The 144,179-nt window shown below is 41.7% G+C and overlaps 1 protein-coding gene across 2 annotated transcripts; it reads left to right on the top strand.

Moving 5' to 3' along the window:
- Positions 1 to 40,584: 40,584 nt before the first annotated feature.
- Positions 40,585 to 96,794, top strand: LOC142748064 (uncharacterized). 2 transcript variants are annotated; one of them, XM_075855188.1, is made up of 9 exons: positions 40,585 to 40,627; positions 51,947 to 51,999; positions 54,245 to 54,341; positions 55,881 to 56,021; positions 73,867 to 74,037; positions 79,483 to 79,537; positions 85,263 to 85,365; positions 86,981 to 87,240; positions 95,786 to 96,794. In XM_075855188.1, exons 4-9 carry the CDS (start codon positions 55,896 to 55,898, stop codon positions 96,475 to 96,477), a joined length of 1,407 nt encoding a protein of 468 aa, XP_075711303.1. In that variant the 5' UTR covers positions 40,585 to 40,627; positions 51,947 to 51,999; positions 54,245 to 54,341; positions 55,881 to 55,895; the 3' UTR covers positions 96,478 to 96,794. The 2 variants fall into 2 exon arrangements, with proteins under 2 accessions (XP_075711303.1, XP_075711302.1); XM_075855187.1 differs by having other exon boundaries at positions 54,242 to 54,341.
- The last annotated feature ends 47,385 nt before the right edge of the window (positions 96,795 to 144,179 follow it).

The following is a 144,179-nucleotide window of genomic DNA, read 5'->3' as shown; positions in this document are numbered from 1 at the left end:
GTTTTGTCTTGTCATTGCAGCTGCGGGGTGGGGAGTCCTTGAAGTAGGTCGTAAAAAATGGTGGGGGGAATGCATCACGGGATGCATCCCTCAATTAGTTGGAAGACGCACTGTGGGAGGGTTGAATGTGTGTAGGGTGCATGTGGGGGCGGTTGTGTGATGGTGGGTGTGGGCGTATGTGTGTGGGGGGGGGGTGCGTGCAGGGTTCTTGTGGGGACCTCTAGTATTTATTGTGGGGAGAAGACAGAAGTCGTTGTAGGTATATTTTTCATATTGCTAACTTTATTTTTTGGGTTTTGCAGGTTCTGCTGGACCTATTGGACTTAGTGACCCTAGCGGTCTGAAACGCGTAAGCGTTGTCCCGGCATCTTTGTTTTAAACCTTCTGTTTTAAGATGTCCGAATAAACCTTTTAACTTTAATACCGAGTGCTGGATACATCTTTCATTGTTCACCTCCATTACCTTGCATGCCTGCTGTCGACACAGGACCTCATTGGGAGTATTTACATGCACCTGCAGGTTGACCAGTGGGGTCCATGGCCTGAGCGTACTGTCACGATCTGTGGGTATGTGGACCATCTCGGCCGCAATGCCATAGCGGGGTAGCAGCTGGCCAAGCAACAGTGTACCAAAATTATACAAAGTCCATACACAAGGGTACCTGTAACAGTCCAGACAGTAGCAGCGGCTTGGGCACAGATGCTACTTAGATGACAGGTGATGCAAAATATGTCAGGAGGTATCAGGCATGGCAGATGACACCAGACAACACTAGAGAGGGCACGGGAACAAATACAGCACGGGATACAGGATACAGGTAGCAGATCACAGGACCACAGAAAACAGGATACGACTAAGAAACCATTTTCAAGACTAACAGAGGACTACAAACGATGCTCAGGCAAGGAGTGAAGGGGCATGGTTCGTTTTATAGTTCAACGTGATCTGGGAGTAATTAATTAATTCTAAACATGTGTGCGCGCTGGCCCTTTAAGGCCGGAAAGGAGTTAGTGCGTGCACACTTGTGGTCACTGCCGGAAAGGACGGCTGCATGTGCTGGCATCTCCAGGGAGGAAGACTTTGCATGATGAAAGGGGTCTGTGGTCTGTGACCGTGGTCGTTACAAAGAGAAAGCTTGGAAAATCTAAGAATCTAGATGGAGGCTTCTTCTAAGCTCAGACATTACTTTAAAAAGTAATCGGGGAATTGTGGAGGGTAATAAGGAGAAATCAAATTTATTGAACATTTTCTTCTTCACTATATTTACAGGAGAAATTACATGTCAAGTGAGATGCCTGGGGATAAAGCAAATTCTCCGTTAAATGTCACCTAACCTAGGAAAAAGTGCAGAGCTGTCTTAAAAAGATTAAAATAGACAAATCACCGAGTTCAGATGGCATGCATCCCCATGTTCTAAGGGAATTAAGTTTACTGATAAACAGACCATTTTTTTTTAGATTTAACCCTTTAAGGACGTAGCCTAGTTTTGGCCTTAAGGCTCAGAGCCCATTTTTCAAATCTGACATATTTCACTTTATGTGGTAATAACTTCGGAATGCTTATACCTATCCAAACTATTCTGAGAAAGTTTTATCATGAGACGTTGGGCTTTATGTTAGTGGTAAAATTTGGTTGATATATTGAGTGTTTATATGTGAAAAATAGCAAAATTTAGAGAAAATTTGGATAAAATAGCATTTTTCTGAATTTAAATGTATCTGCTTGTAAGACAGAGGTTTAAACCATACAAAATTGTTACTAGTTCACATTTCCCATATGTTTACTATATGTTGGCATCATTTATTGAAAATTATTTTATTCTTCTAGGACGTTACACGGCTTAGAACATAAGCAGCAATTTCTCATATTTTGCATACAATTTCAATAGCCTATCGTTTTAGGTACCAGTTCAGTTCTGAATTGGTTTTGAGGGGCCTATATATTAGAAAACCCCATAAAACACCCCATTTCAGAAACTAGACCCCAAAAGTATTCAAAACAGCATTTAGAAAGTTTATTAACCCTTTAGGTGTTTCACAGGAATTTAAAGAAAAGTAGAGGTGAAATTTACAATTAATTTTTTTGTAAGAAAATCCTTTTTATTCAATTTTTTTTTTCTGTAAAACAGAAAGTTTTACCAGAGAAACGCAACTCAATACTTATTGCCCAGATTCTGCCATTTTTACAAATATCCCACTTGTGGCCCTAGTGCGGTAATGGACTAAAGCTTAGGCCTCCGAATGAAAGGAGCACCTAGTGGATTTTGAGGCCTCCTTTTTCTGAGGCAGCATGTCCGGTTTGAAGAGGTCAAAACAGTGGAAACACCCCAAAAGTGACCCTTTTTGGCAAACTACACCCTCAAGGAACTTATTAAGGGGTATAGGGGGCATTTGTGCTGCATTTTGTGGAATTAGGCTGTGCAATTGAAAATAAAAAATTTGTAAAGCAATTTCTCCCGATTACGGCAATACCCCATATGTTACATAGTTACATAGTTTGTACGGTTGAAAAAAGACACATGTCCATCAAGTTCAACCAAGGGATGGGAAAGGGGAAGTAAAAAATTTCTACACATAGCAGTTAATATTTTTTTGTTCTAGGAAATTATCTAAGCCTTTTTTAAAGCCATCTACTGTCCCTGCTGCGACCAGCTCCTGCGGTAGGCTATTCCATAGATTCACAGTTCTCACAGTAAAGAAGGCTTGTCGCCTCTGCAGGTTGAACCTTTTTTTCTCCAGACGGAGGGAGTGCCCCCTGTTTTTTGAGGGGGTTTTACATGGAACAGGATTTCACCATATTTTTTGTATGCGCCATTCATATATTTATATAAGTTAATCATGTCCCCCCTTAGTCGTCTTTTCTCAAGGCTAAATAGGTTTAGTTCTTTTAATCTTTCCTCATAACTTAGATTCTCCATGCCCCTTATTAGCTTCGTTGCTCTTCTTTGTATTTTTTCCAACTCCAGGGCATCCGAAACTATGAACTGGAGCCCAGAACTGGACTGCATATTCTAGATGAGGCCTCACTAATGCTTTGTAAAGTGGTAATATTACATCCCTGCCCCGCGAGTCCATGCCTCTTTTGATACACGACAAGATTTTGCTGGCCTTTGAAGCAGCTGATTGACACTGCATGCTGAAATTTCGTTTATGATTTACAAGTACACCCAGATCCTTCTCAACAATTGACTCCCCCAGTGTAGCTCCCCCTAGGACATATGATGCTTGCAGGTTTTTCGTACCCAGATGCATAACTTTACATTTATCTACAATAAACTTAATTTGCCAAGTGGACGCCCAAACACTTAGTTTGTTTAAATCTGCCTGCAATTCACAAACATCTTCCATAGTCTGAACTATATTGCATAGCTTGGTGTCATCTGCAAAAATAGAAATAGTGCTATTAATCCCATCCTCTATATCATTAATAAATAAGTTGAATAATAGTGGTCCCAGCACTGAACCCTGGGGTACACCACTTATAACTGGGGACCATTCAGAGTAGGAATCATTGACCACAACTCTCTGGATACGGTCCTTGAGCCAATTCTCAATCCAATTACAAACTATACTTTCTAAACCTATAGTCCTTAATTTACCCATTAGATGTCTATGAGGGACAGTGTCAAATGCCTTTGCAAAGTCCAAAAACACTATATCCACAGCGGCCCCTCTGTCTAGGCTTCTGCTTACCTCTTCATAAAAACAAATCAGGTTGGTTTGACAGCTTCTGTCCTTTGTAAAACCATGCTGGCTGTCACTTATAATACTATTTATTGTCACATAATTCTGTATATAGTCCCTCAATAGCCCCTCAAACATTTTCCCCACAATTGATGTTAAGCTTACTTGTCTATAATTACCCGGCGAAGACCTAGAGCCCTTTTTGAAAATAGGCACCACATTTGCCCTGCGCCAGTCCCTTGGCACTATACCACTCATGAGAGACTCTCTAAATATTATGAAGAGGGGGACAGAAATAACTGAACTAAGCTCTTTAAGAACTCTAGGGTGTAACCCATCTGGTCCCGGGGCCTTGTGTACATTTATTTTATTTAATTTAGCTTGGACCATATCTACATTCATCCAATTCAGTTTATCAACTGATATATTAACAGCACCGGCAGCGGCTACATCAGCTGCTCCTTCTTCTGTTGTATATAAAGAGCGGAAGAACCCATTTAGTAACTCTGCCTTCTCTTGATCCCTTGTGACCAACTCCCCATTACCACTATCTAAGGGTCCTACATGTTCAGACCTGGGCTTTTTTGCATTTATATGCTTGAAGAATTTTTTAGGATTTGTTTTACTATCCTTGGCCACCTGCCTTTCATTTTGTATTTTTGCTGATTTTATTACATTTTTACAGATTTTATTAAGCTCTTTATATTTTACAAAGGCTGCAGATGTACCCTCAGATTTTTATTTTTTAAATGCCCTTTTTTTGTCATGTATTGCCCCTTTCACAGAAGGTGTAAGCCATGTGGGGTTTAATTTTAGTCGTTTATACTTGTTACCTGTAGGAATACATTTTGCACTATAATTACCCAAAGTAGATTTGAAAATCTCCCATTTATAATTTGTCCCATTATTTGACATTAGTTCTTCCCAGTCTATATCCTGAATTGCCGCCCTCATCCTGGGGAAATTGGCTTTCTTAAAATTAAATGTTTTTGCCCTCCCAGCCTGCGTTTGTTTTTTACAGTATAGGTAAAATATAACTATATTATGATCACTGTTACCAAGGTTTTCACGAACATTGACATTCCCAACAAGCTCTGCATTATTAGAAATGACCAGATCCAACAGAGCTTCACCTCTAGTCGGGTCTTCCACAAACTGGCACATAAAATTTTCCTGCAACAGGTTGAGGAAATGTCTCCCCTTTGCAGTTGAAGCCGAACCATGACACCAGTTAATATCCCGATAATTAAAATCTCCCATTATCACAACAGTACCCGCCTGTGCAGCCCGCTCCATTTGTTTACATATTTGACCTTCTATCTCTTTAGTTATATTGGGGGGTCTATAGATTACACCAAAAGTAATTTTTTCAGTGTTTACTTTCCTTTGTAATTCCACCCACAAGGTTTCAACCTCCTCACAGTCTTCACCCTCTAATGTCTCATTTACACTCACCTTCATATCGCTTCTCACATACAGACATACACCACCACCTTTCCTATTTGCCCTGTCTTTCCGAAACAGTGTAAAACCCTGTAGATTTACAGCCCAGTCATGTGAAGAGTCCAGCCATGTTTCAGCAACACCAACTATATCTATATCTTCTTCCAGTATTAAGGCCTCCAGCTCCCCCATTTTGCTTGCTAGACTTCTTGCATTTGTGAACATACACTTTAACTTGCCTTTAAATGTTTCACTTTCACTATCAGAAATGTGATTATTTGACATTTGGGCCTTTTTATTTTCACTGCTGTTTTGTAACGAAAGGATCTCCTTATCTTGTTGCCTAGTCCTCTCCCCACCGTCTGTTTCTCCCCCCACCAATATAGTCTGACCCCTCTCTAACCTAACTACCCCTTTATTTCCTACATTGGCCTCCCTCCTCAGCCCTAGTTTAAACACTCCGCCACCCCAGCTAGAATTCTCTCCCCCAGCACAGCGGACCCCCTTCCATTTAGGTGCAAATCATCTGCAGAATACAGTTTGTACCCCAATGAAAAGTCAGCCCAGTGCTCTAGGAACCCAAATCCTTCTCCTCTACACCAAGACTTAAGCCATGCATTTAACTCCCTGAGCTCCCGCTGTCTTTCCTGTGATGCGCATGGCACAGGCAGTATTCCTGAGAATACAACCTTGGAGGTCCTTCCCTTCAGCTTGTAGCCTAGTTCTTTAAAATTTTTCTTAAGGCTCCTCCACCTACCATTTATTCTGTCGTTGGTACCGACATGGACCACAACAGCTGGATCATCACCAGCCCCTCCCAGCAATTTGTCCACCCGTTCCACCACATGCCGAACCCTGGCACCAGGGAGACAGCAAACCATTCAGTTGAGGCGGTCTTGGCGACAAATTAGTCTATCCGTCTTCCTGATTATAGAATCCCCTACAACTATCAATTGTCTTGGCTTACCTGCATTACCATCCCGCCGACTACTAGCTGGGCTGTTCTCCCGGCTGTTAGGGAGATCAGTATCCACTAGGGCTGCCTTTTCTGAGACTGACACCCTCGCATCATCACCCAACCTGGCAATTTTGCTTGGAATGCCAGAAACCGGATCGGCCTTCCTTGTCTTTGACCCCTTTCTACTGCCCCTAACTGCATTAACCCAACTACTTACCTGATCCTGCTCACCCATGTCTTCACCCTCCAGTTCTAACCCACTAACTGCATGCTCCTTGAGCAGCACAAGCTCAGCTCAAGATTGTCTATCCTCCTCAGTGTTGCATTCTGCTCCTCCAGATCTCTAATACGAGCTTCCAGGTGACCAACATGCTCACATCTGCCACAGAGATATTCACCCTGGAACTCCGGCTCCAGTCGTGTATACATATGGCAAACTGTGCACTGAAGAAAACCTCCAATCTTTCTATCCATTATCCAAGTTACACCAAAACAGCGAACAATTGTCAAAGTAAAAGAAAAGAAGAGTACTTACTGGGGCTTCAACTCCTCTTTTCAACTCCGGTTTTAGAACTCCACTTAGTTCACAAGCCCCTTAAACCACCAAGCTCAGAAAGAGCAAGCTCAAAATGAGGTCTGCTGACTAATTTATACCACCTGTGTCCAGTTAACCCCTTCCTCCTAGACAGCTGCTCAGCTGGAACGAACCTGCAAGGGAAAAAAAAATTATAAAATTATTTTTTTTTAAATTGTGTGAGTTTTTGCTATCTTCTATTTGCTAGCAATCAAAACAGATTCACAAACACAGAAATACAGCAACACAATACAGAAGTAGGCCGGATTCACACGAGCGTTGCGTTTTTGCGCGCGCAAACAACGCAGCGTTTTGCGCGCGCAAACACTATTTGACAGCTGCGTGTGTCATCCGTGTCTGATGCGCGGCTGCGTGATTTTCGCGCAGCCGCCATCATAGAGATGAGGCTTGTCGACGCCCGTCACTGTCCAAGGTGCTGAAAGAGCTAAATCTTTCAGCACCCTCGACATTGAATGCCGAACACAACAGCGAAAAACCTGTTAAAAAAAAGAGAAAGTTCCTACTTACCGAGAACTTCCCGGCCGTTGCCTTGGTGACGCGTCCTTGGTGACGCGCCTCTCTTGACATCGAGCCCCACCTCCCTGGATGACGCGGCAGTCCAAGTGACCGCTGCAGCCTGTGATTGGCTGCAGCCTGTGCTTGGCCTGTGATTGGCTGGAGCTGTCACTTGAACTGAAGTGTCATCCCGGGAGGTCGGACTGCAGGAAGGAGACAGGAGTAATCGGTAAGTTAGAACTTCGTTTTTTTTTACAGGTTCATGTATTTTGGGATCGCAAGTCACTGTCCATGGTGCTGAAACAGTTTAACTCTTTCAGCACCATGCACAGTGAATGTCTCCCGACGTCGCGGACCGGAATTTTTTTTGCCGGGTTCGGCCAAAACGAGTTTGGCCGAACCCGGTGAAGTTAGCTTCGGTTGTCGGGGTTCGCTAATCGCAAAGACACTCCGTTTGGATGTTCGGAAACAGAAAAGCACGTGGTGCTTTTCTGTTTACATTCATCCTTTTGACAGCTGTTGCGCAAACACGCAGTTCGCACGGAAGTGCTTCCGTGCGACATGCGTGGTTTTCACGCACCCATTGACTTCAATGGGTGCGTGATGCGTTGAAAACGCTGAATCAACGGACATGTCGTGAGTTTTTTGCAACGGAGCAACGCTGCGCAAAAAACGCTGCCATGTCTGCACGGCCCCATTGTCTAATATAGCTACGGGCAACGCACGTGAAAATCACGCGCGTTGCACGCGCGTATTTTACGTTCGTCTGAATAAGCCCGTACAGCAACACAATCCGGTTTTAAAACTCCACTTAGTTCACAAGCCACTTAAACCACCAGCTCAGAAAGAGCAAGGTCATAAACTATATGTGGTCATAAACTGCTGGTTGGACAAACAGCAGAGCTCAGAAAGGCAGGGGCACTATTTGGCATGTAGGTTTTGCTGGATTGGTTTCAGGTCGCCATGTCCCATTTGCAGATCTTCTGAGGTACCAGTACAGGGAAAACCCTTTAAAAGTGATCCCATTTTGGAAACTTGACCCCTTGAGGAATTCATTGTAGTTTTCATGGGGTGCATGCAACTTTTTGATCAGTTTTTATTCTATTTTTTAAAAGGCTACTATTGTTTTTTATTCAAATTTTTTTTTTACAGCGTTCACCGTGCGCTATAAATGACATATTCACTTCATTTTGCGGGGCAATACAATTACGGCGATACCAGATGTTTATAGTTTATGTTTTATTTTATTTTTCCATCAAGAAAGCTGGGTGAGGACATGTTTTTTTGCGTAACGAACTGTAGTTTCGATCAGTACCATTTTTAGGTACGTGCGACTTTTTCATCTCTCTATGGTTTATTATTATTTTCTTTTATGGCGTTCACCACGCGGGATAAATAAATACATACTTTTGTAGTTCAGGCCGTTACAGACACGGCGATACCAATTATGTATAGTTTATTTGTTTATTTATTTATTTTATTAATAATAAAGGACTGATAAGGTAAAAAGGGTGATTTTTTACTTTTATTACTTTTAAACTTTTATTTTTTCATTTTTACACAACTTTTTTTAAACTTTTTTTTATTTTGTCCCTCTAGGGGACTTGAAGGCAGGAGGCCGTGATCGCAATTGTAATACACTGCATTACATGCGTAGTACAGTGTATTAGAGCTACTCACTGACAGCAAGCATAGTGGGTCCTGACTTTGTCAGGACCCACTAGGCTTCTGTAAATAGCATAGCTGGAGGCCATTGTTAGGCCTCCAGTTGCCATAGAACCATCGCTGTCTGCTATCATGTAGCGGGCCGTCGATAGTGTTTTAACCCCTAAGAAGCCGCGATCGCTATTGAACGTGGCTTCTAAGGGGTTAATCACCAGGGACACCGGGATCGGTCCCTGTTGAAGGAGCTGCGGCAACTGTTGTACGAGACAGCAGTTGTCGCAGCTCCTGTATGTGCCGGGAGGTTCCCGTGACATACTATTCCGTCATGGAGCGCGAACGATGTGCTTACCATGACTAAATAGTACGTCAAGGAGTGGGATGGGGTTAAGGATTCTATAATGACTGAGTCTTTTCCACAGGACTGGCGCAAAAGCAAATGTGGTTCCAATATTTAAAAAGGGGTGAAAAGTTATCCTGTAAACTATAGGCTTGTAAATGTAACCTCCATTTGAGAGTAACATTTGTGAAGGCTTTATAAGAGATGCTTTTCTGGAGTATGTCAATAATAGAAATTAACTTATAATTCATGGGTTTATGATGGATAAGCCCTGTCAAACTAATTTGATCAGCTTTTATGAGAAGTTAAGTTTTAGACTAAACAGGTGGGTGAATCATTGGAGGTGATACATCTTGATTTTACCAAAGCATTTGATACTGTACCACATAAAAGCTTGGTATATAAAATAAGAATGTTTTGACTGTAGGAAAATGTGTGCAAAAGAGTAAATTACTGGCTTAGAGGGTGGCTATTAATGGCACATATTTAGATCGGGTCACCATAACTAATGGGGTACCACAGGGGTCAGCATTGGGCCCTATTCACTTTAGTATTTATTTTTGACCATGTAGAGGGATTGCACAGTAAAATTTCAATGTTTGCAGATAATGCTAAACTGTTAAAAGTAATTAGCACAAAGGAGTACACTTTTTTTTTAATTACAAATGGATTTGAATAGGTTGGAGGCTTGGGCAGAGAAGTGGCAAATTAAGTTTACAACTGATAAATGTAACGCTATGCACATGGAAAGGGAAAATGTAAACCAATATTACTTACTAATTTGGAAAAACTGACAACTGGATTGGATTTAGAAATATTAGTCGACAGAAAATGTAACTGTAGCAACCAGTGTCAGGCAGCTGCTGCCATGGTAGATAAGGTCATAGGGTGGATCAAAAGGGGCATAGATGCACATGGCGAGAACTTAGCTCTACCACTTTACAGATCTCTAGTCAGACCGCATATACAATTTCGTGTTACATTTTGGGCACCAGTGTGCAAGAAGAACATAGAGTTTCAGTGAGTTCATAGGCGGGCAACTAAAGTTATAAATCAAATGGGTGGACTGCAGTAACCAGAAAGATAATCAAATTAGGGCTATTTATTTAGAAGAAATACGGCTGATGGGTGATATAAAACTATGGATAAAGATACAGAAAGTCAAGACAGAGATCTCACTCATGATCTATTTATACGCAGAACTGTAAAGGCCCTTTTACATGGGCCAATGATTCGGTGAACGAGCATTCATGCAAACGCTCGTTCCCAATCATTGCCCTATGTAAACGGGGAAACGTATGGGGAAACGCTCAGTCAAAAATATCATTGTTGCCGGCAGCACATCTCCCTGCGTAAACAAGGAGATATGCTGCCCACATGATGCAAATGCATGGGGACGAGCGATCGTAGTAACGATCAGGGCCGGACTGGCCATCTGGCAGCTCTGGCAAATGCCAGTGGGCACAGTGGGCTGGTTGGCTGCCCCCACACAGTTCTTAAAGGGGTTATCCAGTATAAAGAAAAACAGGCCACGTGGGGGTATAGCATTCAAATATAAAAGAAGCATTACTTACCTTTTAAATACAGCGCCGTCGCTCCAGTGATCCCCTTCAATCTTTGTTTATTGAGCTGTGTCAACACATGTGACTGCTGCAGCCAATTACTGGCTTGATTAACAGAGCAGCGGTGCTGGAGCCGCATGGGGATTCACTGTTTTATCTGCAATGGTGGGGCCGCGCCCGCAGATTTCAAAGACCTCATTACATAAGAGAAAGAGAGAATGGCACTACTGAGCCACTAAGCAGCCATTGGACCAGGCATACAGAAGCTGTTCAGCAGTGCCACTCTGACTATTACTGTCTACACTAAAACAACAACCCTCAGTAGCTGCAGGGAAATTAGGCACTGTTCACATCAGCATCAGAGCCTTTATCGCAGTTTCTATCAGATTTTTTTCCCACCAAAACGACAAACACCACGCCAATGAACCACATTTTAAGTCAATGTTCAAGGTTTGAGTGACGCGTGTGCAGCATGTGTCCCAGGTTAATCATGTGTTCAGTAAATATGGCAGTATTATTTATGTCTACAGTATACAGCAGCATTATTAATGTGTACAGTATACGTATATGATGGAATTATTCATATTTACAGTGTATGGTGGCATTATTCATATGTACAGTATATATTGTGGCACTACTCATGTGTACAGTGTTAAGAATTATTTATGTGCACAGTATAAAGTGGAGTTAATCATGTGTACAGTATATGTGGCGGCATTGTTCATGTGTACAGTGTATATATTGGCGTTATTCATGTGTACAGTATATATGGCTATATTATTAGTGTGTACAGTACAGATATAGCCATCCTTATCTTGACTCCACACATTAAATACAGTGGCAAAAAACTTTCATTTGACTTTTTCAATGACTTTTCAATGGCTTTTGTTGTGTGATATCACGCTGCAGCAAGTTATGAAGATAAAATTTGCTACAATTATATATAGTGACATTATAAAGAATATGACGAATTTGGGTATTAAGGATTACTAAAATATTAATGTCATCCACCTAATAATTAAATTAATCTTATTTATCCTTACTGCATATAAATAAATTAGGGACACATGTTATATACCCAGGTAGTGTAAGATGTATTATAATTATTGTACATATATTTTCCTAACATTTCTGTAATATTATTACTATTATCTATTATTACTGGGGAGAGCCCATTTCCGGATATCGTCACCATTACCTCATCCCCATCAGGTCCCCATTCCCGCTGTCTTCCTTCTGTGCTGTTCAAATATTTTATAATGGCTAATCAGGCATCGTACCTGTAAGATTTGTGACCGATGTATACAGTCAGCCCATCACATGCTGCTCCTATTTCGTTGTTTTTTTGTATTTACTGATTAATGAAATAGAGTAGTAAAACAGGAATGCAGCATTTAAGAAACAATGTACATTGTTACAATAGCTGAAGGGTGGATCCACAATCGCACAAAGATATTGAATCCCTTAATACCGAAGGTATTTCAAACCTTAGTGACCAGAGAAATTTCCACAGTTTTGCTATTCACAGATATAACGCAGTATAACTCTGTATGTGTTTAATGTATCGATGTGAATTTTGCACTGTTTTCTTGGGACATGTAGTGCTTCCTTTTTGTGGTATATATGTATAGGTAACATTTTTGTTACTTTTTTTATAGCCCTGGAAATATGGAAAAAATTAAAATGTTAGATTTTTCATCATTTAAAATGTAATAGTTTGAAAATAAAGGTATTTGTATCATATATATATTTTATATTTTTTAATTTATCCTGATCATAAGGACACCTGACTTATGTATTTGGGTCAGAAAAATAGTATAAAACACAAGTGCCCTTTTTTTCAATTGCGCATTAAAATGTCTAATTAAGATTTATATACCATAGTATTAATATATAGGTAATGGACTTGAAGTCCAATAAATAATGGTAAAAAAACCATTGTGTTCTGAAAACTACACACTCTAAAGAAGGGGTCTCAAACTCGGCCGGATAAGTGGGCCGCATATAGAAAAAATGGGAAGTTGACGGGCTGCATTACTTTCAAATTTGATACAATACAAAATTATTTTTAATCAATTAGTTATTTGAACTACTATAACACTATATTACTAGAATAATAATACTACATTACTATAATAATAGCGCTAGGTTTAAAATTTTAGATATTTCTCCACGTGCTTATTTCAACAATCCAGCTTTCCAGTTTAAGTGTCGCTAAATGCAGTCCGGCGGCTCAGTTAGCACACATGTCAAGATTGGGCAGCCCCTTTTTAGATAGTGCCGCAGTGCCCTCTGTGGATGCTGCCGCAGTGCCCTCTGTGGATGCTGCCGCAGTGCCCTCTGTGGATGCTGCCGCAGTGCCCTCTGTGGATAATGCAACACACCCCTAGATAAGGCCACAGTGCCCTCTGTAGATAAGGCCACAGTGCCCTCTGTAGATAAGGCCACAGTGCCCTCTGTAGATAAGGCCACAGTGCCCTCTGTAGATAAGGCCACAGTGCCCTCTGTAGATAAGGCCACAGTGCCCTCTGTAGATAAGGCCACAGTGCCCTCTGTAGATAAGGCCACAGTGCCCTCTGTAGATAATGCAACACACCCCTAGATAATGCCAGTGTCCTCTTCAGATACTGCCACACACCCACTTGTAGATAATGCCACAGTGCCCTCTGTAGAGGCTGCCACAGTGCCCTCTGTAGAGGCTGCCACAGTGCCCTCTGTAGTAGAGGCTGCCACAGTGCCCTCTGTAGAGGCTGCCCCAGCGCCCTCTGTAGAGGCTGCCCCAGTGCCCTCTGTAGAATCTGCCCCACTGCCCTCTGTAGAGGCTGCCCCAGTGGTGTCAGGGGCTTGCCCAGAGCTGGAGTCCCGGAGCAGAGCCGCTTCTGACACTCTGCCTGGGATTCCAGCTCTGCTCCTGACATCACTGTCCATATATGGACAGAGATTTCAGGGGCAACCCCAGAGCTGGAGTCCCAGGCATAGCGCTAGTAGGCTCTTCCTGGGACTCCAGCTGTGCTCCTGACATCACTGGGACTCCTGCTCTGGGGAAGCCCCTGACATCATTGTCGATGTATGGACAGCGATGTCAGAGGCTTCCCCAGAGTCCCGGAGCAGAGCCGATACTAGCGCTCTGCCCGGGACTCCACTATGGGGAAGACCCTGACACACTGTCCATATATGGGCAGCGATGTCAGGGAATTCCACAGAGTCCCGGAGCAGAGCCGACACCAGCGCTCTGCTCGGGACTCCGGCTCTGGGGAAGCCCCAGAAATCGCTGTTCATATGTGGACAACGATGTCAGGGAATTCCACAGAGTCCTGGAGCAGAGCCGACACCAGCGCTCTGCTCGGGGCTCCGGCTCTGGGGAAGCCCCAGACATCGCTGTTCATATGTGGACAGCGATGTCAGGGAATTCCACAGAGTCCAGGAGCAGAGCCGACACCAGCGCTCTGCTCCGCTCTGGGCAAGACCCTGACACACTGTCCATATATGGGCAGCGATGTCAGGGAATTCCACAGAGTCCCGGAGCAGAGCCTGTACTAGCGCTCTGCCCGGGACTCCGGCTCTGGGGAAGCCCCAGACATCGCTGTTCATATGTGGACAGCGATGTCAGGGAATTCCAGAGTCTCGGAGCAGAGCCGATACTAGCGGCTCTGTGTCCCGCGAGCCACAGATGACAGCCCCTGGGGCCGCATGCGGCCTGCGTGCTTGAGACCCCTGCTCTAAAGACTATTTCTAGTTCAATTTATGTTTTAACCCTCCACTTTTTTTTTACAGAATTTGCCCAAACTAGGCCCAAAATAATGTAAATTGCATTTTATGTACAAATGTGTCACTTTTCTTTTTGGAACATCATATGACATATTGGTAAAAGTGACACCTTTCCACATTCTGCTATTTCTCCTGTGTACGGTGATACCAAATATGTGTGTCTAATCTATTATATGGACCTGTTATAGGGCATATCATAGAAGGAGTCCATTTTGGCTTTAAGAGGCCTTTCACACCAGAGATAATTTTAGTGCACCATGCTACATTTGCCATAGTGCTGGAATGGCTGACTGTCAGAATTTACCAAAAATGACCATGATACAAAAAAATAAACACCCCAAATTTTTGTAGCAGTTCAATTTATGTTTAAACCCTCCAATAATTTTTTTTACAGAATTTACCCAAACTAGGAACAAAATAATGTAAATTGCATTTTATTTACAAATGTGTCACTTTTCTTAAGCCACTTTGGAACACCATATAACATTCTGGTAAAAGTGAAACCATTCCACATTCTACTACTGTATTTCTCCCGTGTACAGTGATACCAAATATTTGTGTCTAATCTATTATATGGCCCCGTTACAGGGCATATCATAGAAGGAGTCCATTTTGGCTTTTGCAGGCCTTTTTACGCCAGAAATTATTTTAGGGAACCATGATACATTTGCCATGGTACCACAGGTCATTTTGATAAGTATAAATGTCCTGCTAATAATCATTTTGGGCTATAGTGAGAATTTTTAATAGGTGGAAAGAAAAAAATATATATAAGTGCTTCCGTGTGCTGCGCGTGATTCGCGCAACAGCAGTAAAAATTATGAATGTAAACAGAAAAGCACCACGTGCTTTTCTGTTTACAAACATACAAACAGAGTGTCATAATGATGGCGGCTGCACGAAAATCACGCAGCCAAGCATCTTACGCGGCTGACACACGGAGCTGTTATGTACCTTTTGCGTGCGCAAAACGCCGTGTTTTTTGCGCGCGCAAAACACACATGCCCGTGTGAATCCTGCCTAAACATGAAAAAAAATTGTGAAACATAATCCATAAAGTAACCCTCCCTTTTGATTCTCCCTTTAAATGCAGTGTGAAAGTTAATAATGTGGGACTATATGATATATTTAGAAGCATAAATAGTTACAGAGACCAGGATTAGAGGGGCATGTAGGGCAACAAAAACGCCTGTCCCATCGTATGTCATTTTTGCTACACACTCTGCATTGCTTTTAGTTTTTTTTAGTAGCAGACACAGGGTGTACAAAGTGACGTTCAACAAGCCGTCAGACATCTTCTGCGTCATAGCTGTGTCTGGGGTCAGGGGACTCCAAAAAAAGGTTTTCAATCACATTCTCCACAATGAGTGAAAGGGCAGAGCCCTTTTTATAGTCCAGGGTGATCATGGGCTAGTTAGTGAATTTTTACATCTGCGCGCACTGGCCCTTTAAGGCACGCACCCTACGGGAACCAGCATAGCGAAGCGGAAGTGAGTGCCGGTGGCTCACAGGAGGGAGATGCTGCCCAGCACTCACGTCCATGGCCGCGGCCGTCAAGGGGTAAGTCAAAACGACGGTCCGCGGCTGTGGACGTTACATGCAGTAATATGGTACACTTTCCTGCCGCCTTGAAAAAGGGAGGGCAAGGCTAATTTCTATCCAATTGATTGGCACTTTATTGAGGCTGTTTATAATATAAAACCTATCATGCTTACGGTTTATATTTTTGTGTGCATCTCAATATACTATGTATTTAATTGTTATGTGACAATATTTGGCCCACGAGAATAAAATTATACTTAGAATATTAACACAGTCATTCAATTATGTAAATTAAGGTTGAACTTTACCACTTTCATGCCAGCCATAAATAACATGTTTATACAGTAATTAGGTCAAATTGTAAAGTATCAGGGGAAGAATCCTCCTGGGTATGCAGAACACATTAAAACCAGGCAGCGATAAACACATAGCAATTTGAGATCGCACTGTCAAGCTGTTCGAGGTAACACATTAGTGTCTTATATTGTGTTCTGTTTTAGAATTAACTCCACTCATTTTAAAAAGGGCAAGAGCAACTATAAAGATTTGCCATTGAAATACACAGACATGTGTAAGTACAGCAACTGGATAGATACATATGATAAATATGTACTATTCTCTATTTAGCCCACCAATCTTTTTTCAGAGCTAATGAGGCAGATTGTATACAAGTTATATATATATATATATATATATATATATATATATATATATATATATATATATATATATATATAAAAAGAAAGAAATCCTGCAGCACTCCGGTATAGCAAAATAAAGTTGATTTATTTATTTCAAGCAGCAAAACAGGATGCAACGTTTCTGTCCAACCTTAGGCTATGTTCACACGTGGTATTTTGCAGGAGGAATATCTGCCTCAAAATTCCGTTTGGAAGTTTGAGGCAGATATTCCTCTCCCTGCACGCCGATTTTCGCGCCGTTTTTCGTCCGCGGCCATTGAGCGCCGCGGGCATAAAACAGCGCGAAATACGCTTTCTCTGCCTCCCATTGAAGTCAATGGGAGGTCAGAGGCGGAAGCGCCCGAAGATAGGCATGTCGCTTCTTTTTCCCGCGAGGCAGTTTTACTGCTCGCCGGAAAAAGACGCCGACGCCTCCCATTGAAATCAATGGGAAGCATTTTCGGGCCGTTTTTGCCGAGTTTTGCGACGCGTTTCCCGCGTCAAAAAACTCGGCAAAATACCCCGTGTGAACATAGCCTTAGGATCTTTTTCAAGCATTTCAAGGTCCTAAAGTTGGACAGAAACGTTGCATCCTGTTTTGCTATTTAAAATAAATCACCTTTATTTGCTATACCGGAGTGCTGCAGGATTTCTTTCTATACAAACTCATTATCCTTGTATTAGGACTACCTGCTGGCCACCCAGATCCATTTTGGAATTTATCTTTGAGTGCTGCTTTTTATATATATATATATATATATATATATATATATATATATATAAAATGATTGTTTTTCTATTATTTTTTCACACCTACGGAAATTCCAGTTGTACCAAGGGATGTGACTCTACAGGTCAAAGAACTGTTGGCAGATATGCAAAACCTATACTATCGTTACATCTTTACACATATGCTACAGTATCAGATGATGTAATGAAAGAGAGCTTTTCAAGGAGTGTTCGCCGATCTCTGCTGAAATACTTCAAGATTAATGGTGGTTGCATTGCTGATATTTTTGAGTATGGGAAAGGTAGAGAACATTTGCAATGTCATTCCAGCGGTTAAATGTAGACATGTTGTGTCCAGACAAATTCTCCTATTGCTGTTGCCAGTAATGCTGCCATTGTGACTGTTAGGCTGGGTTCACACGACCTATTTTCACGCGTAAACGAGGCGTATTATGCCTCGATTTACGCCTGAAAATAGGGCTACAATACGTCGGCAAACATCTGCCCATTCATTTGAATGGGTTTGCCGATGTATTGTGCACACAACCTGTAATTTACGCGTCGTCGTTTGACAGCTCTCAAACGACGTAATTTGAGCCGTTCTTCATTGAACTCAATGAAGAGCAGCTCAAGATTTACGAGCGTCACAGACGCCTCGCATAATACGAGGAGGAGGAATTACGGCTGAAACGAGGCAGCTGTTTTCTCCTGAAAACAGTCTATCATTTCAGCCGTAAAAGCCTCTCATCGTGTGCACATACCCTTAGGGTATGTTCACACGCTGAGCCAAAAACGCCTGTAAATATGGAGCTGTTTTCAAGGGAAAACAGCACCTGATTTTCAGACGTTTTTTAAGCAACTCACATTTTTCGCGGCGTTTTCGCGTAGTTTTTTCGTCCGTTTTTGGAGCTGTTTTCAATAGAGTCTATGAGAAAACGGCTCCAAAAACGTCCCAAGAAGTGTCCTGCACTTCTTTTGATGAGGCTGTAATTTTACGCGTCGTCTTTTGACAGCTGTCAAACGACGACGAGTAAATTACAGGTCGTCGGCACAGTACGTCGGCAAACCCATTCAAATGAATGGGCAGATGTTTGCCGACGTATTGGAGCCGTATTTTCAGGTGTAAATCGAGGCATAATATGCCTCGTTTACGTCTGAAAATAGGTCGTGTGAACCGAGCCTTACCAGTAATCATTTGACTAGTCTTCATTCCTGTAGCTCCCCTTTCTCATAAGCATTGATAGGGTAGGGGGATTATATAGAAAGGGTTTGCGTGTCATATATACCATAATTACTAGAATTATTTCCTTGAGGAAATAAGTTATCCAAACATTGATTTACTCCTTTATATAGTTAACAGATTTTTTTGGCTGCTTGGTGCTCCTTGTTTAATAAGGTTTACATCAGCACTAAGGTTATAGCCATAGCATCTTATGTGACGATGTCCATCAGGATGCTGTTTTAAACACTATTAGGTCTAAGGCCCCCTGCACATGGCCGTTGCTGTGTGCATAGTCTGTGATTACGGGCACAGATGGCTGCGGACTATCACCCGCATTTGCGGGGCGTGCTCCCATTATAAAGTATAGAAGCACGGTCTGCAAAATCAAAAAATAGGCATGTCCTATTTTTTGCGAGTCATTTCTACAGCCCGGACACTTACCCGCCGTAAATATACAGGAAGGTGTCCATAAGTCATAGAAATGAATGGATCCGTATTTTGATCTGTAAAATAGGATCAGTAATTTATTTTATTTTTTTACAGATTTCACCCATTGACTGCCATAGATCAGGCACTGACGCAATAGGATCCACTCTATTCCTTCTGAAGGTGTACACCACAAAAGATTAAACCTTATATCAAGCAGAGAGAAGAAGAGAGTGCATGACGGAGATGTGTAACATACAAAAACATAACCAAAATATAACTTTTATATTAAATTATACTACTCAAATATAGCCATGATTATTTACTGAATGCATTTTTTTTTTCCTACAAAGTTAGATCAAACCCCCCTTACTTTTTAAAGTCATGATCATAGCAGGCAGCTCAGTAAAAAGCTACCAACAGAGGGGTATGAGGAGGAGACAGCAGGTACTCAGTATTTTTGTAAAGCCTCAGTGGCTTTGTGACAATATTATAACTCCATAGCTGCTAAAAATGGCGTAACTGAACTATCTCCCAGCTTAAGCTACGATAGGAAAACGACAATGTGAACATAAGCGGCTATCTAATAATAGAACAACTAGTTCTCAGTGATTTAAATTAGACACTACTTCAAATAGATAATACTTGTGAGCAAACTGGGTTTACAGGCATTAACTCTGTAAAGGACCCCTCTCAAGTAGCAGTGACATGCCCCCTTGCCAGTTCGGCAGACAATACAAGACTGATCTCTCGCAAGAGCTGAAGAGATGAGAGTGCGCATGCGCGCTCTCCTCTCCACATCTCTGTCCGTAGCACTGACCACTTGTCTGTTCTGGTTTAAAGACTGCAATCGCACACTCTCCCATTCTGTGGCACTCTCCATATCTGATTGGACCGTGTCACAGTCATAGTAACACGCCCCATTGCCAGTACACACCCCATTGACTTTTCAGGGGGTAATTTAAATATCGGGCGCCAAATATAACAGCACCGATATCTAAATAACGGTGGGAGGTAGAAGAATGTAAAGTGCCCCAGGGTTTGTGCAGCCCTGCCCATTACATGCTGCACTCAGCTGCACATGTATGGGGAGGTGAAAGGTTCTCTTTAAAGGAGTTGTCCACTCACGGACAACTGATGACTGATCTGGGCACCAGATGTCCATGCCGGAAGCAGATGGCTCCAGTCACGGAATAGCAGTCATGATTGTTAAAACTTGAACTGCAATATTCGTTATCAGGAACATGAATCTCATAAATACTTATAAAGGAGCAATAATATTTACAAATAATCTCCTGATCAGCTCATCAAATTCAAGGAATAGAGCGAATGACATTGAACATAGAAAATAAATATCGGCGCTGCAGATTATCCGTCCATTTCATAAAACTATATGAAAGCGTGTTCATGTTTTCTTTCTTCAGATGGTTCAGCCATCATATCTAGAAGGAAGCAGCCTAAGAAATCACTCAACAACATCTACATTCCTCCTTCTGGGGCTTACACAGGATCCACATCTCCAGCTTGTACTTTTTTATATATTTCTTATTATGTACCTGGTGACATTTATAGGAAATTTTGGTATTTACTTAATTATCCACTTTTCTGCCGGTCTCCACACACCTATGTACATTTTCTTGAGTCATTTGTCATTGATTGATCTCTGTTACGCTTCTTCTGTTGTTCCCAACACTATGAATAACCTTCTCCGACAGAAGGGTTATATATCCAGTTTGAGCTGTGCGATGCAGTTGTTTATGTTTTCATCCTTTGGTTCCGCTGAATGTCTTCTTTTTGGAGTGATGGCATATGACCGATATGTTGCTATATGTGACCCTCTTCACTACGGAACCATCATGACAATACAAACATGTACCATATTTGTTACGGCTTCATACTTTACAGCTGTCGTGCAAGCAGCCATTCAAACAGGCTGCACATTCAGCTTGTCTTTCTGTGGAGCAAACATCATTAATCATTTTATTTGTGATGCTCTTCCTTTAATAAGACTCTCATGCTCAAGTACCTTCTTAAATGAGATACTCATCTCTATATGTGCAGCTCTCATAGGAGGAGGCTCACTTGTTACTATCTTAATATCATACCTTTTCATTGTGACCACTGTTGTCAAAATAACCTCATTTCAAGGAAAGAAGAGAGCATTTTCCACTTGCGCCTCTCACCTAGTATGTGTCACTTTGTTTTATGGTACAGTGTTATTCAATTACCTTCATCCATCCAGTGGCGTTTTGACCCGTCATGAAATAGTGGCTTCTGTGTTCTATACAATGGTTATTCCAATGCTGAACCCTCTCATCTACAGCTTGAGGAACAAAGAGGTGAGACGGAATATGCTGCAGCTCTTCAGTCAAAGAATTATTGTTCGCCTATGGTTCATTAAATTCTAGAACGAAAGAAGGCCATGTGTTGGCAATAAGGATTGTATGTGAATCTGATTCTATTTATGTCTTTTCATAAACCTAATTTTGCATGTTATTTCAAATCATAAAACAATTCATACATTTCCTCATTGAACTTTGAATAACTAGACAAACAGGTTAGCAAAAAAGCAGGAATTTGCCACATATGAATTTCTCAGAGAACTTATATCTATGGGTTTACATTACCTACTTTAGGTCTCAGTCTTCTTATAAAAGGAATAGGCCTGGTTGAGGAATGATTTATGTGGAGCTTCTCCCACCATTTGAAGTTACTGAAATCATTCCGAATAACTAAAACGAAGGCACTATCATTTGAGAACGTATATGGATCTACTAGACATTTCCATAAAGTGGTTCATTCCTATGTTATTTTGTTATAGAAAAAAATATTCCAATTGAAAGAATGTTTATGAATTGCGTAATCTTACAGAGAAATTAATCGTGTTGTAACCCTATTAAGCAGCATCTCTCCTGATACAGCTCCGTTTGTTCTACTTCTAATCTGCTCTGCCAGTCTTCTTCTCAACCTATCCTCAGCAGAAGCACTCCTGCAGCTTCTCTTCATCAACCAATAAGTGGTGCACGCAGCTATCAAGCTGGGCCGTGGTGTCTCAATGTCAACCAGCTAGCATATAAAGTTCTGCACCCAGCCAGCGTGTACCAGGGGGAAAACCAGGTAAAAGGTAATAGTTGTACAGACACTCATATTTAGCATGTACTAAAACAGATCCACTTATATGCTAATGCGGCCAAAGGCTATGATACAGAGAGTAATTCAGTATATCAGAGCCGAATAGTTACAAACTTTGTTGTCTTTTTATGAAGATTAATATTATATATATAAAATGGTGTACAAAGTCAAACATAATGCCTTGCAGGCAGGGCCGGCCTTAGGATATATGGCGTCCCATGCAAAATTTTCTTTTCGCGCCCTACCCCATCATAAAAACCCCCCATAAAAAAGTATAATGCCCCCACAGTATAATGCCCTTTTTAGTGCCCACACACAGTATAATGCCCTTTTGTAGTGCCCCCACACCGTATAATGCCCCCTTTAGTGCCCCCCACACAGTATAATGTCCCCTACGTGCCACACAAAGTGCAGTGCCTCCACACAGTATAATGCTCTCTTAGTGGTCCCCCCACAGTATAATGTCAAGAGAAGAGAATAGTTAGATTTACAATAATTTGATAGAGAGATATATTTTAAAGAGAGATAGGAGTCAGTCAGTGTTAGTTTGTTAGTTAGGCAGGCACAGGCAGCCATTGCTGTCAGTGAGTGTTGCTAAAGATATACAATTAATTTCTTACATTAATTTGTGAATTACCAATCTTAATCACATCATTCACAAATCTTCAATAATATTAATCATGTTCCTGTTTTAAATCAGTGATTTATTCGACCATGGCAATGCAAAGTTTCAGCCCTATCACAGGGCCTTTCTGGCTTGAGAAAGGCACTGTGATAAGGCTAAAATGTTGCATTGACATGGATGAATAAATCACAGATTTAAAATGTAAATAAATTCTGGAGGGCTACGATTTCTTCCGTTTATACATTTTGGACCCTGGAACGAGGTCAAGTTCGCCGTGCCTATATCCATTTGAAGTGCCGCTTTTTAATTTTTATATATATATATATATATATATATATATATATATATATATATATATACACCAGTAGAAAGGCAGTAGAACTCTGTTTCCAAGTGAGAAATCCAATAGTAAAGGGTGCCAGCTGATAGTCCCTATCCAAAGACCATACAGATATCCCAGAAGAAAGTCCAGCAGCACTCCGATAATCAAGGTGAAAAAAAGTGACGTTTATTGTGCCAACATGGCAAGTGCAACGTTTCCGTCCCACCTTGGGACCTTTTTCAAGCATGAAAAAGGTCCCAAGGTGGGACGGAAACGTTGCACTTGCCATGTTGGCACAATAAACTCCACTTTTTTTCACCTTGATTATCGGAGTGCTGCTGGACTTTCTTCTGGGATATATATATATATATATATATGTGTATATATATATATATATATATATATATATATAAATATACACTACCGTTCAAAAGTTTGGGGTCACCCAGACAATTTTGTGTTTTCCATGAAAACTCACACTTATATTTATCGAATGAGTTGTAAAATGACTAGAAAATATAGTCAAGACATTGACAAGGTTAGAAATAATGTTTTTTATTTCAAATAATAATTTTCTCCTTCAAACTTTGCTTTTGTCAAAGAATGCTCCATTTGCAGCAATTACAGCATTGCAGACCTTTGGCATTCTAGCTGTTAATTTGCTGAGGTAATCGGGAGAAATTTCACCCCATGCTTCCAGAAGGCCCTTCCACAAGTTGGATTGGCTTGATGGGCACTTCTTGCGTACCATACAGTCAAGCTGCTCCCACAACATCTCTATGGGGTTGAGATCTGGTGACTGCGCTGGCCACTCCATTACAGATAGAATACCAGCTGCCTGCTTCTTCCCTAAATAGTTCTTGCATAATTTGGAGGTGTGCTTTGGGTCATTGTCCTGTGGTAGGATGAAATTGACTCCAATCAAGCCTTGTCCACAGGGTATGGCATGACGTTGCAAAATGGAGTGATAGCCTTCCTTATTCAAAATCCCTTTTACCTTGTACAAATCTCCCACTTTACCAGCACCAAAGCAACCCCAGACCATCACATTACCTCCACCATGCTTGACAGATGGCGTCAGGCACTCTTCCAGCATCTTTTCAGTTGTTCTGCGTCTCACAAATGTTCTTCTGTGTGATCCAAACACCTCAAACTTCGATTCGTCTGTCCATAACACTTTTTTCCAATCTTCCTCTGTCCAATGTCTGTGTGCTTTTGCCCATATTAATCTTTTCCTTTTATTAGCCAGTCCCAGATATGGCTTTTTCTTTGCCACTCTGCCCTGAAGGCTAGCATCCCGGAGTCGCCTCTTCACTGTAGACGTTGACACTGGCGTTTTGCGGGTACTATTTAATGAAGCTGCCAGTTGAGGACCTGTTAGGCGTCTATTTCTCAAACTAGAGACTCTAATGTACTTGTCTTGTTGCTCAGTTGTGCAGCGGGGCCTCCCACTTCGCTTTCTACTCTGTTTAGAGCCTGTTTGTGCTGTCCTCTGAAGGGAGTAGTACACACCGTTGTAGGAAATCTTCAGTTTCTTGGCAATTTCTCGCATGAAATAGCCTTCATTTCTAACAACAATAATAGACTGTCGAGTTTCACATGAAAGCTCTTTTTTTCTAGCCATTTTGAGAGTTTAATCGAACCCACAAATGTAATGCTCCAGATTCTCAACTAGCTCAAAGGAAAGTCAGTTTTATAGCTCCTCTAAACAGCAAAACTGTTTAAAGAGGTGTTAACATAATTGCACAAGGGTTTTCAAGTGTTTTCTAATCATTCATTAGCCTTCTAACACAGTTAGCAAACACAATGTAGCATTAGAACATTGGAGTGATGGTTGCTGGAAATTGGCCTCTATACACCTATGTAGATATTGCATTAAAAACCAGACGTTTGCAGCGAGAATAGTCATTTAGCACATTAACAATGTATAGAGTGTATTTCTGATTAACTTAATGTTATCTTCATTGAAAAAAACTGTGCTTTTCTTGCAAAAATAAGGAAATTTCTAAGTGACCCTAAACTTTTGAATGGTAGTGTATATATACACACACACTCCTCAACATTGAAATTGCAACACTAAGAAGGGCAGTCTGTAAGGTTAGGAAGTAGCAGGTGTCACTAAGATCTGTAGATGATCAAATTATCAAGCACCTAGCTCCAATCTGTGGCATTGCGTTTCAGGGAGGTTGGGAGAATAGCATGAGGTGCGCAGAAGCAAACCTAGGCACGGACAGATCGTCTGATTGGAAGAATGGCACATAGTGATCCATTCTGTACTGTAAGTGAAATTGGACATCACATCCCAAGCCTAGGGCGGCAACCAGTGTCTACACAAACTTTCTGGAGGTGTTTGCACAATATTGGTCTACGAGCCGGATGTCCAGGTACAGGTGTTCCATTGACCACACGCCACTGCTCTCAAAGGCTATCATAGTGCACAACGAGATGGCAATGAAGGCTGGAATGGAGATCTATCCTCTTCAGCAATAATTCCTGCTTTTGTCTCGGACGCAATGATAGCCAAAGTTTGGTCTGGAGACCACGCGGGCAATGAAATGAAGAAGCCTTTATAAGAGAATGTTACGCCGGTCCTACTCCTGGAATTATGGTGTGTAGTGGCATAATGTACGGTAGCCGGACCCCTCTAGTTTTCATTTCAGGTAAACTAACAGCTCGGCGTAACATTGATTTGGTTGTGGAACCAGTGGTATGGCCATTACTCCAAAGTGTGAAAAAGAAACAGTTTTTCAACAGGACAAAACCAGGCTGCATGTTGCTCGTTCTACTGCTACTGTGAGCAGCCTGCATGGCCTAAACGTGCTACCATGGCCTGCAGTTTCTCCTTACTTGTCTCCCATCGAGCACATCTGGTACGTCATTGGTCGGCAATTGCAAAGAAAGCTGCTAGCAGCCAATCTTGATGATTTGTGTGCCCAAGTGCATTCAGCCTGGCATAACATTCCTCAGACAACCATTAATAGCTTCATTGATAGCATACCAAGGCGTGTAAGTGTGTGTATTTCTGCACTTGATACTGAATAAATCAAGGTGCTTGGAATATTTGGTTTTCATTTTTTAGCATTTGCATATCATTAACATGACTATCTATCTGTGATTTCCACAATTCCAAAACTTTTCCGTCTTTCCTCTTTCCACTGTGTATTTAATGCGTAAAATGTCAGTTCTTGAAGGCCAAATTGTGATGGCTAGACGACTGGCTCAGAGCATCTCCGAAACCGCAGGTCATGTGGGCTGTTTCTGATATGCAGTGGTTAGTACCTACTAAAACAGCTCCAAGAAAAGACAACCGGTGAACCAGCGACAAGGCTCATTGATGATTGTGGTGAGTGAAGGCCGTCTGATCCAATCTTACAGAAGAGCTACTGTCTTGCAAATTGCTGAAAAAGTTAATGCTGCCTACAAAAGAAAGGTGTCAGAACACACAGTGCATCACAGCTTGCTGCATTTGGGGCTGCATAAGTGCAGTCTAGTCAGAGTGCCCATGCTGACCCCATGCCCATTGCCAAAGCGCATACAATGGGCACATGATCATCAGAACTGGACCTTGGAACAATGGAAAAATGTGGTCTGGTCTGATTAATTATGTTTTCTTTTACAAAATGTGGACGGCTGGGTGTGTCCCACTTACCTGGGAAAGAGAAAGCACCCGGATGCACTATAGGAAAAAGGCAAGCCAATGGAGGCAGTGTGAATGTGATGTCATGTGGACAGCCGGGTGAAAGTGCCTTGCTTAACTGGGGAAGAAATGGCACCAGTATGCACTATGGGAAGAAGGCAAGCAGTTGGAAGCAGTGTGAAACTCTCAGCAATGTTCTGCTGGAAAACCTTGGGTCCTGGAATTCATGTGGATGTTACTTTGACAGATACGACCTACCTAAATGTTGCAGACCAAGTATACTCATTCATGGCAATGGTATAATAATGCACCCTGCCACACAGCAAAAATAACATAACAAAGAGTTCAAGGTTGTTGACTTGGCCTCCAAATTCCCCAGATCTCGAGCATTTGTGAGATGTGCTGGAAAAAACAAGTCTGATCCATGGAGGCTCCACCTCAGAACTGACAGCACTAAAATAATCTTCTGCTAATGTCTTGGTGCCAGGACGTTGGCACATCATGATGAACAAACCCCTGAGGCTGATCGTACGGGCACAGCAAGTGTGCCCATGTGATTAGGAGTAGATAAACGGCTTTAATACACAGTCACAGCCTTGCTCTAACGGCGGAGATCAGATAAACCTCTGATCTCCGGCGCTGACCCCTTGAATCAGAGATCATTGATGAAAGGAACACCCCTTTGATCGCTAGACAGGAAATTCCTGTGATGTGTACCAGGAACATATCTTCTAAGGGCAAACAGTGAAGGACTCCAGGGATGTCTGACCAAATTTAATATTTTTGAAAAATGTACCAACATATGGCACCTACATAAATTACAACTCCAGAAAAAACAAAGTCTCATTCAGCTATGTCAAACAAAAAAATAAAAAAGTAATGAGCGCCCGAATGCAAAGTGGAAAAATCAAGTAATTGTTCTGGTCCTCAAGGCCGAGATTGTGCGGGTGTAGTTTTATTATATGATCATATGTGACTTTTATTAACTAGTATTTTGTTTTATCTGCACAATTATTGTAGTGTTTTTGTTATATGTTTAATATCGTCTTAGTAATATTTAAGTAGTATAGCGCATACTGAGTGATTTTTATGAAATGTACCACTTGTGTTGACGGCAGCCATGTGTTGTTGACCATGGCTCATCTGAAATTGTGATTTGTACATTGATCTTTCACACCAAAATGTTGATAAGAAAAATGTATAGTTGTAAAACAGAACTAGCCACATATTGTTGATTGAGCATGAATAGAAAAAAACATCATAAAGTTCAAGCCCCCCACATCTATTGCCCTACGCTTTTGGGGTGACACGTCTTGCGGGTGGATCAGCATGCAATAGGGGTAAGATTTTTTTTTGGATGACTGTAGTTGAGATATATGCTATGATAAAACAAATTTTTATGGTAATTTGTAATGGATTATATATGTTATACAGATGTAGCCATCTTTAGCTTGACTTTTAACGCATTAAATACACAGTGTCAAGAAACTTTAACTTGACTTTTTCAATGGCTTTTGTTGTGTGATATCACGCTGCAGGAAGTTATCAAAATCCAGATAAACTTGGCGTTTGTATGTATTGTTACTTTATACCTGGCCATCTACACTGCGTGTAGTAGTTTGGAATCCTTCATGCTAATTTCCTAATTTTTTATTTGATTAATGATAGTTTATAAGTCCTCTTTCTTTGAGTATGGCTTAGAGCGTGAATCAGGACAGCTTCCGACGTACACGATAAACATGTTCATAAGGCTCCTTTAGTTCGACAGAGGCCAAAAGAGTGTACTTTTGGACTCCATTGGGCAGGTTTACCTTTTATTGAAGAATGGAATGGTGAAGTAGACAATTTTTTAACATGGGAAATACAGGTAACGAAAGCCACTGTATGGCATCAGTCACAGGTATACTTTAAATGTATACGTCGAGAAGCTCCTCACATCACTGTCTATAAATTGACAATGATGTCAGAAATTTCCTCAGGGCCGGAGTCCTCAGTTAGAGCATCGGAAGCTCTCTGCACGTGGACTTTGGCCCTGGGGAAGATCGTGACATCACGGTTCATATATGGACGGTGATGTCAGGAGCTTTCCTATCCCAGAGCCTCCAGGTAGAGCATCGTAAGCGGTCTGCCAGGGGAAGCTCCTAACGTCACTGTCTATATATGGACAGTGAAGTCTGGAGCTTCCCCAGGCCGGAGTCGCTGGAAAAAGTATAAGGTAGCGCTCTGTCCGAAGGGGGGTTTTGGGCTAAGTATGCCACTATATGCCTATATAGTGGGATATGTTGCATCCTTCCGTCAGAGGTATACTTCAAAAGTCCTCCCGACCTATAACTTAGATTGAAGGCAATAACAATATGTGAAGGGGGCCTTAGTCTTTGAATCAAAATCAAATGAATGTTGCCAATCAAATACAGTATATCAGAGTCTATTTTCCATTAACCTTATATCCAGTAGGGCTCACTATAGGTGTATACTCTCTTCACGGGAATTGGGCTTCTACTGTGTTCCAAATCAAATATTTTGCCAAAAGAAACATAGATGAATATTTGATTAGATGTGCCTGAAATGTGGGAGGTAAGTTTGGCCATCGATAAATACATGTTAGAAGTGAAACTCTGGGCAAATATTCATATTAAGTAAAATAAAGCTACTAGGCTCATGTAACATAATAGGGATGTTAATCATTTCACTCAAATTCTTTTTCCAAGGTGCCATACTACAGGTCCTTAACACAACAGGAAATAACAAAATGGCTGCATGTTACCGGAGTGTACAGGAGAAGTAACGGAAACAATGTCCTCTGTTTCACATTACTCAATTCTTTGCAACTATTGGCTGAAGTCCCACCACACAGGTTTTCAACACTTCCTGTCACCTATATGCACTCAGAAATGTTCATTATTTATCTGGTACCTCAAATGGAAGTTTCCAAGATGCCCTATAGACTATAGGCCCTTAACACAACAGGAAATAATAAAATGACTGCATGTTACGAGGCTGTACATGAGAAGTTATCAAAACAATGTCCCCTGTCAGACAATACTCAGTGCTCTGCAGTTATTGTCTGAAGCTGCACCACAAAGGCTTCCAGCTCTTTCTGTCACCTATATGCACTCTGCACATAATACTTTAAATTTTGAGAGCTCCCTGCTCTATTTCAGCTGCTTGCTCCTGCATTTGGACCTGAAAGAATAGAGAATTGCCTGAAATAGAGCAGCTGGAGAGCTCTCAGTATTAACAGTATTTTGTGCAGAGTGCACGTGGGGGGCAGGCAGAACAGAAAGTCTGAAAGTCTGTGTAGTGCAGCCACCTAATAGCTGCAGAGCAGGAAGTAATATCAGAGATGGAGGCATAATTTTGGCAACTTCTCCTGTACAGTGCGGTAACATGCAGCTATTTAGTGGTTTCATGTAGTGCTTAGGATCTATAGTGTATAGAGTACCTTGAAAACTTCCATTTTAGAGACCAGAATGAAAGAATTCATGGTCCTGATCTTTTGACCCTAGTAGATCCATTTTACTAATTATTAAAATTTGCAGAGAGTTTCCCTTTAAGTAACTTTTAATATTGTCTATTACAGTGTTATTCTTATTTTCATGCACATATTTTGCTTCACATTTTTAGTACCAGTTTTTTCAGCTCAATTAATTGAACTGGCTTCAATAAGTGACTTTATGCATTTTCTCGATTGATTACTTAAATATTGGACATGCAAAATATATCTCCATTGTAATTGTTACCTCATAAGTGTGGGTACAAATATCAATACGATATATCAGCAACTGTGATCCATAAAATTTATCAGCAACTTAGTTCACGTGGCTCTCTCGCTCGCCTGTTCGCTGACCAAGCTAATGTAGTTGTTTTGAGAAAGTGTCTACCACCAACTTTTACTCCGTTTTAAACGTGGTCTGTCTCATCTATGGGTATCACAGTACCCTGAAGGTCTATCAGTGGTTTTGGCAAGTCCAGGCCCTCTCGTAGAAATAGAAAGGGGGAGGAAATTGGGGACAAGGAGCAAGTAGGCGCCATCTCGGGTTCCATGCGGCCTGAATCTCTGGCAAAAAGTTCAGTCAAAGTTAGGGCAATATGCTCTATATGGTCTATGTGCGCTGCTATGGATTCAATATCCGACCTTAATTCCCCCATCACTTGTCTAATGTCAGGCTATAAAGAGTCTCTCAAAGAATTCAACAATTTTTTTAGAAAAGCTTCCGATACAGATTAAAAATCCATTCTCTCCTGAAATTAGTTGAAGTTATCTAAGGAATCTGCTCTGGAAGAAGAGGTGGGAGAGGAAGGAGGAAGAGAAATGTGACTGTGAACCTCCAGCTGTTGGGAATGAGGATTTTTGAGGAATTCCGTAAGCTTAGTCAGTTTAGATTTAGTATTTTTTTCATAGTATCTCCCATTGTAGCAATGAAGCTAAAAGTATACAATTACCCAGAAATGACAGGTTATAGAATCGATAAAGAAAATAAGGAGTGCCTTTGTTCAATGTAGATATATATTTATAGCAGGGAAAGCCAACAGTAGCTGTACAGAGCTCTATTAAATCTATATCCACAGAGGGTCTTATGCAGTGGCGTAGCTATAGGGGTCGCAGCGGTCGCAATTGCGACCGGGCCCACAATCCCGTTGCCACGCAGCGCGCTAATACAAAGTTTGTATGTGCCGTGATGCCGGCACTTCCTGGTTCCGGGCATGTTTTGTTTAGACGTCACAGTCACATGGTACACTCAGTGTACCATGTGACCGTGACGTCACAAGAGGGGGCGTTCCAGCCACTGTGGAAGAGCCGATGCGGAAGAGCATGGAAGACTGCAGGTGAGCTGCAGAGGGGGCCCGTAATGTATGTGTGTTGTATTGTATAGTATTGTACTGTCTGTTGTATTGTACTGTCTGTGTTTTCGGTGGAGAGAGGGTCTTTAAATTACAGGCCCCCCTCTCCTCTCTCCACCGCAAACACAAACTACACGACACAATACATTACAAACTGTGGGTCGCACTCCCCCTGGAGGGTCATGTGAAGACCTCTGGGGGGTCGCGAATCACTCACCGAGGTCCTGCTTCCAACTGTATTCGCGTCCTCAGGACGCAGATCCAGTTGAATTTCATCCTGGAGTAAGGAGCTGATGGCTCCTTCCTCCAGCATTCACTGCCGTGAGCTATTAGCGGCTCGGCGCAGACAGGCGCGATTTAGTGACATCATTGCGCCTGTCTGTGCCGAGTCACTCATAACACAGGGCAAAGGAGGAGAAGGATCTCCTCCTCCACCCGTCGTGGGAATGGGGATAGGTAAGTAACTTTATTATTTTTCTATTATGCACATATGGAGGGATTATACTGTATAAGGAGGGGGGCTGATATGGTGGCAGCTATGAGGGGCATTACTGCATGGGGGGCTGATATGGTGGCAGCTATGAGGGGCATTATACTGTATGGGGGGCTGATATGGTGGCAGCTATGAGGTACATTATACTGTATGGGGGCATTATACTGTCGGGGGGGCTGATATGGTGGCAGCTATGAGGGCATTACACTGTAGGGAGACAGCTATGGGGGCTTTATACTGTGTGGGGGCAGTTAAAGGGGGCATTATACTGTATGGGGCATTATACTGTGTGGGGCAGCTAAGGAGGGAATTATACTGAGTGGGGGCAGCTATGAGGGGCATTATACTGTATGGGGCAGCTATGGAGGCATTATACTGTATGGGGCTGCTATGGGGGCATCATACTTTATGGTGGCATTATACTGTGTGGGGCCAGCTATGAGGGGCATTATACTGTATGGGGCTGCTATGGGGGCATTATACTGTATGGGGCTGCTATGGGGGCATTATACTTTATGGGGCTGCTATGGGGGCATTATACTGTATGGGGAAATTTATGAGGGGCATTATACTGTATGGGGTCTGCTATGGGGGGCATTTTACTGTATGGAGGCATTATACTGTGTGGGGGGGGGGGTAGCTATGGGGGCATTATACTGTGTGGGGGGCAGATACGGGGAGCATTATACTGTATAGGGGCAGTTATGGGGAGCATTATACTGTATGGGGACAGTTACAGGGAGCATTATACTGTATGGGGGCAGCTACGGGGAGCATTATACTGTATGGGGCAACCACGGGGGCATTATACTATGTGGGGGCGACTATGGGGGAAGTATACTGGGGGGGCTATTGGGCAAGGAGGCTGGCCATAGGCGCGGCAGGGGGGCCCAAGCTGAATTCTTGCACCATGCCCAATAAGCCTTTAGCTACGCCCCTGGTCTTATGTCAAACAAATTGAACAGATCTCACTAAAATTATTAAAGTATAATGTCGCCTCCAGATATGCCTTAAAATGACAGTCTAGACAATAGCAGCATAACCTGGCTTCCGATTGTTTGCAAAGTAGATGCAGTTCTGAGCACAGGTCTCCTGTCTCTCTTGTGGTTATATTAATGGCTGTCCCCCTCCAGGACAGCTCACTGTCAGGCCGTTGTGCAGGAGCAATGTCAGATGTGGAGATATGTGTATATATAGATCTTAATGACTGCTGGGCAAACAAATTTCCTCCGACAAGAGCCAGGAATCTGCTCATTGCCCACCGAGGTTGGTGGGAGGTACCCAGTGTAGGAGCCGATATGTCACTCTCAGGCTGCCACTTGTCAGCAGGCCACAGGATGGAGCACACAGGCCGCGGTTTAAAGGACAGCATGGTGCATCTAAAAAACCCCTCCACATTAGCCTCTGTGTCCACAAGGAGGAGAAAGCGCCGTGGGGTTTGTCTGGGGTATGTAATAGCCGGGTAGAGGTTTTTGTCGGGTCGGATTCAGCTTCAGCCATTATAGAAGACTCATGCAGGTCCAGGCCACACCCCCTCATTACCACTCTTAAGCCTAGCATAGCCTTAAATCTATTGCAGCCTTGCTGCCTCGTAAAGTTTTGCAAAACGCGCATTCACTATGCTCTGGGCCGTCCAGGTGATGGTGACTGTCCTCGTGATGTGGTATTGATACTACAGCTCCCCAATATGAGAGACTTGATTCTGTCTGCTGCTTGGGAGAGTCTGGCATTCTCTGGACTACCGGTCCACTTGTTTGTGGACATAAGCCAAGCTACTTTAGCTAGACGTTGAAGCCTTCAGAAAATTGCCCTATATCTACTGCGGGACCAAGTTTGCTACAAGCCGGGCTTTTTCTTCTCTTTGACATTTGTGAAGAACAACATCCCGCTCCCCTTGTATATACCACCACACAGCCCCCTCCCCTTGTATATACTACCACACAGCCCCCTCCCCTTGTATATACTGCCACACAAAAATTCCCCCGACCCTTGTATATACGCCACACAGCCCCCTCCCCTTGTATATACTGCCACACAGCCCCCTCCCCTTGTATATACTGCCACACAAAAATTCCCCCTCCCCTTGTATATACTGCCACACAGCAATCCCCCCTCCCCTTGTATATACTGCCACAGAGCAATTCCCCTTCCCCTTGCATATACTGCCAAACAGCAATCCCCCTCCCCTTGTATATACTGCCACACAGCAATCCCCCCTCCCCTTGTATGTACTGCCACAGAGAAATCCCCCCTCCCCTTGCATATACTGCCACAAAGCAATCCCCCCTCCCCTTGTATATACTGCCACACAGCCACCTCCCCTTGTATATACTGCCACACAGCCCCTTCCCCTTGTATATAGTGCTACAGCCCCCCTCTCCCCTTGTATATAATGCTACATAGCCCCCCCTTCCCCTTGTATATAGTGCTACACAGCAATTCCCCCCCATTATATTACCACAAAGCAATTCCCCCCCCCCCGTATATTACCACGCAGCAATCCCCCCCTGTATATTGCCACACAGCCCCCTCAAAGAAAAAAAGATTGTACTTACCTTGTCCCGCTCCCGCAACGGACGGAGCGCTGCACTGCAGCCTGCAGCCTATAGTGTTCATTTGTATCCGCGTCCTGAGGACGCCCATAAAAGTAAATGTGGCTCCGGTGCTAGCGACGTCACTGCATCCGCCCGCCGCCCTTTATAGTACGCAAGCTTTAAACTTTAGTGAGCGGGCGGACTGTGGAAGGTGCGTGGCCGTGCACCTTATAGGGTACATTGGTTGTGATGATTTCTGATTGCTTATTCTTTTATTCTATTTTTTTCTAAAATACATACAAAATTTGGACAAAAGCTTTGGAACTCACCTCCTAATAATTAAATGCAGGTGTTTTATGCAGTCCAATTACCACTGGTGTCTAAAATCCAGCACCTAGCCACGCAGTCTGCCTTTACAAACGATTGTGAAAGAATGGGTCATTCTGAAGAACTCACTAAATTCCAGCGTGGTACTGTAATAGGATGCCACCATTGTAAAAAAGTCAGTTTGTGACTTTTTTTCCTCCTACATATTCTACAATCAACTGTGAGTGATATTATTGCAAATTAGAAGCGTTTAGGAACTACAGTAACTCAGCCACGAAGTGGAGACAACGTAAAGTTACAAAGCGGAGTTGCCAAATGCTGAGACGCATAGTGCATAAAAGTCACCAATGCTCTGCTGACTCAATAACTGTAGAGTTCCAAACCTCCTCTGGCAGTAACATCCACACAAAAAGTGCGCGCATGAGCTTCATGGCATAGGTTTCCATGGCCGAGCAGCTGCATGCAAGCCTTACATCACCAAGCACAATGCCAAGCGTTGGATGGAGTGGTGTAAAGCACGTTGCCATTGGACTCTGGAGCAGTGGAAAAGTGTTCTGTGGAGTGACAAATCACCGTTCTCTATCTGGCAGTCTGATGGACGAGTCTGGGTTTGGCGAATGCCGGGAGAACGTTACCTGTCTGACTTTATTGTGCCAACTGTAAAGTTTGGTGGAAAAGGGATAATGCTATGGGGTTATTTTCAGGGGTTGACCTAGACCCCTTCATTCCAGTGAAGGGAAATCTTAATGATTCCGCAAACCAAAACGTTTTGGACAATTTTATGCTTCCAACTTTGTGGGAACAGTTTGAGGACAGCCTTTTTCTGTTCCAGAATGACTGTTCCCCAGTGCACAAAGCAAGGTCCATAAAGACATGGTTGGGTGAGTTTTGTGTGAAAGAACTTAAAGAGGCTCTGTCACCACATTATAAGTGGCCTATCTTGTACATAATATGATCGGCGCTGTAATGTAGATTACAGCAGTGTTTTTTTATTTAGAAAAACGATCATTTTATGGTAATTTTTGCCCATTCATCCAGATAAGCATTTGTGAGGTCAGACACTGATGTTGGACAAGAGGGCCTTGCCCAAAATCTTCGTTCTAGTTTATCCCAAAGGTGTTTGAAAGGGTTGAGTTCAGGGCTCTGTCACCACATTATAAGTAGCCTATTTTGTACATAATATGATCGGCGCTGTAATGTAGATTATAGCAGTATTTTTTATTTAGAAAAACAATCATTTTTGACGGAGTTATGACCTATATTAGCTTTATGCTAATGACTTTCTTAATAGACAACTGGGCGTATTTTACTTTTAACCAAGTGGCCGTTGTACAGTGGAGTGTATGACGCTGACCAATCAGTGACCAATCAGCGTCATACACTTCTCCCCATTCATTTACACAGCACATAGCGATATAGCTACATCGCTATGTGCAGCCACATAAACATGCTATAACGTTACTGCAGTGTCCTGACAGTGATTATACATTACCTCCAGCCAAGACGTGATGTGCATTCAGAATCCTGACACTTCTGTAGCGTCTCTGTGAGATTTACAGCAAGGCAAGCGTAATCTCGCGAGATTACGATGTAACCTGTCATTTTAAAACGGATTGCACATGCCTTGCTGTAAATCTCACAGAGACGCTACTGAAGTGTCAGGATTGTGAATAGACATGACGTCCTGGCAGGAGGTAATGTATATTCGTTATACGTTACCTTTTATTTCTATAGATGTTTTTTTAATGAACTTCCATTATATGTATACCGCCCCTGCATGGCTTATGATTTGCACGTCATGATCCATTTTCTTCGTCTAGCAGAGGTGGAATGTATACTTTTGTGATTACCAATTTTTTGGTCACCTTAGTTCCCCAAAAAACTGTAATAAAAAAGTGATCAAAAAGTTGCATGAACCCCAAAGTGGTACAAATAAAAATTACAGCCTCACACCGCTCAATTGACAGAAAAACAAAAAAGTTATAGCGTTAAGTGGTAAAACATAAATACCTATATAAATTTGGCATCGCCGTAATGGTATCAACTCATAGAATAAAGTTAACATGTCCTTTTTACCACACAGTGAACACTATAAAAACTAAACTGAAAAAAACAATGGCGGAATAGCAGTTTTTTTCCCCTTTAACCACACAAAGAGTTTCCAAGTACATTATATGGTACATTAAATGCTGCCATTAAAACCTACAACTCGTAACACAAAAAACAAGCCCTCATACGGCTATGTTGAGGTAAAAATAAAAAAGTTATGATCTTTGGAAGGTGGGGAGGAAAAAACAAAAATAAAACATCTCCAAAATGTTCATGGCTAGGTTGTTTTTGTTTTGATTCGCTCCCAACTCACCCACCGGATTCAAGCGTGCATGGTTATTGTAATAGGCATAATGGGTCAGGTGGCTGCAAGGCATCACGTATCTTTGGAAGAACAAAGAATCAAGCATGTTGAAATCCTTGTTATATAATATGTAAGACAACACCGAGCTAAAAAAATAAATAATAGGGGTTGACTTAAAAAAAAATGACTGCTTTTTTCCAAAACAGCGCAATATCTGTCTATAGGTTGTGTCTAGTATTGCAGCTCAGCTCCATTGAAATAAATATCACTAAGCTGCAATGCCATACACAACCTGTGGACAGGTGTGGCACCGTCTTTGGAAGAAAGCAGCCATGTTTTTCTAATCCTAGACAATAACTTTAAGAACAAGGAAGCAGGCATACAAAAAAAGTATCAGTAATGTCAGACATTATAAAAAAAAAAAATATTTTAGATTTTAATACTTGACTTTTCCGCTTTTAATAACCAGAAAAATTCAGTTCAGCAGTGGTAGATCAATGTTATTCAATCTTAAATAATGTTCAGGTTGTTTTTGTCCACAGCCTAGTAACTTTGTTATAAAGAATCCATAGAGATGTTCTCTGATTTACATCAATTAGTATTACACAAATTCTATGTGGCACAGGCACCAAGATCTACTCTAAATAGGCCTCAAAGGACAGTGCTGCTGATGTGAGCCAAGAGTTCTTCATTTGTCGTCAAGAGATTTATTAAATTAAATGACCTGTGACGGAATAGAAGAAGTCACAATGGAGAAGTAATCTCAATGAAAACAATATGCTGCAAAATGTAGCAGAGGTATCTTCATCAGCCGGGCTAATGTGATAATCCTTGTCAAGAGACAGAAGAACTTGATTTAGTACCGTGTTCTGTGAAATGATAAAACAACCACTTGGTCGCACTTGGATTAGATCATATGCCTTATTTTTTTAAACTGACACACTTTCTAAAAATATCTTGAATTTCTGGTTATGGCAAAGGCAGGCGGCACATACATTAACAATAAATGATGGGTCATCTAATTTGATTCATTTGATTTATTTGAAAGTGATGTAATATTTTACTCATGTTGTGTGTCTACTTTTTGATCCAAAGACATCTGCATTTTTATTTTCCATAAGGCTTCATGCATATGGATGTATTATGGCTCTGTACAGCATTTGAGATTTACAGAGCTGTAAAATAACTTCCATAGAAGTGTATGGGGCCCTACTGTACCTCCATATGCCTCCAATTTAATACAGAGGCATACAGAGGGTTTTGTCTATTGGACTCTGTATAGAGCCGCAGAGACTATAAGATGCCACCATACGGCCACCTGCATATGGCTCTAAAAAATACAAAGCGTTCTCCTCAGACAGTGAGTAAAAAGCTTGTACAAGCCTAGTTAGCAATGACTAGGCCTAGGGTAGTGTTTCTAAACTCCAGTTCTCAAGTACCCCTAACATCTTCAGGATTTCATTATTATTGCACAGGATTAAATGTACAAGTGAATATTTGAAGGTTACTTCTTGCATTACTATATGCCTGTTTGCTCTCAATGGGTAACATTGTGATCTTTTGGATACTTGAGGACTGGTGTAGAGAAACACTGGCCTAAGAATATATTGAGAGCTTTATAAAATAGCTTCTCTCCTCCTTACAATTGCATATAAGACTAGCATCCTAAGGAATACTTTAGGGCCGCCCAAGGAGAAGTAGCCGCTCTCTCACATTTGAAGATCCACCTCACCAAAATGACACATGATTATTCTATACGTAGATGTGTTACATTATCGTTCTCATTTTGCATAAATATGCTATCAAACCTGTGTTTCTTCAGAAGCCTTTCAGAAAAATATTTCTCTACACTCTAAGGCCTCATGCACACATCCTTCATCGTTTTGACGTCCGTTTGAAACGGATCCGTGTGTCCGCTATGACTTCCGTGCGCTTTCCGTCTTCACTCCGTGTCCGCACCATTTTAAACGGTCGTTGTGCTTCCGGTTGTCTTCCGTTTTAAAAACGGAAGGTATTAAAATTAACTTGTCACGTGACACAGGGAACACCTATAAGAACGAACGTCACATCATCGTTTTGCCGCGGTTTTCTCTAGCTTTCAGAGCATAAAAGAGCAAAACAGGGCCATAAATAATGAATTACAGCAAAGTGCAATGTGTGTATTTACTTACTTATTTTCTGACGCTGTGCACTAGTTCCCTGTTCCCAACAATGCTGCAACAGCTCCTTTGCAGGTTCCTCCCACGCGGCATCCTTTTTGTACTGGTCGTGGTAGGATTCTGCCCGCGTATCCCACAGTTCTGGGTGGTCATGCACCATTCTGATCAGTCTGTCCACATCCATCTTGTGTCTTGAATTCTGTGAACTTTGGCACGCCCAGCCGTTGCTTGCCAACGGATCCATCAAAAACGGATGACACACGGATGCCTTCCGTGTGCCGTCCGTTATTTTGACGGACCCATAGACTTCAATGGGTCCCACGGTCACTGAACAACAGACAAAAGTAGGACATGCTCTACTTTTAACGGAACGGAACAACGGAACCGTCAAAACAACGGAAGTGTGCATGGCCCCATAGAAATGAGTGAGTTAGGGTGCTATCAATTAAAAAAATGGATAGCACCATGAAGAAAATAGCCCCCTCCCTCCAAAATTACTCAGATGCAGCACTCTCTATTGAGCGCCGCATCTAAGGGATGAATAGAGCGAGATCGATACTTATTTCGATCTCACCGTTTGAGCACGTCTTCTCCCAGCCCTCAGCTCCGGTAGCTGAGAGCAGGGAGATTTACCTGCTCCCCGCTGTGTTTCTTTATTCCGATGCAGCGCAATAAAAAGGCAATTGCATTGGAATAAAGCCCGTTAGTGGCTGCCGTAAAAACACCTATGGGCGGTGACTAATGGGTTAAAGCCACAAACAAACTTTAACTTCATGCTCTTTTGAGATTTTTTTTTTCTAATGAATAACAGAAGACGATGTTAAGCTAGAATGTTAACAGCTTTTCTTTATGATCATATTAGTATTTCATGACTTTAGTATAGAGTTCTTTTATGAAACAACTTATTTACAGAGCACCATGCACCTATTGACCCAGTTCCTGGAAGCTGTACCATATCCTCATCCTCCTACCACACCCAGGCGCAGGTGAAATGTCAAAATGAAATTCCTTTTTTACAACGTACTGTACTTTAAAGCTGTTGTATTCTGTCTCTACTTCAGACATCGACTGGAAGCATTGGTCCACAAATCAAAAAGGTAAAGCAGATTTTACTGATTTTAACTTTGCTTTATATTATCTTAATGTGAATCACTATCATTTGTGTGAACCTTAGGGAAGATTTATTAATATTGTTGAATGGATTTGTTTTTGCGCTATGTATAACCTGCTATTAAGTTGACTTATATCTGCAACATGTTTATGAAAATGTTGCAAGGCTCATGATAAATGTCTCAATTGCACCCTCACTTTTTTTACTTAAAATTATGTAATTGTAACATTTTCTTAAAAAACAGATGCCTGCTTTAGGGTAGGAACACACACAGCGTATTCAGGGCGTATACACTGCATCAAGATGCACAGCGTATCTGCCCCTGAACATCGCATGTAATGCCGTCTGAAAAACCAACACTGCGGAAAGCAGCGTCAGAAAAAAAAAAGAAAACGTTCATACTTAGGCTTCGTTCACATCTACGTTGGGGTCCCGTTCTGACGTTCTGTTGGAGGTTTCAGTCAGAACGGGTCCCTGAGCAAACACAAACTGACACAGACGGAAACCAGCCAGAGGTTTCAATGGTGACGGAGCCGGTGCCCTTGGTTCCATTTGTCTCTTTTGTGCACCGGACCTGTCGTTTTGCCAGTAGAAATAGAGAAGCAATAGTGTAATCGACTACGCTATTGCTTACGGCCAAACGAAGGGTCCGGTGCACAACAGACACAAACGGAAACCATGTTCACCGGATCCGTCACCATTGAAATGGTGAAGAGTCTGCTCAGGGTCCCGTTCTGATGGAAACCTCCAATGGAACTTCAGAACGGGACCCCAACGCAGATGTGATCAAAGCCTTACCCCCTTCCTCTCTTCTGTTCACGCTCCTGGGATGACGTTGCAGGTCATGTGACCGCTGCAGCCTGTGATTGGCTGCAGCGGTCACATGGGATGAAACGTCATCCCAGGAGGCCGGAACTGGAGAGGAAACAGGGTAAGTATAACTTTTTCTTATTCCTTACTTGAGATTCTTGCGCTGGAATCGCTGTGATTCCACCGCAAATGTCGCAACACAACACTTGGTTGTGGTTGCGGGTTTAAGCACCCCATTGAATTTAATGGGGAAAACCCGCAACACAAGAGCAGCGATTCTGCATATTTAATTGACATACTGTGGCTGAAGAAAGCGCGACCACAGGTCAACTTTTTCGGCAAATTTTTTTCCGCTGTGTGGGGATGGGATTTGTTGAAAACTCACTCACACTGCTGCTACAGTAATACGCTGTGGATTTTCCGCAGTGTTTACGCCTAGTGTATTCTTACCCTTCGGCCATGCTCCAATGTATCGTAAATGCTACAGAGTTTCCGCAACGGAATTCTGTGCGGAAATTCCACAGCGCTTACAGTAAGGGTATGTTCACATGCTTAACCAAAAACGTTTGAAAATACGGAGCAACTCGCGTTTTTTATCAGCGTTTTTTACTGCCGTTTTTGGAGCTGTTTTTCAATAGAGTCAATCAAACAATGGTAAGGATATGCTGGGAGATGCTGTTTAAAAAAAAATAAAAAATCATACCACCCATCATGTCACTGCAGATCATACAGTGACTACAGTACTGATTAGAGGCAGAAAAAACATTTACATTAAGTGACTCAACGGTGACGTCTTAGATTCTAGTTCTTTTCTTCTCCCTCCGGTCCAGACCTCTATGATGAATTTCTCCCGGCCATGACCCATTTCTGCAGTTTTCTGCTCAAATGTCTTCAGCTACTCACTTTTAAAGCATTTCTGCACCTACAAACGAAGTTAAAATTCTCAATAACTCTAAATATAATAAAGCGCCATACACTGCACTTCTAACTATAATAGCGCCATACACTGTGTCCCTGATTATAATAGTACCATACACTGTGTCCCACACACACACACACACACACACCGTGCCCCCTGTAGATAGTTCCCTACATAGCCCCCTGTAGATAGTGACCCCATAGAGCCTCTGTAGATAGTGCCCTACATAGAAGCCCCTGTAGATAGTGTCCCACATACAGCCCTCTGTAGATAGTGCCTACATATGGACTCCAGAGCTGCAAGGCAATAGTGCTAACCACTGAGCCACCGTGCTGCCCTACATATAGCTTCCCCTATAGATAGTGCTCCACGTATAGCCCACCTCTTTAGATAGTCTCACATATAGCTCCCCCTGTATATAGTGTCACCCCTGTAGAAAGTGCCCTACATATAGCCACCCTGTAGCTAGTGCCCCACAGGTAACCTACCCCTGTATATAGTGTCCCACATATAGCCCACCCCTATAGAAAGTGCCCTAAAAATATCTCCCCTATAGATAGTGCTCTACATATAACTCCCCCTGTATATAGTGGCCCACATACAGACCACCCCTGTATATAGTGGCCCACATATAGACCACCCCTGTATATAGTGGCCCACATATAGACCCCCCTGTATATAGTGGCCCACATCCCCACATATAGTCCCCCCTGTAGATAGTGCGCCACATCCCCACATATAGATCCCCCTGAATATAGTGGCCCACATATAGACAACCCCCCAGTAGATAGAGCCCCCACTATAGATAATGGCAGTCACAGTTTTATTGCAAAAAAACAAAAAACTTTACATACTCACATGATCCCGTTCCCGCGCCGTCCGATGGCAATGCAGACCTGCTCTCTTCTGAGCAGGTCTGTTTGAGCTGAACGACGGGTCGTTCAATGACGTGGATTGGCGGGGCAGAATGACTTGCCTCGTCAATCAGCACCTTTCAAGCACGGAAGTGGCGCGATGATGTCATCGCGACGCTAGCGTCATTGAAAGGTGCTGATTGGCGGGGCAATTCATTTTTCCCCGCCAATCAGCATCATTGTAAGGTGCTGAATGGTCGGGCACGGAACATGCCTGGCCATTCATAGCTAATGCATGTATTTGGCTTTCTCTAGCACCGGGGTCCCCTCCGCTGCTAGCGACGCCTACAGGCATGAGAGGGCTCGGCGGTGCGGGCCCCGTAGTAGAGGCGCTACCGCTGTAGCAGCTATAACAATGTGTGTAGCAGCCATAACATTGTGTGATCATGTTCCATGGGCCCTGTATCTAAGCCTACCACATGGTAGGCTTAAAGGGGTTGTCCAGTCCCTAAAGATTGATGTTCTATCCTCAGGATAGGCCATCAATAGATGATGGGTCGGGGTTCAACTCCCGGGACCCCGCCAATCAGCGGTTTTGAAGGGGGTGCAGGGCTCGTACGAGTGCTGCTTCCCCTTTATTTCCCTTACTTGCTCACACTGTGAATCACGGACACGTCTGTGACCAGAACAATGGGAAAGTAGCGCTCTGCCATTAATGAATGCCTGCTAGATCATGCCTCTGGCAATGCCTAGCAGATGCCTGTCCGTTTTAAACGGACAGGCAGTAATACACTGCAATACAAAAGTATTGCAGTGTATTACAATAGCGATCGGAGAATCGCATATTAAAGTCCCCTAATGGGACTAGTAAAAAAGTAAAAAAAAAGTTTAATAAAGTTAATTTTAAAAAAAATGTGAAAAAAAATTAAAAACCCAGCTTTTCCCCTTACAAACTGCTTTAGTATTAAAAAAACAAAATAAAGTTAAAAAGTTACACATATTTGGTATTGCCGCGTCCGTAACGACCCCGACTATAAATCTATTACATTATTTAACCCGCACGGTGAACGCCGTAAAAAATTGAATAAAAAACTATGGAAAAATTGCTGTTTTCTGTGAATCCTGACTTTAAAAAAAATGTGATAAAAAGTGATCAAAAAGTCGCATCTACTCCAAAATGGTACCAATAAAAACTACAAGTCGTCCCGCAAAAAAAAAGCCCTCACACAACCGCATCGGCAACAAAATAAAAACTTTACGGGTCTTCAAATATGGAGACACAAAAACAAATTATTTTGAAAAAAAAGCGTTTTTACTGTGTAAAAGTAGTAAAACATACAAAAACGATACAAATTTGGTATCGTTGCAATCATAACAACCCGCTGAATAAAGTTATTTTGTTATTTATATCACACGGTAAACGGTGTCAATATAAGACGCGAAAAAGTGTGGCGAAATTTCAGTTTTTTTTCTATTCCCCCCCAAAAAATTTTTAATCAAAGTTAATCAATAAATAATATGTCCCCCAAAATGGTGCTATTAAAAAGTACAACTTGTCCCGCAAAAAACAAGACCTTATACTATGTCGACGCAAAAATAAAAAGGTTATAGCTCTTGGAATGCGACGATGGAAAAACTTAAAAAATGGCTTGGTCATTAAGGTCTAAAATAGGCTGGTCATTAAGGGGTTAAAGTTGGTGCACCCTTCTAATTAAAAGGGACTTTCCAAAGTGGACAACCTCTTTAAAGACTTAACTGATGATTCTAATACAGACATAATATACTGGTTTTAAAATGGCAATGGGAGGAGTTACACTTTCAATGAAATATGTGAGCTAAGATAGTCCTATAATTATTGAAGGTGTAGTCACATAATAATAGAAATGGTATGTAGACATTCAAGCTTCCCTAGTTAACAGATACATTCCATCACTTAGTAGAATTAATGGTGTTTGTGTCTCATGAATATAAAGAGGTTATTTTTTGGGAGCATAGATGTCTTGTGGGATAATGAAGGATATTAATAGTCAGTTCTGAATATACATTTAAGTACATTGACTGCTGACCCTGATCCCCTCCCACCCTTCATAAAAAGAGAAATAAAACAGATTATATACTTGTAACTGTACTTGACATTTTATATTTAATATGATTATGGCTTACAGGACAACAGTTATTGTAGGAATAGATTCATACCATGTATTTGACCTACTGTATGTCAGGTGTATACATCTGTATGCCTAAAATAATAATAATCTTTATATAGCGCCAGCATATTCCGCAGCACTTTACAATTCAGAGAGCACATACACAGACGATATTAGACATTACATAGTGACAAAACTAATTTACAATTCAACAGAGGAGTGAAGACCCTGCTCGCAAGAGCTTGCAATCTATGAGGAAATAAGGGAGACACAAAATGTAAGAAGTGCTTGTTCAGTACAATGGTCCAGACATCTTTTATAGATATGGGGTAGTACACATAAAGCAGCATGAGCCGGTCACCAGCCAGTGTCTGTGTATAACAGATATAAAGTGCATTAGGATGCAAGGAGTGTGGGGGATACTGCTAAATGAGGGGGTCAAGTCCTGATGACTAATGTAATGGGGGGGGGGGTAAAGGAAAGGAGTCAGATTAGGGAATGTTATAGGCCTGTCTAAAAAGATGTGTTTTCAGGGCACGTTTAAAACTGAGAATGTTGTGAACTAATCTGACTGTCCAGGGTAGCACGTTCCGAAGAACTGGTGCAGCACGAAAAAATTTCTTGCAAAAGGGAAAGAAAAGTTTGGATTGAGGAGAATGTTATTCTTAGATCATTGGCAGAATGTAGATCACGGGTAGGGTGGTAGGAAGGGTTGACGGAGATGTAAACTAGCTGCAGCACTTTGGAGAGCTCTGTGGGTGAGAGTGATACATTTGGAGAGAGATAAATTTGGTAAGAGGAAGACTGATTAGTAATGAGTTACAGTAGTCAACACGAGAGTGAATCAGAGCGACAATGAGAGATTTAGCTGTTTTCACAGTAAGAAAAGGTTGGATTCCAAAGATGTTTTTGAGGTGCAGATGACATGAGCGTGCAAGTGATTATATATAAGGTGTAAAGGAAATATCTGAGTTCAACATAACCCAAAGACAGCGGGCGTGCTGCCTAGGAGTGATGGTAATATCACACACTAAAATGGAAACATTAGGTTAATAAAGGAGTTTAGTTTCTGAAAGATTCAAAAGAGGACATGAAGTTAGAGACAGTTGACAAACAATCACTGGTGTTTTGCATTAGAGTGGTGGTGATGTCACAGAAAGAAGAATATAATTGTGTGTCACCGGCGTACAGATGGTCGAGTACTGGATCACACTAGGCTCTTCCCGGTACCCCTGGTGGCGGTGGGTACCAGGGTAATAATGGGGGTTAGTGCTAGCCTTTTCACTGGCTAACATTAAGTCCCGCCTTAGTAATGGATGCTGTCAATCAGCCAGCGGCCATTACTAAGGCGGTAGTAGTAAATGTAAAAAAAATAGAAAGACATAGAAAAAATATTTTATTGAGTTTAAAACAAAACACCACACAATCCTCGTAAACCATTTTATAGAGAATTAAAACAAAAAACGTCATTGAAGTAGTCCTCGAATCTGACGTAGTCCAACATCCAAACCTGTAGAAAAACACAAAAAAAAATCAGTAACACATAAAAAAGCAAAGCAATTCTTATACTTACCTTTCCTGGGTATATACATACACGCACACACATTTTTTTTGGGGGGGGGGGTAAATTAAACATATGTTTTGGGGCTTGTGCCCCTGATCTTTTAAGACCCTAGCAAAAAGGCTTGCAAAAAGGGATGATTATTAGCTTTTGGGCCAAGGGTGGCAGTATTTCTCAAACAGCGCAGTTTGTGAACTATTCGCATGCTGCTGTGGTGAAAGTTAATAGTGAGTGGATAAATGGCACCAATGGGAATAACTGACGTGGAAACTGCGGAGCACCATGTGCCATTGATTTGAGGTGAACATTGGCTACAAAGGTCCGCGAGGGCCGAACGACACTCTACAGTGTAGCAGCTCACAGTGAAAATCAACCAGGGGGCTACCACACGTGTGTCTAAAACAACGGTTCAGCGAACCCTACTGTGTATGGGAGCTCCGAAGCAGACGGATGGTCACTGCTCCTATGCAAACAAAGGTGCATCAGAAAAAAGGCTTCAATTTGCATGGCAGTATCGGAATTAGACCACCGATGATTGGCAAAGGGTTGAGTCTCGTGTTTGCGTGAGTCACGTTTTCTACTTCATCGAACTCATGGACGTTGGCATGTCAGGCGAGAAACATCAGAGAACAAACACCCTGCAACCTTAGCTGGAAGAACACAAGCTGGTGGCGGCAGCGTTATGGTCTGGAGAATTTTTTCATGCCATTCTCTGGGCCCACTCATCCATGTGGAAGGCACTCTGAACCGATTTGGATATGAATCCACCGTTGCAGATCATGTCCACTCATACATGCAGTTTGTCTTCCCTGGGGCAGATGCAATCTTCCAGCAAGACAATGCGACATGTCACACGTCTAGAAATATCCGACAGCGGTTGGAAAAGCACGACCAGGACTTCCAAGTACTTCCCTGGCCCCCTAATTCAACAGACTTAAACCCAATTGAGCATCTGTGGGACAACCTCGATGGTCTTGTTCGCTCTATGGATCCTCTGCCTCGCACCCTCCAGCAAATGTGGAACGCACTGCAGTCAGCATGGCTCCAGATACCTGAGACAACCTACCAGCACCTTATTGAGTCACTCCCAGCCTTTATAGCTGCTGTCCGTGCTGCACGCGGCGGTTACCCTGGATATTAGCTGGTGGTCATAATAATGTGATTTGACAGTATATATATATACATATATATATATATATATAAAATGTTTTTTTGTTAGTGTAGATATATATTCTATTCGTTCATATATAATTATATATACAGTACATATACACAAAATATATTTGCCCTACTTTACATTTATACTTGCTATACTTTATATTTGCCCTACTTTATATTTTTATTTTTCCCCTTATTTTACTCCAAGGGTGAGGGAGGGAATGGGTGGGGTAAGGATGTCGTGTTTGCATATTTTCTTATGTTCGACTGCCAGAAAGCCCTTTCATTTGCATAAAAGTGCAATTTCTTATTTTAGAAAACCAAAATAAAATAAATTTCCATTATACCCCTAGATTAATACTTTCAGGATCCATACTTTAAAGAGGCTCTGTCACCAGATTTTGCAGCCCCTATCTGCTATTGCAGCAGATAGGCGCTGCAATGTAGATTACAGTAACGTTTTTATTTTTAAAAAACGAGCATTTTTAGCCAAGTTATGACCATTTTCGTATTTATGCAAATGAGGCTTGCAAAAGTACAACTGGGCGTGTTGAAAAGTAAAAGTACAACTGGGCGTGTATTATGTGTGTACATCGGGGCGTGTTTACTACTATTACTAGCTGGGCGTTGTGTATAGAAGTGTCATCCACTTCTCTTCACAACGCCCAGCTTCTGGCAGTGCAGCACTGTGACGTCACTCACAGGTCCTGCATCGTGTCGGCACCAGAGGCTACACTTGATTCTGCAGCAGCATCAGCATTTGCAGGTAAGTAGCTACATCGACTTACCTGCAAACGCCGATGCTGCTGCAGAATCATCTGTAGCCTCTGGTGCCGACACGATGCAGGACCTGTGAGTGACGTCACAGTGCTGCACTGCCAGAAGCTGGGCGTTCTGAAGAGAAGTGGATGATACTTCTCATCAGAACGCCCAGCTAGTAAAAGTAGTAAACACGCCCCGATGTACGCACATAATACACGCCCAGTTGTACTTTTACTTTTCAACACGCCCAGTTGTACTTTTGCAAGCCTCATTTGCATAAATACGAAAATGGTCATAACTTGGCCAAAAATGCTCGTTTTTTAAAAATAAAAACGTTACTGTAATCTACATTGCAGCGCCTATCTGCTGCAATAGCAGATAGGGGTTGCAAAATCTGGTGACAGAGTCTCTTTAAGAGCAGATATTTTGGAAGTGTTATAGAAACTCTGTTGAGTTTTGTAAAATCAGCTTTGAAAAAAGGTGATATGTGAAATAAGCTTCTTCTACTGTAAGCCCTCCTATATCTCTATGTGATAAATAAGGCACACATATTTGGTATCCTCACACATGGGAGAAGTGGCAGAACGTAAAATGAGTTTAACTTTATCCATGGTGCATACTGTGTGTGAAAAATGCTCGTGTAAACTGATGCATTTACCAAAAAAATGCTAATTTTATTTTGTTTCATCTTATTTAAGAAACTTTCAGTAGAAAACTGGACTTTCTAAAAACATGTGAATGAAGTCTGTTATGGGGTGTTTGTATTGTTTCAGGGGCATTAGGCCCCCCAGAAAACAGTATGCTGCTATATAATCAAGTGCAGAATTTCTGCACCCAAAAGGTCAAAGTAGCCTCCTTTTATGTCACATGCCCGCACAGTGAATAAAGCACATATATTGGGTATCCCCATTCATGGGAGAAGTGGCAGAACGTGAAATGAGATTCATTTTGTCCATGGTCCATACTATGTGTGATCACTAAAGAAGCTGATCATTTATCTGTAAAACAGCTTAGGCTGTGTTCACATCAGCTTTGTCCGACCGTTGAAGGGTTCCGTTGGATCTTTCCGGCTGGTTAACCCCTTAATGGAAAGACAAACGTAAACCTTAGCTTCCGTTTGTATCACCATTGATGTCAATAGTGACGGAAACGTTGTTAATGGTTTCCGTTTGTCACCGCTGTGACAGGGTTCCGTTGTTTTGACGGAATCAATAGCGCAGTCGACTATGATATTGATTCTGTTAAAACAACGGAACTCTGTCACAACGATGACAAACGGAAACCATTAACAATGTTTCCGTCACCATTGACATCAATGGTGATGCAAACGGAAACTAAGGTTTCCGTATGTCTTTCCGTTAAGGGGTTAACCCGACGGAAAGCTCCGGTAGAACCCCTCAACGGAAAGACAACGCTAATGTGAACAGGGCCTTAGTCCTTAACTGGTTAAAAGAGCTGCCATAGAGGTGTATGATGACTCAACTAAACCTCCATATGCCTCAGAGTTCATATGGGGGCACACAGGGTTTTCTCCTGTTGATTTTCGTGGCATGCACAATACTTCGTGTGTGATGGCATTCTTCACTAAAAGCATTGCTTCTAATGAAGAATATCTATGTATGGCAACCGATGTACGGCCACTGCTTTACTAGCTCTGCAACAAAAAAGATTAAGAACATTTTTTTTTTCTAATCAGCATGTCTAAATAGCAGTAATTATTCTCAAATGGCAGATTTATACCATTTTCTACCCGCTGTCTCCGCCTTATTACAGTTAAATGTTATAAAGGTAGTGTTTAAAAGAATTAATGTTAACTAAACAATATATTTAAAAAACATATTGTCGGAACATTATCTACCTTAATATTAGTGCTTTAATGTGGAAGTAAATTTTAATTCCTAAACTAAGGCTGGGTTCACACGTGGCGGAATTTCACTTGAATTCCGCTGCGGACACTCCGCAGCGTTAATCCGCAGCGGAGCCGTTTCTCCATTGACTTCCACTTTAATTTAGAAGTGTTCGTTTAGAGGTTGAGTAAAATTCCGCTGCGGAGCATAGGCTGCGGAGCGGAATTTGGTGTCCGCAGCATGCTCTGTCTGTTGCGGAGCAGTGGCGGACAGGTTGCGGACTCATGGCGGAATTTCTCCATTGACTTCAATGGAGATTCTAAATTCCGCAATGAAGTCCGCAGCTGTCATGCACATGTTATGTGTGCTGCGGATGCGTCTTGCTTTTTTAACATGACATTTCTTCATTCTGGCTGGACCTATGTATTTCTAGGTCTACAGCCAGACTGAGGAAGTCAATGGGGCTCCCGGAATTACGGGAGCGTTGCTAGGAGACGTCAGTAAATAGTCACTGTCCAGGGTGCTGAAAGAGTTAAGCGATCGGCAGTAACTGTTTCTGCACCCTGGACAGTGACTACCGATCCCAATATACAGCAACCTGTAAAAAAAATAGAAGTTCATACTTACCGAAAACTCCCTGCTTCTGTCTCCAGTCCGGCTTCCCAGGATGACGTTTCAGTCTAAGTGACGGCTGCAGCCAATCACAGGCTGCAGCGGTCACATGGACTGCCGCATCATCCAGGGAGGTAGGGCTGGATGTCGAAAGAGGGACGCGTCACCAAGACAACGACCGGTAAGTATGAAATTCGTTTACTTTCACTAGGGAAAGTGCTGTCCCTTCTCTCTATCCTGCACTGATAGAGAGAAGGGAAGCACTTTTTCCGCAGACCGCAGCAGCTAGTCCGCATCAATTTACTGCACATTTTGGGCAGATCCGCAGCGTAATCCGCAACCCGGATTAGGTGCGGCATTGATGCGGACAGTTGCGGAGGAAATCCGCCACGTGTGGGCATGCCCTTATAGCATGACCTGGCTGGCAGCCCAGTCTTTGAAGCACTGGCTGTTGCAATCCAATAAAAATATATTTATTTCACGTAGGAAGGATGCTACAAAGGAGCGCTGCCAGACTCAAGGAATACCAAGTTCACTTTAGGTATATTTTAGCGGGATATTTTATTTAAACTGACATGTATCGAAACTGTACAAACGTCTTCATCAGGTCAATAACACAACGTATTTGCGTTTAGGAAAACAGTGCTGGAGGGGAGGGGGTATCCCGGACCCATTACAAAGATTAAAGGTAAAGATTTAGAACTATAAAATAAACCATAGATACAGACATCCATAAAAAATTCTTAAAACTAAAACACATAACAATTCATATAGATACTTATTTTTGACTATTGTAAGTTCCCCTTGTCATGTTTGGGGAAAATGTCAGTCCTAAAAAAATTAATTCCACCAATTATCCTATATACATTTAGAACAGTAAGGCCTCATGCACACGACCGTAGTGTTTTTCTGGTCCGCAAATTCCAGGACCGTGTTCCGTGAAATGTCCTCCGCAGTTCATCCGTATGTAATCCGCAGCTCATCCGTATGTAATCCGCAAAATGCGGATAAAAAAAAAAAGCCTAGGTAAAACAGGATGACGACAGAACTCATTCCCGGTCGTCGCCTAGCAACACTTCCGCAAATCCACAAACTGTGGTTGACACACGGAGGTGTACCCGCATTTTCCACGGGCCCATTGACTTCTATGGGCATGTCTGCATCGAATTTGCGGGCCGTAATAAGACATGTCCTGAGTTTGTGCAGCACAGATTTGCGGACATGCGGGGACCCGTGAAAACACGGATAGTGTGTATGGGCCCATAGAAATTAATTGGTCCGCAATTCTCCCGTGGATTTTCGGGGGAATTGCGGACGCAAAAACACGTTTGTGTGCATGGGGCCTAATAGTCTCACTCCCTGACTTTTGCAAGAAGCTCTAAGGCCTACTAAACGTCCTTAGTTGGCAAAATAAAACGACTGGAGTCAATTTCAGTAAAATGTCTACCCCCTGGGATTTTGGGGTATGAAAGCTCGTGAAGGGAGAAAATACCACCAGGCTGCCATTCTGGCACAATCTCGTGACTGGTGGATGCCAGGTGAGGATAAGAGATGGGTCGCTGTGGAGAAATTGATGGCAACCTGTCCTCTGTCTTTGCTTTTAGGAGCAACAAATAAAAGTCACCCGTCAGTTCTTAAGAATACTGATATCCCACCTGGAGTAAAATGTACACATTCAGATTGGCGTATTTTTCTAAAGGCCCAATCGGGATACTCCCAGACCCCATTTAAAAGTTTACCGATAACAAACCTATCCTTCTTGTCAGTGGACCTAGATTTGTATCTGTGAATTTGCCCGGGGGTTACCAGTATAGGAAGCCTTTATAAAGACTGTCGGATAATTCCCTTTACACTTTTGAGGGAGCAATATTCCTGAGTGTGTCATGTATTGAGGCATAACTCGCTTTCTCTGCATTTTTCCCCAGAGTGTTCTCCCTTTCATTTCACCTTCTGGAAAAGCTATTAAGAGTATATGCCATTTCTATAATATTCTCCTTTTACCTGTAACCATTCAGAAGTCACAACAAATGATTAAGTGGGAGGGGGACTGGTCCACAATCTTCTCCTTTTTAGAATGCTAATGTTTGGCTTATATAATTTGCACGGGGGATGGCGATTTTGGAAATGTGGTACATGACCCCTGCCATATTCCATAGGTTAGATCCCTCATACGTACACTGATACGTGTTGGAGAGGAAGAGGATGCCATGGCAATATTTTCCATATGTAGTCTTCCTGCCCCTTGGCTTCCTTTTTCTGGGGCTTAGTTTTTCAATACATTTCAAAACTGATAGGGCAGACTCTCTTCCCATTGCCCATTCTGGCCTTATGTTATCTCCAGGTTCATACTATCCGTTGCCTCACGTCGTACCTTAGCAAGTCATGTCATAGCTGCTGCAAAGCTTACCACTGCTAAGTCCTCGAAGTCTGAACAACACCTCACTCTGGTAGAAATGTAGGGGATGCTACAACATAATTTTAGCATGAAACAATTATTTGCTATTAGACGGTCAAAACTAGACAGTTTTAATAATATTTGGGCATCCTTTATTCGACTCCAGAATATCTCTTCCAATACCTATGCATAATATAGTGATGTATATTCTGTATATTTGAACTACACCACGTCAAAGCCGGCATCTTTATTTACTATATGTATTATCTTACTACCTGACTGTGAAAAGTTTTTGTATCTCCTTCGAGCAACTCAACATACCTTGTGCCTGTTTGTATATTTTATGTTTTGTCTTTTTATGTTTCAATATGGTTTATTTGGCATTATATTGCTGTGACCTTCTGTAACTTCTTTGAAAAAAATGTAATACAATCAATTTAATAACAATTATTTTAGATACATAAGTATCACTTTTTGGGTGTAATGTATATAATGTTGTTATGGTTTTTTTTTATTCCTCCTACATGAAATAAAGTAGCCTCCATCGATCGGATCCTCCATTAAACATTGAGACAGCAGCAGAAATCTCCACAAACAACAAAGCCCACATTAGAGCCTTAGTGCAACCCTAATAGGTGAGTGCATAACATATATCTTCTTTTTATATTTTATTAATTTGGTTTTACCTGATGGTGCGCTTTTGTGATCTCTTCATATAGCCTTTAAACGCAATCCAATACTAACATTCATATATTTTTAATTGTTAACTTGCAATTTGGCACTTGTCACACTGCTTGAGCCATGTTCTTCCAGCTTCTACTTTGTTCTTGGACTCTGACATGACCACTTCATATAGAATTCTTATTGTTAATCACAGTGGATGGATCACTGTATCAGTTTGTCCTCTGCTCTTCTTTATATAAGAAAAGTTACATGGCTGTGTCCTAAATGTACATCGTACATGAAGTATAAATACGTGACAAATTTCTATTGATACTTCCTTTAACAATAACCTGCGTTGACAAACGTCTCGGTCTATTGTTTTTTTTATTGAATTAGAAGATGTTGCTATTCATTCTATGACCTTTTTCCCTTGGGCAGTCTAACACGCTATTATCGGAATTTCCAGATAACAAACCTGAAGAACCTGCCTGTAAAGTTTATAATGTTTTATATTTTACCAAACTGGTTATGCCAGTCTGTAAAAATGACAATAGTTCTAGTTAACCACAATAGATTGTCATGTAAACAAGAGAGGAGCACATCTGAAGACCTTCATGGTATAGTATTTATTTGTGATAATGATGTAATTATTTATCTGAAATGTGTCTTTTGGATTTTTATTCCTTCTAACATACACGTAACATTCTCTTTTAATACGTTGATAAGATTGCTACCAATAAGGAAATGCTAGTGACACTAACACATGGTGCCAAATTATGACAACTACAATAACGTAATCTTAAGGGAGTCATATTTTCAAGGTCACCAAATTATGTAATAAAGTATAGTGATATACTACAAACATTAGCATTATTAGTATAATGTTTATAATAATAGTATTTGGGATTCTAAATCAACATATTTTTTTATAAATATATCTTGCTTTATTTAGTTTTTTATGCTAGAGCTAAAGGTTTCAACTTTATACTCTCAAAACTGTATCATATCTGGTGGGTGAAATGTGGATTTGTTATATGTATATTAATGATGTATTGAACTACATGTGATTGCAGTGTAAGTCTAAGGGTTTATTTTCATTTTCTGTGCGGCCATGAACCGCGCAGCAAAAAAACGTAATGCGGTTTTACCGCGAAATGCTACCGTTTTCCAGTTACAATGAGCTTCAGCTGAGGAACAGCATGTATTTTATCTCAACTGTACCATCCGAATAGACCTGAATAAACCTTGGCTCAATTTGGGATTGGACAATTTATCGCCGTAATCCTTCTACTAAAACAATGACAAACCATGCTGTGTTTCTTGGATGTCACATTTAAAGCAAAGCAGGACCCATAGTTAGGTTGCGTGGAAATGGAGACTGTGCAGTGCGTAACAATATGTTGTCTATAATAAAACCTCTATTTCCTATTGTGAGAAGGGTGAAAATTATATAATGCATGCAAAAGAACCAAAGCTGATTGAATTCACTCCTTCTTGTTTCCTGTTTTTAGAGCACCTGGGTTAACATGGGAATACTGGGGACAGACTATACTCTCCGATCTGGGCAAGTGATCTTTTTGCTTCTGGTTGCCAGTTCAGTTATACTGGGGTTTAGTTACCTGAATGAGATGTATCAAAGGATCCAACTTCAGGTAAGGAACCATGCCTGTGTATGCTTAAAGCATAACTATAAGTTATATAAGCATGTATATAAATACTCTAACATAGACATACCAAGATACGCACTCATACAGTGGCGGATATACCATATGGGTAACCTGTGCAGATGCAGAAACCTGCAGGCAATGGGACCAGTTACTACCTTAAAAAAAAAACATAAAAGCTGGCAATACATGTTCAGATTTTCAGCAGACAAAAGTTCAGACAAAGAACTACAGTCATTTTTTATGTGTTTCCGTCGTATTTTTTGTCCCGTTTTGTGCGCGCTTTTTGCACTTTTTGCACTTTTTTTGGCACTTACTTAGGACTCCCATTGACTATCGGAATAAGACGTGTTTTTGGCGCATTTTATGTGCCAAAGAATTGACCTGACACTACTTTTTTTTTATGCGACACGTGTTGTATGCACTAACGGTGAATTTTCCCATTGATGTCATTGGGAATCTTAAATTATGTGTTTCTTGACTAGTTTTTTGGTCCGTTTTACGTGGCAAAAAATGTGTCAAATACACAACATGTGAACAGGGCCTTAAAGCAATCCAAGGCTTTGAATTGATTCTGCATCAAAACCGAAGATAGACGCAAGTAATTCCACAATTAATACAGATTTTTTTATGCGCTATTAGATGTGGATTTTACATTTTGATGCGAAAACAGGTGCAGATTATATGCTGCGGATTTTGGTGTGTTTCTTTATAAACTTCTTAATTCTGAGACGGAAATGCAAGATCATTTCGAAATCCGCACCCCAGATCAATTTATGTGCGAAAAAATGATGAGATTACTTGAAATCTCATTTACTTTGCTAGTACGGTATTATGCTGCAGACTTGCCACAGTAGAACAATCATTCACATATAATTTTCAAAGAATGGTTGGCCAAAGTAGTCAAAACAGGGGCATTAGCAAAAAAAAAAAAAGAGGCGGTGCTCGTCTAAGGTAATATTGTTTTAGGCAGAGACATCAAAGTTTATAAACAGGTAATGTATTTGTTCCACTCACCTTTTGGAGTTGTGCTATAGTAGGCACAACCCTACTGTGTGGCATATGGAAAAACTTAGCAAGGCTGCCACCCACTGCCATCTCTCAGGGCATCAATTCATGCTCCAGGGAATAAAGGTATTTGAAAGATATAAGGAAAAATTTGCAGTGTTCTTGTCAGTACTTATTGCAATAAGGACTACACAGTTTAGGACCGAACTGGTCCCTTCATCAGGTCTAAGGAGTACAGGTGATGAGAGCAAGTTATATACAAGTAAAAGCCCGGCAGAGAAAAGTAACGGGCATGACGTCAGGCCATCTCATTGGTCTGTTTGGAAAACGGCATTTTTTTGTAATCAACTATACTGGTCTTGGGCTAAATGTTTTAAGGTATGTAACTTTATCTGTGATCATCGTACAGTCACAAATATAAGGGTATGTTTACATGCAGAGTTTTCAAGCGTATTTTGGGGCATAAACGCCTTGAAATACGCCTTAAAAAAACGCTACCACAACACCTACAAACATCTGCCCATTGATTCCATGGGAAAAATGGCGTTTAGTTCAGACAGGGCTTTTTTAATGCCGTTGTTTTAAAAAAATGGCACGTAAAAAGACACCTCGTAAAAAGAAGCATGTGACCTCTTGAGTCATTTTTTGAGCTGTTTTTCATTATGTCAATGGAAAACAGCTCTAAAAAAACGCCTAAAAAAAACGTTTTCTGCTACAAAAACAGCTGAAAATCATTGGCTGTTTTCCCTTAAAAACAGCTGCCATTTTCAGCCGTTTTTGATTTTGCGTGTGAATTGAATATACCCTGAGGTTGCCATAGTGACGCTCAGAAAGCGTCATGCTCTGTGATCATCATACTATCAGATGAGTGTAAGTTGCCACGGTGACGTTCTGGAAGCGTCCTGCTACCCAGAAAGAGCAATGTTATTGGTATTGTGTTTTACACTGTTCTGATACATTGTTACCCAATTAAGACATTTATAGCTGATGTATATATGTTTGAACTTGTACTGATGACCTCTCATTGCAAGCGCAGAATGGCATGTTCTTGAATATGAATAATATGACACTTATCTGTTTAGAATACACCAAACGTGGTTATTAAACTTATAGACTCCACAAAGTAATGACACCAGACCTCACAAATAAAATAACGGAATAAGTATTCCACATATAAACATTCAAAACATACACCACAATATTAAGGCCTCATGCACACGACCATAGCCATGTGCACGGCCGTGATTTTCGGATCGGCCGGCAGCGGAGTGTCACCCGCGGGCCACCCGCAAATCGGGCTGTGCACATGTACAGAACACGGCTGTAATAAGACATGCCCGTTCTTTCTGCCGTCTAGGCTCCTGGGCCATGCACGGACCGTGGAAACCACAGTTGTGTGCATGGGCCCATAGGAATGAATGGGGCCGCAATTCTCCCATGGATTTCCGGGGGAATTGCGGCCGCAAAAGCACATTCGTGGGCATGGGGCCTAAGTAAGAAAGTATCAAGCTTTGGCATCTACTGCACAACAATGACAATGTAAATCAGGACAATGCAAAACAACACAATGCCGACCAAGAGAATCTCCGTGAACCCCAGCCAGTACAAGATATACGGGCCTGTTCACATCAGCGTTGGCTTTCCGTTCTGGGGTTCCGTCTAAGGTTTCCATCGGGTGATCCCCGCAACGGAAAGTCAAACTGAAACCACAGCTTCCGTTTCCGTCACCATTGATATCAATGGTGACGAAAACATTGCTAATGGTTTCCGTTCGTCACCATTCTGGCAGGTTTCCGTTTTAATGACGAAATCAATAGCGCAGTTGACTGTGGAAGCTGTGGTTTTAGTTTCACTTTCTGTTGCGGGGTTCACCTGACAGAAACCTCTGACGGAACCCCGAAACGGAAAGCCAACGCTGATGTTAACAGGCCCTAAGACATCGAAGTTGCCGAAAAAATGGCTCTCCTTGGAACGCAGGACGCTTCCAGAATGTCACCAAGGCAACTTACACTCATCTAACAGTATAACAACGAGAGAGGACGCTTTCTGAGCATCACTATGGCTATACTTACGACAGTACAATGATTACAGATAAACAGATAACAGCTTCGCTAGGAAGATCTTTTTAAGCGTCTCTAGAACAACCCACACCAACTTAGACAAAAGTCACATACTACATATTTATCCCAGTATAGTTGATTATATAATTTCACAAAACTTGCAGTTAAAAATAAGAAATAAATACAAAAGAAATTCAGTTTTACAAACAAACCAATGAGATGGCCTGATGTCATGCCTGTTGCTTTCACCATCTTTACTCTTTTTACCTGATGAAGGGACCAGTTCTGTGAAGAATTTGCCAGACACAGGTTCTGTGTCGAAGCCCGTGGGCAATCAGTCTGCACCTGCTCGTATGTCTGTGAGACTGACTCCATCTTCCACCACTCAGGATGGCAGGCTTAGGAGTGGGAGAGCCTATCACAGCCTGGCCAGACGGAGCTAGTTCCCGCCCACTGTCTATTTATACCTGCCTTTCCTGTTCCTCCTTTGCCTGTGATTCTTCTATGCTTGTTTCCTGGCTTGCTGCTGCTGCTTGTACTACTGATCCTCTGCTTGTTATTGACCTTGGCTTTCTGACCACTCTCCTGCTCAGCGTTTTGTACCTCGCTCTCTCCTGGTTTGACTCAGCTCGTTCACCTCTCTTGTTGCTAACGGTGTTCCGTGGGCAGCTGCCCCGTTTCCCTAGCTTTGTACCCCTGTCTGTTTTGTCTGTCTTGCACTTACTGAGTGTAGGGTCCGTCGCCCAGTTGTACCCCGTCGCTTAGGACGGGTCGTTGCAAGTAGGCACAGGGACGGAGATGGGTGAGGGACCTGGTACCCTGGGACAAGACAGCACCCACTCCCACCTCTGAGGCGTCAACCTCCACGATGAATGGCTCCATTTGGTTAGGCTGAACCAGCACTGGGGCCGAGATAAAGCACTTCTTAAGTACCTCAAAAGCCTGGACAGCCTCAGGAGGCCAGTGGAGGAGATCAGCACCTTTGCGAGTGAGATCCGTAAGAGGCTTAGCGATGATCGAGAAGTTAGCAATAAATCTCCTGTAATAATTAGCGAATCCCAGGAAGCACTGTAACGCCTTCAGGGAGGCAGGTTGGACCTATTCCGCCACAGCCTGAACCTTGGCGGGGTTCTTCCAGAATTTCATAAATGAGATTTTAAGAGACTATCTGGGGGTATTTCTTGTAGTGTACCTTGATGACATACTTGTGTTTTCCAAGGACTGGTCCTCCCACATTGAGCATGTCAGGGAGGTGATCCAGGTCCTTCGGGAAAACAAACTGTTTGCTAAGACCGAAAAATGTGTGTTTGTGGTGCAAGAGATACCATTTTTGGGTCAAATCCTCACTCCTCATGAATTCCGCATGGGCCCCGCCAAGGTCTAGGCTGTGGCGGAATGGGTCCAACCTGCCTCCCTGAAGGCGTTACAGTGCTTCCTGGGATTCGCTAATTATTACAGGAGATTTATTGCTAACTTCTCGGTCATCGCTAAGCCTCTTACGGATCTCACTCGCAAAGGTGCTGATCTCCTCCACTGGCCTCCTAAGGCTGTCCAGGCTTTTGAGGTCCTTAAGAAGTGCTTTATCTCGGCCCCAGTGCTGGTTCAGCCTAACCAAATGGAGCCATTCATTGTGGAGGTTGACGCCTCCGAGGTGGGAGTGGGTGCTGTCTTGTCCTAGGGTACCAGGTCCCTCACCCATCTCCGTCCCTGTGCCTACTTCTCCAGGAAGTTTTCGCCCACTGAGAGTAACTATGATATTGGCAACCGCAAACTTTTAGCCATTAAATGGGCATTTGAAGAGTGGCGCCACTTCCTGGAGGGGGCTAGGCACCAGGTAACGGTCCTTACCGACCACAAGAATCTGGTTTTCTTAGAATCTGCCCGGAGGCTAAACCCGAGACAAGCTCGATGGGCGTTATTTTTTACCTGATTCAACTTTTTGGTCACCTATAGGGCTGGGTTCAAAAATATTAAGGCTGACACACTGTCGCGTAGCTTCATGGCCAGCCCTCCTCCGGAGGAGGATCCTGCTTGTGTTTTGCCTCCAGGTATAATAATTTCCTCTATTGATTCTGATTTAGTCTCCGAAATTGCGGCTGATCAAGGTTCAGCTCCCGGGAACCTTCCTGAGAACAAGCTGTTTGTTCCCCTGCAACTCCGGCTAAGGGTACTTAGGGAAAATCATGACTCTGCACTATCTGGCCATCCAGGCATCCTGGGTACCAAGCGCCTCATTGCCAGAAACTACTGGTGGCCTGGGTTGCTTAAAGACGTTAAGGCCTACGTCGCCGCTTGTGAGGTTTGTGCTAGGTCCAAGACTCCCAGGTCCCGACCAGCGGGCTTACTATGTTCTTTGCCCATTCCCCAGAGACCTTGGACCCATATCTCCATGGATTTTATCACCGATTTGCCTCCATCTCAAGGCAAGTCGGTGGTGTGGGTTGTAGTAGACCGCTTCAGTAAGATGTGCCACTTTGTGCCCCTCAAGAAACTACCCAATGCTAAGACGTTAGCTACCTTGTTTATCAAACACATCCTGCGTCTCCATGGGGTTCCTGTCAATATTGTTTCTGACAGAGGGGTACAATTTGTTTCATTGTTTTGGAGAGCCTTCTGTAAAAAGTTGGAGATTGATCTGTCCTTCTCCTCGGCTTTCCATCCCGAAACTAATGGCCAAATGGAGAGGACTAATCAGTCTCTAGAACAATATTTAAGGTGTTTTATCTCTGACTGTCAACATGATTGGGTCTCATTCATTCCCCTCGCCGAATTTTCCCTTAATAACTGGGTCAGTAACTCGTCAGGGGTCTCCCCCTACTTCTGTAATTTTGGGTTTAATCCACGGTTCTCCTCCGCTTCACCTGGTAGTTCCAACAATCCCGAGGTAGATGTCGTTCATCAGGAACTGTGCACAGTCTGGGCCCAGGTTCAGAAGAACCTAGAGGCGTCCCAGAGCATACAAAAGACTCAGGCAGATAGAAGACGTTCTGCTTACCCCTTGTTTGTGGTCGGGGATCTGGTGTGGCTATCTTCTATAAATTTGCGCCTTAAAGTCCCGTCTAAGAAATTTGCTCCCCGGTTTATAGGGCCATACAAGGTCATTGAAGTCCTTAACCCTGTCTCCTTCCGACTGGAGTTGCCCCCATCTTTTCGAGTGCACAACGTCTTTCAAGCCTCCCTCCTTAAACGCTGCTCCACGTCCTTGGCTCCCTCGAGGAAACCTCCGGTCCCTGTTCTCACCCCTGAGGGGGTAGAATTCGAGGTGGCCAAGATTGTGGACAGCAGGATGGTCCAAGGCTCCCTCCAGTACCTGGTCCATTGGAGAGGATACGGGCCTGAGGAGAGGACGTGGGTACCCGCCCGGGATGTTCACGCTGGGGTATTGCTCAGAAGGTTCCACCTTCGTTTCCCCAATAAACCAGGTCCACCTAGAAAGGGTCCGGTGGCCCCTCATAAAAGGGGGGGTACTGTAAAGAATTTGCCAGACACAGGTTCTGTGTCGACGCCCGTGGGCAATCAGTCTGCACCTGCTCGTATGTCTGTGAGACTGACTCCATCTTCCACCACTCAGGATGGCAGGCTTAGGAGTGGGAGAGCCTATCACAGCCTGGCCAGACGGAGCTAGTTCCCACCCACTGTCTATTTATACCTGCCTTTCCTGTTCCTCCTTTGCCTGTGATTCTTCTATGCTTGTTTCCTGGCTTGCTGCTGCTGCTGCTTGTACTACTGATCCTCTGCTTGTTATTGACCTTGGCTTTCTGACCACTCTCCTGTTCAGCGTTTTGTACCTCGCTCTCTCCTGGTTTGACTCAGCTCGTTCACCTCTCTTGTTGCTCACGGTGTTCCGTGGGCAGCTGCACCATTTCCCTAGCTTCTGTGTACCCCTGTCTGTTTTGTCTGTCTTGCACTTACTGAGTGTAGAACAAATTTTTTAGTTGCAGAAATTTCTGCTACAAATTTGCCAAATGTTAATATACTATAACATTTCTAACTCATTTTAGATGTAATTTGTTCCTGTTTTTACACATTTATCAATGTCTAAACCTGTGGCCGGACAGCCCAGAAATTTCTTTAGCAAAGTCCACTCTCCATGAAGGGTTTCAGAGGTCCATGAATGGTTATTTTCTTAACTCTGCACCCAGGCCTCGCCTCAAGGCAAATCTAGTGGTAACATAGTGGGTTTACATGCTTGTTCATGACACAGTCTATAAGATAGCTGCAGACAAAAAAAATCTCCAGCTGAAAATAAAAAAAAACAGCTATCATTTAGGGGGGAATTTATCAATGGCTCTACGCTAGTATTGGGTCCTTAAAAAGAAGCAAATTATGGCGCATGTAATATTTGCAACTTTATGCCATTTTACACCGCCTGCGCTACTTTTAAAAAAGTAGGCAGGGCCTAGCGTTATTGGCCGAGGCCACTCACTGTCCGAAAAATTCACTATAATTTAAAACAGGAACTAGTCTAAATTATAGCAGAAATAAATTTCCATTTCTGCCGCCTCTTAACAAATTAGGCGCACCTTACTCCAGCGCACTTTAGATTTAGGCCCTATCCACACGACAGGGTTTCCCGGCCATGTGACGGCCATTCAAAAAACGTCCGTCACACGGCCGTAGTAGGAACAATAGACCCCAAATGGGGCTATTCACATGACCGATGTTTTGACAAGCCCTATTTTCGGCCGCTCTCCCGGCCGCCCGGCTCCCATAGAAGTCTATGGGGCCGGGTAATACACGGCCATCACTGGAATGTGTCCCAAGTGACGGCTGTGTCTTCTGTCGCTCGTGCTCTCTCATTCTCCTCCTCACAGTGTGAAGTGCATGTGAGGAGGAGGAGGTGGATATTTGTTTGCTTCCTGTAGGAGCGGAATCTCCGGCCACAGCTTCGGCAACGCAGTGGCCAGGGTTCGGGGATTCTGCTTCAAAAGTGCTTGACGTCACTATGCCCATATATGTACACAGTGAAGTCAGGGACTTCTCCTTGAGTGGAAACACTGGCCACAGGGTCGGGGATTCCGCTTCAGAAGTGCCTGACGTCACTGGACACAGTGACGTCAGGCACTTCTGAAGCGGAATCCCCGACCCTGTGGCCAGTGTTTCCGCTCCAGGAGAAGTCCCTGACTTCACTGACACAGTGACGTCAGGCACTTCTGAAGCGGAATCCCTGATCCTGTGGCCGGTGTTTCCGCTCCAGGAGAAGTCCAGAACTTCACTGTGTCCATATATGGACACAGTGACATCAGGCACTACTGAAGCAGAATCCCCGACCCTGTGGCCGGTGTCTCCGCTCCAGGAGAAGTTCCTGACTTCAATGTGTCCATATATGGACACAGCGACGTTAGGCACTTCTTCTGGAACAGTGGCGCTATCTACAGACAGGTGGGGGGTGCCATCTATGGGGGGGTGCTGTGTAGAACTACCTACAAGGGGCTGTGTGGCATTACCTACGGGGGCTGTGTGGCATTACCTACAGGGGGCTGTGTGGCATTACCTACAGCAGGCTGTGTAGCATTACAGGGGGCTGTGTGGCATTACAGGGGGCTGTGTGGCATTACAGTGGGCTGTGTGGCATTACCTATAGGGGGGCTGTGGCAGTATCTACAGAGAGCAGTGTGTGGCATTATCTACAGAGGGAAGTGTGTGGCAAAAAATTTACAAATGAAATTCATCCGATTTTAAAACTTGAAGGGAAAGAAACGGATGGAAAACGGGTCAAAATCGGCCGTTAAAAACGGCAACACGGCCCGGAACGGAATTGGAACAGATGCAAAACGGCTGGGAAAAACGGCCACACAGACCCCCTTTAGGTAGTGCCACACAAACCCCCCTGTAAGCAATGTCACACAGCTTGCCTGTAGGTAATGCCACACAGCCCTCCTGTAGGTAAAGCCACACAGCCCCCTGTAAGCATTGCCACACAGACCCCCTGTAGGTAGTGCCACACAGCTTGAATGTAGGTAATGCCACACAGCCCCTCTGTAGGTAATGCCACAAAGCCCCCCTGTAGGTAATGCCACACAGCACCTCTGTAGGTAGTGCTACACAGACCCCTTGTACACTCCCCCCTACTTTCCTGTAGGGGACGGCTCCAGGAGAAGTCCATCACTTCACTGTCCATATATGGACAGTGAAGTGAGGGACTTCTCCTGGATCGGAATCCCCGGCCACAGCGGTGGGGATTCTGCTTAAGAAGTCCCTGACGTCGCTGTGTCCATATATGGACAGTGAAGGCAGGGACTTCTCCTGGAGCGGAATCCCTGGCCACATCGCCGGGGATTCCGCTTCAGAAGTCCCTGACGTCACTGTGTCCATATATGGACACAGTGAAGTCTGGGACTTCTGCTGGAGCGGAATCCCCAATCACCGGCCACAGCGTTGTCGAAGCTGTGGCTAGGGATTGGGGATTCCGCTCTTACAGGGAGCAAAAAAATACCCTCCTCCTCCTCACATGCACTTCACACTGTGAATAGGAGAAGGAGAGAGCGCGAGCGACGGAAGACACGGCCGTCACTTGGAGCACATTCAAGTGATGGGCGTGTATTACCCAGTCCCATAGACTTCTATGGGAGCCGGGTGGCCGAGAGAACGGCTGAAAATAGGGTATGTCCCCTTTTTTTACGGCCGGTTTTCCCGGGCCGTCAAAAAATCGGTCGTGTGAATAGCCCCATTAGGGGTCTATTGTTCCTACTGCAGCCGTGTGACGAACGTTTTTTGAACGGCCGTCACACATCCGGGAAACCCTGTCGTGTGCATAAGGGCTAAGACTAGCATCTGTGATTGTTGGTATAGGTATTTAATGTAAAGCGCATCTAAATTTTCAGATGACTTTTGAGAATAAACTGTCATTTGTGTGTACATGAGGAATAACATCTCTAGCCATTATGCGACTCGTATTTTGCATTATTTAGCAGTTTTCTCATCTGCAGGTACTATCTTAGTTTTCTCTGAGCTAGTGGGTGGAGTCCAGCCGTTATTATGTTTCCTATACACTGCAAACATAGAGGAGAATCCTGCTCTCCTATCTCGGTCTATCTCACATAATAAATACCATAAACACAACAAAAATTGAACAGCACATTCCAACTAAATGGCGACAGCACCCTGCAACACTAATGCCACCTATTTAGTGGTTTAGGTGGCATTAGTGTTGCAGGGTGCTGTCGCCATTTTTTTATATCTGCTGTATATCTGCAGTCATAGGTGTTCTTGCACCTGCGTATTTTGTATCATTTAGTTGGAATGTGCTGTTCAATTTTTGTTGTGTTTATGGTATCCATATATGTGGGGTTAGTGACTGCCTCCACTTGTTGTTCTTGCACTCCTCCCACTCTGCCCTGGGTGATTTTAATCAGTTCAATGCTGGATCCTACCATCCCCAGGTATATATGTAGGCTTAGTCCCAGTTCTGGGTGTATGTGCAGCGTAGGTTCCCACCTTACAGAGGTCGCCTTGTCGTGGCAGGTGGGCTAACACTTTTTGATCAAAATGTGCACTAAGAACCTCCCTATTTGTAGGTAGATTTAGCTTTAGTGCATATCTATTTATATTTAGTGGTTTAGGTGGCATTAGTGTTGCAGGGTGCTGTCGCCATTTTTTTATATCTGTCACATAATAAATATATATATATATATATATATATATATATATATATATACACTACCGTTCAAAAGTTTGGGGTCACCCAGACAATTTTGTGTTTTCCATGAAAACTCACACTTATATTTATCAAATGAGTTGCAAAATGACTAGAAAATATAGTCAAGACATTGACATGGTTAGAAATAATGATTTTTATTTGAAATAATAATTTTCTCCTTCAAACTTTGCTTTCGTCAAAGAATGCTCCATTTGCAGCAATTACAGCATTGCAGACCTTTGGCATTCTAGCTGTTAATTTGCTGAGGTAATCGGGAGAAATTTCACCCCATGCTTCCAGAAGCCCCTCCCACAAGTTGGATTGGCTTGATGGGCACTTCTTGCGTACCATACGGTCAAGCTGCTCCCACAAGAGCTCTATGGGGTTGAGATCTGGTGACTGCGCTGGCCACTCCATTACAGATAGAATACCAGCTGCCTGCTTCTTCCCTAAATAGTTCTTGCATAATTTGGAGGTGTGCTTTGAGTCATTGTCCTGTTGTAGGATGAAATTGGCTCCAATCAAGCGCTGTCCACAGGGTATGGCATGGCGTTGCAAAATTGAGCTATAGCCTTCCTTATTCAAAATCCCTTTTGCCTTGTACAAATCTGACACTTTACCAGCACCAAAGCAACCCCAGACCATCACATTACCTCCACCATGCTTGACAGATGGCGTCAGGCACTCTTCCAGCATCTTTTCAGTTGTTCTGCGTCTCTCAAATGTTCTTCTGTGTGATCCAAACACCTCAAACTTCGATTTGTCTGTCCATAACACTTTTTTCCAATCTTCCTCTGTCCAATGTCTGTGTGCTTTTGCCCATATTAATCTTTTTCTTTTATTAGCCAGTCTCGGATATGGCTTTTTCTTTGCCACTCTGCCCTGAAGGCCAGCATCCCGGAGTCGCCTCTTCACTGTAGACATTGACACTGGTGTTTTGCGGGTACTATTTAATGAAGCTGCCAGTTGAGGACCTGTGAGGCGTCTATTTCTCAAACTAGAGACTCTAATGTACTTGTCTTGTTGCTCAGTTGTGCAGCGGGGCCTCCCACTTCTCTTTCTACTCTGGTAAGAGCCTGTGTGTGCTGTCCTCTGAAGGGAGTAGTACACACCGTTGTAGGAAATCTTCCGTTTCTTGGCAATTCTCGCATGGAATAGCCTTCATTTCTAAGAACAAGAATAGACTGTCGAGTTTCACATGAACGCTCTCTTTTTCTAGCCATTTTGAGAGTTTAATCGAACCCACAAATGTAATGCCCCAGATTCTCAACTAGCTCAAAGGAAGGTCAGTTTTGATAGCTCCTCTAAACAGCAAAACTGTTTACAGCGGTGCTAACATAATTGCACAAGGGTTTTCAAGTGTTTTCTAATCATCCATTAGCCTTCTAACACAGTTAGCAAACACAATGTATCATTAGAACACTGGAGTGATGGTTGCTGGAAATGGGCCTCTATACACCTATGTAGATATTACATTAAAAACCAGACGTTTGCAGTTAGAATAGTCATTTAGCACATTAACAATGTATAGAGTGTATTTCTGATTAATGTAATGTTATCTTCATTGAAAAAAACTGTGCTTTTCTTTCAAAAATAAGGAAATTTCTAAGTGACCCTAAACTTTTGAACGGTAGTGTATATATACAGCATGGTGTGGTTACACAGCAGTAATGAGCAGTGATGAGCTGTGAATCCAGCAGTGGAATGAGATATGACACTTAGGGTATGTGCACACACACTAATTACGTCCGTAATTGACGGACGTATTTCGGCCGCAAGTCCCGGACCGAACACAGTGCAGGGAGCTGGGCTCCTAGCATCATACTTATGTACGATGCTAGGAGTCCCTGCCTCGCTGCAGGACAACTGTCCCGTACTGTAATCATGTTTTCAGTACGGGACAGTAGTTCCACGGAGAGGCAGGGACTCCTAGCATCGTACATAAGTATGATGCTAGGAGCCCAGCTCCCTGCACTGTGTTCGGTCCGGGACTTGCGGACGAAATACGTCCGTCAATTACGGACGTAATTAGTGTGTGTGCACATACCCTTACTAGAAGCTGCCGCAGTATCTGTGTCTCTCTCTGCTTCTGCTCTCTCGTCCCTCTCCCCTATTCATAGACTTCTATGGAGGAGACAGAGAAAGCAGTAAATTCAGATTGAAAGAACAGCTCGGAAGGAGTAGGGGGATCTCATAAGTGGCGATAGAAGCATTTTTCTTTGACAATTTATATTACAAAGTTTCTTTTATTTGTTTATACTGTTGAGTTATGAAAAGTTTGTTCAAATTGCAGTGCCACTTTTGCTGTTGAGACAGGGAATTTTTTTTGCTTTGCTTTATTCTCACAGTCTTTGTAGTGTAGTGATTAGTACGTTTGCCTTACATGTAAACGTTCCCCGGTTCAAAGCTACGCAGAGAATTGTTTTTTTGTTATCTAAATTTTATTACTTTAATCATTTTGTTAAAGGGGTTTTCCATGTTCTGACAACTGATGACCTATCCACCGGATAGGTCATTAGTATATGATCGGTGCGTGTCTGAGCCCGGACCCCACACCAATCCGATATTGACGAAAGCAGGTAGCTCTGGTCAAAGAATAGTGGCCAAGCTGCAGTACTGCAGCTCTGCTCATATTTATGTGAATAGGAGCAGAGCTGCCGAACGGCCGCTATACAGTGGTCGGAGCCATCTGCTTCCGGCACCAACTACTGCATCCCGTTCCAACCATCTGATTCATGTAGGCAGCCAGAGTGGCAGATCGATGTGTTGGACACGCACCAATCATATACTGATGACCTATCTGGTGGATAGATCATCAGTTGTCAGAAAGTGGAAAACTCCTTTAATTCAACTTGAGTTGTGCCCGTACATATCTTTACTATCCCACTCGTGTGATCACTTATAAAAAGGTGTTACTTATGCTCTTTCTTATCACTAACTCTGGTCAAACTTTTACCAACACATGTGAGTGCTAATAGGGGAGTAAACTTCTTCTGATGTATTTAGTACAAATTAATATGTCTCATTGTCTTGTGAGGTTTCTGCTCTTTAGAACCGAACCCTTTATGAAAAGAACACTAAACACAGAAAAATAAGAAACAGGTAAAAAAAAAACACATTCCAGTAATTCCTCCATTAGGCCCTGTTCATACGGTGGAACTTTTGTGGTGGAACCCGCCGCGGATTACAATGCAAAATCCCATCTCCCATTCACTTCAATCGGAGTCTGGCTCTTCTTTTTCCCGCTAGCTGTTTATTTTCAGTTAGCGGACAAAGAAGCGTTCTGCCCAATTTTCGGGCGCATTCCAACTGAACCTCCTATTGAAGTGACTGGGAGGAGGAATGTTCCTTCCGACGGCAGGGATAATTCTGCGATGGATTTTGCTGGGGCAAAATCTGTTGTGTGAACTGACCCTTAATCTTCTGCCTTCCTTCTATCCTATTTTGTCTCATGTTGCAATAAATACAGAGACATTTATAAAGAAATCTTCTCAATGTGTCCCAGTAGATCAGAAATTCCCCCCTCCAGCTTCTCACAATGCTATGTCTGGTGGTAAGACAACTGCCGCTGCAGGAGCCTCCCCCTTATCCCTGTCTGCAGCACGACATAAGGATACATAAGCCAAGCCCCTTTGGATAAGCCCAGTAACCAGCCGTTTACCAGTTGAAAATGCAACAGATCAGCAGGAATTTACTCTGTGATTACTCAAGACTGTTTGTTTTAATAACATGCAGAACATTCTGCAGACTGACCAACATTGGGGGTTTCTTTAAATGACAAGCTGAAAACTGTCCAAAAGACAAAACTGGCCTTGTTGCCCATAGCAACCAATTAAAGCTCAGTTTTCATTTATTGAATTGCTCTGAACAATTTAAGTAGCGCTAATTTGTTTCTATGAGCAACAAAGACCGTTTTTGAACATTTTACCTGGCTCGTTTTTCTGTTAGTATTGACAAATGGTGGAAACGCCTTCATGTGACTCTGATGTGGCCCCAATGTTTCCCTATAGAACAAAAAGTCTCACAACAATTGTGCAAGTCGTTTGTACCTTTTTAATACCATGTTTGGAATTACCGCAAATATCACACATTGAGGTTACACCCCAGTCGCGGTAATACCGTCATTTTACCGCAATTGAGTGAAGAACACATGTTGCAAAGTTTGTATTTACATGTCATTTGTGTTGTGAATTTTGTGTTTTTTTTCTTTTAACTTACAGTAATATATTTTACTGTAACTTAAAAGAAAAATGCATAAAAAAAATCTTGGTAAGAAATTGCAACAAAAACAGCACAAGTCTACACAAGCGACTTGGGTTTTGAGCTATAAACAATTTTATTCACCAGAAGAGTTTTTTTTTTTTTTTCATAGGAAGTGATGTTTTGGCATGTGACAGTAGCCTGAAGATTGCAAAACTGCAGAAAAATCCTGTTTAGCTGCAGTTAGAAAAAAGAGTAGTAACAGTCACATGTATATGAGTCTGTCGAGTGTCTCAGTGTACTCTAAGGGTAAGGGCACACGGAGCGGCCCTGACACGGTCGCGACACGACCAACAAGCGTGCTGGCGCTATGTTAGGCGTGGCTGTCAAATACCTTGTTAAGGGGTATTACAACAAGTTACCCCCTATCCATAGGGTGAGGTGTAACTTGCTGATTGGTCTGTGTGACCGACAGCTCGGACCCTCAGCCTTTACAAGAACGGGTAGCCCGAAGTTGCCTGAACCCCAAGTTTGAACCAAACGGCAGGTCGCTAATGCGCACTGCCACTCAATTCATTCTCTATAGGCGCGTCGGAGATAGCTGAGTGCAGTGTTCGGCTTTTTCCGGCGATGCCATAGAAAAAGAATGGAGCGACGGTGCACATGAGCGACCTGCCGCTCAGTTCAAACGTGGGGTTCGGGCAACTTCGTGCTCCCTGTTCTCGTAAACGTTGGGGGTCTGAGCTGTCGTACACCCACCGATCACCAAGTTACCATTTACCCTACAGATAGGGGGTAACTTGATCTAACATGCAAAATAGTGCAGCCATAAAGGGTGTATTAATTAATGGCCGCACAATTTTGCAGATAAAGGGATAGTTTACCTGCATTAGCATGCAGCCACTAACAGGATATTTGACAGCGTGGTTGTTGGCCGTGTTGCGAACGTGTCAGGGCCGCTCCGTGTGGCCTTACCCTTATGGACTGTCGATATCTCAGCTCTCATGTGCCATCACCTGCAGGTGCGGACTGTTTTATATAGCAGACACCCTGCTTTTACAGTCTGGATTAGAGATGTCAGATCCCGGCCATTTAACCCCTTAGGCCACATGCACACGACCGTGTGATATACGGTCCGCATGTCGGCCGCATGTACCGGACTGAACACAGTGCAGGGAGCCTGGCTCCTAGCATCATACTTATCTATGACGCTAGGTGTCACTGCCGCACTGCGGGACAACTGTCTCATACTGTAATCATGTTTTCAGTACGGGACAGTAGTTCCGTGGACAGGCAGTGACACCTAGCGTCATAGATAAGTATGATGCTAGGAGCCCGGCTCCTGCATTGTGTTCAGTCTGGGACATGTGGCCGAGATGCGGACCGTATATCACGGACCGAACACGGTGATGTGCATGGGGCCTTAAATGCTGGCTTTTGTATGTTATCTCTCTTTGGCATCTTGTCCTGTATAAATAAACCGAACCGGGAGTGGTTCTTCAGAGATAACATGAGATACTGAAGCACTTGTCTGTGTGTGTCCTCTCTCGATGCATCAATATCCTGATTTTGGATGCCAAGCTGGTTTCTTAGAGTACCTTTAACTCTCCCAAACCCAGGCTACTCTGACATTTATTAAGCCAAAAAAAGAATACCTATATATTAAAGGTCATATATCAATAAGTATAGTTGCACATATGGGACCCCATGCATAGAAACACCAAAAAGTTATCCCTACATGCTACAATAAGACCAAATCAAACGTATCTTAGAAAATTACAAAATGACTTTATTGAAGACAAACAACACAGTTGATCTAGATACTCTAAAAATATACACCCATAAAAACGATGTACAAAGAAATAGACAGTGTTGAATATAAGGCAGGGCAAACAGTGGTGGTACTATGCATACTATGTCATAGAATATAGAATATATACCATGAGTATAAATGTACTTATACCAATCTACCACAGCAAATGCCTGGAATATGACCGCAAAAAATGTATGGTAACAATCATGGAAAAATCATTGAGACCTCAAAATACGCATAACAAGAACCCACCATGAGCCATTCCACTGCCACAACACTGTCAGAACACCCCAACGCGCGTTTCGCACCTGGCTTCGTAATTAGACCCGCAATTAAACACTGCCAGAGGTTGGGGATGACAGGCTGCCTGTCAGTTTTTCACTGACAGGCATAAAACCCTGCAATAGAGAAGTATTCGAGTGCATTATGTAAGAGATCAAATGATTGCATGGGCAAATCCCCTAGTTAGGCTTAAAAAAACACCAAAGTTCACTATAGATGTTGGAAAAAAAAAAGCTTTTTTTTCTCTAATAAAAACTATACATAATTAGTAATGTTGCATCCATAACGGCCCATACAATAAAATTAACATTTTATTTATCCTGCACAGTGAACACAGTAATAAAGAAGAAAACAATGCCAGAAATGCTGTTTGATTGAAAAGTCAGATGCACCCAAAAATGGTACAAACTAAAACTACAAGTTGTCGAGCAAACAACAAGCCCTCAAACAGCTCAATTGATGGAAAAATAAAAGTATTATTTTTAATTAGTAAAACATACAATATAAATTTGGTATTGCCCATTTGTAATGACTGGCAGAATAAAGTTATTATGTAATTTATGTCGCACTGTGTTTTTTTTCCATTCCTCCCCAGAAAAAACAAATTCCTTTTTGTTTTTAATACATTATGCATACCCTAAAATGTTAATATTAAAAATATAACGTGTCCCGCAAAAAACAAAGCCCTCATACGGTTACATTCGATGGAAAAATAAAAAAGTAATGGCTTTCGGAAGACGGGGATGGGATGAAAAAGGCCAAAACTGGCTGCCATGAGAAGGGGTTAATATAAAAAAAATATACATACATGATTTACTCTTTCTTTTTCAGGAAAATATGGGGAGACAAACACAACATATTGTAGCAGAGAGATCGACAATACAACGGAAGGCATCTCTATTACAAGTACAAATAGAAAATAGGGATAAAGAGATAAAGAGGTTGCAAGATATGCATGAATTCCAAACAGACCAGCAGAATTCAATTTGTGAAACAGAAAAGGTAAATAAGAAAGCAACTATTTACATATTTATAATTGGAATTGTCAGCTACATAAATTAATAAAAGAAGTTGTCACAAATCCTGACTCATTCTGATAGGACAACCCCATTAGATCATTTGGACTGTCACGATCTGTGGGTCTGCGGATCCACTGGGCCGTACCGCCGTAGCGGGTAAGCACCTGGCCAAACAGTGTACTAAGTCAATGTCTATATAGTCCAAGCACAAGGATACCTGTGGCAGTTCAGACAGTAGTAATGGCTAGGCTCAGATGGGACCTTTGCAGCAGACACCAGGTGTGGTGTAACACAGCAGGCGTGACCAACAACACAACTCCAACTTTCTAAGGCACAGGAACAACGGTAGCACGGGATACAGGTCGCAGGTACGGGAACACTGGGAACTGGAAAACACTAAGGGACCATTTGGAAGACTAACATGGGTAAACACAACGCTCAGGCAATGAGTGAAAGGGCAAAGCCCTTTTTATAGTCCAGGGTGATTATTTTCATTTGTGCACACTGGCCCTTTAAGGCCGGGAACGAGCATGCGTGCGCACCCTACGGGACACAGCAGAACGGAGCGGAAGTGAGTGCTGGCGTCTCCTGGGGAGGAGATGAAGGTCAGCGCTCACAGATCCATGGGTGCGGCCGTGGGGGTGAGTATTCCTGACAGTCCGCGACCGCTACGTGGACATTATAGATTTGGGTGCCCTTGCTCTGAAAGTCAATAGAAGGAATGCCTGCAGGCAGACAGCCTCCTTCATGAGAACCAATTTGGAGCCACTGAAGCGGTGGGTCCCTTTTCCTCGTTGCGCCCTAGGTCCAAGCTCACTCCCCCCTTTTCCCAGTACGGACATATCGATGTGTTTGTAAAAATGGTCTGTAAAGATCTTAAGAAGTTGAGAGGTGATAGATCTATATCCTTTGGTAATCTTAACAGTGATGAGAGGTTGGCGCTGGATGATCTATGTGGCAATGCAGATTTGGTACTTAAACCTTCCGATAAGGGTGGCAATATTGTAATCATGGACCGTGTAGATTATGTTGATATGGTCCATAGGTTATTGGACGATCCTGCAACTTATGTTATTCTAAAAAGCAACCCTACTGTCGGATACCTGTCGGAGTTATATGATCTTCTTATTGATGCTAAAAGTAGTGACCTTATTACCTTGGACGAATTCAAACGTCTTTATAATCCTACTCCCACTCTAGCAACCTTTTATGCACTTCCAAAGGTTCATAAAAATAAACGCCCTATCCCAGGCAGACCCATAGTGTCGGGTAATGACAACCTTACACAAGGGATAAGCCTTTATGTAGATGAGATTTTGTCCCCCTTTGTCTCTGCCCTGTCATCCCACCTTAAGGACACCAAGGACACCGTCACCAGGATCCAAGAGATCAATGTCACTTCTACTACCATGTTGGCGAGCATAGACGTGGAGTCATTATACACCAACATTCAACATGATTGAGGTCTCACAGCAGTTAAATATTTTTTGAGCACAAAAGGTACCCAATTCCAGCGACATAATAATTTTGTTTTGTCACTATTACGCTTTCTACTCACTCATAATTTTTTCACTTTTGATGCCAAATATTATCATCAGATAAAAGGCACAGCCATGGGCACTGTTTGTGCACCTACTTACGCCAACCTATTTCTTGGTTGGTGGGAAGACACTATCGTTTTTTCTGACGACCTTCTTTCTTTCACGTCACATATCTCCTTCTGGGGTAGATATATTGACGACATTCTCATCCTGTGGGATGGGGATGTCAACACCTTTACTGACTTCATGTCTATGCTCAACAACAATTCTATCGGCATGAAATTCACCTACGATATAAATGATCGGGTGATTGATTTTCTCGACCTTAAGATCTCTTTGGACCCTGGTGGGGGTGTCCAAACTGATATATTCCGTAAAGCCACAGCTACTAATAGTTTCCTGCACTGGGATAGCCATCACCCTCCTGCCCTTAAAAGAGGGATACCTATTGGTCAATACCTGCGTGCCAAGCGTAACTGCTCTGATGAGCTATCCTTTCAGAGAGAGTGCGACGGACTCTATCAAAAATTTCAGGCACGAGGGTATCCCAAGAAATGGCTATGCTAGAGCTAGGGCGTCTCATAGATCTGACTTACTCTCTGACAGAGGTACCGAATCTGCATTGCCAACATCGTCTACTGCCATCCGTTGCATTGGCACCTTTGATGTGTGTTCCTCCCAGGTGGTTGGGGTGTTGAAAAGACACTGGTCCATCCTCACTGCTGGATTTAAAAGATGTCATTCCTGCCAACCCTGCTATCACCTACCGTAGAGGGAAGAATCTACGTGACCTTCTGGTACACAGCCACTATTCATCAACCTCTTCCAATACTTCATCCACTTGGTTGAAATCACCTGTCACGGGTTTTCATCCCTGTGGTAGGTGCTCTTTTTGCCCTCTGATGCCCAGGGTTAAGAGCTTCACTAATCCCGTGGATGGGAGGTCATACAACATTAAGCAATTTCTCAACTGTCAAAGTAGTGGCGTTGTGTATCTAGCCAGATGTCCTTGCCCGAAGCTATATGTGTGTAAGACTCTGCAGGAATTGAGGAGGAGAGTGTCTAGACATCTCAGTACCATAAACCTTAAGTAGGATACCACCCTCTCCAGACACATGCATAGGTTTCATCCCGATAGCCCCAAGTCGCTCCAATTTTGGGCCATTGTACAGCTAAGGTTGGGACCTAGGGCTGGTAACTTAGATCGTAGGCTCCTACAGGAGAAAGCACGATGGATCCACCGCCTTGGCTCTATGACTCCTCAGGGGCTTAACGAAGGATTCACATACAGTGCTTTTTTGTGATCTTGCTGTCCCCTTTCCCTGCATTCCGTACGGACGTCTCTATTCTCCACTTCAACAATGCATAATGTGTTGGTTTCTGTCATTTTTAATCGCTTTATATATACCTATCTGGCCCCTCTTAACGGAGCGGCTGTGTTCTTATATATTGTTTATTTGAATCACTATCTCAATATTTGACCATGTATACTTCTTTAATATGGTGGCTTTTATTATCTGTTGTATTGTAATAAATTCCTTTTGTAGTGTTGTACTGGTGGAAATTGGGGGGGTTTTCTGTGTGCGGCTTTATATCTGGGCCATGTATGCAGGCATTTACTACCTTACCAGAGTGGGGGGCTGATGTTGTGCTTTTTGTGCTGGATGTGGAGGGACACCAACAATGTTTGTGCATATTTGGTTTTGTCCCTGTGGTCTGGGTTCGTTCCTGTTCTCATAGCTCAGGCACTTTGCTCTCAATAGCTATCGAGGAATTGGCTGTGCGTCCGCTGTCACACACTGACGGGGGATGCACATCAATCCCTGCACTGAGTCCAGGGGGACACCTACTCGATGTACTCTCTAAGTCCTAATTTTGCCCTACTGCGCAGATGCAGGCACTTTGCCTTGTGTCGATCTTGGTGCCAAGCTTGGCATCACTTTCTACACTAAGTCCAGAGGGACTTCTACTGCGCCTGCGCCGATCTGTCACTTTCTCTCCCTACTCGGAATTGCTCTGAGTTCTTTCCTTGCGTTACTGCGCAGGCGCCCACATTCTGACAGTCTTTGCAGTTTCAGATGTGCGCCTGCGCCGCTTTGACATCTACTATCGGCTCTTTGATACATGGCCGATCATTGGCTGTGTTCTCCTCTCCAGCGCCTGTTATGTCCTGCTTCGCCCCATTGGTTGTCTGCTCTCACTCCCACCTCCCATCCACGTCACTTCACACTCCTTTAAGAGGAGTAGTTTATTGCCGCGCCGCCATTAGCCCCGTGTACCCCTGAGGACGCTACAAGTTAGCGAAACATGTCGGGGGGGCTCTAAGTGTTTTTAATTCCTGCCTAACCGAATTTATTGCCCTACTTGAAGTGTGGCTTGCTGCCTCCTGACTGACTGTCAGCCGGCATTTACTCTCGGTTGTTAATACCTTGCTGGCTCCTCCAGCTGGTTACCCTTATTATAACTTCGGTCTTTGGCAGTGATAATTTTAAACTGGTATATGTGGTCTGTTCCTTGCTATACGTAGCTTAATAAAATTTGAAAATAAAAATTTACTCTCTATTAACTTTTGGGTGGTCGGGAAAAAGGGTTCTGTCTGCCTGCAGGCATTGCTTCTATTGACTTTATGTAATGTACCTGCTGACTACCCAGGGTCAAAATTAGTTTTTTTGCCCTTGCTCTGAAAGACTCTAGTTAGCGCCCCAGCGATCAGATCAGCTTCAGAGGAAATGCCTAATGAGAAATGTTGTCCTGATTAGTGAACTCCTTTAGGCCTCAGTTGGACCGCTGTGGCTGTGATACGGATGCTAAAGTGTGGAAGTGGCCTTAAAGTGAGTGTCCACCCTTGAATATATTTGGTATTTGTATTTTTAAATCTACATGGGCTCAAAATTCTGCTTTAATTAATTTCTTAATATATCTATTTAGCGGTTTGTTTTTGCTTTATTTTTTTCTGATGCAGGGCCCCAAATCCCTTGCATAGCTATAAATATAAAAGTTAACATGCTGACTACCTGCAGCCACCCCTAGAGTTAGCTTAGTGCATACTGTTATACATTGATGCTTCCTCTGTTGGTGGTTGCAGGGAGCCAGCATGTTATCTGTTAAATGCAGGGGACTGCTCTGACTGCTATACAGATATTTTAGTAATTAGTAAAGGATTTTAAAACCTAAATCTGACTTGAAAATAAAAGATACGGATTTACTTTAGTGTCAAGAGTCCTCAAGAATGTTCTGACAGGTGCCTGAAAATTTTCAGGATGAAAAGCTGTCAGTTTAACCAAGATTAACAGTGTTATATTTCTAATTCCTACATATCAGGCACTACTAGGAAGAGCCACAGCAATATAAGACATGATATCATTACAACTGTATCTTTATTTCCGTCATGGGGACCAGTGACCATGCATACCCACCCGAAGTGACGCGCGTTTCACTTCAAAAAAGCCTCGTCTGGGGACACTGGTCCTAGGAACTTGCCTCCTTTTCCTTAGCTAGGAATGTCAGGCCATACTCTTTTTGTACCACATGTATATTACGGTTCCTTCGACTCCTTGCTTGGCTTTTGCATCCAGTCATTTTGTTCTTATTATTTTGTCTGGTGGTTTGTGGAAAATTATTTTCCCTGCTTTTGTGACCATATTTTTGTTCTGCATACTCACCATTGGCTTTTATGTGATTTGTATTGTGGTTTTTTTTTTTATTACTTGTGTCTGATTTAATTGTAGACCAATAAAATTGATGTATTCTCTGACGATAAAAAGCAATACATTATGTAAAATAGGTCTGCAGATACAGTGCTCATGATATTTAACACACATAATCACGTGTAATATTTGATATATCAAGATTACGTTTAAAATGCAATATTAAATATTGTCTTTCAGAGCAATCTACTAGAGACTATTTTATCAAAGGATGAGACAATCACAGAAGTACAAAGTAAGATTTATGTGAGATTTATCTTCCGTTATGAATTCAGGCACAGAAATGTTACAATGTGCAATTTTATATATATTCATTTTAGGCACTGAAGATATTATTTTATCCATTGTGATACCTTTATGTATACACATGACATTAATAATAATTTATTTCTATATGTTGATATTATAAATGCATTAATATAGTCCATACTGTACATTAAATAAATACCATATAATGTGGCCATATAAACACACCACGCCAAAGTACTTTCATACAGGTCATGGAACGACAAGGTAATTTATAACATTCTCAATAATTTATAGTAGGCAATACATTATTCGTTAAAAAACCTTAGCAGCTGCAGAAGCTTCTTGTCCATCAGTGATTGAATAATAAAATCAATTTCTTCTTTAAAATGAGGATCTGCAGCAGCTGAGGTGTGTTTCACAGTGCCAGCCACAGTAACCCACCATAGAGTGCAAACCACTTTGTCTTTTCCAATGCTAACCAAAATGTCTCCCAGTTCTCAGCAACAAAACACTTAAGCCAGACACAATCCCCACATTGCCCTTCAGGGTCTGTCACAGTTCACATCAATAACAAGATACAATGGTCCAGATTTTTTTACGACTGACACTTCATACACCAGTCTTAAACTAGTGCCCGCTGTAGTAAGATGCACTAAAGTTATTAAGAGGCGCACACCTCTTAATACATTTGTTGCATCTTGGGCTGTCCGTGTGCCACAAAATAAAATAACTGCTATAATTTACTCCAATATCTGGGCAATGGGTGGCCTCAACCCTCACACTAAGCCTCGCTCATTATTTAAAAAGAGGCAAGAGTGTCAGAAAATGTAAAAAAAAGTCACACATTTTTGGACAATATAAACTTGAGACTTTTTTTTCAACCAAAGTCTCAAATCACTTACTAAATCTCCTCCATTGTGCCTCCACATTCCCTCAGTGATGCAGTCCTCTAGACTCTCAGCCTGTCCATGGCTGCGCATATGCAACATCAGAACTTACTACATGACAAAAGCGTTTGTAACAAATCATTACTGCCAGGAGAAATATGAGCTTGGCGAAGCGCCACACGTCTCGGTTCAATCAGCAGATTCTAACATCAGACCTCGCTGATTAAAGGAGTTGTCCCACCATAACAACTTATTACCGATCCACAAGATAGGTCATAAGTGTTTGATTGCTGGGGTCCCACCATTGGGACACCCACCAATCACGAGAATGGGGATCCCTAGTCCTCTGTTTGAATGGAGCTGCTGATGCATTCATACTCTAAGGGACTGACTGAGATAGCCGAGCGCTGTACCCTGGTATCTCCATCAGTATCATTGAGAATGAATGAATAGCTGATAAGTAGTTATGGTGGGACAACCCTTTTGAATACTTTATAGACATGTCAGTGTGTTTAACCCAGTGATGTGTATTATAAGAAGGCAAACAAAACATAACTGCAAAATAATGTGTCTGGCATTCATTATACATCAGACGTCCCATCATCAGCTCGGAAAAAGCAACTTTAGCAACCTGGCACTTACAGTAATTGAACCTTTGTAATAACCTGATAACTCTACTGCTGATAAATGGGCACTGTCCTTCTGTCCTCACTGCTGCAACAAGGGCCTCCTGAAGACCAGCTCTAAGGAAAAAATTATGCTCTGCTCTTGAATATCTTCCATGCCTACACAGTGTGACCCTGGAATATTGCTTGTGACTTCAATGGCACTCTGTCATGAGCACTGTGGCAACAAGGTGATCTGGGCTCTTTTTTCAATCCCTGGGGCCTCTTCATAATGTAGATCATTAGGGTTGCCGCTTACCGATGTTTTCTTTTGACTTATGTCCACATGTCCGAAGATATTTCAAGGTGGAATTCTCCTTTAAGATTCATAACTTTTAAAATAGAGCTTGGGGTTCTTCTGTATCCCCATAATAATTACAGATGTATAAATATTTTACTATTTAGAGCACTATGAATATTGTAGCTTACTTCACATTCGCGTATTTGTGCCTGCAAGCTGTACAAACATCAGACTTTGATCACTAGTGGGTCAATATTTTCTTGACCTGCAATGGAAATAAGCAGTGACTAAAAGTAAACATTTCTTGAATAAGAAATAGGCAGTGGAAATTGGAAAAACTTTAGTTCTCCAAAATATGAGACATAGAAATGTATGTTCTTTCTTATAACCAGCTTATTGCTGTTTCTTAAAGGGGTTTTCCCATAAGGGACATTTATGACTTATCAACAGGATATGTCATAAATGTAAGATAGATGCGGGTCCCACCTCTGGGACCCGCACCTATCTCTAGAATGGGGCCCCCTAAACCCTGTTCTAGCTTTCTGTGCTCAAGCTGCCTCCCGGCCACTTACTGAATACATGGTCGGGAGTTACGGAAACAGCGTAACTTGCTGAGCTACGCTGTTCCCGTAAGTCCCATAGAACTGAATAGTAGGTACGGAAACAGCAACGTAGCTTAGCGAGTTACGCTGTTTCCATAAGCGTGAGCACAAAAAGCTAGAAAGGGATTTATGGGACCACGTTCTAAAGATAGGTGCGGGTCCCAGAGGTGGGACCCACATCTATCTGACATTTAAGACATATCCTGTGGATATGTAAAAAATCTCCCTTGTCGGAAAACCCCTTTAAGGCCGTGTCCACATATTTGTGCAAATTGTAAATAATACAATACATGATGATTAGATCAAAATATATAAAAAACGTAAGCTAATGGTCTTACACCAAAAATAGGTGCAGGCACATTGGCAAAATAACATAATTTGTGATGTGAGCAGCAGGATATTAATAGTGAGACACATAGTACTGTAACATTAAAAGTGAACCACATTATTCCACACCATAAATGTACATTGATATATATCTATTTAATCAAAATGCATTTCAAACAGTGCCTCAAAACCAAATGTTAAACTCATTAAAAGGTAGAGGTGTAACTTTCAGCTCCTGGGTCCCAATGCAAAATCTTTAAGAGGGTCCCCCAACTATATTCCTCATATGGGCCTGGGTGCAATGACACCCCTGCGCTCGCTACAGTTACGTTTCTGCTTAAAGGGGTTGTGTCATGACAGACATTTATGGCATATCCGGAGGAAATGGCACAAATGTCTGATAGCTGTGGGTCGCAGCTCGAGGACCTGCACCTATCTGCCCAATGGGGGTCTCCTGAGCCCGTCTCGCCTGGAAGTTACAGAAACAGCACAGCTCAGCAAGCTGGGGTGTTTTCAGAAACCCATCCTGCTGTGGACTGATGCTCCGCCTGGACCCTCGTTCGAGAGATAACTGTAGGATCCAAAGCTACAGTGGATATGCCATTAATGTCGATCATGAGACAACCCCTTTAAGTACACAGCCAGATTTCATTTTTTTATTTCCTTTCCTGCTTTCCAAGAGCCATAACTATTTTATTTTTCCGTTGACATAGCCATATAAGGGCTATTTTTTTGCGGGTTGAATTCCAGTTTTTAATGGCACCCTTTAATGTACCATATAATATATTTTAAAAAATTATGTTATGAGGCAGAATTGGAAAAAAATATGGAGTTCAGTACAATTACGGCAATACAAAATTGATATAGTTTTTTTTATGTATTACTACAAAACAAAAAGAATTTGTTTTAAAAAAAATGGTTATGTGTCGCCATTCTGAGACCCATAACTAATTTTTGGAGCTGTGTGAGGGTTTTTTTTTTACTGCAGGGTGAGCTGTAGTTTTTATTGGTACCATTTTAGAGGACATATTACTTTTTGATCACGATTTATTTAATTATTTTTGGGAAAAGAGTTGACCAAAAAACAGCAATTCTTGTTTGTCTGTTTTTTAAGGTGTATCATTTGTACAAATTTCTAATGCAAATCCGGATGGAAAATTTGCAGCATATCTTTCTAGCCCACTTCACAAGCACTACATAAAAAACAAAAAAATGTATTAATACCAAGGGCTCCAAAATCCAGCACTAGGATCCAGTCGACATTCTTCTCTTTCTATCAGCCTGGACCAAAAGTTCTTGTGATTTCAGCAAAAACATGCCACCGGTACTCAATGTGACAAAACTAGATGTTCTCAAGAGCATGAAGATCAAGAAGTGTTGTCACCTCCTGGCTATATCCTATTATAGTTGGGTGACTAAAACAATTCCTAATGTGCATATAACATGGATAAGGGTCTGGGATGAGAATCTTTCATCCAAAGCCTTAACCCATGGCTGAAGCAGGAGCACCCAGTTCTGGTGTAACATAGTCCACTTAAGGAGTTGTCTCATGAAGACAAACCCCTACATGTCTTATCAGGGCATATAAATAATAAAGCACTGGTCCAGATTTTATTTTTTTTATCATTCCACTATTTAAGAAGTAAGACTTTATTATGTAATGAAATTTGTCTGCCATGAAAGGTTTAATTTTAGTTCACCAGTAGTTTGGTTATTGCAAAATTGGCTAGGAGTGGGAAAGAAAAATACTCTTGTGAGAACTGGAATAAATACAAATTCTAATATAAAGAGCAAGATATATATGTACTCCAGTCACACCAATTACGTTTTGCTTATTGTAATTAGAACCACATTACAGTTACATCTGAAACATGACTGTACGTCCAATCCAAAACCCAAATTATTTAATCTGAGCAGACTGTTCATTTGTTACTATTTCTGTAATGATATTTGTTCTTGAGAGCAAATTATATCTATTTATGACCAAAAGTCTGTCCCCGCTGACCTGTCTGTATATTTACTCAGCTGCTGTATTTGTGCTTCTTAGACTGTAATTGAATCCAATCTATGCCGTAGTGGTTTAACCTTTTGCTGGTTTTTGGTATCTGTAACATTTCATTTGTTATAAAGGAGTGTAGGTGATCATCCATTTAATGCAGTCGTAACATGATATTAATGACGGCTAATATATAATAAACAAAGAACATTAGCGTTTAAGACAGACCCTAGCCTAGCCTGAGGTCCAAGCAGTGCAGACATTACTCAGTACTGTATGAAACAAGCAATTTCAATGCATGTCTAACATGGGCACATATAAAAACATTCTAACGGGTAACTAAATTAAATTTTCCTTTAGACATTTGACAAGTTGTGGGAAAGAAGGAATGAAGAAAAAGACATGGTGTCCATATTTTTTTTTTTATAGTCTAGCTACAAAGTAAAAAAGGACAGTTGGGCTGGGTTCATATCTGCTTGCATTTTTTCCCTTCCTTTGGTACGCCCTAGCAACAGAACGTAAAAAAAAACAAAAGTGCCACAGCTATTGAATGACAAACATTAAATTTCATGGGCATCATCAGGTCTACGTCGGACTGTTCGTCATTTTACCGGATCAAATAGAGCAGCACGCTGCACTATTTTTTCAAAAATTTTTGACCAAATCTGCAATGGAGCCTCCTAACGGTGCCTCCGACGCAGGTGTGAAGTTAGTCTAAAGTATACCATACAATATAAAGTAGGTGGCATTCAAATTTTAACTAACAAATCTAGCAGTCTAGCAAGTACATACCCTATAAATGATTTAGTTCAAATCTTTGGAAATATTCTTTAATACAGTTTCCTGAGGCATAACTCCACATGACTGCAGATCCAGTTTAGTGACTGTCCGTTACTTACTTTCCAATGACATACGGTTCATCATAGTAGATGTACTGGTACAGTCCTATGTTCCTTCTTCTCTTTTCTAATGCTTTTTTTTTTATTCCTCCAGCTCAATATGAAAGTATGAAGCAAACATTTGAACATCTCCGGTCTGTAATGGAGCAGTTTGAAAAAAATCAATCAAGACTTCTGGAAAAATTTTCTACTCAGTCGTAAGTTGGAAGATCATACATTAGAATTATAATGCTCTATCAATGACATCAGCAGTCCAACATAGTCACCAACCACATAGTATACACTGCAAACAAAGTATATACCATACTATTGGTTAATTTTTTTATTTGCATATTGTTATAAAATCTGCTTTTTTTGTGAGTTATACTTAATGAAATTATTACTGTATGCTCTAGAAAACAGTATTTCAAGAGACTTAAAAAAAAAAAAATGTACATTTAAAAAAACATGTAAATCAAAACGGAATACTTATTAGACATGTGTCTGAATATATTGAGATTAAAAGGGGCTGATTTATGAAGACATCCCCTGTCCATAGGTCCTGTTAGGTCTTATGGACAACACAGAGGGAGGGGGTACCCCGCTCGAGACCCCCCTCTATGAACCACGGTGGAGAACCACTAAGTAAGACCAGCTCCCGCTTTGACAGTGGTGGTCTATCCATCAGGGTTGCCAACCTCCACTTCAGTCATTTCTGGACAACTAAGTAAAAATCATGGACAGACCACGGACCACGGACACATTAGAAAATGATTGCCTGTGCACTGTGCTAGGAGTGACACACCAATCACAGCCCGGCTTGTAGCTTTCCCATGCTAACTTAGCGCGGGAAAGCTGTAAGCGGGGCTGTGAATGGTGAGTCCGACTCACTCACCATTCACTCCAAACCCCCCCCCCCCCACCACCACCGCTACTGCCAGGACTTGTTTTAGAAAAAGCGTGGCCCTGGGCAAAGTTATCCGTGCAATCTATGCATTACATGATCAACCATTCATTTTACATGGCCGGCATGTAATACTATATTTCCCCTGCAGCTGCTGAATGAAATTTCCCCTGGAAATTTGATGGCAGGAGTATTCAGGAGCTGGATCACTGGGGTGCTGTCTTTAGTCCATCTGTTGTACACCTATTGAGTTAACAATGGTGTGGTTAAGAATTAGATTCTTTGTTCTTACATTCATCTGTAATAAGTGATAAACATGAATCAAACATGGAGATTAGAACCTCTCTTCTCCTAGTAATATAGTGTGCACTACAATGTGTGTGCCACCAGAAACACTCCTTTGAGGTAGATGGTTCCACTATAGTGTCATATCACAGGACCTGTGTATTTCTATTATGACACCTATTGTCATCAGAATTTTAAGATGATGAGTGATTCACATATCCCACACATGGCCATTACGTTGTTTCTGGAAAAAAAAAAAACCTGGCAAAAATAGTGCTGAATGACGAGAACAGATCCTCCAACGGCACTGTGAACATGTCCTAAGATGCTTTTCTCACAAATCTTTGCATGTCAGTGCACTGTAGAAACTCAGTACGATATACTGCACAAACTGGTCGAAATTCGGAACATTCATTTTTCATATAATATATATATATATATATATATATATATATATATATATATATATATTTATATACACATACACACACATATATATGTGTGTGTGTGTGTGTGTGTGTGTGTGTATATATATATATATATATATATATATATATATATATATATATATATAATTAAAACTATATTCAAATGACATTCTTCTTTTTTAATTATTTTACTGAAAATGTTTTATTTCCCTGTAGGACTCAATGTATGACTGTCATTAATATGATGAGTGAGCTATGTAATAAAAGCAACGTGATTAAAAAAATAGCAAAAGTAACAAAGCAAAATGAAACTGCAGCTATTGGTACTACAACACAATCAAATAATTCAGTGAATGCAACAGTGCGCTATTTATTGGTGTCACAACCTCCACAAAATATGAATAAAACTAATGGAAAGAACAATAAAGAATTCTCAAGTAAAAGTTCACTTACAAATGTCACCATACTGGACTCAGGTAAGACTTTTTGTGAATTTGATCTATATATTGAACTATATATATAGTTTTACCACAACAGGGTAAATGTGTTAATTTCTTCAGAAGAGCGATCATGAGGTTTCTGATATTTCACAACTACTAAACCTGCTTTGGTCAAATAGGAAAAGGTATTTGGTAACATTCACAATAACATTGATATTAGGTTGCTCTTTTCTATAGTTAATAAGCCTGAATGGTCAAGCATTGTTATATAGCATTACAAAAGATTGTGTAGGGTATATAAAAAGTTAAATTAGGACATCACGTCCTTTCACAAGTGGGTATAATTGCAACTACTTAAAGGGGTTGTCCCAAGTTGACTCAATTTTTTTTTTTTAAACATTCTAAGCAGGAAATGAATTTTAAAACATTTGCTGTTAAAAAAAATTTAAAATTCATTTCCTAAGTGCCTTTTTTTTACACTTGATAACTCAGCAAGTGCTGGTTATCTTTTCTAAAAAGGGGCGTGAGCGGCTCGATGTCAATCAAGCCGCTCCGCTCTGCAGTGTGCGCGCTCCCGATGTTGCTAGATACTGTAGTTCTAGCAGCATCGGGAGAATGTTCGTCTCAAGCGGGCATGGTAAGCCCGATTGAGACGAACTTACCGTGAATGTCAACTACCCTACACTACACTACACTACATTTACCCCGTTTCGGCAAACAACTTCTCCCCCACCCTGTCACTACATGTAATGTTTGTAGCCGCCGTACCGGTGCTGCATCAGCACCCGGCGAACAACTAAAAATATATAAAAAAAATAAACTCACCTAAGACGTTCTAACGGCGCTCTGAACGGTCCCGTCACTTGCCATCTTCCTGCTACTTGGCGCCGCTCGCATTCATAGTAACAATGCGTTGTGGCGCAGATGACGTAATCATATCAGGCCCACGTGATTACGTCATCTGCACCCACCGCTCTGTTATTGTGAATGGGAGAAGAAAAGTGACGGGACCTTTCAGCTCTTCGTGGGAACGTCTTAGGTGAGTTTATTTTTGTATGTATGTTGTCATGTATGTGTATATGTGCATGTATGTTTTCTTGTATGTATGTTGTCCTGTTTGTATGTGTATATGTGCATGTATGTATGTTTTCATGTATGTATGTTGTCATGTTTGTATGTGTATATGTGCATGTATGTTTTCATGTATGTATGTTGTCATGTTTGTATGTGTGTATGTTTTCATGTATGTATGTTTTCATGTAGGTATGTTTGCATGTATGTTTGTATGTATGTTTTCATGTATGTATGTTGTCATGTTTGTATGTGTATATGTGCATGTATGTTTGCATGTATGTAAGTTTTCATGTATGTATGTTTGCATGTATGTATATATGTACATGTTTGTATGTATGGTTGAATGCAAGTATGTATATATGTATGTTTGCATGTATGTATGTTTGCATGTATGTTTGTATGTATGTATGTTTGCATGTATGTATGTTTTCTTGTATGTATGTTGTCATGTTTGTATGTGTATATGTGCATGTATGTTTGCATGTATGTATGTTTTCATGTATGTATGTTTGCTTGTATGTTTGTTTGCTTGTATGTATGTTTGCTTGTATGCATGTATGTTTGCTTGCATGTATGTATGTTTGCTTGCATGTATGTATGTTTGCTTGCATGTATGTTTGTATGTATGTTTTCTTGTATGTATGTTGTCATGTTTGTATGTGTATATGTGCATGTATGTGTATGTATGTATGTTTGCTTGTATGTATGTATGTATGTATGCTTGTATGTATGTATGTTTGCTTGTATGTATGTTCTCATATTTGTATGTGTATATGTGCATGTATGTTTGCATGTATGTATGTTTTCATGTATGTATGTTTTCTTGTATGTATGTTGTCATGTTTGTATGTGTATATGTGCATGTATGTGTATATGTGCATGTATGTTTGCATGTATGTATGTTTGCTTGTATGCATGTATGTTTGCTTGTATGTATGTATGTTTGCTTGCATGTATGTATGTTTGTATGTATGTTTTCTTGTATGTATGTTGTCATGTTTGTATGTGTATATGTGCATGTATGTGTATGTATGTATGTATGTTTGCTTGTATGTATGTATGTATGCTTGTATGTATGTATGTATGTATGTTTGCTTGTATGTATGTTGTCATATTTGTATGTGTATATGTGCATGTATGTTTGCATGTATGTATGTTTTCATGTATGTATGTTTTCTTGTTTGTATGTGTATATGTGCATGTATGTTTGCATGTATGTATGTTTTCATGTATGTATGTTTGTATGTATGTTTTCTTGTATGTATGTTGTCATGTTTGTATGTGTATATGTGCATGTATGTTTGCATGTATGTATGTTTTCATGTATGTATGTATGTTTGTATGTATGTTTTCTTGTATGTATGTTGTCATGTTTGTATGTGTATATGTGCATGTATGTTTGCATGTATGTATGCTTGCATGTATGTTTGCTTGTATGTATGTTTGCTTGTATGTATGTTTGCTTGTATGTATGTTTGCTTGTATGTATGTATGTTTGCATGTATGTATGTTTGCTTGCATGTATGTATGTTTGCTTGCTTGTATGTTTGCTTGCTTGTATGTATGTTTGCTTGTATGTATGTTTGCTTGTATGTATGTTTGCTTGTATGTATGTTTGCTTGTATGTATGTATGTTTGTTTGTATAAATGTCTGTATGGCCATGTATGATACTGTCTGCCCTGTATCTAAGCCAACTTTGCCGCAGGCTTCTATACATGGTATAACAGTCAGTATCACACATGAAAGTGAAACTAAGCCTACGACATGTTTTATTTCATTTTTTTTTTTTATATTTTTGATTTTTTACAGGTTTGGTGTTTGGACTACGTCGGTTTCGAGGACTACTTAGATGACGCTTTTTTATTTCATCAATAAAATGGTTAATGAGGGTTGTGTTGGGGGTGCTTTATTTCAATAAAATATTTTATCTATATCTTTGTGTTTTATTTTCAAGTTTTATTACTATCACTTTAGTAATGGCCGCTGTCTGAGTGACAAGGTCCATTACTAAGGGGAGGCTTAGTGTTAGCCGGTGCAGAGGCTAACACTAAACACCATTATTACCCCGGTACCCACCACCACCAGGGGTGCCGGGAAGAGCTGGGTACGATCCAGTACCCGACCATCTATTGTGATGGTCGGGCTCCGGGGCGGCCGCAGGCTGGTATTATGAGGCTGGGAAGGGCCAAAAACAGTGGACCTTCCCACCCTTGTAATGCTAGGCTGCTGCTGCTGTGTTGTATCTGGCTGGTTATAAAAATGGGGGGGACCCCACGTCATTTTTTTTTTATTATTTATTATTTTTTTTTATTAAAAAGACATGGGGTTCCACCCAATTTATCATAACCAGCCACAAACAACACAGTGTTATTAGCCTGGGAATGGACAAAACCAGTGGCCCCTCCCACCCGTGTAATGCCAGGCTGCTGCGGCCTTGTATATGGCTGGTTATTAAAAATGTGGACCCAACGTCTATTGTTAAATTTTAAAAAAAAACGACGTGGGGGTCCCCCACATTTTTATAACCAGCCCGATACAACACAGCAGCAGCAGCCTAGCATTACAAGGGTGGGAAGGTCCACTGTTTTTGGCCCTTCCCAGCCTCATAATACCAGCCTACGGCCGCCCCAGTACCCGACCATCACAACAGATGGTCGGGTACTGGATCGTACCAAGCTCTTCCCGGCACCCCTGGTGGTGGTGGGTACCGGGGTAATAATGGGTGGTTAGTGCTAGCCTCTGCACCAGCTAACACTAAGTACCGCCTTAATAATGGACGCTGTCAATCAGCCAACTACCATTATCTAGGCACTAATAAAGTTTGAAAAAAAAAGACAAAGACAATTTTTTTTTTATTGAAATAAGAAATCCCCAACAAAACCCTCGTTAACCATTTTATTAAAATTTTCAAAAAACGTAGATCTACGCAGTAGTCCAAAGAATTGAAGACGTAGTCCAATTGGTACATCAAAATCTGCAACAACATAAAAAAAAAGTTATCAATGTGAACAATACCGATACTTATACTCACCTACACACACACACACACAAACAACCACACACAAACATATACACAAACACATAAACACACACCCATATATTACACAAACACACATAAACACATACACACAAACATATACACACAAATATACACACAAACACACACATACACACAAACACATGTACACAAACACACCCATATATACACAAACACACATAAACAAACACACAAATATACATATACAAAAATACACACACATACACACAAACATATGCACAAACACACCCATATATACACAAACACACACACATATACACACACAAACACACCCAAATATACACAAACACACACAAACATATACACAAACACACCCATATATACACAAACACACATATACACACAAACATGTACACAAACACACCCATATATACACAAACACACACATATACAAAAACACACACACACACAAACATATACACACAAACATATACACAAACACACCCATATACACACATACACAAAAATATACACAAACATATACACATACACACAAATACACCCATATATACACTCACACATAAACACACACACACATATGCACAAACACATATACACAAACACACCCATATATACACAAACACACACACATATACACAAACACATGTACACAAACACACCCAAATATACACAAACACACATACACAAACACACATACAAACATATACAGAAACACACCCATATATACACAAACACACACATATACACACACACATATACACACAAACATATGTACACAAACACACCCATATATACACACCCATATATACACAAACACATACACAAACCCACACATATACAAAAACACACACACACAAACATATACACACACAAACACAAAAATATACACAAACATATACACATACACACAAATACACCCATATATACACTCACACATAAACACACACACACACACACACACACATACACAAACACACCCATATATACACAGACACACACACACACACACACACACAAACATATACACACTTACCTTTAGCGGAGCGCAGACTTCTCCTTGCGACGGGTGCCTTTCCACTGCATCTTCTGCGCATGCGCCGAGAAGCACCGAGATGCGCGTTCACGAGCAAATGACATCCTCTGCTCCGGACGCAGAGGATGTCATTACGCATGCGCGGCCACCGCTAAAGGTAAATAGCGGTGGCCGGGAACCTAGGCAACGAGCAGGATACAAAGAGGGACCGACCGCAACTTCAATCAAGAATAGCAAGAAAACGACATCGCTGGACGACGGACAGGTAATTAGAATTCTTCTTATTTTTACATGGGGGAGCTTTATAGCTCCATTTATCAACTTGGGACAACCCCTTTAAGGGCACCCTGAAAGGCTGGAGGTTTTCCTCTCAGCAATGATCTGTAGACCAGTAACTGAAACGTCCTCTGCATCCAACTGCTTCCAGGACTATTCTGCGGCCGTTAATATCATGGGTTGCAATATATATTGGGTGAAGGCACCTAAGGAAAGTCTTAGGCCCCATTCACATCGCGTTTTTGGCCTACATTTAACATTAAAAATCTCATGAGGTATATGTTTAACAGATGCCTGTGACTATATAGCATACGTCACCCATAGGTTTCTATGTTAAAAAAAACTCTGCTGCACGGTATAACTTTTTTAAATGGGATACCATTGTATGGAATAGCGTAGTCTACTACGCTATTCCATACCTAAAAAAAAAAAAAGGTATACCGACACATACCAGCAGGACAGAAGGCCAAAAAAATAAAAGAACACTCTTTTGGCCTCCCTCGGGCTAATAAAGTCTTATGTCGGTAGCTTTCCTGGCATACACGCTAAATGTAGGGCCAAATCGTGATGTGAACAGGGCCTTATTTGGCAAGAAAATAGCAAGCATCTTGAGGAACATCCACAGATAAATTTACTTAATCTTCCTGGCTGTCAAGAAGTCGATTTAATTTTCTAAAGTCAAATAAATAGCAACGTACTATATAATTAATATGAAACTCCCTTTCATACTGCTAAATCATCCTAATACATTTTTGTGGTTCTGGAAGCCTTTGCTAGAACATTGTATTCATTATCCCCTATAATTAAATTTAGGATGCACCACTAGCTCTTAACTCATTTCTGTATGCAAATATGCAACTTGTAAATTTAATTTTTACACTTCTTAAACTACTACTTTACAAAACGTATTCTCATCCAAACTGTAATAATTACATAAAAACATATACCGTATTTTTCGGTTTATAAGACGCACCCAGGTTTTAGACAACAGAAAATAGGAAAAAAATGATTTGTTAAAAAATTATTTATTCTGTTTCACCATATTCTGAGAGCCAAATTTTTTTAATATTTTTTTTTCATCGATTGAGAGGTGTGAGGGCTTACTTTTTGCGGGAGTAGTTTTATTGGGACCATTTTTTGGTACATACAATTTTTTTGATCACTTTTTTTTTTATTATATCATATTTTAAGCACTGAGGTGACCAAAAAACTATTTTGGTGTTTTACATTTTTAAACTCACCGTGCGAGTTAAATAATGGTATATTGTAATAGATCGGACTTCTACGGACACAGCGATACCAAATAATTTTATATTTTACATTGTGCTTGGGAAAAAATGGGGAAAGGTGTTTTTTTAACTTTTAATATTTATTTTTTTTACACTTTTTGGCTACATGTGGAGTTACTGAAACAGCATAACTATGATGTTTTCCTAACTCCCATAATAGTGGATGACAGTTATGGAAGCAGCGTAGCATGCGAGCTACGTTGTTTCCGTAACTACTGTTCAGTTCTATGGGAGTGACGGAAACAGCGTAGCTCAGCGACTGGCCGGGAGAGCACAGAAAGCTAGAACTGGGTTTAGGGGGCCCCGTTCTAGAGATAGGTGCGGGTCCCAGAGGTGGGAACTGCATCTATCTGACATTTATGACATATCCTGTGGATATCAGAAAAAAGGAGATTTTTGAAGCAGCACTAGTCCCGAGTATGGTGCGGTGCACGCTGTCAAGCCAGGCAAACCAACTCCAGCACGATGTATATCCAAAGAAGTAGTAGGACAACAGCACACGTCTTCAAATCATCAAAGTGGTTTTATTGTCAAGACATCCACAAACGACAAGCAACGTTTCGACCCATAGTGAGTGAAGGCTTGACAAAGACCCTTCACTCACTATGGATCGAAACGTTGCTTGTCGTTTGTGGATGTCTTGACAATAAAACCACTTTGATGATTTGAAGACGTGTGCTGTTGTCCTACTACTTCTTTGGATATCCTGTGGATATGTCATAAATGTCCTACATAGAAAAACCCCTATATATGCTGCGGTCGCTATTGACCACGGCATTTAACTAGTTAAAGGGGTTTGCCATAAAACACATTTATCCCCTATCACATGTGAGATCGCTGGAGGTCCGACCGCTGGGACCACCAGTGATAAGGAGAACAGGGGACCGAAAGTAACCCAGAACGCTACATAAGAAGCCTGGACTTCCGGGTTCTGTGTCCGGCTTATCTGTTCCGCAGCTCCATAGAGATCAATGGAGAGCCACTCACGCATGAGCAGAAGAGTCCCATTGATCTCTATGAAGTAGCCGGACACAGAACGCGGAAGTCATAGCTTCTCATGCAGCGCTCTTGGTAACTTTCGGTCCCCGTTATCCTTATTGATCACACATGTATCCCCTATCCTGTGAGCCCGCTCCATACATCACCCCCCTCCAGCTCCATCATGTGCCGACACGTCATGGGTCGGGAAGGGGTTTAGTAATGAAGCGGTCATGGGGCCCGGCGATGCCGGGTCCCTTGACTGCGGACTATAAGACGCAGGGACTTTTTAGCAAGATTTATTCTTGCTAAAAACTGCGTCTTATAGTCCGAAAAATACGGTAAGTTAGGGATATGTGGCAAAAACATATACATTAGGGATATGTGCAGGTTAGTACATGTTTGCTGTAGCATTTTTTCAACATCGTAATAAATATATTTTCATCCTGTATTTTACCTCAAGGTGGCAGTGTGTCATCTACTGTAAATTAGGTGTCACTCGATACATTATATCTATGATTTATATGTGAATGCTGATCAAACTACAAGTCAACATTTCAAATTAATATATATAAAATTAAGATATGAAAGATTTTTTATTATAGTTAAGCAAATGGAGGGGGTAAATAAACTGTTTAACTCCTTTTATCCCCATTGGGAACCCATAATGATTATAGATTTTTGTTCTTTGGATTTCTGCTAGTGATCAATAGTCAAAGTAGTTATTCAATAAAACTATTTTGATCATTGTCATTGGCGAGTATATATGGATCTCAACTCACGTTGGTTGGTACAGCAGGAAATGTACTGTACATATTTTTATTCAAAAGGTGAAAATGATTTATTTTAGATTAAGAGTAAACACTAAGTAAAAAACATACATAATCATTTTTTTATGGCCATTCTTCTAGATAATGACAAACAAAGCAGTCTGAAGGCCATGCAGGGATTAGAAGAATTAGTTTCAGAACTAAACAAAACAAATAATACTAAAGATATTAAAGATGAGATAATGAAATTGGAGAAAATACAGAATTCAACAAAAGAGAATGTCTTTAAATCACAAACCAAAGAGGGTGGAAATTATGATGAAACGTCTATTGAAAAAGGCCTACCTGAACTTATACTTATAAATGAAACAGTAATAGGTCAAAAACAAACCACGGAACAGCAAATAAGGAGAAATGAAATACTTCCTGATCTTAAAGAGGATTTGGAGTCGGAAAAACTTGACCATACTAAGTATGAGGGAGTCGATAATTCTCACTATTCCATGTTACTATCAAAAGATGAAAGTGTACAACCGACAAATCAAAATAGCAGAACATCAAATGGAGCCATCTTTATAAAAGAGCAACTTACTGATGAACCATTAGAAAAAACACTGGCAGAAGATTACCCAGAAAATGAGGACAATGCATACATCACAGAAAAATACATTCACGTTCAAAAAAATCCTCGGAGACTGACTCTACAGAAAGTAAAGACACCAGTCGGGGTGGTTTATAAAACAATAGGTGACTCTGAGTATGAAGATAACACAGAGGATGTGGAAAAAGGTTTGGAATTGAGTGACCAAGACATTTTAAACATAACAACATAGAACATATGATATACCAGAGTTTGCACTACTTGGCACGGATCAAGGTCAGTTACAGCCGAACATTGTCGGTCCTAATAATAATAATAAAGTATTTGCATCATATAAAGAATGAAAGAAAAGTTGGCCAAGTAATTTCTGCATTTTAATAATATGAGTTTGCCTCATAAAGACAATCCCTTTTTACACAGAAGCTGATGATCAGCTGACAACCCTTTTGTAAACAGAAATTGGATCCCGGCTTCTTTTACTGGACTAGTTTTACATGGCGGCCATTTAAATGATGGGCTGGATATACTAGAGTGGGGGCCGCTAGTTGTGAGTGCACATTAGAATATATTGACTTTAATAAAGGGAGGTCTTCCATTTAAGGCTCCCTCTATGATGTCTATATACCCTAATAGGGGACTAGTAAATGGGTTCTCTTTATGAGACAACCTGATTAATGAAAAACTAAAATATACCCATTGTAAATGGCTTTTTGAACCTAACCATCTGAAACCATGAACATGAATGATTATTGTGATTCAATGAGTTATCCCATTAATTGTTACAGTTCTCTGTTCTTACACAAAAGTTTGTTGTTTTTTTTTAATTAAAATGTTAAAAAATAATTGGTGTCAAGACATTGCTGTTATTTCTTTGTTATAGTTCACTCTGGTAGTCTTTTGATCTCTTCACAGAACATCCACCTAACATGTCCAGTGCTGATGATAAGAAGCCACTGATCATGCATTGATACTTTTTAATTTTTTATATAATCTTCTTTCACTTTTACAGAATTTAAACACTATATACAGTGAATTTATCACAAAATTCTATAAAAGGAGATATACACATTATCCCCCCCAACCCATGTATCATAAAGAGAAAAAAAACAAAAAACAACAACCTAAACAAATAACTTAGGCTACAGTGAAAGTTGCGCATCTGAGGATTGTACTAACCCCTCAGCTTTAAAAGAACGCTCATAATAATAAATCTGTTTTTACACATTTAAGCCAAGCTTTACTAGCTATTACATGGGCGGACATCCATTTTCTCGCTATAAGAAGCCTTGCCAGAAATAACAGTCATAACGGTTTATTTATTTTCATGTGTAGAGTGAAAGGACACTTCAGACATATCGCCTAAGAGACAAACGGCATTGCCGTAATAATTTTAAGCTGTAGATATGCCAAAATCTTTGGCCTATATACCTCAATTCTATAGCAAGCCCAAATCATGTGTATGAAATAAGCATTCAAAGCGCCACACCAGATACACCTAAGGGGTTTGACACAGCACAATTCTATCCAAAAAGGATAAAGAATAATAGAGTCTATCTCTACACATAAATTGAACACAAGGATAAGACATTACACAATATGTAATATATTGTGCCATCTATCCTCTGACATTACCCCTAAATCGTGTTTCCAGTGTATTCTAAATTCAAAGCTAAATTTGGAAGTGACATAGGAATAAATTTATACAATAGCCGGGTTCCATCCAAGAATTTAGAAAGTCCAAAATGACTGAAGATTGTGTATTATAATCAACCATAGAGGAGGTATCTAAAACAAATCTATGGTAGTTAAGAAAAATTGGACTGACAAACCCTCCAAAGGAAGTATCACACCTCCCTTAAATAGCGGAGACACAAGGATCGGTCCTCTTTTTTTCCCCAGAATTCTGAAGTCTCGCTTTCCTACAAATTTGGAAGATTATAATTATTTCGTGAAGAATAAATTGACAGAAAATTAGTAATTAAAAATATCCATTTAATTTCTTTCCGAACTCTCTGGAACATAGTATATAAAGGGTCATTTTTAAATTTTGATCCTTCCAAGATGCCAGTTTCCAAAACGTGAAAAATATTTTGGCATTGAAATAGCACAGTAACTTCAAATCAATAAGCAGATGACCCAGATAAAATAGTGACGGAGCTGTGAGGCCTAGGAAGTAACACTCCAAGCCGGAGATTGAAAATCCACCCTCATTCATAGGTGCAGTTAAATAAAATTGTTTCATTCTCTGCCTTTTTTCTCTTCGATTCAATTCAGAAAAATATCTTTCTATCAAGCCAAAGGAGTGAGTTACTGAATACAAATAACAGTTGAGGAAAGACGAAAGTTTCAAATAAACACATTCTGTCTGCCTTAGATAATCACGCTATGGAGATAAAAGTAGAAACAAAGTGCACATCGTGCCTGAATCTGTATAGTTGTGGAGAAAAAGAAGGGTGGTCAAATATACTGACCTGGTGATGTTATGCTAGGAGCACAACAACCCAAACTGGCGTATTCAAAAGTGCCCTTATAAGAGCCGGTTGCAGCCACAGTTCCCGATCCGGAGGTTTGGAGTACACAAACTCCGCTGAACGAATCCAGTAAAAAAGTAAAAAAGGTCGGAAAGATCCAAGGGCGCAGCCGTGTGAAGATGAAATTCTTTAATTGTACATATAACAACAACAAAAAACTGTGTTTCGAAGCCGTACCGGCCTCTTCGTCAGGTCAGAGTACAAGTGATTATTCAAAGAAGATTCACTGTTTATATAACCCAGAAGAACCGGATGACTACCGGGTTAGGTTAAAGGTCAGAGCAGGGGGCGGGTTACGGCAAAACGCTGTGATCACAATAAACATACAAGAAGATTTAACCCCTTAATGACCAGCCTATTTTAGACCTTAATGACCAAGCCATTTTTTACGTTTTTCCATCGTCGCATTCCAAGAGCTATAACTCTTTTATTTTTGCGTCGACATAGCTGTATAAGGTCTTGTTTTTTGCGGGACAAGTTGTACTTTTTAATAGCACCATTTTGGGGGACATATTATTTATTAATTAACTTTTATTAACTTTTTTTTGGGGGGGGAATAGAAAAAAACCTGAAATTTCGCCACTCTTTTTCACGTCTTAAATCAACGGCGTTTACCGTGTGATATAAATAACACCATAAGTTTATTCAGCGGGTTGTTACGATTGCAACGATACCAAATTTGTATAGTTTTTGTATGTTTAACTACTTTTACACAGTAAAAACGCTTTTTTTTCAAAATTATTTGTTTTTGTGTCTCCATATTTGAAGAGCCGTAACGTTTTCATTTTTTCACCGATGCGGTTGTATGAGGGCTTTTTTTTTGCTGGAAGACTTGTAGTTTTTATTGGTACCATTTTTGAGTAGATGCGACTTTTTGATCACTTTTTATAACATTTTTTTAAAGTCAGGATTCACAGAAAACAGCAATTTTTCCATAGTTTTTTATTAAATTTTTTACGGCGTTCACCGTGCGGGTTAAATAATGTTATAGATTTATAGTCGGGGTCGTTACGGACGCGGCGATACCAAATATGTGTCACTTTTTTACTTTATTTTGGTTTTTTAATAGTAAAGCATTGTATAAAGGGAAAAGCTGGGTTTTTCATTTTTTTTCACATTTTTTTTTTCATTAACTTTATTAAACTTTTTTTTTACTAGTCCCACTAGGGGACTATAATATGCGATTCTGCGATCGCTATTGTAATACACTGCAATACTTTTGTATTGCAGTGTATTACTGCCTGTCCGTTTAAAACGGACAGGCATCTGCTAGGTCATGCCTCCGGCATGATCTAGCAGGCAGTCGCTCCAGGCAGACCTGGGGGCCTTTATTAGGCCCCCGGCTGCCATTAGAGACACAGACACTCGGCGATCGTATCGCCGGGTGTCAGTGGGATGAGAGGGAGCTCCCTCCCTCTCTCCAAAACCACTCAGATTCGGTGCACGCTATTGCGCACCGCATCTGAAGGGTTAAACAGGTGAGATCGATACTAATATCCATCTCACCCGGCAGAGCAGGGACGCTCCCAGCCCTCAGCTGCCTCTAGCAGCTGAGAGCAGGGAGATTTGACACTCGATGCTCTGTTTACTTTATCCTGATGCAGTGCCGTAAAAAGGCATATGCATCAGAATAAAGCCCGTTAGTGGCCGCCGTTAAAAGGCGTATTGACGGTCACTAACGGGTTAAAATACATAGAAATACAAAAGGTGTGCTAAAAAATTTATTAGTTACACCTAAAAGACACTAGTTGGTCCAAACTAAAAAAGAACATAAGAAAAAGACCATACGAAAATATGTTAGTAAGATACTCCATATTTACGCTAACTAAAAACATAGAGGAAAATCATAAGAAGAGATATCCCTATAAAATAACTCACTTAGAGGATCACATCCCATGTCTGAAGACACTGTATATATATATATATAAGAACATAAAATTTAACTTGAATTGTAGTCATACTCGGACAGAACATTGTATTGTCATTTTGTATATTTTGTTGTCATAGAGACGTATCGCTTATTAGGGCCATAAAAAGAAGAATAAGGTGTTAGTGGTATATTTGAAGCCTTCCACCGCAGGACTTGATATTTTGTATACTCTACAATAATTAATAATTGAATCACTGGAATAGGACTAGAGTTTTGTTTAAAATGTAACTTTTACTTGTAACATATTTAAAAAGTGTGTAAAACAAATGACACACCAGGACAAGACTGTTTACAAAAAAATCTTCCTTATAGTACAGGAGATATAGTGCTCAATGCAAAAAAAAGTCAATTCAATATTGGTGATATCATCATTTCTTTGCAGAGTTAAAGAAAAATGCTCCAAATTGTTGCAAAAACATGTGAGTGATCTATTTCCCAGGAGGATATATATAAAACTCTGTGGGGTAATGACCCCTCCTACCCGTTCCGTAGTGTGTTAAAGTCCTGTTCCGTTCTTATGGCTGGGGACTGGGAAGCCTCACTTGTTTCTTTTATATGATTTTAGGCAATCAATCATTATTTTCTCCCGACGCGTTTCCTTATGGCCAGAATTCCTCAGGGGAGATAAGGCCAGATAACCTCCTTGACAGGGGGCACAAATGAAGTTGGAGCTGTATTGAAGTTTCAATCTTCTGCAGTGGCAGAGATTCCTCAGAGCACTTGTTTCCTCGTGCTGGAGTAAACGCTGGTTCCGGCGTGTGACGTCCTCACCCACATGTGTTTTCTATTGCTCTTTATACAGGTTGTTCCCTCCCTCATTGTGCACTCCTCCAGTGACGTATCCAGGGGAGTGCCCCATAGTTGAAGCTGATACAGAACGGAATCCAGAGCACCTCCCTTTGGGTAGTGTCTGTCAGTGACTCCGTGTTGTCCAGCTTCTTCTACCACAATCACGGACCACTGCCTCTGTGATTGCTGCTGCTGGACATGAACAACTGTCAAAGACAGTTAAATCACCCTCAGCAAACAGCAAGTCAGCTTGCGTTACCGCATGCATTCACAATGTGAATCAGACCCAGTGCTGCCCGAGATTGGGAGAGAGGGGAGGGTGTGTCTGGCTTATCTACTAGTGTAGATGTAGTGTCTGTGGAAACAAATACAGAGAACTGCATACCATTAACCCCTACAAACCCGTTTATAAATTCCAAATTTGAGCTACTAGAGTGGGTTTTTATTCTTATATTTAGATATATTATTATTTAGATATTTTTGGCAGTAAACCATCTGTTTTTTAACATGGTATCTTTTACTTCATACATAAATACTATTTCTTGTGTCAAGAGTTTTATATATTTTTTTCGCAAAGGTGATCGATAACAATGTATTAGATGACTATTTAAGTTGTTAATAGCCCGTTGATGTGTGTGAATTATTTTATGGGGTTTTCGGATTTATTAAAATATTCATGAACTGTTAGAAAGACTTTGAAGATTTTAAATGAAACAAGAGAAATCTAATTTCTCATTTAATCCATGGGGTGCAGAGCTATCCAATTTAAATATCCATTTAGATTCCCTTTGGAGAACTACTGTGTCTATATCTCCTCCTCTAACTGATGGGTGAATTAATTCAATGGCTGTGAATTTAAGACATTTTGCATCCCCCCCATGGTTTGAATGTACATGTCTAGCCACCGGTTTGTCTCTATCATTTTTAATGTCACCTAGATGTTCCAGGATCCTCCTTCTCCATTCCCTTGTGGTCTTTCCTATATAGTCCCGGGGACAACTGCATGTCATTTTGTAGACTACATTTTTAGAACTACAATTTATGAAGTCCTTGATTTTATAATTTTTTCCTGTGTATGAACTCTTAAAATCTTTGGTATTTTGTACAGCCGCGCAAGCCTTACAGTGTCCGCATTTATAGCACCCACTCGTTTTCCCTCGATCTAACCAACATGGGTCAGGTCTAGAGCTTTTCAAATGACTATGTGTGACTCTGTCTCCTATACTCCTTCCTCGTCTATATGTGACCTGTGCCCAGGGGGATATGACTTCTTTGAGGTCTGGGTCCATTTGTAGGATACCCCAGTGTTTTCTGAGTATTCCTTTAATTTTTTGGTCTGATCTATCATAGGTACCAATTAGGCGTATAGGTTGATTAGTCAATTCTCTTCTTTTTGGGATAAGGAGTTCTTCCCTTTTCTTTTGTATTGCGTGCTGATAAGCTTTTTTAAGGGTTCTCAAAGGATACCCCCTTTCAAGGAATCGAGCTTTAAGATCCCTTGCTTGTTCTATGAATTCTTGTTCATTAGAGCAATTGCGTCTTAGTCTGAGGTACTGTCCTTTTGGTATTCCCTGTTTCAATGGGATGGGGTGGTGACTTTCCCATCTTAAAAGACTATTTGTGGAGGTTGGTTTTCTATATATAGTTGAAATAAGTCCTCCTTTGTCATCTTTGGAGATATATACATCCAAAAATGGCAGATTTTGATTGTCGGATTCAGATGTAAATCTCAAACCGATAATATTTTCATTCAATTCTTTGCTATATTGAATGAAGTCCCTTTCTAGTCCCCCCCAAAGGACAAACACGTCGTCTATAAAACGTGCCCACATCAGGATCGGGCTGTTTAGATGTTGGCGCTCATCTGTAAATACCATGGTTTCCTCCCACCAACCCAGGAGCAAGTTTGCGTATGTCGGTGCACATGAGTTACCCATGGCTGTTCCCCTGAGTTGGTGGTAGATACGACCATTGAAGAGAAAATTATTGTTTGTCAATACAAATCTTAATAGATCTAAAATGAAGGTATTGTGTCGCTGTAGGTGGGTCCCCCTTGTATTCAGGAAATATTCTACCGCTTTTAGACCCATTGTGTGGGGGATTGAGGAGTACAATGCCTCCACATCAATGCTGGCCAGAATGGTGTCATCATCCACCGTGACCTCATTGATTTTTTGTAGAAGATTTGTGGTATCTTTGGTATAAGAGGGTAAAGCCTCTACGAAGTTTCTCAAGACCTTGTCTATATAGATGCCCACATTTTGTGTTAATCCCCCTATCCCTGATACTATTGGTCGCCCCTTTAATGGGGTGGTCCCCTTGTGGATTTTGGGGAGGGCATAAAATGTGGGGGTCTGTGGTTTATCAATGGCCATGAATTTGAATTCATTTAAATCAATGAGGTTTTCGTTTTTTGCACGGTTTAAAATCTTAAAGAGTTCCTCTTTATCCTTTTGTATGGGATTCTCCTTGAGGATTTCATAACTCTCCTTGTCATTTAGGATGGTTTGACACATATCCATATAATCTTTTCTTGTAAGAACAACTGTGTTCCCCCCCTTATCGGAGGCCTTGATGATTATATTTTCATCCTTTTCCAGCGACAACAGTGCTTCATGTTCTTTTTTATTAAGGTTGGATGGTTTTCTCGAGGTTTCAATTTCTATTAGGTCTTTGACTACCAAGTCCTGGAAGACATCTATAATCGAGACATCACTTGTTGGAGGCATTTTTTTACTTTTCAGTTTGCATTGGGTAAAGGGACCCTCACCCCTTGGTTTTTCATTTTGGGATAATAGAGACGCCAGATTCCTTGCATGCGGTAATTCTGATAATGTTAGTCCCAATTCCATGCATTCTTTTTTATCCTTTATTTTATATAGTTTGTGCCACTTGAGTTTCCTCGTAAATAAGTTGATATCCTTTACCCAATTGAAAACCTCATAGGTGGTTGTAGGTACAAACGAAAGGCCTTTATTAAGTACCTGTATTTCTGTGTCAGAAAGGGCTCTATTGGATAAGTTGATAATTCTGTGGTTAGTTTTGTTTATCTCGGATTGTTTGCTCTGTTTCTTAATTGATAGGGTGTCCTCTGCCCTTCTTTCTCTAAAAAAGATGAAGACTCTGTATTCGTATACATCATTTGATTCTGGTAAGGTAAGGTGCTTGGATTCATTTGAGAGGTTTCCCATGTTTGTAGTGGGCTCCTCCCTCTAGAGAAGCCCCGTCCCCTGAACTGTCTTGAGTAATTTCTTCCTCTCGATATTCTACTCCTACTATTGAGATTTTGTTCAGATTCTGTGAAATCCGTATCTGACGAGGATTGGTCCGTTTCAGGTTTATTCTTCCCTTTCCTTTCTTCAAAGCAATATGCCTTATTTTCCCTGAAATCTTGCAAATCCCGGGTAAATTGGTGATGTTTCCTTTCTATAAGGTTGTATTGGAATTTTTCAAATGCGTTTTGTAGATGTATTTCCTTCCCAATGTACTCCGAGTCAGATTTGAATTTCAGGGTCACCTCTATTTGTTCTTTAAGTTTTTTTGTTGCTATTTCCAGAATACGTTTTTCTTCGTCCAGTATAATTTGCATGAATTTCAGGGAGCTAGTTGTTGCTTCCGTTTCCCACCTACGCATCAGTTCTGGACTTTGTAATCTGGTAGCTGGTATTAGTGTTATTCTTAGTCCTCTGGGGACTATACTGTGTTTTATGTAATTTTCAAATGCTTGCACCTCCCACCAAGATATTGCTTGTTCTTTGTAACATTTATTAAGCTCATTGAATGCCGTTTTGAGTGACGGTGTATACTTTTTCTGTAAAAATTCTTTTTCCGAAAATACTTCCTTTGCCTGGTTTATCCAGGTTTCTAAATTTGACGTATTTGTGATGAAGCCTGCCATATCCCAAGTATTTCAGTGTAAGGTGTTAGTGGTATATTTGAAGCCTTCCACCGCAGGACTTGATATTTTGTATACTCTACAATAATTAATAATTGAATCACTGGAATAGGACTAGAGTTTCGTTTAAAATGTAACTTTTACTTGTAACATATTTAAAAAGTGTGTAAAACAAATGACACACCAGGACAAGACTGTTTACAAAAAAATCTTCCTTATAGTACAGGAGATATAGTGCTCAATGCAAAAAAAAGTCAATTCAATATTGGTGATATCATCATTTCTTTGCAGAGTTAAAGAAAAATGCTCCAAATTGTTGCAAAAACATGTGAGTGATCTATTTCCCAGGAGGATATATATAAAACTCTGTGGGGTAATGACCCCTCCTACCCGTTCCGTAGTGTGTTTAAAGTCCTGTTCCGTTCTTATGGCTGGGGACTGGGAAGCCTCACTTGTTTCTTTTATATGATTTTAGGCAATCAATCATTATTTTCTCCCGACGCGTTTCCTTATGGCCAGAATTCCTCAGGGGAGATAAGGCCAGATAACCTCCTTGACAGGGGGCACAAATGAAGTTGGAGCTGTATTGAAGTTTCAATCTTCTGCAGTGGCAGAGATTCCTCAGAGCACTTGTTTCCTCGTGCTGGAGTAAACGCTGGTTCCGGCGTGTGACGTCCTCACCCACATGTGTTTTCTATTGCTCTTTATACAGGTTGTTCCCTCCCTCATTGTGCACTCCTCCAGTGACGTATCCAGGGGAGTGCCCCATAGTTGAAGCTGATACAGAATGGAATCCAGAGCACCTCCCATTGGGTAGTGTCTGTCAGTGACTCCGTGTTGTCCAGCTTCTTCTACCACAATCACGGACCACTGCCTCTGTGATTGCTGCTGCTGGACATGAACAACTGTCAAAGACAGTTAAATCACCCTCAGCAAACAGCAAGTCAGCTTGCGTTACCGCATGCATTCACAATGTGAATCAGACCCAGTGCTGCCCGAGATTGGGAGAGAGGGGAGGGTGTGTCTGGCTTATCTACTAGTGTAGATGTAGTGTCTGTGGAAACAAATACAGAGAACTGCATACCATTAACCCCTACAAACCCGTTTATAAATTCCAAATTTGAGCTACTAGAGTGGGTTTTTATTCTTATATTTAGATATATTATTATTTAGATATTTTTGGCAGTAAACCATCTGTTTTTTAACATGGTATCTTTTACTTCATACATAAATACTATTTCTTGTGTCAAGAGTTTTATATATTTTTTTCGCAAAGGTGATCGATAACAATGTATTAGATGACTATTTAAGTTGTTAATAGCCCGTTGATGTGTGTGAATTATTTTATGGGGTTTTCGGATTTATTAAAATATTCATGAACTGTTAGAAAGACTTTGAAGATTTTAAATGAAACAAGAGAAATCTAATTTCTCATTTAATCCATGGGGTGCAGAGCTATCCAATTTAAATATCCATTTAGATTCCCTTTGGAGAACTACTGTGTCTATATCTCCTCCTCTAACTGATGGGTGAATTAATTCAATGGCTGTGAATTTAAGACATTTTGCATCCCCCCCATGGTTTGAATGTACATGTCTAGCCACCGGTTTGTCTCTATCATTTTTAATGTCACCTAGATGTTCCAGGATCCTCCTTCTCCATTCCCTTGTGGTCTTTCCTATATAGTCCCGGGGACAACTGCATGTCATTTTGTAGACTACATTTTTAGAACTACAATTTATGAAGTCCTTGATTTTATAATTTTTTCCTGTGTATGAACTCTTAAAATCTTTGGTATTTTGTACAGCCGCGCAAGCCTTACAGTGTCCGCATTTATAGCACCCACTCGTTTTCCCTCGATCTAACCAACATGGGTCAGGTCTAGAGCTTTTCAAATGACTATGTGTGACTCTGTCTCCTATACTCCTTCCTCGTCTATATGTGACCTGTGCCCAGGGGGATATGACTTCTTTGAGGTCTGGGTCCATTTGTAGGATACCCCAGTGTTTTCTGAGTATTCCTTTAATTTTTTGGTCTGATCTATCATAGGTACCAATTAGGCGTATAGGTTGATTAGTCAATTCTCTTCTTTTTGGGATAAGGAGTTCTTCCCTTTTCTTTTGTATTGCGTGCTGATAAGCTTTTTTAAGGGTTCTCAAAGGATACCCCCTTTCAAGGAATCGAGCTTTAAGATCCCTTGCTTGTTCTATGAATTCTTGTTCATTAGAGCAATTGCGTCTTAGTCTGAGGTACTGTCCTTTTGGTATTCCCTGTTTCAATGGGATGGGGTGGTGACTTTCCCATCTTAAAAGACTATTTGTGGAGGTTGGTTTTCTATATATAGTTGAAATAAGTCCTCCTTTGTCATCTTTGGAGATATATACATCCAAAAATGGCAGATTTTGATTGTCGGATTCAGATGTAAATCTCAAACCGATAATATTTTCATTCAATTCTTTGCTATATTGAATGAAGTCCCTTTCTAGTCCCCCCCAAAGGACAAACACGTCGTCTATAAAACGTGCCCACATCAGGATCGGGCTGTTTAGATGTTGGCGCTCATCTGTAAATACCATGGTTTCCTCCCACCAACCCAGGAGCAAGTTTGCGTATGTCGGTGCACATGAGTTACCCATGGCTGTTCCCCTGAGTTGGTGGTAGATACGACCATTGAAGAGAAAATTATTGTTTGTCAATACAAATCTTAATAGATCTAAAATGAAGGTATTGTGTCGCTGTAGGTGGGTCCCCCTTGTATTCAGGAAATATTCTACCGCTTTTAGACCCATTGTGTGGGGGATTGAGGAGTACAATGCCTCCACATCAATGCTGGCCAGAATGGTGTCATCATCCACCGTGACCTCATTGATTTTTTGTAGAAGATTTGTGGTATCTTTGGTATAAGAGGGTAAAGCCTCTACGAAGTTTCTCAAGACCTTGTCTATATAGATGCCCACATTTTGTGTTAATCCCCCTATCCCTGATACTATTGGTCGCCCCTTTAATGGGGTGGTCCCCTTGTGGATTTTGGGGAGGGCATAAAATGTGGGGGTCTGTGGTTTATCAATGGCCATGAATTTGAATTCATTTAAATCAATGAGGTTTTCGTTTTTTGCACGGTTTAAAATCTTAAAGAGTTCCTCTTTATCCTTTTGTATGGGATTCTCCTTGAGGATTTCATAACTCTCCTTGTCATTTAGGATGGTTTGACACATATCCATATAATCTTTTCTTGTAAGAACAACTGTGTTCCCCCCCTTATCGGAGGCCTTGATGATTATATTTTCATCCTTTTCCAGCGACAACAGTGCTTCATGTTCTTTTTTATTAAGGTTGGATGGTTTTCTCGAGGTTTCAATTTCTATTAGGTCTTTGACTACCAAGTCCTGGAAGACATCTATAATCGAGACATCACTTGTTGGAGGCATTTTTTTACTTTTCAGTTTGCATTGGGTAAAGGGACCCTCACCCCTTGGTTTTTCATTTTGGGATAATAGAGACGCCAGATTCCTTGCATGCGGTAATTCTGATAATGTTAGTCCCAATTCCATGCATTCTTTTTTATCCTTTATTTTATATAGTTTGTGCCACTTGAGTTTCCTCGTAAATAAGTTGATATCCTTTACCCAATTGAAAACCTCATAGGTGGTTGTAGGTACAAACGAAAGGCCTTTATTAAGTACCTGTATTTCTGTGTCAGAAAGGGCTCTATTGGATAAGTTGATAATTCTGTGGTTAGTTTTGTTTATCTCGGATTGTTTGCTCTGTTTCTTAATTGATAGGGTGTCCTCTGCCCTTCTTTCTCTAAAAAAGATGAAGACTCTGTATTCGTATACATCATTTGATTCTGGTAAGGTAAGGTGCTTGGATTCATTTGAGAGGTTTCCCATGTTTGTAGTGGGCTCCTCCCTCTAGAGAAGCCCCGTCCCCTGAACTGTCTTGAGTAATTTCTTCCTCTCGATATTCTACTCCTACTATTGAGATTTTGTTCAGATTCTGTGAAATCCGTATCTGACGAGGATTGGTCCGTTTCAGGTTTATTCTTCCCTTTCCTTTCTTCAAAGCAATATGCCTTATTTTCCCTGAAATCTTGCAAATCCCGGGTAAATTGGTGATGTTTCCTTTCTATAAGGTTGTATTGGAATTTTTCAAATGCGTTTTGTAGATGTATTTCCTTCCCAATGTACTCCGAGTCAGATTTGAATTTCAGGGTCACCTCTATTTGTTCTTTAAGTTTTTTTGTTGCTATTTCCAGAATACGTTTTTCTTCGTCCAGTATAATTTGCATGAATTTCAGGGAGCTAGTTGTTGCTTCCGTTTCCCACCTACGCATCAGTTCTGGACTTTGTAATCTGGTAGCTGGTATTAGTGTTATTCTTAGTCCTCTGGGGACTATACTGTGTTTTATGTAATTTTCAAATGCTTGCACCTCCCACCAAGATATTGCTTGTTCTTTGTAACATTTATTAAGCTCATTGAATGCCGTTTTGAGTGACGGTGTATACTTTTTCTGTAAAAATTCTTTTTCCGAAAATACTTCCTTTGCCTGGTTTATCCAGGTTTCTAAATTTGACGTATTTGTGATGAAGCCTGCCATATCCCAAGTATTTCAGTGTAAGGTGTTAGTGGTATATTTGAAGCCTTCCACCGCAGGACTTGATATTTTGTATACTCTACAATAATTAATAATTGAATCACTGGAATAGGACTAGAGTTTCGTTTAAAATGTAACTTTTACTTGTAACATATTTAAAAAGTGTGTAAAACAAATGACACACCAGGACAAGACTGTTTACAAAAAAATCTTCCTTATAGTACAGGAGATATAGTGCTCAATGCAAAAAAAAGTCAATTCAATATTGGTGATATCATCATTTCTTTGCAGAGTTAAAGAAAAATGCTCCAAATTGTTGCAAAAACATGTGAGTGATCTATTTCCCAGGAGGATATATATAAAACTCTGTGGGGTAATGACCCCTCCTACCCGTTCCGTAGTGTGTTTAAAGTCCTGTTCCGTTCTTATGGCTGGGGACTGGGAAGCCTCACTTGTTTCTTTTATATGATTTTAGGCAATCAATCATTATTTTCTCCCGACGCGTTTCCTTATGGCCAGAATTCCTCAGGGGAGATAAGGCCAGATAACCTCCTTGACAGGGGGCACAAATGAAGTTGGAGCTGTATTGAAGTTTCAATCTTCTGCAGTGGCAGAGATTCCTCAGAGCACTTGTTTCCTCGTGCTGGAGTAAACGCTGGTTCCGGCGTGTGACGTCCTCACCCACATGTGTTTTCTATTGCTCTTTATACAGGTTGTTCCCTCCCTCATTGTGCACTCCTCCAGTGACGTATCCAGGGGAGTGCCCCATAGTTGAAGCTGATACAGAATGGAATCCAGAGCACCTCCCATTGGGTAGTGTCTGTCAGTGACTCCGTGTTGTCCAGCTTCTTCTACCACAATCACGGACCACTGCCTCTGTGATTGCTGCTGCTGGACATGAACAACTGTCAAAGACAGTTAAATCACCCTCAGCAAACAGCAAGTCAGCTTGCGTTACCGCATGCATTCACAATGTGAATCAGACCCAGTGCTGCCCGAGATTGGGAGAGAGGGGAGGGTGTGTCTGGCTTATCTACTAGTGTAGATGTAGTGTCTGTGGAAACAAATACAGAGAACTGCATACCATTAACCCCTACAAACTCGTTTATAAATTCCAAATTTGAGCTACTAGAGTGGGTTTTTATTCTTATATTTAGATATATTATTATTTAGATATTTTTGGCAGTAAACCATCTGTTTTTTAACATGGTATCTTTTACTTCATACATAAATACTATTTCTTGTGTCAAGAGTTTTATATATTTTTTTCGCAAAGGTGATCGATAACAATGTATTAGATGACTATTTAAGTTGTTAATAGCCCGTTGATGTGTGTGAATTATTTTATGGGGTTTTCGGATTTATTAAAATATTCATGAACTGTTAGAAAGACTTTGAAGATTTTAAATGAAACAAGAGAAATCTAATTTCTCATTTAATCCATGGGGTGCAGAGCTATCCAATTTAAATATCCATTTAGATTCCCTTTGGAGAACTACTGTGTCTATATCTCCTCCTCTAACTGATGGGTGAATTAATTCAATGGCTGTGAATTTAAGACATTTTGCATCCCCCCCATGGTTTGAATGTACATGTCTAGCCACCGGTTTGTCTCTATCATTTTTAATGTCACCTAGATGTTCCAGGATCCTCCTTCTCCATTCCCTTGTGGTCTTTCCTATATAGTCCCGGGGACAACTGCATGTAATTTTGTAGACTACATTTTTAGAACTACAATTTATGAAGTCCTTGATTTTATAATTTTTTCCTGTGTATGAACTCTTAAAATCTTTGGTATTTTGTACAGCCGCGCAAGCCTTACAGTGTCCGCATTTATAGCACCCACTCGTTTTCCCTCGATCTAACCAACATGGGTCAGGTCTAGAGCTTTTCAAATGACTATGTGTGACTCTGTCTCCTATACTCCTTCCTCGTCTATATGTGACCTGTGCCCAGGGGGATATGACTTCTTTGAGGTCTGGGTCCATTTGTAGGATACCCCAGTGTTTTCTGAGTATTCCTTTAATTTTTTGGTCTGATCTATCATAGGTACCAATTAGGCGTATAGGTTGATTAGTCAATTCTCTTCTTTTTGGGATAAGGAGTTCTTCCCTTTTCTTTTGTATTGCGTGCTGATAAGCTTTTTTAAGGGTTCTCAAAGGATACCCCCTTTCAAGGAATCGAGCTTTAAGATCCCTTGCTTGTTCTATGAATTCTTGTTCATTAGAGCAATTGCGTCTTAGTCTGAGGTACTGTCCTTTTGGTATTCCCTGTTTCAATGGGATGGGGTGGTGACTTTCCCATCTTAAAAGACTATTTGTGGAGGTTGGTTTTCTATATATAGTTGAAATAAGTCCTCCTTTGTCATCTTTGGAGATATATACATCCAAAAATGGCAGATTTTGATTGTCGGATTCAGATGTAAATCTCAAACCGATAATATTTTCATTCAATTCTTTGCTATATTGAATGAAGTCCCTTTCTAGTCCCCCCCAAAGGACAAACACGTCGTCTATAAAACGTGCCCACATCAGGATCGGGCTGTTTAGATGTTGGCGCTCATCTGTAAATACCATGGTTTCCTCCCACCAACCCAGGAGCAAGTTTGCGTATGTCGGTGCACATGAGTTACCCATGGCTGTTCCCCTGAGTTGGTGGTAGATACGACCATTGAAGAGAAAATTATTGTTTGTCAATACAAATCTTAATAGATCTAAAATGAAGGTATTGTGTCGCTGTAGGTGGGTCCCCCTTGTATTCAGGAAATATTCTACCGCTTTTAGACCCATTGTGTGGGGGATTGAGGAGTACAATGCCTCCACATCAATGCTGGCCAGAATGGTGTCATCATCCACCGTGACCTCATTGATTTTTTGTAGAAGATTTGTGGTATCTTTGGTATAAGAGGGTAAAGCCTCTACGAAGTTTCTCAAGACCTTGTCTATATAGATGCCCACATTTTGTGTTAATCCCCCTATCCCTGATACTATTGGTCGCCCCTTTAATGGGGTGGTCCCCTTGTGGATTTTGGGGAGGGCATAAAATGTGGGGGTCTGTGGTTTATCAATGGCCATGAATTTGAATTCATTTAAATCAATGAGGTTTTCGTTTTTTGCACGGTTTAAAATCTTAAAGAGTTCCTCTTTATCCTTTTGTATGGGATTCTCCTTGAGGATTTCATAACTCTCCTTGTCATTTAGGATGGTTTGACACATATCCATATAATCTTTTCTTGTAAGAACAACTGTGTTCCCCCCCTTATCGGAGGCCTTGATGATTATATTTTCATCCTTTTCCAGCGACAACAGTGCTTCATGTTCTTTTTTATTAAGGTTGGATGGTTTTCTCGAGGTTTCAATTTCTATTAGGTCTTTGACTACCAAGTCCTGGAAGACATCTATAATCGAGACATCACTTGTTGGAGGCATTTTTTTACTTTTCAGTTTGCATTGGGTAAAGGGACCCTCACCCCTTGGTTTTTCATTTTGGGATAATAGAGACGCCAGATTCCTTGCATGCGGTAATTCTGATAATGTTAGTCCCAATTCCATGCATTCTTTTTTATCCTTTATTTTATATAGTTTGTGCCACTTGAGTTTCCTCGTAAATAAGTTGATATCCTTTACCCAATTGAAAACCTCATAGGTGGTTGTAGGTACAAACGAAAGGCCTTTATTAAGTACCTGTATTTCTGTGTCAGAAAGGGCTCTATTGGATAAGTTGATAATTCTGTGGTTAGTTTTGTTTATCTCGGATTGTTTGCTCTGTTTCTTAATTGATAGGGTGTCCTCTGCCCTTCTTTCTCTAAAAAAGATGAAGACTCTGTATTCGTATACATCATTTGATTCTGGTAAGGTAAGGTGCTTGGATTCATTTGAGAGGTTTCCCATGTTTGTAGTGGGCTCCTCCCTCTAGAGAAGCCCCGTCCCCTGAACTGTCTTGAGTAATTTCTTCCTCTCGATATTCTACTCCTACTATTGAGATTTTGTTCAGATTCTGTGAAATCCGTATCTGACGAGGATTGGTCCGTTTCAGGTTTATTCTTCCCTTTCCTTTCTTCAAAGCAATATGCCTTATTTTCCCTGAAATCTTGCAAATCCCGGGTAAATTGGTGATGTTTCCTTTCTATAAGGTTGTATTGGAATTTTTCAAATGCGTTTTGTAGATGTATTTCCTTCCCAATGTACTCCGAGTCAGATTTGAATTTCAGGGTCACCTCTATTTGTTCTTTAAGTTTTTTTGTTGCTATTTCCAGAATACGTTTTTCTTCGTCCAGTATAATTTGCATGAATTTCAGGGAGCTAGTTGTTGCTTCCGTTTCCCACCTACGCATCAGTTCTGGACTTTGTAATCTGGTAGCTGGTATTAGTGTTATTCTTAGTCCTCTGGGGACTATACTGTGTTTTATGTAATTTTCAAATGCTTGCACCTCCCACCAAGATATTGCTTGTTCTTTGTAACATTTATTAAGCTCATTGAATGCCGTTTTGAGTGACGGTGTATACTTTTTCTGTAAAAATTCTTTTTCCGAAAATACTTCCTTTGCCTGGTTTATCCAGGTTTCTAAATTTGACGTATTTGTGATGAAGCCTGCCATATCCCAAGTATTTCAGTGTAAGGTGTTAGTGGTATATTTGAAGCCTTCCACCGCAGGACTTGATATTTTGTATACTCTACAATAATTAATAATTGAATCACTGGAATAGGACTAGAGTTTCGTTTAAAATGTAACTTTTACTTGTAACATATTTAAAAAGTGTGTAAAACAAATGACACACCAGGACAAGACTGTTTACAAAAAAATCTTCCTTATAGTACAGGAGATATAGTGCTCAATGCAAAAAAAAGTCAATTCAATATTGGTGATATCATCATTTCTTTGCAGAGTTAAAGAAAAATGCTCCAAATTGTTGCAAAAACATGTGAGTGATCTATTTCCCAGGAGGATATATATAAAACTCTGTGGGGTAATGACCCCTCCTACCCGTTCCGTAGTGTGTTAAAGTCCTGTTCCGTTCTTATGGCTGGGGACTGGGAAGCCTCACTTGTTTCTTTTATATGATTTTAGGCAATCAATCATTATTTTCTCCCGACGCGTTTCCTTATGGCCAGAATTCCTCAGGGGAGATAAGGCCAGATAACCTCCTTGACAGGGGGCACAAATGAAGTTGGAGCTGTATTGAAGTTTCAATCTTCTGCAGTGGCAGAGATTCCTCAGAGCACTTGTTTCCTCGTGCTGGAGTAAACGCTGGTTCCGGCGTGTGACGTCCTCACCCACATGTGTTTTCTATTGCTCTTTATACAGGTTGTTCCCTCCCTCATTGTGCACTCCTCCAGTGACGTATCCAGGGGAGTGCCCCATAGTTGAAGCTGATACAGAATGGAATCCAGAGCACCTCCCATTGGGTAGTGTCTGTCAGTGACTCCGTGTTGTCCAGCTTCTTCTACCACAATCACGGACCACTGCCTCTGTGATTGCTGCTGCTGGACATGAACAACTGTCAAAGACAGTTAAATCACCCTCAGCAAACAGCAAGTCAGCTTGCGTTACCGCATGCATTCACAATGTGAATCAGACCCAGTGCTGCCCGAGATTGGGAGAGAGGGGAGGGTGTGTCTGGCTTATCTACTAGTGTAGATGTAGTGTCTGTGGAAACAAATACAGAGAACTGCATACCATTAACCCCTACAAACCCGTTTATAAATTCCAAATTTGAGCTACTAGAGTGGGTTTTTATTCTTATATTTAGATATATTATTATTTAGATATTTTTGGCAGTAAACCATCTGTTTTTTAACATGGTATCTTTTACTTCATACATAAATACTATTTCTTGTGTCAAGAGTTTTATATATTTTTTTCGCAAAGGTGATCGATAACAATGTATTAGATGACTATTTAAGTTGTTAATAGCCCGTTGATGTGTGTGAATTATTTTATGGGGTTTTCGGATTTATTAAAATATTCATGAACTGTTAGAAAGACTTTGAAGATTTTAAATGAAACAAGAGAAATCTAATTTCTCATTTAATCCATGGGGTGCAGAGCTATCCAATTTAAATATCCATTTAGATTCCCTTTGGAGAACTACTGTGTCTATATCTCCTCCTCTAACTGATGGGTGAATTAATTCAATGGCTGTGAATTTAAGACATTTTGCATCCCCCTAGATGTCACCTAGATGTTCCAGGATCCTCCTTCTCCATTCCCTTGTGGTCTTTCCTATATAGTCCCGGGGACAACTGCATGTAATTTTGTAGACTACATTTTTAGAACTACAATTTATGAAGTCCTTGATTTTATAATTTTTTCCTGTGTATGAACTCTTAAAATCTTTGGTATTTTGTACAGCCGCGCAAGCCTTACAGTGTCCGCATTTATAGCACCCACTCGTTTTCCCTCGATCTAACCAACATGGGTCAGGTCTAGAGCTTTTCAAATGACTATGTGTGACTCTGTCTCCTATACTCCTTCCTCGTCTATATGTGACCTGTGCCCAGGGGGATATGACTTCTTTGAGGTCTGGGTCCATTTGTAGGATACCCCAGTGTTTTCTGAGTATTCCTTTAATTTTTTGGTCTGATCTATCATAGGTACCAATTAGGCGTATAGGTTGATTAGTCAATTCTCTTCTTTTTGGGATAAGGAGTTCTTCCCTTTTCTTTTGTATTGCGTGCTGATAAGCTTTTTTAAGGGTTCTCAAAGGATACCCCCTTTCAAGGAATCGAGCTTTAAGATCCCTTGCTTGTTCTATGAATTCTTGTTCATTAGAGCAATTGCGTCTTAGTCTGAGGTACTGTCCTTTTGGTATTCCCTGTTTCAATGGGATGGGGTGGTGACTTTCCCATCTTAAAAGACTATTTGTGGAGGTTGGTTTTCTATATATAGTTGAAATAAGTCCTCCTTTGTCATCTTTGGAGATATATACATCCAAAAATGGCAGATTTTGATTGTCGGATTCAGATGTAAATCTCAAACCGATAATATTTTCATTCAATTCTTTGCTATATTGAATGAAGTCCCTTTCTAGTCCCCCCCAAAGGACAAACACGTCGTCTATAAAACGTGCCCACATCAGGATCGGGCTGTTTAGATGTTGGCGCTCATCTGTAAATACCATGGTTTCCTCCCACCAACCCAGGAGCAAGTTTGCGTATGTCGGTGCACATGAGTTACCCATGGCTGTTCCCCTGAGTTGGTGGTAGATACGACCATTGAAGAGAAAATTATTGTTTGTCAATACAAATCTTAATAGATCTAAAACGAAGGTATTGTGTCGCTGTAGGTGGGTCCCCCTTGTATTCAGGAAATATTCTACCGCTTTTAGACCCATTGTGTGGGGGATTGAGGAGTACAATGCCTCCACATCAATGCTGGCCAGAATGGTGTCATCATCCACCGTGACCTCATTGATTTTTTGTAGAAGATTTGTGGTATCTTTGGTATAAGAGGGTAAAGCCTCTACGAAGTTTCTCAAGACCTTGTCTATATAGATGCCCACATTTTGTGTTAATCCCCCTATCCCTGATACTATTGGTCGCCCCTTTAATGGTAGTCAAAGACCTAATAGAAATTGAAACCTCGAGAAAACCATCCAACCTTAATAAAAAAGAACATGAAGCACTGTTGTCGCTGGAAAAGGATGAAAATATAATCATCAAGGCCTCCGATAAGGGGGGGAACACAGTTGTTCTTACAAGAAAAGATTATATGGATATGTGTCAAACCATCCTAAATGACAAGGAGAGTTATGAAATCCTCAAGGAGAATCCCATACAAAAGGATAAAGAGGAACTCTTTAAGATTTTAAACCGTGCAAAAAACGAAAACCTCATTGATTTAAATGAATTCAAATTCATGGCCATTGATAAACCACAGACCCCCACATTTTATGCCCTCCCCAAAATCCACAAGGGGACCACCCCATTAAAGGGGCGACCAATAGTATCAGGGATAGGGGGATTAACACAAAATGTGGGCATCTATATAGACAAGGTCTTGAGAAACTTCGTAGAGGCTTTACCCTCTTATACCAAAGATACCACAAATCTTCTACAAAAAATCAATGAGGTCACGGTGGATGATGACACCATTCTGGCCAGCATTGATGTGGAGGCATTGTACTCCTCAATCCCCCACACAATGGGTCTAAAAGCGGTAGAATATTTCCTGAATACAAGGGGGACCCACCTACAGCGACACAATACCTTCGTTTTAGATCTATTAAGATTTGTATTGACAAACAATAATTTTCTCTTCAATGGTCGTATCTACCACCAACTCAGGGGAACAGCCATGGGTAACTCATGTGCACCGACATACGCAAACTTGCTCCTGGGTTGGTGGGAGGAAACCATGGTATTTACAGATGAGCGCCAACATCTAAACAGCCCGATCCTGATGTGGGCACGTTTTATAGACGACGTGTTTGTCCTTTGGGGGGGACTAGAAAGGGACTTCATTCAATATAGCAAAGAATTGAATGAAAATATTATCGGTTTGAGATTTACATCTGAATCCGACAATCAAAATCTGCCATTTTTGGATGTATATATCTCCAAAGATGACAAAGGAGGACTTATTTCAACTATATATAGAAAACCAACCTCCACAAATAGTCTTTTAAGATGGGAAAGTCACCACCCCATCCCATTGAAACAGGGAATACCAAAAGGACAGTACCTCAGACTAAGACGCAATTGCTCTAATGAACAAGAATTCATAGAACAAGCAAGGGATCTTAAAGCTCGATTCCTTGAAAGGGGGTATCCTTTGAGAACCCTTAAAAAAGCTTATCAGCACGCAATACAAAAGAAAAGGGAAGAACTCCTTATCCCAAAAAGAAGAGAATTGACTAATCAACCTATACGCCTAATTGGTACCTATGATAGATCAGACCAAAAAATTAAAGGAATACTCAGAAAACACTGGGGTATCCTACAAATGGACCCAGACCTCAAAGAAGTCATATCCCCCTGGGCACAGGTCACATATAGACGAGGAAGGAGTATAGGAGACAGAGTCACACATAGTCATTTGAAAAGCTCTAGACCTGACCCATGTTGGTTAGATCGAGGGAAAACGAGTGGGTGCTATAAATGCGGACACTGTAAGGCTTGCGCGGCTGTACAAAATACCAAAGATTTTAAGAGTTCATACACAGGAAAAAATTATAAAATCAAGGACTTCATAAATTGTAGTTCTAAAAATGTAGTCTACAAAATTACATGCAGTTGTCCCCGGGACTATATAGGAAAGACCACAAGGGAATGGAGAAGGAGGATCCTGGAACATCTAGGTGACATTAAAAATGATAGAGACAAACCGGTGGCTAGACATGTACATTCAAACCATGGGGGGGATGCAAAATGTCTTAAATTCACAGCCATTGAATTAATTCACCCATCAGTTAGAGGAGGAGATATAGACACAGTAGTTCTCCAAAGGGAATCTAAATGGATATTTAAATTGGATAGCTCTGCACCCCATGGATTAAATGAGAAATTAGATTTCTCTTGTTTCATTTAAAATCTTCAAAGTCTTTCTAACAGTTCATGAATATTTTAATAAATCCGAAAACCCCATAAAATAATTCACACACATCAACGGGCTATTAACAACTTAAATAGTCATCTAATACATTGTTATCGATCACCTTTGCGAAAAAAATATATAAAACTCTTGACACAAGAAATAGTATTTATGTATGAAGTAAAAGATACCATGTTAAAAAACAGATGGTTTACTGCCAAAAATATCTAAATAATAATATATCTAAATATAAGAATAAAAACCCACTCTAGTAGCTCAAATTTGGAATTTATAAACGGGTTTGTAGGGGTTAATGGTATGCAGTTCTCTGTATTTGTTTCCACAGACACTACATCTACACTAGTAGATAAGCCAGACACACCCTCCCCTCTCTCCCAATCTCGGGCAGCACTGGGTCTGATTCACATTGTGAATGCATGCGGTAACGCAAGCTGACTTGCTGTTTGCTGAGGGTGATTTAACTGTCTTTGACAGTTGTTCATGTCCAGCAGCAGCAATCACAGAGGCAGTGGTCCGTGATTGTGGTAGAAGAAGCTGGACAACACGGAGTCACTGACAGACACTACCCAATGGGAGGTGCTCTGGATTCCGTTCTGTATCAGCTTCAACTATGGGGCACTCCCCTGGATACGTCACTGGAGGAGTGCACAATGAGGGAGGGAACAACCTGTATAAAGAGCAATAGAAAACACATGTGGGTGAGGACGTCACACGCCGGAACCAGCGTTTACTCCAGCACGAGGAAACAAGTGCTCTGAGGAATCTCTGCCACTGCAGAAGATTGAAACTTCAATACAGCTCCAACTTCATTTGTGCCCCCTGTCAAGGAGGTTATCTGGCCTTATCTCCCCTGAGGAATTCTGGCCATAAGGAAACGCGTCGGGAGAAAATAATGATTGATTGCCTAAAATCATATAAAAGAAACAAGTGAGGCTTCCCAGTCCCCAGCCATAAGAACGGAACAGGACTTTAACACACTACGGAACGGGTAGGAGGGGTCATTACCCCACAGAGTTTTATATATATCCTCCTGGGAAATAGATCACTCACATGTTTTTGCAACAATTTGGAGCATTTTTCTTTAACTCTGCAAAGAAATGATGATATCACCAATATTGAATTGACTTTTTTTTGCATTGAGCACTATATCTCCTGTACTATAAGGAAGATTTTTTTGTAAACAGTCTTGTCCTGGTGTGTCATTTGTTTTACACACTTTTTAAATATGTTACAAGTAAAAGTTACATTTTAAACGAAACTCTAGTCCTATTCCAGTGATTCAATAAAAAGAAGAAAAAAGACCATCAAAAACAGACCATCAAAAAAAGAAGCTGATGTGAAATCGCTCAATGAAATAATATTTAAAAATATAAAATAAGAATATCGCACGAACATTTACATACATATAAATTCAAAATGACTTTATATGTTACATAAAATCGTGAGTTATGCATTTCTGTAAAAACATATCGCTTATAGCCATAAAAAAAAGGAGAGACCATTCAAAAGGTGCTATGATGTAGTACATTAACCCCTTCCCGCTCCTTGACGTACTATTACGTCATGGCAGTTGTATCGTTCGCGCTCCATGACGTAATAGTACGTCACGGGAGTAACGCCAGTTTCGGCCATCCTCCCGACACATACAGGAGCTGTGACGCTGCTGTCTTGTTCAGCAGCTGTCACTGCTCCTACAGCGGGGACCGATCGCTGTGTCCCCGCTGATTAACCCCTTAAAAGCCGCGTTCTATAGAGATCGCGGCTTTTTAGGGGTTAAGCTGCCATCGCCGGCCTGCTACGCGATAGCGGCCGGCGATGGTGACTATGGCAACCGGACACCAAACAATGGCGTCCGGCTATGCCATAGACGGAAGCCTAGTGGGTCCTGACAACGTCAGGACCCACTATGCTTGCTGTCAGTGAGTAGCTGACAGTTCTAATACACTGCACTACGCATGTAGTGCAGTGTATTAGAATAGCGATCAGGGCCTCCTGCCCTCAAGTCCCCTAGTGGGACAAAGTAATAAAGTTAAAAAAAAGTTAAAAAAAGATGTGTAAAAATAAGAAAATAAAAGATTTAAAAGTAATAAAAGTAAAAATCCCCCTGTTTCCCTGATCAGTCATTTATTATTAATAAAAATATATAAACAAACAAATAAACTATACATAATTGGTATCGCCGCGTCCGTAACGGCCTGAACTACAAAACTATTTAGTTATTTATCCCGCACGATGAACGCCGTAAAATAAAATAATAATAAACCGTACCACAATCACAATTCTTTGGTCACTTCACCTCCCAAAAAATGGAATAAAAAGAGATCAAAAAGTCGCATGTACCGAAAAATGGTTCTGATCGAAACTACAGTTCGTTACGCAAAAAATAAGTCCTCGCACGGCTTGATTGATTGAAAAATAAAAACGTTATGGCTCTTAGAATAAGGTAACACAAAAAGTGAATGATTTTTTACAAAACGTATTTTATTGTGCAAACGCCATAAGACATAAAAAAAAACTATAAACATCTGGTATCGCCGTAATCGTAACGCCCCGCAGAATAAAGTGAATATGTCATTTATAGCGCACGGTGAATGCTGTAAAAAAAAAAGAATAAAAAAACAATAGTAGAATTGCTGTTTTTTAGTCACCGCGCCACCTAAAAATAGAATAAAAACTGATCAAAAAGCCGCATGCACCCCAAGAAAACTACAATGGATTCCTCAAGGGGTCTAGTTTCCAAATTGGGGTCACTTTTGGGGGGTTCCCAATGTTTTGGCACCACAAGACCTCTTCAAACCGGACATGGTGCCTAATAAAAAAGAGGCCTCAAAATCCACTGGGTGCTCCTTTGCTTCGGAGGACGGTGCTTCAGTCCATTACCGCACTAGGGCCACATGTGGGATATTTCTCAAAACTGCAGAATCTGGGCAATAGGTATTAATTTGCGTTTCACTGATAAATCCTTTTGTGTTATAAAAAAATGGTATAAAGAGGATTTTCTGACAAAAAAAAAAATTTAAATTTCACCTCTACTTTGCTCTAAATTTTTGTGAAACACCTAAAGGGTTCATAAACTTTCTAAATGCGGTTGTGAATACTTTGAGGGGTCTAGTTTCTAAAATGGGGTATTTCATAGGGGTTTCTAATATATGGGCCCCTCAAAGCAACTTCAGAACTGAACTGGAACCTAAAAAAATAAATAAATGAGGCAATACTTCGCTTCTTACATTATACTGATAATGAGCCGTGCCCACCCCGAGATGACCCCAGTTTTGACCGTTTGTATAAACTGAGACCCCTATTAGACCGTTCCAGTGCCCGGTTTTCCCAAGCATACACCCCCGAGAAGTGTATTTCTATTGATGAGTCCCTGGTACATTTTAAAGGGAGGGTTCAATTCCGCCAGTACCTGCCGGGTAAGAGGGCAAGGTATGGCGTGAAGATGTATAAGCTGCGAGAGTGCATCAGGGTATACCTACAGGTTTAGGATATATGAAGGAAAGGCCACCCCCAAACCAGACTGCATCCTGGACTACAATAGGTACATGGGAGGGATGGACATGTAAGATCAAGCCCTGAAGCCGTACAGCGCCATGCGGTGTGGTATAAGAAGCTGGCCATGCACATCATACAGATGGCTTTGTACAATGCGTACGTGCTACGTCGATGTGCAGGCCAGACGGGAACTTTCCAGGAATTTCAAGAGGTGATTATCAAGAACCTAATCTTTAGGGACGAAGAAGGGAGGGCACCCAGTACTTCTGGAAGCGGGGCCACACGCATCGTACCAGGGCGGCAACACTTTCCAGGGGAAGTTCCCCAAACTGGCAAGAAGGGAAAAAGTCAAAAGAGGTGCAAAGTCTGCTATAAAAGGGCGATAAGGGATGACACAATATATTAATGTGACACGTGTCCCGAATAACCAGAGCTCTGTATGAAAGAGTGTTTTAAAATTTATCATACATCCCTTGGTTTATAATTTACCCCAATTTTACTTACCCTGATGCACTCCGCACAGCTTATCCCCCCTCATCTTTCCCCTCTGAGCCCTGCTGTGTGCCCAGGCAGCTGATAACAGCCACATGTAGGGTATTGCCATACCCGGGAGAACCCACATTACAGTTTATGGGGCGTAGGTCTCCGGTCAAAATGCTCACTACACCTCTAGATGAATGCCTTAAGGGTGTAGTTTTTAAAATGGGGTCACTTCTTGCGGGTTTCAACTGTACTGGTACCTCAGGTGCTTCTGCATACATGACTTCGCACTAGAAAATCCCCAGTAGGCCAAATGGTGGTCCTTTCCTTCTGAGCCCTCCCATGGGCCCAAACGGCAGTTTATCACAACAAATGGGGTATTGCGGCCCTCAGAACAAATTGCGCAACAGAATGGGGTATTTTGTTTCTTGTGAAAATAAGAAATTTTCAGCCAAAACTACATATTATTTGAAAAAAATAATTTTGTTTTCATTCCCAGCCCAATTCAAATAAGTTCTGTGAAAAAACTATGGGGTCAACATGGTCACAACACCCATAAATGAATTCCTTGAGGGGTGTAGTTTCCAAAATGGGGTCATTTGTGGTTGGTTTCTATTGCTTTGATAGCTCTGGGGCTCTGCAAATGCGACATGGCACCCGCAAACGAATCCAGCAAAATCTGGACTCCAAAGAACACACAGCGCTCCTTTCCTTCTGAGCCCTCCCATGGGCCCAAACGGCAGTTTATCACCACAAATGGGGTATTGCCGCACTCAGGACAAATTGGGCAACAAAATGGAGTATTTTATTTCTTGTGAAAATAAGAATTTTTGAGCTAAAATGACATATTATTGGAAAAAATATATATTTTTTTAATTCCCAGCCCAATTCAAATAAGTTCTGTGAAGAAACTATGGGGTCTAAATGGTCACATTACCCATAAATGAATTCCTTGAGTGGTGTAGTTTCCAAAATGGGGTCACTTCTGGTGGGTTTCCATTGCTTTGATACCTCTGGGGCTCTGCAAATGCGACATGGCAGCCGAAAACCAATCCAGCAAAATCTGGACTATAAAGAACACACAGCGCTCCTTCCCTTCTGAGGCCTCCCATGGGCCCAAACGGCAGTTTATTGCCACAAATGGGGTATTGCTGCACTCAGGAGAAATTGGGCAACAAAATTGAGCATTTTGTTCCCTGTGAAAATAAGAAATTTTGATAAAAAATTACATCTTATTGGAAAAAATGACATTTTTTTAATGTCACAGCCCAATTGAAATAGGTTCTGTGAAAAAACTGTGTGCTCAAAATGCTAACAACAACCATGAATGAATTCCTTGAGGGGTGTAGTTTCCAAAATGGGGTCACTTTTGGTGGGTTTCCATTGCTTTGATACCCCTGAGGCTCTGCTAATGCGACATGGCACCCGAAAACCAATCCAGCAAAATCTGGACTCCAACAAACATATAGCGCTCCTTTCCTTCTGAGCCCTCCCATGGGCCCAAACGGCAGTTTATCACCACATATGGGGTATTGCCACACTAAGGACAAATTGGGCAACCAAATGGGGTATTTTGTTCCCTGTGAAAATAAGAAATTTTGATCACAAATGACATTTTATTGGAAAAAATGAAATTTTTTTCATTTCACAGCCCAATTCAAATACGTGCTGTGAAAAAACTGTGCGGTCAAAATGGTAACAACAACCATAAATGAATTCCTTGAGGGGTGTAGTTTCCAAAATGGTGTCACTATTGGGGGATTCCTACTGTTTTGACACCTCAACACCTCTTCAAACCTGGCATGCTGCCTAAAATATAGTCTAATAAATAAGAGGACTCAAAATGCACTAGGTGCTTCTTTGCTTCTAGGGCTTGTGTTTTAGTCCACGAGCGCAGTAGGGCCACATGTGGGACATTTCTAAAAACTGCAGAATCTGGACAATACATATTTAGTAGTGTTTCTCTGGTAAAACCTTCTGTGTTACAGAAAAAAAAATGAATAAAATTGAAATTCCGCAAGAAAAATGAAATTTGCAAAGTTCACCTCCACTTTGCTTTAATTCCTGTGAAATGCCTGAAGGGTTAAAAAACTTTCTAAATGCTGTTTTGAATACTTTGAGGGGTCTAGTTTTTAAAATGGGGTGTTTTATCAGGGTTTCTAATACATAGGCCCCTCAAAGCCACTTCAGAACTGAACAGGTACCTTAAATAAAAGGCATTTGACATTTTCTTAAAAATATGAGAAATTGCTGTTTATGTTCTAAGCCTTGTAACGTCCAAGAAAAATAAAAGAATGTTCAAAAAATGATGCCAATCTAAAGTAGACATATGGGAAATGTGAACTAGTGACTATTGTGGGTAGTATAACCGTCTGTTTTACAAGCAGATGCATTTAAATTCTGAAAAATGCAATTTTTTCAAAATTTTCTCGAAATTTTGCAATTTTTCACCAATAAACACTGAATATATCGACCAAATTTTACCACGAACATGAAGCCCAATGTGTCACGAGAAAACAATCTCAGAATCGCTTGGGTAGGTTTAAGCATTCCCACGTTATTACCACATAAAGTGAAATATGTCAGATTTGAAAAATGGGCTCTGAGCCTTAAAGGGAATGTGTTGCCAGAAAAACATGTTTTTTTTTTTAATTAAACATTTAGTGTGTGGGTGATTAAACATTGTTCAAATTTTTTTTATTTTTTTCACGAGTTAGGAAATATTATAAATTAATTCTAATTTATAATATTTCCCATTTCTGGTCACTAGATGGAGCTATTCCCAAAATTGCAGCATTGCAAAATTGGGTAAAAAGCCCCCCCTCCTTTATCCTGGCTAGTGCCGGGATAAACGAGGGGTTTGAACGGTGTAACCTCCTACACTGTGTGTCGCCATTTTTTGAGCTAACACACAGTGTAGTAGGTTTACATACAGTAGTAAACACACACAAACACGAACATACATTGAAATCTCTTACCTGCTCCTGCCGCCGCGGCTCCCTCCGGCCCGTCCGCTCCGTCTGCTGCCGCTGGTCCAAGTGCACAAGTCCGGAAGCCGCGACCGGAAGTAGTAATATTACTGTCCGGCCGCGACTTCCGGTCCACAGGAAAATGGCGCCGGACGGCGCCAATTTCAAATTGGACTGTGTGGGAGCGGCGCATGCGCAGTTCCCACACAGACGCCGTACACACAAGTGAATGGGACGGGAGCCGTTCGCAGTCCCTATGGGACTGTGGCTGCCGTATTCCATGTCTGTATGTGTCGTTAATCGACACATACAGAAATGGAACAAAAAATGGCTGCCCCCATAGGGAAGAAAAAGTGTAAAAATAAGAAAAAGTAAAACACAAACACACAAATAAATATAAAAGTTTTTAATAAAGCACTAACATCTTTAACATATAAAAAAATAATTTGTGATGACACTGTTCCTTTAAGGCCAAAACTAGGCTGCGTCCTTAAGGGGTTAAGAAGGGTTTTAAAAGGGTTTTAAAAATAATAAATATTTATATATTAAGAAAGGGTATTATATTCATCTATTTGCGACGAGACGCGTTAAATGATAGTCTCATTTAGTTCATTCAGACCTACCGGTTTTAGTGTTTTTAGTTTGTAGATCCAAAATATTTCTTTTTTACAGAGAACATTAAAACGATCTGGATGGCTTTCTAAAATTTGATCAATGGGGGTAATAGTGAAACATGCAAAGTTACCCTCGTGTGCCACAGTACAATGTCTAGAAACACTATGGAGCAGGAATTTATTTTTACAATTGAATCTATGTTTATTTAGTCTACAATGCAGTGGCTGAATTGTCCTTCCTACATATTGGACACCACAAATACAGTTTATTAAGTAGATCACAAAGTTAGATTGACAATTTAAACTTGCTTCAATATTAAAGATTTTTTCTGTTTGCTGTGATCTAAATATATAGGTTTCGTCCGTAATTGATTTACAGCATAAGCACCTACTAAGTCCACATTTAAAACTCCCCTTTTTAGGCAGTGGGTTACGTAGTTGTATTTTTTGTCCCAAATCACTTTTTAATTTAGACAGATTCACCCGACTTGGTGCCAGAATATTTTTTATACTTCTAGCTCTTTTAAACGTAACTTTCGGTTTGAAAGGTAGGATTTTTTGGAGAAAAGGGTCGGTTTGGAGTACATGCCAATATCTGTTCAATATATCTCCTATTTTCTTATGTGATATATTATACTGTGTAATAAAATTAAAACCAAAAGTATTGTTCTCATTGGTATGTTCTTGGGGATCTCTTCTAATTTGTAATTCATTACTGGTATATTTTGGTAAACAATCCTCTTGGGATAGTATTGAGGTCTTTTTGTAGGCATCGGTTAATAATGTATTCGGATAGCCTTTATTTTTAAATAAAAATAAATAAAAAATACTACCTTTATCTTGCAATTTTCCCCCAATTCAGAACTACCTATAGGCAGGAGTATAGACTTTGGCCAGTTTATGCTAAGGCCAGAAGAATATCCAAATCTGTCCACTAGCTGTAAAACAAAGGGAAGGTCATCAGAGGTATTAGAGAGGTACATCAGCACATCACCTACGTAAAGAGAGATTTTATCCTTGCTCTCCCCATGTACAAAACCCTTAGGCTCCCTAACCTATCCGAATATGCTTAGCCAGTGGTTGAATAACCAAGACAAACAAAAGGGGGAGACAGGACAACCTTGTCTTGTACCTCTAGAAGAAAAAAAAAAAAGCTCTGATAATGAATCATTAGTACCTAGCCAAGCTTTTGGATTAGCTTATACAAATATGATCCAGAAACAAAAACTATATCCAAAACCTTATTTTTCCAGACCGGCCCTAGTGTAGGGCTACTCCACGCTGTCAAAAGCTTTTAAGACATCCAAAGATAGAATGGAGTGGCTCGCCATTTCCGTACAGTTCTGAATGTTATAGAACAATCTCCTAATATTGATGTTTATTGATTAGGAACAAATCCATTTTCATCAGGATGAACTAGATCAACAATCACTTTTTCCAGTCTGTTGGTCAAAACTTTAACCTAAATTAATAAGTAGATTGGATGATATACATCCAGTGACAAGACATCTTTTCCATTCTTCAGAATTAGTTTTATATTCGCTTTCAACATAGAGGGTGCAAGGGCTCCCTTTTCAAATCAGGATTCCAAGACACTTTTAAGTTCTGACAACAAGGGGGCCTGGAATTTAGCATAAAGTTCAAATGGGAGCCCATCACAACCAGGTGATTTCTAAAGTGCCGATTCCTGCAGCATGCTCTTAGAGTGATTAGTGCATCAAGTAGGTATTTTTGATCAACAGAAAGATAAGTTAGGGATATATCGCTAAGATACTTCTCCAACTCCCTTGTTTGATATTGCACCCTGGGCTTGCATAGTTCTGTATAAAACTCGTCAAAAACCTAGGCGATCTTATCCCTATTGTCACTTTACCTACACTGTTCCTTATTGCCAAAATGTTGTGTTTACTATCCTGAGAGCTTGTTTTTTTGCGGGACAAGTTGTATTTTTCAATTGCACCATTTTTGGGTGCGCATAATGCACTACCGTTCAAATGTTTAGGGTCACTTAGAAATGTCCTTATTTTTGCAAGAAAAGCACAGTTTTTTTCAATGAAGATAAGATTAAATTAATCAGAAATACACTCTATACATTGTTAATGTGCTAAATGACTATTCTAGCTGCAAAAGTCTGTTTTTTAATGCAATATCTACATAGGTGTATAGAGGCTCATTTCCAGCAACCATCACTCCAGTGTTCTAATGGTACATTGTGTTTGCTAACTGTGTTAGAAGGCTAATGGATGATTAGAAAACACTTGAAAACCCTTGTGGAATTATGTTAGCACCGCTGTAAACAGTTTTGCTGTTTAGAGGAGCTATAAAATTGACCTTCCTTTGAGCTAGTTGAGAATCTGGAGCATTACATTTGTGTGTTCGATTAAACTCTCAAAATGGCTAGAAAAAGAGAGCTTTCATGTGAAACTCGACAGTCTATTCTTATTCTTAGAAATGAAGGCTATTCCATGCGAGAAATTGCCAAGAAACTGAAGATTTCCTACAACGGTGTGTACTACTCCCTTCAGAGGACAGCACAAACAGGCTCTAACCAGAGTAGAAAGAGAAGTGGGAGGCCCCGCTGCACAACTGAGCAACAAGACAAGTACATTAGAGTCTCTAGTTTGAGAAATAGACGCCTCACTGGTCCTCAACTGGCAGCTTCATTAAATAGTACCTGCAAAACGCCAGTGTCAACGTCTACAGTGAAGAGGCGACTCCGGGATGCTGGCCTTCAGGGCAGAGTGGCAAAGAAAAAGCCATATCTGAGACTGGCTAATAAAAGGAAAAGATTAATATGGGCAAAAGCACACAGACATTGGACAGAGGAAGATTGGGAAAAAGTGTTATGGACAGACGAATCGAAGTTTGAGGTGTTTGGATCACACAGAAGAACTTATGTGAGACGCAGAACAACTGAAAAGATGCTGAAAGAGTGCCTGACGCCATCTGTCAAGCATGGTGGAGGTGATGTGATGGTCTGGGGTTTCTTTGGTGCTGGTAAAGTGGGAGATTTGTACAAGGTAAAGGGGATTTTGAATAAGGAAGGCTATCACTCCATTTTGCAACGCCATGCCATACCCTGTGGACAGCGCTTGATTGGAGCCAATTTCATCCTACAACAGGACAATGACCAAAGCAAACCTCCAAATTATGCAAGAACTATTTAGGGAAGAAGCAGGCAGCTGGTATTCTATCTGTAATGGAGTGGCCAGCGCAGTCACCAGATCTCAACCCCATAGAGCTGTTGTGGGAGCAGCTTGACCGTATGGTACGCAAGAAGTGCCCATCAAGCCAATCCAACATGTGGGAGGGGCTTCTGGAAGCATGGGGTGAAATTTCTCCTGATTACCTCAGCAAATTAACAGCTAGAATGCCAAAGGTCTGCAATGCTGTAATTGCTGCAAATGGAGCATTCTTTGACGAAAGCAAAATTTGAAGGAGAAAATTATTATTTCAAATAAAAATCATTATTTCTAACCTTGTCAATGTCTTGACTATATTTTCTAGTCATCTTGCAACTCATTTGATAAATATAAGTGTGAGTTTTCATGGAAAACACAAAATTGTCTGGGTGACCCCAAACATTTGAACGGTAGTGTATATTGATTAACTTTAACTTTTTTTATTGAGGGGACTGAAAAAAAACTAACAGCCATTCCAGGAAAATCACATAGTCAAAATATATATATTTATTTGCATTGTGCACAAAGAAATAAGTATTTGATCCCCTACCAACCATTAAGAGTTCAGCCTCCTTCAGACCAGTTACATGCTCCAAATCAACTTGGTGCCTGCATTAAAGACAGCTGTCTTACATGGTCACCTGTATAAAAGACTCCTGTCCACAGACTCAATTAATCAGTCTGACTCTGACCTCTACAACATGGGAAAGACCAAAGAGCTTTCTAAGGATGTCAGGGACAAGATCATAGACCTGCACAAGGCTGGAATGGGCTACAAAACCATAAGTAAGACGCTGGGTGAGAAGGAGACAACTGTTGGTGCAATAGTAAGAAAATGGAAGACATATAAAATGACTGTCAATCGACATCGATCTGGGGCTCCATGCAAAATCTCACCTCGTGGGGTATCCTTGATCCTGAGGAAGGTGAGAGCTCAGCCGAATACTACACATGGGGAACTTGTTAATGATCTCAAGGCAGCTGGGATCACAATCACCAAGAAAACCATTGGTAACACATTACGCCGTAATGGATTAAAATCCTGCAGTGCTCGCAAGGTCCCCCTGCTCAAGAAGGCACATGTACAGGCCCGTCTGAAGTTTGCAAATGAACATCTGGATGATTCTGAGAGTGATTGGGAGAAGGTGCTGTGGTCAGATGAGACTAAAATTGAGCTCTTTGGCATTAACTCTACTCGACGTGTTTGGAGGAAGAGAAATGCTGCCTATGACCCAAAGAACACCGTCCCCACTGTCAAGCATGGAGGTGGAAACATGATGTTTTGGGGGTGTTTCTCTGCTAAGGGCACAGGACTACTTCACCGCATCAATGGGAGAATGGATGGAGCCATGTACCGTCAAATCCTGAGTGACAACCTCCTTCCCTCCACCAGAACATTAAAAATGGCTCGTGGCTGGGTCTTCCAGCACGACAATGACCCGAAACATACAGCCAAGGCAACAAAGGAGTGGCTCAAAAAGAAGCACATTAAGGTCATGGAGTGGCCTAGCCATTCTCCAGACCTTAATCCCATTGAAAACTTATGGAGGGAGCTCAAGATCCGAGTTGCCAAGCGACAGCCTCGAAATCTTAATGATTTACAGATGATCTGCAAAGAGGAGTGGGCCAAAATTCCATCTAACATGTGTGCAAAGCTCATCATCAACTACAAAAAATGTCTGACTGCTGTGCTTGCCAACAAGGGTTTTGCCACCAAGTATTAAGTCTTGTTTGCCAAAGGGATCAAATACTTATTTCTCTGTGCACAATGCAAATAAATATATATAATTTTGACAATGTGATTTTCAGTTTTTTTTTTTTATATAATCTATCTCTCACTGGTAAAATTAACCTAGCCTAAAAATTCTAGACTGTTCATGTCTTTGACAGTGGGCAAACTTACAAAATCAGCAAGTGATCAAATACTTATTTCCTTCACTGTATAGGGTGTTTTAGGCTTTACTACGTTTGAACGCTAAGAACCCTTTGAAATATTTGTTTTTGCATTGCCGCATTTTGAGAGCTGTAACTTTTTTATTTTTCTGTCGATCTAGCCATATGTGGATGGGCCTGTTTTTTGCAGAACAAGATATAGTTTTCATTTGTACTATTTTGGGGTACATGTGACTTATTGACTAACTTATTTGATTTTTTTAAGGGAGGGGTGAAAAAGTAATTTTTACGTTGGTTTTTGGAATTTTTTTTGAACACCATTCACTCGGTGGTTTAGTTAAGGTGTTAACTTCATTATTCGATCGTGCCATATATGTGAATTTAAAAAAAAAAATACTATTTTTTACTAAATAAAAACACTTTTTATGGAAAAACAGTGGTTTTATTTTAACTGTAATTTTTTTTCATAAACTGTATTTAACTGTTTTTAATAAATTTATTTTTTTAGTCCCACTAGGGGATTTCATAATGCGATCTTCTGATCGCAGATATACTGCTTTGGTGTGCTTAGTATACTAAAGCATTATTGCCTGTCAGTGTAAAACTGGCAGGCATGGCCTAATAGGCAGTTACTGATGGCAGTCCTGGGGGCCTTTATTAGACCCCCCGCTGCCCTGCAATCGCGTCGCGGGTGTGCTGATGAGGTGACAGATGGTGTTCCCTCTGTGAAACACCATTCAGCTATTGATCGTGGCATCTAAGGGATTAACCTGCCAAAATTGGAGTTCTCTCCAATTCCTGCAGTTGCAGCAGGAGCCTCGCTGTGTATAACAGCCGTGCTCCTACTGCTAATCTCTTGGGCACAGTGGCAGTACCCACGAGACACGAGTGACAGGTATATCCGTCAAGATGCGGGAAATAGCACCCGCTTGTGACAGATATACACGTCGCTTGTCGTGAAGGGTTAAAGGGGTTTTCCGGCCACTAAAAATTGATGGCCTATCCTCAGGAGAGGCCATCAATAGCTGATTGGTTGGGGTCCGACTTCTAAGTGGCCATAGCGCTCGTATGAGCGCTGCTTCCTCTTCATTTCTTCTTGCTCACTGTGAGTCGTCGGCACGCATTTAGCGGCGATTCACAGTTATTGCAGCCTTTTCTCCCATTGAAGTGAATGGGAAAAAAGGCTGCAATACCTGTGAATCACCCACAGTGAGCATGAACAAATGAAGGGGAAGGGGAAGCAGCGCTCGTTCAAGTGCTGCGGTCCCTTCAAAACAGCTAATCGGCAGGGGTTTCTGAAAGTCTGACCCTGACCCATCAGCTATTGATGGCCTATCCTGAGGATAGGCCATACATTTTTAGAGGTTGGAAAACTCCTTTAATACACTCAACCCCTAGAATAGCTTGTGTAAGAAGAATAGAATTGTTTAATTATCCATCGTTTTTGCAATTACCAAACTTTCTTCCTTGTCAGGGGTGTCTCCTGGTGACACACTATGGCCAGAAGATAGTCTTTTATTAATTCAAACACTTTTTAGTCTACTCCCCAAACCACACACATTCCATGCTAGAATATTAAATCAGCATATGTCATAAAAATGGAAAAAAAAAGACCTCATCTTCCCTCACCCATTTCCTACCCAACCTTTACCCCTCTTGAACCTCCTAGTTGACCAACTAGTGTGTTACCACCAACCCGCTAGTCTCTACAAAACACTCACCCTTCATGCCTCGCACCAAACCACCACCATCCCAAGCAAAAAATATAGAACAAAAATAGTACTCTTCTCCACCTAGTTGCATTATCATAATAATTCCCTGAGCAAATCTCAGATATTTTTTTTATAATTATGACTTTCTCTTCAGCAGATGGCATAAACCATTAGTCCTAAAGACCCTCACTGTCCATCAACATTGTTGCATCCAGAGCAGAGAGGAAAAAAAACGAACTCTTTGTACACAACTTTCAATTTAGATGGGAAAGTCACAGAATATTTAAAATCTGCTTTTCTCAAACGAACTTTGAGGCAGTTGTTAGGACATACCTAAGTATGACCTAACAACAGGAAATATGGACTCTGGGCTGTCTGCCCATATATGGTATGTCCCGCAATCGAGTCACATGGATTCCCTGTGACGCGATCCAATGGGCATCCCCCCTTCTCATTTTCCCCTTGAATGCTGCGGTCAGCTTTGATCACAGCATTCAGGGGAATTACGGCGGAGATGAGAGGTTTCTCTGATCTCCACCGTTAGAGCAGGGCTGCAGCTGTGTAATACAGCCATTGCCCCGATCCTGACAAGTGCGCACGGGGTCAGCATATGGTGATGCGGCCGGTGCTGCACTAATGAGCACAGGCACTAAAGACAGAACATGGCGGTAATTTGCAGCTCGCCCACCATGTTCTCTCTTCAGTGCCGCCGCTCATAAGTGCAGCGCTGGTCGCATCACATCATGCTGACCGCGCACACTTGTCAGGACTCAGGAGTGGGGCAATGGCTGTATCACACAGCCGCAGCCGTGCTCTCATACATTCATTGTTATACAATAATAAGCTGTGCTGCGGCACAGCTTAGTATCGAAATACATGAAATAGCGGTATCGGACCGTTTGAGGGTGCACGGCATCAAAACAGCATCGAAGTTTCGATGCATCCTGCATCCCTATTCGTAGAATATCATCTCTATTAGAGTATAACAACATTTTGGAAATTATTGGTAGAGGGTGATTTTCAACCATCACAGATTTCCTGGAACCCTGTGCACCCGTTCAACAGCAAATAACTTTGAAAATGATTCCTTGGTAAACAACTCCAATGACCAACTCTGTACAAACTTGACAGTCAGTTTGAGAAAAGGGACGGACCCTTGAAACGTTGCACCAGCGTAGCAAGAAACCAATCCTCCTTCCTCGTGGAGTCTCCACACAGAAACCGTAATATACTAGCAAAAAATCCATTCAGATTTCTTATGGACTTTGGCACCGTGGGTGAAGTTGAAATATAAATTCTTTGCATATTATGGATGTTAATCAAATTCTTTTTACAAAATAAGAAAGTATTTTTTGCAAAGAAAACTGAAACTGCCATGTGCTTTATTTCATTGTATTGCTGTTCTGTTAATTGGAAGCTTCTCACCTAGCACGTCTAAACCCAGACTGACATTACTGATATTGGGTCTTGCTGCTTATATTTATCCATCCACCACAACACGGCCGGTGACAGCGACCAAGGGCTGGCAAGTCCAGACACACGGGTCAAAGCAACTAAATTTAAACAGTTAAATAGATACCACCATAGACCAAACAAAACTAATATAATACTTTGTAGCTGGTCAGGGGGTACACCATCAACCAAACAAGCAGCACCAGCCTGGTCCTCTGTACGATGTCTATTTGAAGAATGATTGTTTGGTTTCTTCATTTCTCTGGAGTTCCAGGGTGTACTGCTATGAATGTGGTCAAGTAGACTACAGTGTGGTACAGGATACCAGTATGAGTAACAGCAGATGGTTTTAAGTCATTCCAGGAAGCCTGGTTGATTCAGCCTGCGGGGGGAGGGGGGGGCAGGATACGGCAGGAGGCAGCAAGGAGCGGGTGGAAGTGCAGAGGTGGCAGGGGAAGTAAGCATACCCAGTGACCAGAGAGGTCTGGAACATTAGAAAGGATGCTGGGAGCGCATGGCGTCAGGGTTAGATTACTTCGATCCAACAGTCTGATGCGGCATGGCGTGGAGGGACAGAATATAATTCTGCTACGTCATGCTCCCCCTGAATATTATTGGTTGGCCTGCTTAATAGCATGAATCATTCTGATGGCCTTGTACAAGTAGATTTGGGTCGTGGGACTGAGCTACAAATGCATGCATGTTTATTAGCACTAGATACATTAGGTAATCTACATTGGAGAAACAAAACAAAAATTACAAACCAGTTTGAATCTCTACAGACATACAATAAAAAAGCAGCTGGATACACACGTGGGAAAACACTTCTCTAGACCAGACAACAGTTTGGCAGATTTAAAGGTCCTAATACTGAAGGGTCATTTTAAGAACAACAGAGAAAGAAAAATGTGTGAATTCAAACTGATGATAACATTCCGGTCATGGACACAAGAAGTCAATCTAATACCTGGATTTATGAGCCACTAAATGGACACACGTCATATCCCCCATCAGACTGACTCCAGATACCTTAAAGAGGATCTGTCACTAGTTTATTAATTCCCCATCTCCTAACTAATCTAATAGGCGCTATGCTGCTAATAACTGCAGTGATTATTTTTTTCAAAAACCTTTATTATTTGCAAAGTTATGAGCATTTTTCTAAATATGCTAATTTGGCTATACTTGCAAAATAGAAGGCGACTCTTTCTTTTCACTCTGGGCGGTGTAATGTGTCATGAAGTGGGGTGTGGACCCACTGGGCCATACCGCGTAGCGGGATGGCAGCTGGCCAAACAGGTAAAGTACAGAGTTCAATAGTTCAGCGAGGATACCTGAGGCAACGTAGACAGTGGCGAGGCAGGCACGTCCTGGACCAGGCGGCGGCAAGACGTCAGGTGAGGCGTAGCAAATCAAGCGTAGACTGTAGCACAGCACGGCAACAGCACAGCATGGCACTAGAACTGGGTAACACGGAAACAGGATACGGGATACAGGAACAAGGTACACTGGGAAACTGGAAGACACTGGGAGACCATTAGCATGACAAACTATGGGTAACAAACAATGCTCTGGCAAAGAGCAAGAGGGCAGAGCCCTTTTTATAGCCCAGGGCATCCTGGGCTAGATTGCAGACTTCCTGCAAAATGTGCGCACTGGGCCTTTAAGACCGTGCACGCGCGGGCGGGCACGCCTGCCGGAGATAGTCTCGATGTCCGGAAGTGAGTGCCATGAGGACGATGCTGCACGCAGGTTAGATGTCCATGGCCACGGCCGTCGAGGTTTAAGTCAGAACGACGGGCCGTGGCCATAGACGTTACATTATCCCCCCACGTTACAGTATCCCCCCCTCTCTTCTTGGGGCCAGAGCGGGAGAGAAACTTCCTCACGAGGACAGGAGCATCGATGTTCTCCTCTGGCTCCCTAGACCTCTCTTCTGGGCCGAACCCCCTCCAATCCACTAAATAAATTTGCACAACGGCACCTTCAGCCAGATATTCCTAGAAGACAACCAGACTTTAGTCCCTGGAAGGAACTGCGGAGGCGCCCGTCTTTCTCTTCATGCGGTACACCGCCAACAGGATAGAAGATCGGGTCTGTTGCCAAATCTGTAGAAAGTCCCTGAAAGTCGAGTCGGCTGCAGGAACCTGGGACAAAGTAGAAACAGGAAGAGGTATACGAGGATGCTGCCCGTAGACGATGAAGAATGGACTGGAAGTGGTCGACTCACTGGTGTGGTTGTTATAAGAGAACTCTGCCCACGGGAACAACTGCACCCAATCATCATGGCGCCTGGAAACAAAGTGACGTAGATAGTTCTCCATAATCTGGTTAACTCTCTCGACTTGCCAATTGGACTGGGGACGATAGGCCAAAGAGAAGTCCAATTTTATACCGGGGAGGCCGCAGAGTGCTCTCCAAAACTTCGAGGTGAACTGGACCCCTCGGTCCGAGACAATATGCAAGGACAAGCCATGCAGACGGAAGATGTGTTGTATGAAGAAGTCAGCCAATCGCGTAGCAGACGGCAGGCCAGTTAAAGGAATGAAATGAGCCATCTTGGAAAATCAATCCACCACCACCCAGATCACACTGTAACTCGCAGAAGGAAGATCCGTGACAAAGTCCATAGCGACGTGTTGCCAGGGGGCAACGGGCACAGGCAGTGGTTGGAGCAGGCCAGTAGGTCTGGAGTGAGCAACTTTATTTGCTGTGCATCCCGTGCATGAGGACACAAAGTCCATAACATCTTTGGGTAGCGTGGGCCACCAGAACTGACGGGTGATTAGATCTTGGGTCTTACGAGCACCTACGTGACCTGCCAGCTTAGCACTGTGACCCCAGCAAAGAATTCTTCCTCGGTCAGCCAGACGCACAAAAGTCCTTCCCAGAGGAATGTCTCTAACTTGCAGGGGATTCACAGAGAAGATGCAGGATGGGTCAATAATATTCTGTGGAGATTCCATGGCGTCCTCAGTTTCAAAAGATCTAGACAAGGCATTGGCCCTCACATTCTTGTCGGCAGGTCGGTAGTGGAGTTCGAACCGGAACCAAGCAAAGAACAACGTCCACCTGGCTTGACGAGGATTCAACCTCTGGGCCGTCTGTAGGTAGGTCAAATTCTTGTGATCCGTGAAGATCAGGATAGGATGAACCGCGCCCTCCAGTATATGTCTCCACTCCTGCAGAGCCAGCTTGATGGCCAGTAACTCCCGATCCTCAATCGAGTAGTTGCGCTCTGCGGAAGAAAACAGCTTAGAATAGTAGCCACATACCACAGCCTTGCCTGTCGATCCTCTCTGAAACAACAGTGCACCAGCACCAACAGAGGAAGCGTCCACCTCTAACGAAAACTGTAGGGATACATCAGGATGGTGCAGAATGGAGGCAGATGTGAAGCCTTTTTTTAAGGATTCAAATGCGGCTTCAGTCTCCGGAGTCCACATTTTGGCATTTATACCCTTCTTAGTGAGGGTGTTGATAGGAGCAGTCAAAGATGAGAAGTTGAGGATGAACAGCCGGTAGAAGTTGGCGAATCCTAGGAAGCGTTGTATGACCCTTAAGCCTTGGGGGCGTGGCCACTCCAGGAAAGCCTTTACCTTCTGGGGGTCCATCTTGAGGCTCTGATTGGAGATAATATAGCCCAGGAAGGATAGAAACTTCTTCTCAAACACACACTTCTCCAGCTTGGCATAAAGGCGATTCTCTCTTAGATGGAGCAACACCTGGCAGACATGACTTTGATGAGTTACTGGATCTAGGGAAAAAAATCAAAATGTCATCGAGACACACCACAACACAAACATAAAGGAGATCACGAAAAATGTCATTGACAAATTCTTGAAATACTGCGTGGGCGTTACACAGGCCGAAGGGCATAACTATGTATTCATAGTGCCCATCACGAGTATTAAAGGCCGTCTTCCATTCGTCACCTCGTCAAATCCGAAGTCCAGTTTAGAAAAAAAATTCTCCCCCCGTATGCGATCAAACAGTTCAGAAATCAAAGGCAGAGGGCACCTGTTCTTCACCGTGATCTGGTTTAGGCCTGGGTAGTCAATGCAAGGTCGTAGCGATCCATCTTTTTTCTTAACAAAGAAGAACCCCGCTCCGGCCGGGCATGAGGATTTACGAATGAAACCCCGCTCCAGGTTCTCTTTAATGTAAGCTAACATGGACTGGGTCTCTGGCAAGGAGAGAGGGTTCACTCTACCACGAGGAGGAGACGATTCGGGAACCAGGTTGATCGGACAATCATATGCCAGGTGTGGCGGCAAGGTCTCAGCCTCCTTTTTGTTGAAGACATCGGAGAACATGGAGAAACGCAACCCTGTCAAAGGCTGAAGAGGGGCAGGCTGTGGCGAGTGGATATGGCCTAGACAGCGGTCAAGACACTTCGGGCCCCACTGGAGAACCTCTCCAGAGTTCCAATCCAGGACAGGGGCATGCAGACAGAGCCAAGGCAAACCCAGCAGCATGGGGTTGACGGCCTTGGACAGGACAAACAGGGAGATGAGTTCAGCATAAAGGGCTCCCACTTGGAGTCTCAACGGCTTGGTTACGGACACAAATGGGTCAGGCAATGGCAGTCCATCCACCGAGGCAACGATCAACGGCCTTTCAAGCGGGATAGTAGGTAACTGAAGAAGATCCACAAGGTCCTGGCAGATGAAGTTGGCTGTAGAGCCGGAGTCCAGATAGGCATAGACCGGATGGGACCTCTCGCCAGCAATGATGGTTACGGGAATGAATAGTTTGGTAGAGAGTTCTTGATTCAATGTGTTGACGCCCAGGGTTGTCTCTCCAACCAAACCTAGGCGCTGGGGTTTCTTGGCTTCTGAGGGCACAGACGCATATGGCCAGCGAGGGCGCAATATAAGCAAAGTCCAGAGGTGCGCCTGCGCTGTTTCTCCTGGACCGATAATTTTAGTCGGTCTACTTGCATCGGGACCTCGGGCAAAGAAATAGAAGCAGGCAAGAGGGCTGCTGGAAGTTGGACTGGCGCCGACGCTACTGATGAAAATCGTGCGATCTCTCCCTCAGCCTTATGTCTACCCGAGTGGCAAGCAGAATCAAGTCGTCCAAGGCAGGAGGCAGGTCTCGAGCGGCCAGTTTGTCCTTGATCTTGGACGACAGGCCATGCCAAAATGATGCCACCAAGGCCTCATTGTTCCAGGATAGCTCTCCTGCTAGAGTCCGGAACTGGATCGTATACTCGCCCACAGACGTGTCCTCTTGGCGAAGGTTGAAGATAGCAGTGGCTGCCGATGAGACTCGCCCTGGCTCCTCAAAAACAGTTCGGAATATTCGGACGAACCCCTGGAAATCTTGGGTCTCGGGTCCCTGACGTTCCCAGATAGGATTAGCCCATGCCAGGGCCTTGCCAGTCAAGAGGGATATGATTAATGCGATCTTGGCTCCATCCGACAGAAATGCTCGGGAGTGCAGGGTAAAATGAATGTGGCATTGGTTAAGAAACCCCCGACTTGCACTGGCGTCTCCATCGAAACGAGAGGGCAATGGCAGCGAGAACCGAGGATCCGGGCAGGAACTGCAAGGAGGAGTAACAAGAGGATCGGCTTAAAGGGCTTGCATAGAGGCAGGAAGAGAAGCAACTGGCGTCCCTAGCTGCTGCGCCATAGAGTCCACTGCCACAAGGAGCTGATCCTGCCTAGCTCGGAGGTCCAGCAGGTCCGCCTGCATGGCTTGGGAGGGTGCCAAGCTTTTGAATTGACCAGCGGAGTCCATGGCCAGAGCGTACTGTCACAGAGCGGGGTGTGGACCCACTGGGCCATACCGCGTAGCGGGATGGCAGCTGGCCAAATAGGTAAAGTACAGAGTTCAATAGTTCAGCGAGGATACCTGAGGCAACGTAGACAGTGGCGAGGCAGGCATGTCCTGGACCAGGCGGCGGGAAGATTTCATGTGAGGCGTAGCAAATCAAGCGTAGACTGTAGCACAGCACGGCAACAGCACAGCACGGCAATAGAACTGGGTAACATGGAAACAGGATACGGGATACAGGAACAAGGTACACTGGGAAACTGGAAGACACTGGGAGACCATTAGCACAACAAAATATGGGTAACAAACAACGCTCTGGCAAAGAACAAGAGGGCCCTTTTTATAGCTCAGGGCATCCTGGGCTAGATTGCAGACTTCCTCTAAAATGCGCGCACTGGCCCTTTAAGACTGTGCACGCGCGGGCGGGCGCACCCGCCAGAGATAGTCTCGATGTCCAGAAGTGAGTGCCGGCGCCTCACAGTAGGACGACGCTGCATGCAGGTAAGATGTCCATGGCCACGGCCGTCGAGGTTTAAGTCAGAACGACGGGCCGTGGCCATAGACGTTACATAACGCTTTCCAATCATCATACAGCTTCTCCCCCTTCCCTGCCCAGCAACACAGCCTGATCATTTAGTATAAAGCTCCCATTCCCGACTGTATTTTCAACTGGTGATACCTCCGGTTGTTTCCAAACTAGAACTGCAATCCTCGTGGCATATGAAAGATTAGAATCTCATCTTTCTTATGACACCAGAACTGTTCTAGGTGGTCCACAACTCGAAATACGGCTGTTTTAAGTGATCCTCCTTCCTTCCAGCCTCAGTCTCTCATACTGCTTGAAGCAGCTTCTTGCAGATAGGACAGCGTCAGAGGGTTGTGAGGTAGCTCCACCTCAGGAAAATCGCTGGTGTTGATGCGCATTTGTCAAGTATAGGCTCATTTACATATTAAGAAAAAAGCTCATAACTTTAAGTCCGGATTTACTCGAGCGTGTGCGTTTTGCGCGCGCAAAAAACGTGGTGCTTTTCTGTTTTCATTCATACTTTTTACTGCTCTTGCGCGAATCATGCGCGTCACACGGATGTGCTACCGTGTGCTGAGCAGTGATTTTCACGCACCCATTGACTTCAATGGGTGCGTGATGTGCGAGAAACGCACAAAAATAGGATATGTCGTGCGTTTCACGCAGTGGACATACACTGCGTGAAAATCACGGACTGTCTGCATGGCCCCATAGACTAACATTGATCCGTGCGAGGCGCGTGTAAATCACGCGCGTTGCATGGACGTATTACACGTTCGTGTAAATAAGCCCTTAAAATAATAAACGTTTTGGGACACAATTTTCACTAGCATTATCAGTGTGACCGCACCTGTTAGGGTATGTTCACACGACAGCGCAAAATACATCTGAAATTACGGAGCTGTTTTCAGGAGAAAACAGCTCCTGAATTTCAGACGTTTTTGCATGTACTCGCGTTTTTCGCTGCGTTTTTTTATGGACGTAATTGGAGCTGTTTTTCATTGGAGTCAATGAAAAACGGCTCCAAATACGTCCCAAGAAGTGTCCTGCACGGAGATAGGGCATTACTAAACTAGTGACTAGATGTTAACTCCTAAGGCTTCGTTAAAATCTCCGTCAGGGCATTTCATCTGAGCTTTCCATCAGAATGGGACCCTGACTGAAACAAACGGAAACATAGATTTCCGTTTGTCTCCATTGTGCAAGGGTTCCGTCGTTTTGATGGAAGCAATACCGTAGTTGTTTTCAGTCAGGGTTTTGTTCTGACGGAAAGCTCAGATGGCACGCATGAACGGAGCCCTGACGCAGATGCGAACGAAGCCTCGAAGCCTTAGGCTCTATTCACACGTCAGGATCAGAGTGTCGGCCGTTTCGGGCCGTGATATGCGGTCTGCATGTCAGCCGCATTTCCCGGACCGAACACACTGCAGGGAGCCAGGCTCCTAGCATCATAGTTATCTACGACACTAGGTGTCCCTGCCTTTAAGTGGGAAAATTTCCCGTACTGTAATCATGTTTTCAGTACAGGACAGTAGTTCTGCGGAGAGGCAGGGACACCTAGCGTCACAGATAACTATAATACTAGGAGCCCGGCTCCCTGCAGTGTGTTCGGTCCAGAAAATGCGGCCGACATGCGGACCGTACATCACGCACCGAACACGCTCGTGTGCATCCGGCCTTACTAGTAGTTTTCCCCAGGGTTTTACCATTTAATGCATAATTGTAGAATTTGTTTCCTCAGGCCCAAGTGCACAACCTTACTAATGAAATAATTTATAGAATTGTGAAAAAGAAAAAGGGATCTACTTCAGGCCCTGCTTCAGATAAAACGATGCTGCTGGAGCACCAATGTCCTTGCTACAGTATATGAAAACATTACAAAATAAAAAAGATCTTACAGAGGACATTGGCGCTCTAGTAGCATTGTTTCATCTAATGCAGCACTTGAAGTGGATTCCTTTTCTTTTTAACACCGGCTGGATTATTACCAAAACTCAATTCATCTAGACTTTGGACCGATCAACGGCAGTAGCTTCTCATCTACTACAAAGCGATAAGAAAGTCACAATGTTATGCACTGGATACAACAACATCAGATGAGCACCTTCACTTTACTATTAGGGCTTATTCAGACGAACGTTGCGTTTTTGCGCGTGCAAAAAACGCGGCGTTTTGCATGCGAAAAAAAACACTTGAGAGCTCCGTGTGTCATCCGTGTATGATGCGCGGCTGCGTGATTTTCGCGCAGCCGCCATCATAGAGATGAGTCTAGTCGACGTCAGTCACTGTCCAGGGTGCTGAAAGAGTTAACTGATCGGCAGTTAACTCTTTCAGCACCCTCGACAGTGAATGCCGATCACAATATCGAGAAACCTGTTAAAAAAAAAGAAAAAGTTCGTACTTACCGAGAACTTCCCTCCCGGCCGTTGCCTTGGTGACGCGTCCTTGGTGACGCGCCTCTCTTGACATCGGGCCCCACCTCCCTGGATGACGCCGCAGTCCATGTGACCGCTGCAGCCTGTGCTTGGCCTGTGA

Source organism: Rhinoderma darwinii, chromosome 3, assembly GCF_050947455.1.
Source record: "Rhinoderma darwinii isolate aRhiDar2 chromosome 3, aRhiDar2.hap1, whole genome shotgun sequence".
Lineage (NCBI taxonomy): Eukaryota > Metazoa > Chordata > Amphibia > Anura > Rhinodermatidae > Rhinoderma > Rhinoderma darwinii.
This window is presented reverse-complemented; position numbering and strand designations above follow the sequence as displayed.

Excerpts from the sequence above, each read along its gene's own strand:
- LOC142748064 (XM_075855188.1), top strand. The coding sequence starts at position 55,896 with ATGGGAATACTGGGGACAGACTATACTCTCCGATCTGGGCAAGTGATC. Across the intron at positions 56,022-73,866 it reads ATCAAAGGATCCAACTTCAG|GAAAATATGGGGAGACAAAC; the intron begins GTAAGGAACCAT and ends TTTCTTTTTCAG. Across the intron at positions 74,038-79,482 it reads CAATTTGTGAAACAGAAAAG|AGCAATCTACTAGAGACTAT; the intron begins GTAAATAAGAAA and ends ATTGTCTTTCAG.